The sequence below is a fragment of the Armigeres subalbatus genome, chromosome 1 (genome assembly GCF_024139115.2).
Source record: "Armigeres subalbatus isolate Guangzhou_Male chromosome 1, GZ_Asu_2, whole genome shotgun sequence".
In the NCBI taxonomy this organism is placed as follows: domain Eukaryota; kingdom Metazoa; phylum Arthropoda; class Insecta; order Diptera; family Culicidae; genus Armigeres; species Armigeres subalbatus.
Genome location: NC_085139.1, coordinates 146,598,636 through 146,719,622, shown reverse-complemented (window position 1 = coordinate 146,719,622; position 120,987 = coordinate 146,598,636). Strand labels below are relative to the sequence as shown.

The window sequence follows — 120,987 nt, the reverse complement described above, 5'->3', positions numbered from 1 at the left end:
GCATCTTCGGTAACATCATAGTCATCGAAACAAGTATAGTTCCCTGCCACCTCAACAGGACAAAATTCCGGGATTTGCTAAATTTCTCGATTTCTCCCCGGAAATCCTGGAATACCCGAGACAAGTACAAAGAATCAAATCGATTCAAGAAATCAACCAATTTTTGTCACATATGAGTAACTGTGACTTATATATGATAAAATTGAGTCATATGAGAATTTCTGCAACTAAAACGATCAGAACGGTGCTATTAGGGAAATAACTTTGTCATGTTTGCTAAAAAAAATTGCGAAAAATGTCGCCTATCAATTGTCCTTTTTCAAGCGTTACGAAATATATGCCGAAATCTGGAAACCATTTGCAACGCGCTGGACGACAAATCGACTTCTACGAACAGCGTAGTTACTGTATGGTTTCTGTCAATATCTGCTCTAAGAAGTAAACGCCACTTTTCGATTGAAGCATCAAGAGAATGCAAGTTTGTTGTGGAAGCCAGCAATATTTCCGTACGAGACAAAGTCGCATCATTTCCGCGTGACTAAAACTATGAATGCGACGATGAATCTGTACGACCAACTAAATAAAAATGTGGCTTCCTAACAACGTTCCTTATTCTATCTAGATTTAATATCTACAAAAGCAATATGAGATCTTCGAAGTTGTTAGAGAAGAAGCTTATTGCTTAGTAAAAAACTATAAATAATATATTGAACCATGCCACCGCGCCGTATGGCTTGTCCTTAATTAAGATCAGACAACTTCATCAAATAATATTTCGGATTCTGTTAGTACTCGTCAAGAGCTTTCTTTTCGTGTATTAAGATCCAAAAATGGAGCATTTCTCATGAAGTTACACTAGGTACAAAAATATGGTGTCACGTTACGCGAATTCAATGTACTTCTGAAATAAGGCATAAAAAGCTTTCGGTTTATTGATACAGTATCACAATTGCTTATAAATTGAGAAAAAGTTTCGTTTAAGTAAATTAGGGCTTGTACATTAATAGCGTAACGAAATTGGGGGTGTAACGGGGTGTGTCATTTGGTAACTGTCCATACTACAAACAATGGGCTCCTGTACCAAAATGTTACGAAGTGGTGGGAAATTACAAATGTTTGGTGTTGCGTAGTACTCATTGGTGTCGTCTATTAATAAGTCACGTGAAACTTGAGTTATTTTCTTAATTCGAATGGATTGTGAGGCTTTTTCAAACCTCTCTCAGCGCTCAATATCACTCATTTGAGTAAAACGTAACGAACAGTTTGCTCTAGAACACGGTTTCCTTCTACCATGTCACGGACCGTCAAACTTGTTTGTGGATGTTCGCATCATATTTGTTTGCATTCATATTTTTCAATCGTTCGTTTATGTGAAAGGCTCATTTGACGTGAAGCGTTACGGAGCCGCAATCATAATTTTCAATACAAGTTTTACCTTGACATATTTTTAGCTTCTTTCGTTCGCACTCACTAGTCGGCAATTTTTTTTCTTTAAATGAGATCGTCACAGCCGAGTGCTTGGTCGGTAAATTTTGCTGATATCTCAGCTGAAAAAAATGTTTGTTTATTACAGCACTCAAAGAAGCAGCCGTAAACATATGTCAATTTAGTCGACATTTCAGCTTAAGAATTTTAACAGAGATTTGCATAGTCAATATCGGTTAAATAATTTAAGTGTGTTAGTCACCAGCAGTCGAAAATATAATGAATAGCATCAGGAAAAAAAAACTATCGAAAAAAGTTAACAGAGAATTGCTGATGTGATGAATTGAATTCTGTTTTGATTTCCATGTTATGTTAATCGAGATGATCCAGCCTTGGGCTAAAAATCTCGTTAATAAAGACATATTATATCAGGCATCCGGATGAACTTCGCTTTGACCTGAGTGAATATACAATAAAGAGACAATTATTTTTAACCAGGAAATAAAAACTATTTTCAAAATTGAGTAATTGTTTTCTGAGTAGTGCTGATGAGAGCTTCCAGATTTAAAATGCATATAAGTAGTCCACTCAGAGCACGACGCATTCGTTCTTGTGATAAACATTGGTTGAGACATGAGACGTAAACCAATCTCTTTGAAAATATATAAAAAGTTGAAAACAGTCCACGTTCCAGTAGAAACGTGTAGTAAAAAACGACAGAAAGATTCCTTTTCAACATTGCTGATCTTCTTGGGCCATTATCGCCTATTGAAATGGGTAATGTAGAAAAAAAGGCAATATGGAACTTTTCAGTGTAAAAAAAATCTCTTTTAGGGGGATCGATCGTCTGACCACGTACTTAAAAACCGATCCGAATCATACTTGGGTATGACTAAATTAAAAAAATTGGAAAACCCATTAACATTTATTTCGTTTTAAAAACTAGATATGTGATATGATATGATTTGGGGGCTCTCCTTAGCCGTGCGGTAAGACGCGCGGCTACAAAGCAAGACCATGCTGAGGGTGGCTGGGTTCGATTCCCGGTGCCGGTCTAGGCAATTTTCGGATTGGAAATTGTCTCGACTTCCCTGGGCATAAAAGTATCATCGTGTTAGCCTCATGATATACGAATGCAAAAATGGTAACTTGGCTTAGAAACCTCGTAGTTAATAACTGTGGAAGTGCTTAATGAACACTAAGCTGCAAGGCGGCTTAGGGCGGCTCAAATTGAATATTCTATCAGAAAGGAAATTTAGTGAGGATAATTATACACCTGTTTAATCATATGTCCCCGATCCTTATTTTCGAATGCAGACCTCATTTCTCGTTGAAAATCGACTCCTCATGGTGTCGCGTTACGCTGGAATGTGTCATTTGCTAGTTTGATTGCAATATAAATTTTTGGCTTTTGAGTAGCATCGTTATAACGATTTATTTTAGTTTTACGTTAAATTCTGGGATCCCAGCATTTCCCGGTATATGGAACATTTTTTATTCCGAATCCCGGAACAAGAAAAAGTGCCCGGAAATGGACGCTCTAGATATAATGTAATTTCTATTTTTAGCAGTTTTGATGTACTTTTTGCATAATTTGTTAATATGATCATCACTTGAAAGATTCGTTATTTAAAAACTTTGGCTCATGCTGATTCCTTAAATAATAAAAAAAAAGTACTAAAATCGATTGTTTTTTTTACTAAATTCATAGACTTTTGTAAAAATTGATTTATTACAATAGTACTGCTGTGTGTGCAGTTTATTTCAACAGTTTTCAGCATTCAAACTTAGGGGCCATCCAGAAACCACGTGGTCATATTTTTGAAGATTTTCAACCCCACCCCCCCTTCCCCCATGTGGTTTATCGTGGTCATTTGGCAGACCGCAACTCCCCAACCCCCCCATGACCACGTGGTTTTTTTTATCAAGTACAAAAAATTAAAAAAAAACCTATGTCACTAAACCATATGGTTAATCCGATCAATATTGAAGATGGACAATTTCAACTGATTCAAAATCAAACTAAACCCAACATGGAAATTATAAATTTTCATGGATTCGATTTTTTTAAATAATTATAAAGTTCATCACTGAATATCCCTATAGATTCCTAAGAGTATTTGGCACCTTCCATAGCTCTGGAGGTACTGGGAATTCCTAAGATATATTAACCTCAGCGAAGCATCTGAACTGAACTCTTACAACAAAAAGTTTATCAGAGAATCACAAAGTTAATATGTAATCTTAAAGATGCAAATAAAACCTCCTACTGTTGTTTCTTTTGAGTAGCATTCCTCTAGAAATTCCAGTATTGTTTTCAGAATCATCAAATTAGTTTACCTTCCAATATTAATAGATTTTTCTAAGGGCATACAATTTTAATTCAGAATCTCAAAACTCTCTTCATTATGCCAAGATTCTATGATTCTAATCAGTACCGTAACACAATGTCCTTTATATTTTTTTGCCTGAATTATACAGTTTTGGCTTAAAATGCAAGTTTTCATTTAAAATCTACAGTCTTTAATATCTCTCGGTTCCTTTTGGTATTCTAGAATTTTTTGTTATATTTTGGTATTTAACCCTTTCATGACGATTCAACGTACATATTTAGGGTTTTCCACTCGATCTTGCCAAAACTAATATAGAAAGAACTGGAAAGTCGTATTTTTTCGGGTGTCGTAGTGGCCTAACTGCTCTGAAGTACATATCCTCGAAAGTATCAAACATTATGTCAAGAAACAAAATGTCCTAAGCTGAGAATATATCTACAAATATCTATGTAATCATAAGACATGATATTACGGAGTTTTAGAACGACCCGATCAACCAAGTCCTGAACGATGTATCCGTGTATCGCTAAGCATCCAAACAGGTCCATTGAGCCGATGCGTTTCATTTATTACTTTCACAAGCTACAATATACCTTCCATGAGTCGATGCTCTAAGATACGATATCGACTGAAATAACAACTCAGCCTAAACATTTTTACAAATTTTCCATAACAATTGGGAAATTTCCAATAAAGAAATCATGGTATGAGCAATACAAAATATTAAATTTTCTACAAATAATGCAAAATTTCCATAAACAATTAAAATTTTTCCACAAAACAAAAATAAATTAACACTTTTAAAACCAATAATTGCAAATATAAAAGAAGAATTTTTCATAAAGAAATCAAAATTTTCCACGGAAAAAATACGAACATTCCATAAATAAATCAATCTCAATCTATATACATAAAAATATATACAAAAAAACATATTATAGACTTGGAAACTGCTGAACCGATCAGCATGAAAATTTGTATGCAAAGGTTTTTGGGACCGGGGAAGGTTCTTAAGATGATTCGAGACTCCTCCCCCTTTTGGAAAGGAGGGCTCGAGAACTAATCAAAGAATAAATTGATTTTAGGCGAAACGAAGTTCGTCGGGTCTGCTAGTATTAGAAATAAATAATTGCAAAATTTTCCACAAAATAAATATTTTTTTTACCAAAAATAAAAACCTTTCCACGGAAAAATCAATAAAGGGCTTTGAAAACAAAAGGAAATTTTCCATTAAAGAATAAAAAAAGCAATAAAATTAAGCATTTTTCCATAGATTACCCCTTCTTCAAAAGCGTTTGAAGTTCATGGAAAATTTTATCAATTTGATTGCTTTTTAGTATTTTTTAATGGAAATTTGATTGATGTGAAAGAAACCCAGCATTGCCCAGGTGTTGCAAATGTCACAATGAATTATTTGCAGCATCGCACTCTAGATCAATTTCCGTGCGTTTGTTTTGTTTTCCTCAACAGCTGACCCAGAATTGTATTTTAATGACTTTTTACATTTCCCCGTTAAATTCACGAACTTTTTGTATATACAAACCTTGCGGATCCCAAAACGAATCGGTTAGGAAAAATCTTGCAAATCGGTTAACCCGTTCGCGAGTTAAAACGTCAGGAAGGAAATCTAAACTCATTTTTATTAAATAGAGATTTTGTGGAAAAAAAATATTTTTTTGTGGAAAAAATTCATTTCAAAAAACAAAAAATCAACGGAAATATCAAAGGAACGAGAATCGAGCTCGTCATCTCCGGATTGGCAATCCTACGTTTTCGCTCGCAAGGCTAACTGGAAACTGAACATTTTGAATGCACCCTTTAAAATATTCGAAAAAGTTCTTTTGGAAATGAAGAAGAATTTCTGGTGAAGATTCGGAAGTACTTGTCGAAGAAATTCATTAGAATGTAAAAAAAAAGAAAATATGAACATTTTTTTCCACCGAAAATTATATGTATTTCCCACTGGACTGTTTTGAATTTTCAGACAGAATTCACATGGAATTTTTTTCGGAAGAAATGTTTTCGGAATTTACACTGGAGATGCTTTGTTTTTTTTTTCATTAACAATTTGTAGCAAAATTTTCAGAGATAATTGAATGCTCTGAATGCCAGCTCTTTATCAGATTGTATGAAGTAATGTTAAAGTTTCTACAGGAAATTCCTTTACTGGATTTTTCCTGAATAATAAATTCTTTTGAAGTTTTTTCTTGGATTATTGTAAAAACACGAACATTTTTTAAAATTGTAGCTGCAGTGTGCTGATGCCAAAAACCATCTGCGGCGGATTTTTTTAAAATATTTTTCCATTTTTCCTTTCTAATTTTTTTTTGTGGAAATTGAGACTAAATCGCAACCTGTTTTTTCGTTTATTTTTTTATGGAAATAGGATCTAAGGCTAAGATGGTCCAATAACACAGATATGCATCGGCGTTGCGACCGACGCTGTGTTACCGGTTTTTCTCGATGCACACCTACGTCTTTGTAACGCTGAATTGAAAAGACGCTACGTGGGCATCGGCCCTAATTTTTACACCGCTTGTTATTCACCAAAAGTTTTTCGTGTTAAAAAAAACACGTGGTTCGAGAGCAACACCCCCCTCCCCCCATGTGGCTTATCGTGGTCATTTTCCAAACCCCCCCTCCCCCATATATGACCACGTGGTTTCTGGACGACCCGTTACGCCAAATGCTTACTTTAGGGTTATTGATCAACCGTGATGATAATTATTACAATAATTACAATGTTAGGAAGAAAAGGTCCACAATTTTAAAGGGAGTGGTCTAGCTGGGTAAAATCATGACCATCTGTACGCATTTGATTTTCCTTATACAACTCAATTTCTTCTAAAATGAAATATTTCAGAAATGTAATTCGAAGACAATAAGATAGTGTAAGTACTGATTACTAAATCAAACTTTCAAAGCATTTCTATCAAAAGTTATTCTAAGGCAACAGTTAGGTGCGCAAACTTGCCCCGCTTTACTCTTCTATAAAATTTTCAATAGTCGGTCCAGTTATGTTTTCAGACAGCTAAAAAAAAGTTTTAAGAAATAAAACGCGTTAAAGCTTCCTTAGAGATTAGAGCTTGAATTTTAAGCATTATAGACATTCTTCGCACCTATCATCATTTAGTATATCATTTTTGAGGTCCAGAATGACCTTTTACGATGAGATAAACGCAACAAAATCGAGTCGAATTTTAATCCATAGCTACATGGCCAATTTAATTTTAAATTACAGGCACTAACTGTTTATACATACACTAAATGCTAAATGCTATCTATTGCATTCTCTTTATATGGTTTATTAATTTATTTAACGGCAATAAATAAAAAAGGTTTAACGGAAGCTGCCTATTAAAATGATATAATACGTTTTATGTGATTATGGATCGATCTATTAATCTACTGGCTTAGATGATGAACCATGAAAAAAAGGTTTCAAAGTCACACGGTACGGGCGGCAAAGGTACGTGTTACACATTTCCAGTAAGACGCGATTCAAAGCCACTTGTGCACACAAGTGTCGCCAAGAAGGAGAGAAAAGGAATTGCTGTACCGGTTAAGATACAGTGCATTGAAAAGAAAAAGAAATGAAAAATAAATAAAAATATTTCCATTTTGTACGATTATACTGCGCTGTATTAGAATAATGAGTGACGATAGTTTACCGCGGTTCCCTTTCGTTTATCGACGAAATGTTTTGTCCCGCTACCCGCTTGGCCAGGTTGATACGTTTACTGTATTAGATTTTCCCGGTAGCCGCACTTCGACGTAACCACGTGGCCCACTTGAACAGCAGGGTATCCCAAAAACACATGCTTCCGGATATGGAAATGTGTTTAATAGAATGTACAGTACATCAATAAAAATACACACTTTTTTATTGGCAAAAATTTAAAGAAATTTACAAGTAAATTTCATGTGTGCGGTAATAATCATCATCTATAGGAGAAACCACACAAAGGTTATTAATAAAATTAGGATTATGTGTGAAGCCACATACATACCATGCGAATTCACATAGTCATCACAAACTAAATGCTATAGTCCAAATCTAGCAAAATAGTACTCAAAAACAAAGTGCTACCGAAATATTATCATTTCACTTCGGAAACAAACGTTTGTAGGTCGCTCTGATACCCATATTTGTATATACCAAACCAAGTATTAAATCCAGAGATTAAAGATTTCTTAATTAACTTCACATGCTACGATGGACACCTTAATCTTATTGCTTTAGTATGTTTATTTTAAATAAAATATAATTGGAATTATATATTTACTTTGCTGGTTAATTGAAACTAATAATAATATCAAACTGCCAAATGTAAATGAATTGTAACAATAAAAGTAAATATTACTAATATTTCTTACAAATAAGCAGCGTTGATCGAAAGCAAAAACCCAAAGAAAGTCTGTCTAAGAAAAAAGCACCGAGCGGGTAAAAGTATTATGGTACACCCTAAAGCACCGCTGCTATCCATCATACGTTTCTACGTAGCAAAGGATGCTCTAGAACTGCCTCCGGGAGCAAGTTGTTACTGCCCAACCATGTATGTTTTTCATTCCTAATCATCAGTTGTAATGGAACAGATCTTCATTCTTCAAATGAGGTTTTAGTACCCTCCGTGTATACATCATCATCACCCAGTACGATAATACACTTATTGTTTATTAAAAACAGTGTGGAAGAAATGAATATTGCTGACTTAATTCCAATCGATCTGAGTAACGATCATGACTACCCGTCGACCAGCAATTCTTCGCTGGACGTCGAGGTGGACAGTGGTAACGAACACCAGACAGCATCGAACAGTGCAACGCATGTAGATCGACTTCCATCAGAAGAACTTAAAAGTGTGTCCTTTCGAGGAAAAAGTGTTAGAACGATGAGCAACGAAAACATCCATCCACGTGTCTTACGTTCATCCAATCGTACATCCATGTATGCAAGTTTAGCTTCGGAAAGTGCGTTGAAAGTAAATCAATCCACGTTTTCGCCACCGCAAGCGCTGCTTCAGATTAATTCCACTGAAGAAACCTCACCAGTGGTCACTATAGACATTTCGAAGGCTGTAGAAGCGAGAAGTAATGATCCGAAAGGAACCGCCGGGATAACTTGCAGCGGGTACTGTAGTGATAATTATGCGAATTCACCTTTGTCGGGCAGTTATGGATCGCCCGGAGCAAGTGTGTTACTTAGAAGTGCAGGAAACTCAGAGTCCTTGATACAGTTCGAAACCAGTGTTTGGAAGAAGCGAGCTCTCGAAATGGAAAAAGGTATAGAATGCAATTCAGAAAATTGCTATCAATGGTTGATGGACTAGATCTTGCATTTTTTTGGCAATAATACCAAGTTTTACAATTTGTGTTTGAGTGATAAAACAGTCTACTTTTCCATATCTTAGCAATGAGTGTTATAATGATCATTATAGCACTCAAGCAAGTTCATTTAAAACACTTATAAGTGTGCTGTAATGGAAAACCAACAATCGAAATGTCTTTTCATAATCATATTTTGCTCAATTAATGTTCAATCACAGACAAACAGACATAACACATTGAACATTTACTCATCAAATTCATCGTCGTACAAACACTAACGACATCTGTTGATTTCAGTTAGTTGGGCAAATCACGAACCAGATGGCGGTAGTGAGTAAACGTCAAACTTGAGCAAATCCGATGCGCGCGCCACAAGTGATCAATTGGCCAACTAATAATTATTTGAATTGACCAGTAATTCAGTGAACGATGGAAATTTGACGAGTGTTATGTCTGTTTGTCTGTGGTTCAATGTTCAAATAGTGTGTGGACTACATCGCGTAATCACAAGCCATATGTTGAGGGCTGAGTGTTCCAATTTTTTAGAAAAAGTTCAATATCGCTCTAAAACTCATCCAGCTGTAAAATGTAGTTTTGGGAACTATTCACAATCATAGTGATATTTTAGTGAAGGTACCCAGAAAGGGTACCTGACTGTATGCGATAACTGGCGAGGCATTATGTTGTTGTGTACCGTTCTCAAAGTTCTATGCAAAATTATCCTAGCCCGGATTCAGGAGAAGATCGATGCGACTCTCCGGCGGCAGCAGGCCGGATTCCGTGCCGGAAGATCCTGTGTGGACCATATTGTCACGCTCCGTATCATTCTGGAGCAGGTCAACGAATTCCAAGAGTCCCTTTACTTGGTATTCATTGACTACGAAAAAGCTTTCGACCGTCTCAATCACGAGAATATGTGGGGCGCCCTGAGACGCAAGGGGGTTCCTGAGAAAATCATTGGCCTCATCGAAGCACAGTACGAGGCCTTTTCGTGTAGAGTGCTGCGCAATGTGGTCCTGTCCGACCCTATCCGGGTCGTAGCTGGTGTGAGGCAAGGATGTATTCTATCACCGTTACTGTTCCTCGTCGTAATCGACGAGATTCTGGTAGCTGCGATTGACCGTGAACCAAACCGCGGGCTGTTATGGCAGCCTATAACCATGGAGCACCTAAACGACTTTGAATTGGATGATGACGTTGCACTCCTCGCGCAACGGCGCTCTGATATGCAGAGTAAGCTCAACGATCTGCCGAGCGCTCCTCTTCGGCAGGTTTAGTCATCAACGTCAACAAAACCAAATCGTTGGATGTAAACACGGTGACTCCTTCCAGTTTCACCGTAGCCGGGCAACCAGTGGAGAATGTTGAAAGCTTCCAATATCTTGGTAGCCAAATAACGTCAGACGGCGGTACTAAGATCGACATAGGCGCACGGATCAAGAAAGCAAGGGCTGTCTTTGCGAGTTTAAGAAATAGCTAAAAAAAAAAACAAACAGAGTGAACGAACCAAAATACGAATTTTCAACTCTAACGTGAAATCTGTGTTGTTATACGCTAGCGAAACATGGTGTGTATCAGTGGAGAACACTCAACGGCTGCAGGTGTTCATTAACAGATGCCTGCGGTATATAATTTGGGCCTGGTGGCCTCACAACTGGTTCTCAAACAACGAGCTCCATCGTCGTGGTCACCAGAGGCCGATAGCAACAGAAATTCGGGATCGGAAGTGGGGTTGGGTCGGCCACACTCTACGTAGGGGCGGAAACGAAATCTGTAAACAAGCATTAGACTGGAACCCAGCGGGACATCGCAGCAGAGGCAGACCCAGAGGCTCATGACGGCGAAGCTTCAATAAAGAAATAAAAGAAGTCGACCGAAATCTAACCTGGCAACAGGTTAAAGCGATAGCCGGGCAACGCTCAGGATGGAGATCCTTCAAGTCGGCACTTCGCACCACCGGAGGTGTACAGGATCTATAAAAAAATTCACAATCATACCGTTTTGGCTCAAATCTCGAACATGACTCATATTCTGTAACCTATCTTCTCGAGCAGGAGAAAATAACTCAATAGCACTTAACTAATCTAAACTAATCTAAACCGCGTTTCGCAGGACGCTTGCTGGTCACATCAATCTAACTAATTGCGTTTCTTAAACATCAAACATTTTATCTTGTTTCATTGTCTCAACTAATGTTTAGGTTATTGAAGGCCCAAAGAACCCCTTTTTGTTGAAACCTCAACCATTTGAAAAATCGAAAAATAAATAGAAAATGGGCTACAGTGTGACCGTCCTGAAGAATTGGGTTGGTGCACACAAAACACAAAAATGGTTTTATTAAATGTTTTGAACTTTATGTTTGAAAGTCGCTTTGTTTTCTTGAAAATAAAAGGTTTTTTCCCTATTGTAAAAGTTATCTGTTCAAATTAAAAGTATTTTTGTGCTGTTTAAAATGTAAATTTAAAAGTATTTTCTTTCAGTGCAAAAAATATAGAACTGTCAAACACCCAACGAAAAAAAGATTTGATTTGAGTTTGTGTGTGTAAAATTTTCCAAAACATAAAGCGAAAGCAAAACATTTTCTGAGCGAGCTTAAAAACGTTAAAAATTTCGTAATTTCTATAGTTTTATTCTAGTTCCAGAAGTTTCATATAACATTTGGGAATTTTTGATTGCTGGAAAATGTGGTATTGAGCGGAAGGTAGGTTTTGAAAGTTTGTAGGCATATGGTTATGAGAATGTAAATCCGTGGATAAACAAATAATGTTACCCATGTTTTAAAATTTCCGTAGAATTTGAAAGTACTGCCATGGAGGCGATGACGATCTCTGGCAGACCGGGAACAGAATTAGTATATTGCCCACTGAAATCCACGCAAAGTAACACACAACAGGGACAAAAAAGAGGTAAATTTTCAATAACAAGTGTTTATTCAGTAATTTTGATTTCATTTTTGTACAATTATAGATTTTTCCAAACATTGTCGGAAACATTGTCAGGATTTCTTTCAACCTCCCGTGCGAGAGTTTTTGCGTCAGCTTAAGTTCCGCGGTATAGCATTACTGACTAATATACCCTACTCCTCTTGTTGTCCTCAGCGTTGGATAGTAAGTACAGGTAAGTACATTTTTCTCTATTCCCGTCTAATCATACAAAGCTTTATCCTATTCCATCCGACGATAAGTTTTTTTTATGCATAAACATATTAATTTTTATTCATACGATTTGTTCCAGCGCAACTGTTATTTGTGTTCCTGGCCATCAGTAAATATGGAGCACGGTTCGAAACCTGTCATCGTCGGATCTACCAGAACAGTCAGAAGAAACAGCTCCCGAAAAAACATAATTGCAACCCGCTATGCATGTGAAAGAATATTTGTATTAATCAAGTTTGTTTAATAAAATGTGTCTCGGTTTACAAAGCTCTCTTTCTTTTATGATTCTTCAAAGAAATGCTATCAAAATATACGAAATATACCGTCATTTGAACAAAAATAACACCTTAACTTCAACAGTGTACCTTTTTTATTTGACAGTTATTTACAATTTGTTTTTAAAAGTTCAAACTTTTAATTCTAGAGCAGCGGATAACTAATATACTCTTGATTGAATTAAAAGTAGACGAACTTTTATTCCGAAAATAAGCAACTCTCTACGAAAAAGAACCAATGCAACTTTTTATTTTAACCAACGGTTTTTTTATTATTACTAATGATTTTTCTTTCTGTGTGTTGATTCATAAGATCATGCCAAAACAAGTTTCCAGCGCCTTTACTATTTTTTTATGTGAATTTAAAAAAAAATCGGGGCGTCAAAAAATATGGGTTCCTATGAAAAAAAAAAAATACCCCGCATAATTGAAAACGTTTTGCATTACGGTTACTACCATTAATATGAATTATCCATTATGGTTACTATTCATATCACAATCAATTTGAAGTATGATTGTATATCTATCTAGAATTAAAATTGTACAACATTTTTAATCTACAATGCCATATATAATAATTTTATGATTTATTGATATTTTACAATTTTTTATGCTCCGTGTTTGATTGTATTTTGAAATACCTAAAATGATAAAAAATTATGTATGACTGATAACTGATTCAGCAACATTGTGATTCCACGAATACATTAACCAATCATATCGTTCAATGATAAACATACGATAGGTGTTTGTTTTCTGGGTTTAGTGGGTAAATTTCGAAATAAGGCAGAGTTGTTTTTCCGTGGAGCAGCCATGTTTGTAGTTTCGATCGAAACAGCGTCATGTATTATTTTACGATCAGTTTTTCATCGGTTTATTCAATTGCTTTTTGCTCCAAAAATTCTAAGGAAGGTAAGTAATGACCTTGGTAATGATATTATAGTAATTTAAATTTTGATCAATGATGAATACAATATAATTTCCTCGATAATTTTCTTGATTATTTCCCAGATTCATCCCTCCATTCATCCATCAGTTTTAGACCTCGTTCGAGACAATGGAAATTCAAATTGATATTTGTGTAAAAACTGTTTATGGGTAAGTTCTTTTTGAATACATTACACTCTGCAATGTTTTTCATAAGCATATTTCTTTTCTTCGTTTTTTGCAGTCAACGTTGTAAGATGAGGATGGCGGTTTTCCAGGCTCCCTGCAGAAAAAAACAGTATGAAGTGCTATTTGATTGCTGTATAAAATAAAGTATAAAGTGCTATTGTTTTCTCGTACTTCATGAATACATCGGATTTACTTTAATAAAACATATATAAATTATGAAAATATGGTGTATTTTAATTAAACAAGGGGAATTTATTTAATACTTTCACTACTAATAAAAAATAAGAGATATGGTTCGCGTATTTTTTTATTTTTATCATTCTACCATGTACAGATTACATCCCATATTGTTTTATCTGTGAAAAAGAGATTGTAAATGAACCAAACCATGTATTGTGCATCGAAAAATATGTACTGAAAAATGAACGTTTTTATATGGTAATTATACTTAACCGCCCATTACCCATATACTTGATTCGCCAAACACAATATAACATACTGTGAAGACCATTTATGAGATGGTTAGTTTATCATATGTTTAGACAGCAATCACAACAGTTGGGATATCATAATATACAGTCATCAATGATCTGAGGAATCATCCAATTATGGTTCACAATTATGCGGGACTTTCAATAGTAAAAAATTTCAATGATATGGAAATGCTAATATCATCTTCCAAACTTGGACGTACATGTTCATGATAGCATTAGAGGCGAAAGTATAGAATTGATAGTTCCGTTAGGATACGGCAGGCATGAAGAATGTTTTTTATAGAAGTAGTAAAAAAAAAACCTCAAAAGCGTACTACCGCGCATGAGGAGGTATTTTTTTTAACAATTCGATTTCGACATCAGCGTTTCAGGATTTCGGCAACGTTTGCTGCGATTTTACATCGAATAACAAATCTTTAGTTTTTAGTCTTCATGTAGACTACTAAGTCAGATAAAAAAATATACAAATAAATAAATAAACGAATTGCTAAAAGGCTTATACATTCTCTCAGCAGTTTGAGATTGTCCAACATTTTAGTTTAGGTCTCATTTGTCCTATTGAGTGTCAAGTAAGCGGAAGTTTGAATACATTCTCAATTAAGATAATATGTTCATTTTCTTCTTCTTCTTCTTCTTCTTCTTCTTCTTCTTCTTCTTCTTCTTCTTCTTATTCTTCTTCTTCTTCTTCTTCTTCTTCTTCTTCTTCTTCTTCTTCTTCTTCTTATTGGCATTACATCCCCACACTGCACTGGGACAAAGCCGTCTCGCAGCTTAGTGTTCATTAAGCACTTCCACAGTTATTAACTGTGAGGTTTAATAACTGTGGAAGTGCTTAACGAGCCAAGTTACCATTTTTGCATGTGTCTATCATGAAGCTTTTATGCCCAGGAATGTCGAGACAGTTTTCAATCCGAAAATTGTCTTGACCGGCACCGGGAATCGAACCCAGCCACCCTCAGCATGGTCTTGCTTTGTAGCCGCGCGTCTTACCGCACGGCTAAGCTGCCGTAATCTGAAAAAGTAACGTATACGTCATTTTCCAAAAATGGTGTTAACGAGTACTACTCATCGAGTTCTTTAACAGAAAAATGGAGAACATGCATGTTGTAAAATGGCGGTTACGTCACTTTTCCAGATTACGGCAGTAAGGAGGGTCCCGATAATATGTACATGTGATTTTACAATTAGGTCCGTGGTGAAAATCAAATTTACTACATGTTTTACTTCTCTCATTTCCAAAACACCAAATCTGGCGTAATAATTATTGTACAGTGCTGAAAATGAAGTGCTCTTGAAAAATAACTGAAAAAAGCACGTTGTTGTTGCTCCTTTGAAGTCACAAACTGTTCCAAGACTTGAATAATTCAATTATTGCAAGGATGTGTGCTTTCCAGTCAAATGATACAGACTGAGCTAGAAATTGAAATGTCTTCCACTTATTTTTTGGACGGATTCTTAAATATGTTTAGCATGACTTTGTACGAAAGAGAAACATGCAGCCTATAGTTTCTCGAGTTTCCAAAATTAAAGAAAACGGACAAAATACTAAAATGTGCAACTGGGTTCCAACTAATTTGAACGTTGCAGATCTCGCGATGAAATCGTCTAAATTTGCGAACATGACGGACATGGTTGCATGGTCCGGAATTTTAAAGCCAACATTCGAGTGAATGGCCAAAACAGGAATGTGTTACTTTGTCGTCTGTGGAAGCTGTGAATTTTCACGTGGAGATAGCAGCTTCCATCAAGTACATGAAAACGAAAATACTATAACTTTGCCCGATATTCTCCTAAAATGAGAAAAATCCTATCACGAAAAAGCAAAGAAGTTTACAAGAAACATGTGGTATAAACGTGTTCAAATTGAGTCTTTTCCGATGAAGTTAGCAGCATAACGGTACATACTTTACGGGTGCAAATCAAGAGTTAAAGAAATTGACTAAGGAACTCTAGCAGCAGCAAATTGAAGAAACTCTAAGCGTGAGAGGTGTAGCACTATGCACTATGTAGAAGGAACTATGTTGAAGGAAAGGCATCCCACGGATTTAGTTCTTCGTACTATCTTATGTGAAGTTATGAATATCATCAACAATCGACCATTGACAAAAATTTCAAATGACCCTCATGCTCCTGAACCAATATCTCGATACATCCTGTTACTTGGAAGAAATAACCACATGCAGTATGATCACGATTTCGAAGAAAGCAATTTGGATTGTAGAGCAGCTTATAAGAATGCGCAAATATTTGCCGATCATTTCTGGTCTAAATGGGTGTCGGCTTACCAGCCGAATTTAATGAAGCAACAAAAACTGGCGAGATAACCAAAAGTATTAGGACTTTGCAGTAGGTGATTTGGCTTTGATCGTGGACCAAAAAATCGTGGATGCTGGCCTAGAGGTGTTATGCGCAAGGGCGTAGCCAAAGGGGGCAGGTGGAATAAATGGTGGAATGATTGAACTAAATGGTGGAATGATTGAACGTGTACTGAAATGAATTCGCTTAAACATGTGCACTTTACGATCCAATCATATTTAGAAATAGGTTTTTGAAATTCAAAAGATTCCCAAAAAAACTTATAAGGGTATCCAGGATCCATACTATAAGAAATTTCAAAACAACTCGAAACATTTCGGGCTCAAGAATTCTCCTAGAAATCCTTCTAGAAGCTCCCCTGGGAACTTTTAAATTCCTCCGGAAAGTTATCCACAAATTCCTCTGAAAATCGTTTGAAAATCCTTCTCCTGTAATTGTAATTTCTCCTTATCTAGAAATCCCCAACTATTTTTTTTAGGAAATTCATGTGGAAGTTTCTTAAAATTTTTTTTCTTCCCTTCAGTTACTTCTAGACATTTCTTAGGCTATTCTTCCAGGAAAATCTACGACATTTCCTTCAGGAATTCATTCTAGCGTTCCTCCAAGAATACATACGGAATTTCCTCCCGAAATTCCACTAGAAGTTTCTTCAGTAATTTATGACGGAAATCCTCCGATTTCGCTCCATAATTTCATCTGCTAATCTATAAGAAACTGCTCCGGGCATTCCTCCAGGAACTCTTCCTTAAATTCCTCCGGGATAACTTCCAGGACTTTTTCCGGGAATACCTCTATAAATTCAATAGCGAAATCCTCTAGAATTACATTTTGGAATTCTTTCTGCAATTATTTCAGAATATCTTTCAAGAATTCCTCTAGAAATTTCTTTGGGAATTTCTCCAAGAATTCGTCCAAGTACTTCCCCGGAAATTCTTCTCTTCCTTCAGGAATTTCTCCGGGATTTTTTCCGCGAAATTGTCCTAGAATTCTTTCCAGACTTCACTCGGAATTTACTCCAGAATTTCATTTGAAAATTAATGTTAGAGTTCCTCCAGGATATCTTCCAAGAGTTCTTCCAGGAATTTCTTCAGAACAAACAAAGAACAGTAATTCATCTGGGAATACTTTCTGGATTTCATCTGGTAATTTCTGCATTAATTCCTCCTGGTATTTTTTCTGGAATTTCTTCTGATATTTCTCCAGAAATTCCTTCATGAACTTCTCCAATAATTATTTCACTACTACCTTGTGAGAATTCCTCTGGAAGTGCTTGTGGGAGTTCCTCTGACAGTTCTTCCGAAAATTCCTCTGATACTTTCTCCGGGAATTCCTACAGAAATTCCTCTGGGAGTTCCTCCGGAAATTACTCCGGGAGTTCCTTTTCAAAGGAACTGCCGGTGAAACTCCCGGAGAAATGCTCATAAAAACTGCTGGTGGATCTCCCGGAGGAATTCACGTAGGAACTGCCGGAGGAGCTCCCGTAAGAACTCCCGGAGGAACTCCCAGAAAAAATATCGGAAGAACTTGTGGAGGAATTTCCAGCTAATTTTCTGAAAAAAAAAGTCTAAATGATTTTCTGCAAAAAGCCTGAATGATCTCCTGGAAGAGCTACTGTTGGAACACCCGGAGGAATTTCTAAAGAAACTCTCAGGAGAATTTTTGAATGAACCTCCGGAGGAACTGCCAGTGAATCTACCAGAAGACTTCTCGGAAAAAATCTTGGATAATTCATCTTACACACTTAAAATAAATCGCCGAATTCGGTAAAATTTTACCGAAATCTCAACAGCAGAACTGTTCGGTAAATAATTTAATTGATTTTCGGTGATTTTGACAGTTGAGCAATGGAAAAAATTACAAAAAATCTGTAAAATAAATTACCAAACAGTTCTGCTGTTGAGATTTCGGTAAAATTTACCGAATACGGTGAAATGAGTTAAGTGTGTATAGACAAATCTCATCTAGCTGAAACCTTTGTAGGAGTATGTAGCTGAACCATCATCATCATCAGAGGTCCTCCCGGAGAATTCCTTGAAGAGCTCCCAGAGAAGTTCTCGGAGGAGCTTCTGGAGGAATTTCTGTATAATTCCCGGAGGAAATTCTGGAGAAATTCCCAGAAGAATTTTCAGAGAGCCCCCGTAGGAACTGCCGATAGAACTACCGGAATAATTCTCGGAGGAAATCCTGGAGGAATTCTTGGAGGATCTGCTGGTTGAACTCTTGGAAGAATTCCCGGAGGAACTCCCGGAGGAATTTTCGAAGAAACTCCTGCAGGATGTCCAGTGGAAATCTTGAAGTTTCCACCGGAATTCTTTCTGGATTTCTTTGGCAATTAATCTGGGAACTCCTCCAAAAATTCCATTGTTGATTTTATTTTCGGTTTAATTTCTGTGTAAATTTTCGGTGGAAGAGAAATTCTTTGAAATTTTCACAAGAAATTATTCGAAACTTTCACGGAAAGAAAAATGGAATTTACACAGGAAGTTCGAAGATTTTTCGCAAAATTCTCAGGAATGTTTATTGGCAATTCTGCGGAATTTCCACGGAATATTCTTAGGAATTCCACGGTGCCATTGTTCAGATTTTTTTATGAGAAACAGCACGAAAGAATTATCTGAAGAATTCCCTGCAGAACTTAAAAAAGAATTCGTGGGGGATTTCTTGGAGTAAATAATGCTGGAATTTTCGGTCAATTCCCGGCGAAATTGATGGTGGAATTCCTGAAGACATTGCCGAAGAAATTGCTGGAGGCATTCCTGAAGAAGCCGGGCGTGAATGCGTTACGTTTATTGGCATTACGTTTTAGTACAAAACGCTGACTTCAACACTGACGCGCAACGCGCTGTTGAGATTCAGCCCTTACTGTTGGTTGTGGATTTGGTTTCAAAGTGTTTGGAGTTTAGAAGGAAAAAGTACCAAGCACTAATATTCATGTGTTTTTATAAAGCTACTATAAAACTACGATTTAGAAGAACTAAAAAATGTGCCCCCCCCCCCCCCCCAATCGAAATCCTGGCTACGCCCATGTGTTATGGCGAAGATTAATGATGGACCGGATGGGAAAGTATGAACAGCGACAATACGAAAATCCCGAGCCATCCTCGTCAGACCGATTTCAAAAATAATACTGTTAGGGGAGACTGGGTGGACTTGATCCCCTTTTCTGATTTCCGATTTATAACAACCAAAAACAAATAAACATACGCGATTTCCACACTCTCTAAGAAATATAGTATTTAACTTTACTGATGTAGTGATGTCAAAAATCGACTTTGAAAATATTCGGGGGAAATTGATCCCTCTCTAAGAACTTGCTTTAATAAAATTTGAAAGGTGCCCTCAGATTTATTAAATATTATCCCTTCAAAATACGCGGAATTATCGAATTGCTGTGCGTATACATGAGCGATTTTTATTATTGAATTCGACAGCACATGCAATTTTAAAATTTGGGGAGACTTGATTCCCTTTCTATGACATCTAAGCAATAAATAATTTTTCCTGACAACCCTTCATCAAATCCGTCAAATCTACAAAAAATTAGAAGCCTAAGAACAGATTTATATTTTTTTGAATTTTTTCGCCAAATTTGTGTATGGGTGACTAACGGGGGATCAAGTGTCCCCATATTGAGGCAATAACTTCAAATCCAAATATCCCAAGACTTTGATGGAATGTTGACATTTTCATCAGTACAGATCATTCAGCATATTTATGGCTTTGTGTTGTGAAAAAACGAAAGCATTTGGTCATTGTTTTGGAAAGTTGTTCAAATTTTGCGTGGCCAATAAAAAAATCGTTGCGTGGAAGGTCAAAACCAGAGTCTATTATATAGAGTTGCGCAAAGAGGATCTTCTTACACTTATTCTGAACGATCTTCTTGTTATTCTGTTTGCATCTTTCATTTTTTTTCAACCCTTAAAGTGACTTCACGGGAGTGTTCACTGCTAAAGCTTTTTAATTCGATAACCAAGTCACCCACAGAGTGCAAACACGTGAGTTTCTTGTTGCTACTTTATTGGGGGGTGTATTGAAGTTTTTTGAAGCTGTTTTCTAGAACAAATCTAATACATTTCAATTCATGCGTTTTAATTCGCCATAATAATCATTAGGCGATAACAATACTTCCGCCTTACCAACAAGCGTTTGTTTACTTTGCTCGATAGGTAGACGGTTTGACAGTTCAATAGGTAGATTTGGCTTCACTCTTTGCGTAACTCTATATATAATAGACTCTGGTCAAAACATACAAACCGCCCTGCAGAATAAATAAGGTTGTCAATCCAAAAAATAACTCACCACATAAAGGTCATTTGTCTAGAGGATCTATACTAAAAAATACGCTAGAACAAAACTACTTTAGTTCTCGATAAAACAGGGGGTGATCAAGTCTCCCCGGGGATCAAGTCTACCCACCTTCCCCTACAGGCTAGTTCCATTGGTGCCCTGGAGAATATTGGAGATCAGAAAATTTTCATTACCTCAACATTGTGTAGAGCATATCAATAAAATCAGTTTAATTTTCACACCGTATAAAAGTCGGGTTTCAAATTTAAGAAAAAGATAATGGTTTCCAAAGTTCTACGGTTTTGTGTAGTGAAGAAGAAATGCAGTGTTGCATCAAGTCGTTGTCCTGAGTTCCCTGATTGAACCGAGAAAAAATGATACTTCTCCCCCGGCAGTTTCCCTCAGTGTCCAGTGTCCCTGTTCAAGCTCGGAGCCATCCTGAGTGCCCGACCGACTGAAGTAACATTGGCCCTTCTGCCCCGGCAGGTTAGTGTCCCTGTTCAAGCTCGGGACAACTACAACTAAAGACCGATATTACCTTCACAGTCTCTTTGTTGATCTGAGGTGTGAGAATTGGGTTGAACGCTCGCTTGCGTCTATGAGGGCGGACACAGTAGCAAATTAAATACAATATGGCTAATCTAAGACGTTCATAGCAGATTGACCTCTCGTCTGATGCCACGAGGGCGGACGCAGGATCAAATTGAGTACAATATGGCTAATCTAAGGCGTTCATAGCAGATTGATCTCTAGTCTGATGCCACGAGGGCGGACGCAGAATCAAATTGGCGGACTCAGGATCAAATGGCTAATCTAAGGCGTTCATAGCAGATTGACCTCACGTCTGATGCCACGAGGGTGGACGCAGCATGTCCTAAGCTCCTTTTCTTTTTTTCTCTTCAAGGTAAATAACTAGAAAAGTATTTTTGTAAGAATATAGTGTCTTGAACAAGAAAATCATCCCGGAAAAGCTTGTTAGTTGTCGACTAACCGCGACCCCTCACTACAACAGGACTGGCACTGCCAGAACGTGCATATTTTTATGAGTGCTGGATACTGCATTGGATCTAAGACAACCAGCTTAAACAGTTTTGAAACAGCATTCAATGAAGTAATGTCCCAGTAGTTACTAATGTCACGCTTCCTAGCTTTTTTGTAGACTAGGAACTTCTGCGTCTCTATCCAGCAATAGAAAAATGACTGATAGGAAGCTGAAAAATGCACCGAAGCGCAGAATATGATAGATAGAAAATGCGGCAATTTGGGAATCATTGTGTTAGAAACATCCACACAGCTTAGCATTTCTTTTGTGCCAGATTTGCTGTCAAGAAATTGGTTCTTGATCCAAAGTGGAGAGTTTATTATCTGGACAGAGGAAACAACAACCCAAGTTACCAAAAGTTCCTTTAAGAGTACGTTTTTCGCTTAATCAGCTTCATTGAGCTGCTTAAGCGAAAAACGTACTCTTAAGGGAACTTTAGGTTACTTGGGAATGATCCAATGTCCAAGCAACACCCGAAGGGTTGAAGTCACACTTAATCTTAAATTCACCACAATGAGCCACGACACAATACGAATTGATCGGCAATGTGTATCGATGAGTTGAGGGACCTGTTTACTGTTTTCCTTAATGGCCCAATTAGAAAAAAAAATCAAAAACGATTTTTTTTTTCAAAAAATGCATTAAATTGAATGCAAATAAATGTGAATTGATAGAAACAACTGAATTTATCTATTTTGCCAAAAGTGCTCTCTCTTATGTGTTTTTCTCATTACATTTCATAATACACCAGAAAAGCTCAAGAAAATACACGCTAGGCTACCGTAATCTGAAAAAGTGATGTATACGACATTTTCTAAAAATTGTGTTATCGAGCCCTGTTCGCGCACGGGCAGGACCCATTTTCCGTTGTGATATTTAATTTTAATTAGACGGGTTACGGCGACTTCTCACCATGGTGAGGATGAGTATAAAACTGATTTATTTATCTTATATTAATATTAACACACACACATTTCAGACTAACACAACGTTTGTACAAACAAGCCCTTTAACAGAAAAATGGAAAACCTGTAAGTTGTAATATGGCGCATACGTCTCCTTTTCAGATTGCTGCAGTATTCTTTTTTTATATATACACTAGCAGAGAGCAGACCCGACGAACTTCGTTTCGCCTAAAATTGATTTATTCTCTGGTTAGTTCTCGAGCTACTTTATTTGTATGGAAGCCCCCTTTCCAAAAGAGGGAGGGGTCTCGAACCATCTTCAGAACCTTCCCCGGCCCCAAAAACATCTGCATACAAATTTTCACGCCAACGGTCCAGTAGTTTCGGAGTCTATAAGGTGCAGACAGACAGATTTCATTTTCATTTTCATTCATTTTTATGTATATAGATTTTGACCAATAGTAACACATTCGTTTTCGATCCTTTCTTTCTTATATAGATTACAAAAAAACAGCATGTGATCGCGAAAGGACGCGAATGCGTGATATGAACCGTGCCTTCGATTTGCTTCGCTCGAAGCTACCGCACACTAAACCTTCTGGGAAAAAATATTCCAAGATCGAGTGCCTTAGGTTGGTATTCGAAATAAATTAATTACAAGTATGTTGGGTACGTAAAATATAGGATTACTTTTTATTTTCAGACTTGCTATCCAATACATTCAGCATCTGCGAAGTGAACTGCTTTCAACAACACCCCCAACTCATCCTCTGGATTACTGCTACGATATGCCATCATACGAACTGCCGTCTTCAGCGCCTCAGTCAATTGCGTCAACGACATATCTGGATACGGATTCCAATAACAACATTCCTCACCACATTCCTGCACATAATTCGCAGTGGTACATTACGCGAAATCCGGATGGATATAGTTATTATTACTTACCATGATATAAAAAAATAATTAAAGTGATTAAACGTTAAGTTATTTTCTTTTATAAACGGCAACTAAGTGATTGGTCATAGCCGTGTTTGTTGTTTCCATGTCAGTCCTTATTTCCAGCGTACCGTCTTCATTGAGTTTGTAGAATTTCCTAAGAGCCTTCACTGAGGGATCCTTTGCGAACGACATGCGACCGACGGATCTCGATTCCAATTCGAGTTCGTTTTCCTTGGCCGTGCCTTCCTCCAGCACGACAAGGCCAAAATTATGAGATATCATGAAAGCCAGTTGGTTGGTTCCTGGTTTGATTCGTAAGAAACCACTCTCCAGATGCATTGGAGCTCCCGTCGCAGTGTTGTGTGACCGGGCTTCATAGTTGAGAAGCGGTTGGCCGAGGGATTCAAATTTCAGTGTTTCAGAATAGACGAAGTCCTTGATGGTTGGAAAGTGACCTTTCGCACTCACCGATTCCCATGTTCCAATAAGCCACTGGATTGGTTTCAGAGCTTCGTGAATCTTGGCCATATCTGTAGACAAATTGTTAGAAAGAAAACCGTAATTAAGCCACCTAGCAGTGATGATGTCTTTATCCACTTTGCCTTAGCGTGATACATTTCTAACAATAATTGTCTACCCTACGGCGTTTACAAGCGCTTTATAGTTGTAACCAAAAGGAAATTCCATATTATTCTTTATTACATTGAAGTTTTTGGCCGGTCGTTATCAAATTCGATAGTGATCAACTAAACTTTGTCTCCTGATGCGAGAAAATCGGTTGAGGATTATTTGAAAAGTTGGCTAATGTTTTTCTTATCTCATGTGTACACACACACGCACATACACACATACGCACACACACACGGACAAACATTTGCTCAGTTCGCCGAGCTGAGTCGATTGATATATATATACAACACTATGGGTCTGCAGGCCTTCTAAATATAAAATACACAGGATTTTGTTTTTACACGATTTTTTTTCGCTCGTATTTTTGATCGTGTGACTTCAATTTACCACCAAAATCCTCGCAACATGTTTCAAAAAATCCAGAATAAATAAAAAAAATCACATGATAATTAATATGCGTTAAACATTTAGGATGAGTAGAAAATTGAGAAAATGTAAATCGCGTAAAAACAGAATCTAGTGTATGGGTTTACTAGAATTTTGGCACAACTTTGTTGTAAGAGAAAGGCAAAACGCAATGTGAATATTTTAATAGAGAGAATATGAATGAAAACATTATTTATTGTATTTGAATGTTACCTAATTTGATCTGATTAAAATAATCAAACTTATTGCGAAATGTAAATTCCAAACAAACAAAACAAGCCAGCCCGCAGCAAGCAAAACAGAAGAAGTAAAAAAAAACTCAAACGTCGTATATCTAGCTTAGCGTTTTAAAAGATCCTACAACTAAAACGTAAACATATAATGCGCTAGAAGAATAAAAATGTCATGAATCATGATGACAATCGTTCCACATCAAGGAATAAGATGTGATTCACAAAATAATTTAAATAATATTTACTGAACATGACTACAAACCACGAGGTTATAGCTTATTCAGATTATGCCATTTATTATAATAAAAAAATGTGATGAAGAGTAACTTGATGCCAATCCCCATTCAATAAATTTTCTTTCTCCACTACAACACGACATTTATTACGATAAATGGCGTAATCCGAATAGGCTATAAGACTTTTGATTATCTACATTAAACATGTATTTTTTGTTTGTTAATGACAATACATTTTTATGATGATAAATATCATGATGAAGAATAACTTGATGCCCATCTTCATAATATTCAATTTTCTTTTCACTTCAACACGATATTTATCATAACCTCAAAAGACTATAATCCCGTAAAATAAATCAATTTCGAAAAAACTCAGTTCGAAATTTTTAATTATTTGTTAAATATTAGAAAAAAAATCGAATGTATGGGGATTGGCATCAAATTACTCCTTAAAATAATGATATTTATTATCACAAAAGGCGTAATCTAATGCTACGTTTTGACAGGGCAAGTGAATTGAACAACTCAGTTGAATTCAATTGACTTGCCAAAAGTTGAACACAGTGGAGCGACATCCAATTTTTTTACTATGGATTTTGACAGGTTTGCCTGTTTGTTCTTTTTTGGGGGATAAATTTATCCCCCAGTGTCAAATTACTCCAATACTGATTTAATTTGCAATAGTATGTGCGTGAATTTTGAATGTTTACGTTTTTACAGGAGAATATGATGCAAAACGCCCATACCACTCAATAATGCAACATGATACAATCATAAGAAAATAGAGAAAAATTTAACAAATTATCAATTAGAACAATTTTACACTCGATTCCATGCTTCAAACTTAAGAATGGTCAACTTATTTGCTCAATTATTTAGAATGCTAGTTGCACAAGGTACTGTCTATGCCTTTGTTCGTTTTATATCATTTTCACCCTCGCAAATGTTTATGTTGCATTCGCAGTGCACTTGTATTGGTGATTCAGAAAAGATGTGACAAAGATGGCGTAGCTTGTCATCCCCGTGGTTGAACATGTTTGACTTAATAGCAATCGGACATGACTTTGTTCGCCTTTTCAAATGTTGGTCACATAACATCAAAATCTGAGATATTAAAATGTATTCCTTTACAGAAATTAGAAAGTTTGATCTACCGGATCTACCCGTGCATGTGAAAGCACCGATGCTTTATTGCATGCAAATGATGAAGCCAGTTTGCATACAACCAATGCAAGTACAGTATACCCCCGCTGATCCGACAAATGTATGGCCGGACTATCGGGGTTTCTCTCGTTAATCCGACTGTCAAATCCATACAAACGAACCAAAACAAAATCACAGCACAAATTTGAAAACTGACAGCATAATGTGTTTAAATGGGTGTTGATACTTTTTAATCCGGAAAATTCCGAATTAGTGAGATCCGGACTAACGAGTCGTCGGACTAGAGAGGTCCGGATCAGAGTCTATTATATATAGAGTTACGCAAAGAGTGAAGCCAAATCTACCTATTGAACTGTCAAACCGTCTACCTATCGAGCAAAGTAAACAAATGCTTGTTGGTAAGGCGGAAGTATTGTTATCGCCTAATGATTATTATGGCGAATTAAAACGCATGAATTGAAATGTATTAGATTTGTCCTAGAAACAGCTTAAACAAACTTTAATACACCCCCCAAAAAAGTAGCAACAAGAAACTCACGCGTTTGCACTCCGTGGGTGACTTGGTTATCGAATTAAAAAGCTTTAGCAGTGAACACTCCCGTGAAGTCACTTTAAGGGTTGAACAAAAATGAAAGTTGCAAACAGAATAACAAGAAGATCGTTCAGAATAAGTGTAAGAAGATCCTCTTTGCGCAACTCTATATAATAGACTCTGGTCCGGATAAGCGGGGGGATACTGTATCAGCAAAAAAGCAAAAAATGCGAATCTGTCAGCTGTCACATGAAAAGGCCTTGAAAGTCATTGCGTGTGTCATTCCTTCTTCTCTTTTGTTTAGTTCGTTCGTACCGTTCGGACGTTTGCGGATCTTGCGATCGTGTCAATATTCAGTGTTGCCACAAATTGAAGTTCATGGTTTCGATAGCGTCCAATAAAAGATATTTTAGTTACTAGATAAAGATTGTCGCTGTCGTCGCTGTCCGGAACATCTTTTGCTGGCGAGGATAGGGGAGCTAAATGTCAAAGAAGGAAAATCCATACGATTTGACAGGTATGTACCACACATGTTTCGGACAGCAGAACAAAGGGAACAGTAGCGACAATCTTTATCTAGTAACTAAAATATCTTTTCGTCCAATATTAAATATTAATTTAAATAATTTTTATTATCTTCTTGTTCAGGTGATGCATGTGTATAATACCGCAAATTCGCTATTACGTGCTTCTTTTTCTTCGTTGAGTGCTATTAGTAACATATAGGTACAATAAAAGCAAATGTTCAGTCTTTACACACGAGATTTTTCAATTTTAAAGTAAAAGTGACGCCTCATTTATATAACTTCTATAGAAGCATGATCAGGGGAATAAAATATTGACTACATCGAACTTTTATAGTATTGCAATTCTATAATATCTACTGTACGATGATATAACTTAGTATGTTTAAATAATTATAAATTGATTAATCTTGGGGTCAAATAAAGATTGATCAAGATTGGAAGTTGGAAGAAGATGCATAAAATCAATTCTAAAAAATCGTGCGATCTTCATCGATACTTAAAGGTTTAACAAACGAACTATGAAATGAACATGATTCAGTTTCGATAAAGTTTCGATTTTAGGTCGCTGATATAAAATGTCCAAACCGGTACTCCAAATTGTTTCGAGATTGGTAGAATATTTTGAGAATACTTTCTAATTTTTGAAACTTTCTAATGCAACCTATCGAAATTCAAGCAAAATCGTTATAATAGCTTTTCCTTTTAAGAAATTGTTTTGCCAAAAAATCGCGTTTAAAGCATCTTGGAGAAGGTTGAAAATGTTTTTCCATTAAATGGAAATAAAATTTTTATTTCCAACATATCGTTTTCCTATTTGAACAAAAGTAACGAGTAATAAAAAAAATGGCATCAATGTTGACGATTGGAAAGGAAAAGGCAGCAAGCAGGGTTCGGCTTCGTGTTCATTCATAAGCAGTTTGATTTTCTTTGTGTTCGGATGTTCCTCTCGACGACGTTGAACGGAATCGAGTGAGCAGGCACCGAGATTGCTAGCGGAACCCTCTTTTGTGGTGACTGCACCCGTGAAAAAGAAGAGTGTGTCGCTTTTTTGTATGAAATTCTAGCAAATTTGTGGTGAAGTGACGGGTTTTCCCGAAAAAGTGGTCTTGTGCAACATTGTGTGATGGATTGCTCAAGTTTCGCCGCAACGGGAGAATGACCTGCAGGCAGGAGTAAAATATTTTTTAATCGCTGGCCTAGGGGTTACGGAAGAAGAAGAAGAAATTTGATTCAGGAATCTGTGTGTTGCTTGTGAAAAAATAGCTTGAACAAAAAATATTTTAAGCTGGTGATTCTAAAATTATCACTTGATAAGAGAAGAATGGTAGAATAAAATGTAATTGTTCGACTGAAAAGTAAAAGTTTTTGGAAAAAATGGTGTAACTGGAGAGAGTGAAAATTAAGTGCGCCACCGCCTACTTTTCTGCATCTAGAGGGAGGCCCAAAATATCGAAATGCTCATCTCCAGGCCTACTGGTGCCCCTTTTTCGCAAGAAGTAATTCAGAAGTAGCTGGAAGTGTTGATCCTCCGTAGTTAGTTTTTGTGCAATCACAGTAGGCATTATTTACAGCGCCATTAATGATGGCTCCTGCTGCTATTGATGTTGGTTTACGCCCCATAGAAAGCGGATCTCCGCGATAAGCGTTCATTGCGTCGTGTCGGCCTCGCGGGTGATCGGTGTGTTGTGCCTACAGATGAAAAGCTGGTGCAGGAAGGAAGTGCAGAATTATTTGCAAATATTGAGCGAAAATCTCTTCTCGACCAATTATCGAAGTGGTGGAATGTATTCAAATACGACGTAAATTTGCCAGTACGAGTGTATAAGTTGGTTGCCATAGTGTTGCTCCAAACACCAGTCCGCGCCGCCTCGGATGTTTTTCTCTGTATGGCCTGCCGACCAATGTTTTAAGTATCTAGTCTCCGAGCAGTGGGGAATTTAGGAAAAAAGAAATAATCCCAGCTTACTAGGATTGTACGTGAACTGCAGGTGCGAAAATGTCCGACAAAACTGCGAAATTCGAAAGGATGGCCATGACCAAGCCGGTCCCGATGAAATTGTTTGCCGCATGGGAAGTCGATCGAACACCATCCAATTGCATTCCAAGGTAAGTGCAATGATTTCAACAGCGCCTTCATTTCTGAATATGTATGTGACAAAGACAAGTCCAATTTGATTATCAGGAAATGCGAAAATAAAAGGTTCTTCCGAATTAAATTGAAGCATGTTTGTTATCTGTTACTGGTTATCATAAGCTCAGTTTAATAGATAAAGAATGATTGAACCGACATACAGTGGGTCAAATAGGGGTGAGAATTCACTGTTTCAACAATATATAGGATGTAGAATAATTCGAAACATAATTTTTAAATACCTTTTTGAGGGATTTTGTTACTCAACCTTGAGATTATTATCACCTTCGATGAAATCTATACAATAGATCGTAAGAAATACTTGAACAGCTGGTGGCAGAAATGAAACAATGAAAGATGGGTAGATGGTTGTACATAATTGATTCGCCTAAAAGTATCGAAAAGTAGATAAAGCGTTTGATAATGAGACTCTTTTAAAACAACAAAGTTTATTTATTTCTATTTTTCGTGGTCCAGATTGGTGCTTTGCCAACAAAATCAACATTTACAAAACAACAACACTTACAAAAGCTTCGTTTATAAGAATAATTTGCATTTTCAATCGTTTCTGTACATGTACAGTATTCTTTTTTTTGCGCAACCACATTGACTCAATCCACCCAGCTTCGCTGTTCGCTGTTATGATAATAATGCGAATAGCAGATTGTTCAACCATCGCACCGCATCATCCGGAAGCACCAAATAGCCCCCGGTTCACTTCAACTGGTTCATTGACCACTTGCAGCGTGTGTGTCTGGCGGGCGGCATGTGTCGACGGCGCGTCGGCAAAAGCAGTGGCAGGCAGCGATGATCGGTGATGGTCTCTTCGACCAACGCAGGTTGTTGGCGCGCGAAGGTTCGTATTTTCGTCCAAATTTCAACCGCAGCGAAGCGAAGTGGTTGCTGCAATGGGATCACGTAAAATGCCGCAAACTTCACACATTCGAGCATTGGCGAATCCACCGATGATTACGTCGTTGATCACTTTCTCCAAATGCTATAAAATCGAGTGATATGTTTGTACTTGTTCGTGGAATTATCGTTTAAATTGTGGTAGAAGGTTCAATTGTCTAGGATAGAATCTGAGTCAAACAAAAAATGTCATAATTTATGGAATAACCTAATAACATAAATAAAATCATACAAGCTTGAAAGCGTCGTGATTTTAATGATTGAAAAGATCAAACGGCATACCGTAGGCTTTTGAAACAGCTATTTGTGGAAGACTTCCAGTAGCACCGACAGGATCTGTTTATCCCTTTTACGAAGGCTTATGGTTTTCGTATATGCTATATTAGACGCAGCTCTGGAGATTGTTGAAATCAAGCTTTTTCCGTACTTTTGTAGTCGTATGTGGTATTTTAATGGAAATCGAATTCAGTCATCTTCAGCATTGTCTTGCTTGTAGCCGCGCATTTTACCGCACGTCTAACTGCCTAACTCGCATATCAGTCCCATACCGTTTTTTCGCATACTGAGATAAAAGCCATTGAAGTTTCAAAACGCATCTTTCATCTGAAACTTTAAAAAAATCTAATCAATTGAAACATAATCGTATCTTGCTGAAATTTGGCTGAGTTGTTCATCATTCGGTAGATTACCGTGAAGCGATTTAGTTTGATCGAAACATAGTATAGTTTTGTGCAATCAGGTCATGTAAATTCTTAGTGGGACTGTTATGCGGATACTTTTAATATGGGACGCACGTGGCTTGGTATTTTTCACTCATGGACATACAAAATCGCATTTTTTATTATGATTTATGGAAGTGCATTAAAAATTAATCCTATTCATTAGGTTAATTCAAAAGTGACGAAAAGTCGAACACCATCACGGTTCCTTTAACCGATTCAATCCGGATTTTTTTTCGTCGTGTTTCAACATAAATTTTGGACATTCTGCTTCAAAAACGTATGCAAACCATCAAAAAGTAGAAATATAGGGTAAAAAAATTTTTTAGGCCTTCTAGGGCTTCCAAACCTTCCTTGAATTCAGATCTTGATGATCTTCATCAACAACAAAGCGTTTTACGGGGCCTCAATCCTTATTTGAAGTTGGCATTGCTACTTGAGACATAATTAAACTATTTTTTATCAAATCGCAGTGTTACTAAAACATAAACGGTACTCTAAACTATTCTTGAGTTAAGATATTGGAGGTCTACAAGATCAACAGAGCAATTCATAGGTTCCCGAACTTGTGTAATAGTTGGAGGAGCCCCATGGAACATTATTACAGTAGTATATACAAAATACAAGACTCCCAGAATATCTACGTCCAAACAATTATTGAGTTCAGATCTTGGAGGCCTACAAGACCAACAGAGTGATTGATAGGTTCCTGAGCTTGTGTGTTAGTTGTAAAAACCCCATGGGACGTAATTATGTCAATATATAAAAACATCCACATTCCCAGAATATCTACGGTACTCCAAACCTTTCTTGAGTTCAGATCTTGAAGTTCTACAACACCAACAGAGTGATTCATAGGGTCCTGAGCTTGTACGTTAGTTGGAGCAACCCCTTGGGACATCATTACACCAGAATATGCAAATCACAGCATTCCCAGAGTTCCTGGGGTATTCCAAGTCATTCTTGAGTTCAGATACTGGAGGTCTTCAAGACCAACAGAGTGATTCATTGATTTCCGAGCTTGTGTGTTAGCTGGAGAAGCCTCATGGAACATCATTACACCAGTATATACAAAATACAATATTCCCAGAGTATCTACGGTACTCCAAATCATTCTTGAATTTAGATCTTGGGGGTCTACAAGACCAACAGAGTGATTCAAAGCCCGAGCAAAGCTTGAGAGCAAATCGATAACTAATTTTGTTGTTGTGAAATCGCCTAATTTTGATAACTCAGGTTGATACCCTTTTGGTCGTTTTAACGGTTAAAAGATCAAAAGCTACAGCAGAAAAATCTTACTGTGACATCAAATCGAAAACTATTCCTGCTGTCGATGAGAGCAAATCGAAAACTAATTTTGATATTGGTTCCGATAACAAAATAAGTACACAGTTTGATGTCAGATCATACAATTCAGAAATCAACAGCAAAATGAGATCAAAATATGTAATCAGTCATGATGATTCATATTTGAAAACAAATTATGATTTCGATTTGATATCAATATCAAAATATGTTTTCTATATGCTCTCATTATGTTTTCAGATTTTGCTCGGGAGGCAACTCAGCTTATGTGTTAGATGTAAAAACCCCATGAGACATCATTACACCAGTACACAATAGGACAGCCCCATATAAAGGAGTGGCCAAAACTACCAAAAGGCCAATTTTCGATTTGAGCGAGTAAAATGTGATGAATACACAGCTTATAACCTATATTTTTATAATCAGGACGGTTTTTATTTTTTAGATTTTTTGGGAGGGGTGGGGGGCGTTCAAACTAGCCCCTCCTAGAAATGATATTTTTACGTTTTTTGGGAAAACGGCCAGCTTTGCCATATTTTCGTCTCAAAAGTAACATATTTATATATCGTTACAAAGCTCTTAAACAGATCTATGCAATAGGCTTGATAATGTAATAATAGCTCCGTCCAGAATTTAGTTTTAAGTAGTTTTGTAAAAGCATATTTTACGCAGTTTTTAACGAACAAAACAGTTTGGTACCCCGCAATACCCCGCAGTAAAACATCATGCACTATACTATTGAACGCTTAAGCTTTGAGGACCATGAATAAAAATCTGCCCAAATACACAACTTTGTAAGATACATGATTTTTTAAAAATGCCTATTTTTGCCTTTCTCGTGTACTAAATATACGTAGAAGATATATGATTGCTCCAAAAGCATTAAAAAGAACGCCCAAACACTCATAGTGTTGTATACCGATCGACTCAGTTCGACGAATTGAGGTGATTTCTGTGTGTACGTGTATGTTAATGTCTGTATGTGTGTGAGCAAAAATTATCTTAACTATTTTTTAGGCACTTACACTCAACCGATTTACTCGCAACGAGTTTCATTCGTCAGAGATCGTTGTTCCATTGCTCCCTATTAGAAATAGGCTGGATCGGACTATGGGCTCAAAAGTTATGGCCAAAATACATTTTCTTATAATGTACGAGAAAGATAACATTACCGCTAGGGGGATTAATCAGGAGTTTTGGTAAACTTCTTCTTTTTCAATTTTCATCTGAGTTACTCAATAATGCCACTTCAATTGAAAATGGTGACGAACACAATTTACATAACATTTGAAGGGGGAGGGTTATGTCTTAACGTTGCGCCTAATTCGAGAAAAAATCAACTAACACTTAAAAAGCGTCACGCAGTAGAAGGGAAGGGGTTCAAAATTTACAATTTTGACATTACTACATGATAGAAGCGAATTATAGATTCAACCATAACGTGTCATAAAGTAGTGAATGAGTAGTGTGTTAAATAACTCCTTGCCACAATACGTTTTTATATTTATGAAAGAAATCGTATGGAAATATCAAATAAATGAAATTCCATTTCGTTGATGTCACAATATGACGCTAATTGAATCTGTTCTACTCTCCTTTGCTGGTTTAATAAGTTTTATTCAGTTAATTTTCAAAACCAGAAGCTAATAGTGCTTTTTTGATCATTTTAGGAAAACTGTGTTGCGTCCATTTGTCTGTGACACGAATATACAGTAAAACCCTTTATATGACCAGTAGTATTTTATCCAGCATCAAGCGGGCTTATTGCAAGCCAAAAAAGTGACAAAATTCCGTTGGTTTTGTAGAATATGACTAAAATCGATACTATGCCGAAAATTGGTACCATACCCCATTAAAGGCTCGAAAAAAATATTTTCCGTTTCTATCTATGTTTTTATGAATAATACCACCATTTATTGCAGGATTCATAATTTTGGCCAAAAATACCTCCTTTTTTCCTATTGTGCAGTATATGAAAATTGAAACATTCCAAGAATATCTACGGTACTCCAAACGATTTTTGAGTTCAGATATTGGAGGTCTACGAGGCCAACAGAGTGAATCATAGGATCCTGGGCGTGTGTGTTAGTTGTAAAAACCCCATGGGACATCAATATACCAGTATATACAAATCATAACATTCCCGGAATATTTACGGCGCCATACATGAGTTCAGATATTGGAGGTCTAAAAGACCAACATAGTGATTCATGGATTCTGAAGCTTGTTTGTTAGTTGGAGAACCGTCATGGAACATCATTACACTATTATATAAAAATCTTGTTAGTTGGAATTGCTCAAATGGACATCATTACGTACACAATACGTAAGTACGAAAAAAAACGTGTTATTGTGATCGCATCCACAATTTTTTCGTTCCTTTTATCGTCTATAGTGTTATATAATAAAGCTTGGTCTACGGGTACCACGGCGTCTCTTGAAGACCGGCTGGGCTATACATGTGAATTATTGCTACTCCATAATCGATCAGAATTAGAGTAAGTTGCACCCTGAAGGCGTTGGTACTCTCATACTTACTTGTTTCATACTTATTATACATATTATATATTTTATACGATATGTTTACCCAAGTGTTTACCATTTCTATATGTATTGAAACCACCAAGGGGTATCATGAGATGACAGTCTAACCAATAAATGAGGATTGCGTACCAAGAACTGAGTAAAGCTCGCAATACATTCAATCGACAATATAATTGGTTTCAGTATTGCACGGAAGTGGATGTTACTAAGACTGACATTTATATGTAAGAGTAACGTAATTTACGTATGAATAATATCACAAAATTTCATCAAATGCTTTTCTTCATACTTATCCCAAAATGAATTAAATGTAATAGCTAAATCATGTTGCTAAAAAAATCTCTCTCTTAGTTCCTCTGCAACCATTTGATGTGATTCTGCGAGATCGTCAACAGAAGCCGTTTCAGTAAAACTTTCGAATCGACATGTTAAGCTCTGGTGCACTGCTGCAAACATGCAGCACACTAGGAGTAAACTTTTTGAAAGCAGTGTACCAAAAGGAATCAATAGTTAAGCTTCTCAATAATAATCTTCTTCATCGAAAAAATATTTAGTAGACTAACAGGTAACAGGTCATTGTATTTTTTTTTTCGAGAAATGCTCTCATTATTGATGAAATTTGTGTAAGGTGGTTATTCACAAAGTGCGTGACGAATAATAAAAAAAAACTAGAGGTTCATTACAAGAAGTGGCGAAGGGGAGAGGGGTGTTGAAAATAGTAATTGTACGTACTATATCGTTCTTCCCTAGATGTCCTTCACCATACAATTTTTTGGCGGTAAATTCATGCTAGACCATCGTACATCATCTTGTTGATCGATTTGACTATAAAAAATTGAACTCATGGACAATTTGTATTGTCGTACATATTCAACGAATTCTACAATGTGTCTATAATGGTGTAACGAAGTCCAGTAGAGCTATTCCAACTCATGAAAATAGATGGGGTGACGTAGATCTTCATGTTGATCGATTTGAGTATTGAGATCTGTACTCATGGACTCGTGTTGATCGATTTGAATATTGGGATCTAAGCTCAAAGACAGTTTGGAGTGTCGTAGATGTCGAGCGAATTCTGTGGCGTGTCTCTAATAGTGTAACCAAATCCCGTGGGGCTATTACAACTCATAAAACTAATTGAGACATCAAAGATCTCTATGTTGATCGTTTTGAATATTCTGATCTGTACTCATGGATATTTTGGAGTATAATAGATATTCAACGAATTCTGTTATGTATTTATAATGGTTTAGTGAAGTCTCATGGAGCTATTCCAACTCATAAAAATAGTGGGGACATCAAAGATCTTCTAGTTGATAGATTTGTAAATAGGGATCTGAGCTTGTTTGGAGTTTGGAGTGTCGTACATGTTCAACGAATTCTGTGGTGTATATCTTACTGTGTACCGAAGTTCCGTGGAGCTATTCCATCTCGTAAAAATAGTTTAGACATCGGAGATCTTCATGTTGATCGTTTTGAATATTAGGATCTGCGCTCAAAGACAGTTTGGAGTGTCGTAGATGTCAAACGAATTATGTGATGTGTCTATAATGGTGTCACGAAATCCCGTGGAGCTATTTCAACTCATACAACTAGTGGGGACATCGAAGATCTTCATGTTGATCGATTTGAATATTAAGACCTGTACTCAAGGATAGTTTGGAGTGCCATAGATGTCGAACGAACTCTGGTGTGCCTGTAATGGTGTTACGAGGTATCGCGGAGCTATTCCACCTCATGAAACTAGTGGGGACATCGAGGATCTCTATGTTGATAGATTTGAATATTAAGATCTGATCTCAAGGAGAGTTTGGAGTGTCGTAGATATCGAACGAATTCTGTGGTGTGTCTGTAATGATGTTACGAGGTATCCTGGAGCTATTCCAACTCATAAAACTAGTGGGGACATCAAAGATCTGCATGTTGATCGATTTGAATATTAGGATCTGTACTCAAGGATAGTTTGGAGTGCCGTAGATGCCGAACAAATTCTGTGGTGTGTCTGTCATGGTGTAATGAAGAACCGTGGAGCTGTCCCAACTCATAAAAATAGTGGGGACATCGTAGATCTTTTTGTTGACCGATTTGAATATTAAGATCTGAGTTCAAGAACTGTTTGGAGTATCTTAGGCAGGGTTGGGAAAAATCAAATTTTCGAAAAATCGAGAATGATCAAACTCACCCGCGATTTTACTTTTAAATTATCAAGTGATTAAAACTCGCCAGCGATTAAGAATCGTTTGAAAATCGTATCTTGATTTGAAGCATTTACCGTTATCTTTTAAACTATTTTTCCTTACTAGCATGAAACCATAACGCCAAATAGAAGGTATAACGGGACTGTTGACAATTAGCTATTATTAGTGAAGATTAATGATTGAATGAAAATTCTGTGTTTATTATCGTTTGAGTACAAAATTTGAGAAGTTGTCGCCGGCGACAACTCGCCTACTGTTTTCACGTGAAAAGTTTTCACATGAAAATTGCAATCATGATCGTCTGATAATGATTAAGCACAACACTGATCTTAGGTATTGAAAAAGATCTGTTATACTGCAGGACACGTGCGGGATATTATCATAAAGCATTTCAATTTCAATTATTTAATCAGAATGTGGTAAAAAATGGTGTTGATTCCTTAGAACATCAAAATTAGAACTCAAGGATAGTTTGGATGCTCTAGATCATCCTAGTGACCATAACCTGAGGGAGATCGTAGTGTGCCGCGAGTGATTGGAGGTGTCAAATTTTGTCTGTAGAATTTTTCTTAGCAACGATCCGCGATTTAGAATACGTTTGGTTGACTGAAAATTGTTCTTCACTAGTCATTTTCATAGGATATTGGGCTTTTTATTAAATGTTTTGTTTTTTCTGTTTTAAATATCTTTTTGCCTTAAAATCGCTTATATCTGCTGTGATGTGCTGTGAAGAATCAAGGCGAAGCATTGAATGAAACAAGCAATATGATTGCAGCCCAGGAAGATGGTTTGTTGGAACTCCAAACCAATAAACTGGATGGGAGCAGGATTGTGCTGGGAAACACTCAGTACCTGCTCGATGTGTTCTATTCAATGCAAATATAATGGTGAGTTACTGGTAGGAGAGTAATTTGTGCTCTGGAAATCCAGGTAAGTAATCGCGCGATTATCTAAATGTCCGGTTCTGTTGTGCGGGTGGATAAATTAATAAGAAATTGAAACAATCAGTGCAGGTTTGTTCGTGTTTTGTAGGACGTAGAACGATCGTAGATCGCGTCCATGTTTTTTCATTAAGCAGAACGATCAGCCGGCATCAAAATTGTGTTTTGCTTTGTGCGGTAAGCAGAACGATCGGCCGGTCACCGAAATTTTGTTCTGCGTAGTGCGGGTGTGTAAATTAATTAGAAAGTTAAAGTTTATATCGCGTCCAGACATATTTTCTTCGGGAAGCAGAACGATCGGCTGGTCATCGAAACTTTTTTCTGCTTTGTGCGGTAAGCAGAACGATCAGCCGGTCACCGAAATTTAGTTCTGCTTTGTGCGGCCTTAAATTAAAATTATTAGTTTTGTTTTCATCGATCAAACTACACGCTATACACGGCATACCGTTCACCAAAACGAACCCTGCCACACTCCCTACCCCATATATCCAACATCCCAGTGATTTCTCGTGGAAGTGCAGATGACTCGTCGGCTTCTATCAAAGCGAGAATCATGTCAACATTATCCTACCCATTCCTCAATTGACCTGCATTCGGACACGGCCGGCGCTGGTATTGCTTATTTTTAGGTCACCAGTTCTTATACATTGAGGATGATGTTAGTCCCAAACGTCATCTGTAGGTTCTCTGTGTAATTACAGCTGACCTGGCAATAACGGAGGAGCAACCGTGGGCGGTCAATCATGCTCATGCTCATGCTCTAGATCATCCTAGTGACCATAACCTGATCTGGGCAATATTTTTCCTGGATGGAACAGTTAATTTTGAACATTTTTGCTGAAGAAAGCAAGGCTCTATCTCTTAAAACTGATTTTCGACAGCTGATTTTCGTCTTGGGTCATATATGACCCATCCGTATTGAATCGGTTAAACCAGGGGGAGAAGGCGGAACAGTGAAACCCTACCCCGATATGTACGACATCCGGATTTGGTTCGAAAATGTAAACAACAGTGTTAATTCTCTACCACTTTTTTGTTATGGCGAGGCAATTTTAATGCACACTTTTGTTTTCGATATTTTATCAAAACCAACCACTCAGTCATGCAGCAATGTAACGATGTGGTATGATTGAGATACCTGCTTGATTATAGCAATGTAACGATGTGGTATGATTGAGATACCTGCTTGATTATAGTGACTCGAAAAAGAATTGATTTGCATTAACTAACCGAATATAAATATGTTCGCATTAACGATTGCGCCCTAACACCGGTTCTAAGCAGAGTACACGAACTTTTTTCGCCAGTGACAGGCGTACGGGGCCCTTAAAGCGCCGTGATTGCTTTCTGGGATATATTGACCTTCTCCACCGCATTTTCTACTAGTGTACATCTGTCAGTGTTACAGCTTCTTTTCTGACGTCCAAATCTAATGAACTTAACAAACAACTATCATTAAAAGCATGCGGAACTGCGGAAGTGGTTTTTCCTTTTTGGTGATGTTGTATTGGCGATCAAATGTTTGCTTAGGTTGCGAAAATGTTCGAGGTTCGAAGGTTTGTGCTGAGGAAATTCTACAGTCTAGTATCAGCACTTCACTTTTCATCACCAGTAACATGGAATGACATGCATCAATTATCATTTCTACAGAGCACCATCTACGCATTTCAGCTCTACGTTAAATCGCCAATAGGGATCGGTTATTCGCATATTTAAGCTAATTACACTTACGAGATCGTTGTGTCCGACAATGGCAAAACAACATTTCAATGTTTAGACCAGGGTCGACATAGACAGTAGAGAAATCAATCAATTTTCTTCGATGTGATATTTCCAAACGAAATTTGTTTTGAACATGGACCAACCTTTGGTGTTTTGTGTTTTGTTAACTAATTATCAGGCTATCGACAAACTCGTGTTATAAATAACATGGTACAGTTATTCCTTAAAGATAAATGTTTGTTTTTCTTTGTAAAAATATAACTGCGCAAGTGTCTGTACAAGAATGTCAATTTTCGATATAAGACGTAGTTACAATTCAATTGCGCATAAAATTTGATTCATGCAATTGCTGTCATTCTGATGGTAATGCTTTGTCGTCAATACGTTGTCGGCATTTTACCGTAGATAGAAGAGCACCTGTTTAGAATCTTTAATTAACAGAAATGTGCTATGTGATAGCATTCCAGTGGATCCAAATTCTCCATCTTATTTGTTTTCAGAATTGTGTGATATTTTTAGCACGCTATTAATATTTTATCACTTTTTGTAATTTGGCAAACAAAGTTTTGTTTTCATTAATTTTCAATTTACATATGTATGAAGCACATACCGCAAAAATATATGAATAATTCATTATAGCTCTACCAGGTTTTGCATCAATCATACCCAATAGATAACGAACAACGATAAAATAGAAAAAGTGCGAAAAATTGAATCGAATAGGAAGGAATTTATCAGAGAGTATTTCTCCCCGAATCAGTATCGTAACAGCTTGCGGAAAACGTCTCTCACTGTATGCTACGTGCTATGGTAGCTGCCAACCTACCGCACGGAAATGTTACATAGTGTGGGACTCCGCCAGCCGTGACTTGCTGTACCCACTAAACCCACCTTGGGTTCTAATCCCATAACTCCCACCAGAACTGCCTTATAATATTCCTTCGGGGGATAGGGCGGTACTTAACGTACTCTTCCTAAATCAACACGCTTTACGGTGCTTGTCTTTGATGGGCTGATTAACTTTTGGGCCCTTTTCCTCCAAAGTTCGTACACTTTTGGCCATTGAGACTCCCTTGTTTGTGCCAGTAATCATGTCAAAGCCTTGAGCACTCTAGATATTTTCCTTGTTCCGTTCAGTACCATATCTTTTTTGAGCCATATATTTTAGCGCCATCGCTGACCCCATGTGGAAGGCGAAGACTTACTTACTTGATGGGCTACAGCTCTTCGATGAACCTACGCCGAATGGAGCATCCTTCTCCACTGGACTCGATCATGGCCCAATCGCTTCCAGTCGCCCTCAGGTCATCTGCAAAAAAACATCGTGTACGCGGCCTTCCACGAAGCCTGTGGCCTCTTCCGGGCTCTCTGCTAAATATTATATTTCATCCGCAACCCTTACACTTGATTTCTATTCGTCCAACGTTATACGAATCAGCCATATCAGTTTCGGTGGAAAACTATGTTCAAGCATAATTTGGCATAATTCATTCCGTTTCTCTGAATCGTACGCCGCCTGCAAGTTCTTCTTCTTCTTCTTCATTGGCATTACATCCGCCACTGGGACATTGCCGCCCCGCAGCTTAGTGCTCATTAAGCACTTCCACAGTTATTAACTGCGAGATTTCTAAGCCATGGTACCATTTTTGCATTCGTATATCATGAGGCTAACACGATGATACTTTTATGCCCAGGGAAGTCGAGACAATCCAAAAATTGTCTAGACCGGCATCGGGATTCGAACCCAACCACTCTCAGCATGGTCTTTCTTTGTAGCCGCGCATCTTACCGCACGGCTAAGTACTCTCGGAATTTATCAAGGATTTGTCTCAGGTTAAACCTGCTTGGTATTCGCCGACCTCAATCTGTTGAACAAAATACGGGACATAATTTTGTACGCCATGCTAAGGAAGTAAAATGTCAGCTTTGTGCGTCAATGTGTTCTGTTACTCCATAATCGTATTGCATATTCGTTAGCCCCCTCCAACCATAAAATATTTATCCGCTATCCCACTGTGTGAGTTGGCTGCCGTTACTAATGCGTGTCACGAATAGGCGAACTACGTTGCTCACCCATATCAACCAGTATGAGTTTGCATCAACTCTGTTCTCAAATAAACGCCAAACGGTAAGTTGTTCTCTTGTGAATCTTCGACAAAGCACGGGTGTTGCGCCTTGGGCATAGTGGCGATTCACTTGGAGGATCTCAAATATTTATGAAAGAACCCTTTTTTATAAAGTCATCATCCTTTGGATGTGGCCGTTCATCGGGTTTAAGCTTCGAATGAAGTTTTGAGTACAGTGAATTCTGTTTTTACACAATTTCATTTTACTTACTTGATACTTGATGGGCTACAGCTCTTCGATGATCCTACGCCGAATGGAGTATCCTTCTCCACAGGACTCGATTCTGGGTCAATCGTTTCCAGTCGCCCTGAACATTGAGCGCCCTCAGGTCCTTTTCAACTGCACAAAGCCATCGTGTACGTGGCCTTCCGTGAAGCCTGCGGCCTCTTCCGGGTTCTCTACTAAATATTAGCTTCGCTTCACGCTAAAAATGAAATACTCAAAATTGAGTAGAATCTCACTCATTTTCATTAAAAACGGGACAACTCAAAATTTGAGTAAAAGATACTACTTCAATAAAATGATGATTTCGCGAAAGTTAAGCTTGGCCTTCCATCAATTTTTAATACGACAGATGCGAATCAAGTTTATCTATCTATCTATGGGCCAATTTCTTCACCTTCGCTTAACTCTTAAGCGGTGCTTACCCATACGTTTAAACCTGGTTTAAGGCCTAAGCGGAGGTGAAGAAATCGGCCCTAAGTGCATTTTACGACAAACAGACTCCTAGTTTAAGTTCAATCATCATTTTATTGAAGTAGTATCTTTTACTCAGTTGTTGAGTTGTCCCGTTTTTAATGAAAATGAGTCGGATTCGACTCAATTTTGAGTAGTTCATTTTTAGCGTGTTGACGTTCTTCCGGCATACGAACAACGTGTCCAGCCCACAGTAGTCTGCCGTGTTGTATAAGCTTAATCATATCCATCCCTTTATACACCTGGTACAACTCGTGATCCATGCGACGCCGCCAGATACCGAGTATTGTCCGCAGCACCTTATGCTCAAAGACTGCGAAAGCTCTCCGATCAGCCTGCTTTAACGTCTATGTTTCATGGCCGTACATAGCCACAACGGGCCCTCCTTAGCCGTGCGGTAAGACGCGTGGCTACAAAGCAAGACCATGCTGAGGGTGGCTGGGTTCGATTCCCGGTGCCGGTCTAGACAATTTTCGGATTGGAAATTGTCTCGACTTCCTTGGGCATAAAAGTATCATCGTGTTAGCCTCATGATATACGAATGCAGAAATGGTAACTTGGCTTAGAAACCTCGCAGTTAATAACTGTGGAAGTGCTAAATGAACACTAAGCTGCGAGGCGGCAATGTCCCAGTGTGGGGATGTAATGCCAATGAAGAGACATAGCCACAATTTCATTTTACGCGATTTTTTACACGATTTTTATTTACACGATTTTTACAAAGCTACGCGATTTTCAAAAAGTATATTAAAATTTAGGTATATAATGCGTTCATGACATGTAGGTATGGTCATCCAAGAATTTTCTGAAGTCAGGCCTTAAGGTCTACACGCGTAATAAGAGATCTATTGGCCAGTTTTAAATATGGAACATGCCCTTTGTGTTACGTAGAATGAATTGCATATATGGCATGTGGGTTTGGTGATCCAATAATTATCTGAAGTCAGGCCTTAACGTCTACACGCGTAATAAGAGATCTATTGGCCAGTTTTAAATATGGAACATGCGCTTAGTGGTGCGCAGAATATAGTGTGTTCATGACATGTGGGTATGGTCATCCATGAAATCTCTGAAGTCAGTCCATAAGGTCTACATGCGTATCCAGCGATCTATTGATCAGTTTCAAATATGGAACAGGTCCTTTGCGATACACAGAATATAATGCGTTCATGACATGTGGGTTTGGTCATCCAAGAATTCTCTGACGTCAGGCCTTAAGGACTACACGCGTAATAAGAGATCTATTGGCCAGTTTTAAATATGGACCATGCCCTTTGTGGTACACAGAATAAAATGCGTTAATTGCATGTGAGTGTAGTCATCCAAGAAATTCCTGAAGTAAGGCCATAAAGTGTACGATTGTACGACAATTCCCCGAAAACCAATTCCCCGAATGAAATTTTCCCGAATGCAATTTCCCCGAATGTAACAATTCCCCGAATGTAACAAATCCCCGAAAATAAAGTAGTTTTTGCAAACACATAATTGTCATCAACTATTGACGCCCGAACAGAGCAGCGTTCAAAGATTTGTTCCAGAGTGTCTCTTTGGAGATGCCGAACATGACCAAATCTTTCGATAGTATTGTATGCCCTTGATCTTCCTTACTGTTAAATTATATATCTTATTGTTAAATTATAAAGATATTATAATAAAGTGTTTTCGTATTCATTTTTTTTCTAAAATATTCGAACATAGGCTGAATTTATTTGGTGGAGCAGAATCGCGAACATAAATTCCATTTGAAAGCATAATGGTAAAAATTTGTGAAATCAAACTCCTGTCCTATGTAAGGTCTATCTCTCCTTAAGAAGTTACTGTAATCGTGGATATGAATCCTTAAAAAAATAATGCGTATGCCCGGAATAGGGCAATGGTGAATGTGATCCCTTCTTTAAAAGTAGTACATCTACTCGGAATAACGCAATGGATTAATTTGATCTCTACTTTGAAAGTAGATGTTTTTTCCAGAATAATGAAGAAGTGAATGTTATTCCTTCTTTAAAAATCTGTATCTACCTGGTCTATGGAAACGGTAGATGTGATCAATTCATTAAAGTTAGACGTTAGCTCGAAATAAGCCAAAGTAGAATGAAATTACCTTTTCAGAAGTAGGAATTTGCCTGCAATAAGGTTATGATAAATGTTCTTCCTTTGATGTAGACGAGTTTGGCTGGAATAGATATAATATATGAGATCGCATCTAGCAATAAATATCAATTATATAAACCGAAAAAAATTATGTGTTCATTCAAAGAAGGCAATATCTCCTCCATTGTCCTTATAGTGCGTAGACGCGATCATTTAAGGAAGGCATTATATCCTTCCTTCGCTTTACTCCAGGAAAACGTGTACAATTGAAGAAGGGTCTATCTACCCTCTTTGTCTTATATCGGGCAAACGTGTTCATTTTAAGAAGGCATTATAACTCGTCTTCCTCTAATACCGGGCGAAGCGATTATAAAAAAAACATTATCCCTTTCCTTCGCCTTATACCGGAAGACGCAGTAATTTTCTTCCTGTATCTCTATCCTTCTTCCTTATTTTTCCATTCATTCTTCCTACATCTCACTTCGTATTTCGCTCATTCTCGCTCCTCACATAACACTTCTTGCATCATATTTTTCACTTCTCACTACTTACTCCATACTTTTCACTTCTTACTATGTACTTACTTGCTGTACTTACTTCTCATTTCTTACTTTTCACTTCTCACTTCTCACTACTCACTACTCACCACTCACCACTCACTTCTCACACCTCGCTTCTCACTTCTCACATCTCATATCTCGCTTCTCACATCTCACTTTTCACTTCTCACTTCTCATTTCTCACTTCTCATTACTCACTTCTCATTACTCACTTCTCATTACGCTCTTCTCATTTCTCACGTCTCACTTTTCACTACTCACTACTCATTTTTCACTTCTTACTTCTTACTCGGCCTAATGACGGTTCGGCATACAGTAAAACCTCCATGAGTCGATGTTCCATGACTCGATATCGACTCATGGAAGCAAAATATGCCATATTAAAATATATTTCCTGGGTTACTTAGATGGTCCCTTCAATCAGCTTCCAAAGGATTTTCTATTCCACATCTCGAGATTTCCATGAGTCGACGATCCCTTCTACATCGACTCATGGTGGTTTGACTGTAATTGTCTTCGGCCCAATGTCTTTTTTTTACAATTTTTAAGCGAGTTGTCCCGCGACTCTCACTTTTGTTGCAACTCAAAAGTATGTCAAAAGCCAATTATGCGACTTTATGTTAAACGACGCAGATTCCTTTTTCAGTTTTAGTTTTATCTGCACTGTGGAAACAATTCGGGGAAATGTTGCATTCGGGGAATTGTTACATTCGGGGAATTGTTACATTCGGGGAAATGTTACGTTCGGGGAATTGTTATTCGGGGAAATTTCATTCGGGGAAATTGCATTCGGAGAATTGGTTTTCGGGGAATTGTCGTACAATCAAAGTGTACATACGAAACCAGAGATCTAGTAGTCTGTTTTACATATGGAATATCCCCTTTGTGGCTCATAGAATAGAATGCAATCACGATATATGGGCATGGTTATCCCGGAAATTCCTGAAGTTATTTTTACACGCGTTACCAGAGATCTATTGACTATTTTCCACTGTGGGACATGTCCTATGTGGTACATAGAAAAAATGAAGTCAGGCATGAAGATCTATAGCGTTATCAAAAAACTATCGGCTAGGTTCAAATGTAAAACATGCACTTTGTGGTACATAGAATAAAATGCGTTCATGATATTTGTTTATGGTCATCCAAGAAATTCCTGTAGTAAGGCCTCAAGATCTACACGCGTAACCAGAGATCTACCGGCTTGTTTCGAATATGAAACATACCCTTTGTGGTGCATTAAAAAGAATGCATGATATGTGAAATATCTGGATAATCAATGGTGTAAGATCTAAAATCCGACACACGTAACCGTAGGGCCCTTCTTAGCCGTGTGGTAAGACGCGCGGCTACAAAGCAATACCACGCTGAGGGTGGCTGGGTTCGATTCCCGGTGCCGGTCTAGGTAATCTTCGGATTGGAAATTGTCTCGACTTCCCTGGGCATAAAAGTATCATCGTGTTAGCCTCATGATATACGAATACAAAAATGGTAACCTGGTTTAGAAACCTCGCAGTTAATAACTGTGGAAGTGCTTAATGAACACTAAGCTGCGAGGCGGCTCTGTCCCAGTGTGGGGACGTAATGCCAATAAGAAGAAGAAGAAGAACCGTAGATAAATCGTACAGTTTTAGAACACAAATTGTTCACTACTTATGGTCTTGGTCATAATCTTTATCTGAGTATATCAAATTAAATCTTTTTCGAAAACTTCAAAAATGCATTACTTATACGTTTGAAGGTTGGATATTTTGTTCATTGTTTAACTAAGTTATCTGAAGCTCCATCAGCTAGATCTGAGTTGACAGAAAGTCTCTGGGTTCGAGGAGGATCACCAAAATGATTTTTTTTATTCCTTTCGTTATTTGATCGGCACGCTGTGCTAATAAAATAATTAATATTGAGCGTCTTAGGGGAAAATGTTACAAGGTTAAAATACTTTGAATGGCACTTCAAACCATTCACACCAATACAAAGCAGCCGAATTCTAACATATGATACATAGACTCGAGACTTTTCCTTAGCGCCACAGGGAAACAAAAGGAATTAAATTACATTTTTGGTATAGCTAGACTAAACGGATACTCAAGTAGAACTATTCAGACCATCATTGACAAACATAGAAAAACTTTGTACAGAAACCACATTATAACCAATAACAAATGAATTGCGACGCGTATCCGTAAATTTTGATCATAACTTAACCAGACCATTACGTTCTAAACTTTAAAAAAATGGTATCGAACTAGTTTTCAGCAGAAGGAACAACCAACTTAAAACATTACTTGGAACCACAAAAGACCCCGTGGACGCCTTGGGAAAATCTGGAGTTTATAAAATATCATGCCCTCACTGTGACAAAATCTACATAGGACAGACAAAACGAACATTAAACACGAGGTTCAAAGAACATTTGGCAGAAGTCACAAAAGCAACCAAAGACACAGAAAAGGTTTACATTATCATTTCAAATCAAAAGTAGCAGAACATATATTTATCAAAGATCACCATTTAACTGAAGACAACATATCAATTCTCAGACACATCCAAAATCCTTGGAAACTTGACGTAGCAGAAAGCTTAGAAATTTACAAACAAAAACAATTAAACTTACTAAACAAAGATCAAGGAAACGGATTCACCTGGCTCTTTAAATTACTACCTACAAGACGACGACGAACCGATCCAAGTGACATGTCCTAATTGTACCCACGTAATTCATACCTTTTGTACCTGTACTCCATATTTGAAGTTAGAAATCAATGTTTTTCTTCGGTCGATAACAAAACACTGAAGAAGTTTTCAAGTAGAAAACGAAATACGTATCTGATGATACATAAGTGAATATAGCGGAAGTAAATGGAAATTTGAAGTATTTTAACTCTGTGTTACTTAACCGCTACTGTGCCGAGATCTACTGTGGCAATCTGATGCCAGAATCCACACAGAATCTATTTTTAGATTTTCCATTATCATTGTTTTTGTCGTTGCCTGTCCATCACATCGTGAGTCGATTGTGTCCGTTTGTCCATGTCGTGTATCCAATAATCGTTGCATTATTCAGTTGCCATTTATCCGGGTAACATTGGAGGAATGCCTCTGAGAAGAACAAGTTGTCAGTCGTCATCAGGCAGCCGTGACGGTATGGCGTGTTCCCCAAACGCCATCGTATGGGCTGCGGATTCGGCGACTGACGAGGGTTTGGTGGAGGGGCTGGGAATCGAATCCATGATCATCCGCTTGTAAGGCGAACGTGTAGCCAACTACGCTACGGGACCCCCACTACCAAAATGATTTTTTTCCTTTATTCCTTTTCTTAAAGCTTCTGTTGTAAACACATTTTATTCTATAATCCACATAGGGCATGTACTATATTCAAAACAGTCCAAATGATCTTTGGTTACGCATGTAGACCCTAAGGCATTACTTCAAGGATTTCTCGGATGACTAAGAACTTCTGGCCGGGGTTTTGCCAAACCGCACTAACTGCCAACTAAAAATGGCTTATTTTACTACCTAAGCTTTTGTTAATCAGATTTAATTGATCACAAATTGCAACGGACGACCCTCAACCTAATAACTGAGGATATTCTACAGCAAATGTAGATATGAAATGGAATGAAAGCATTTCCGTTTTCCTTTTACGAACATAATTTCACAAGTCAGTCAAAAAGCCGCTTGGTGCGGTTCGGCTGAACCCCGACCTTCTGTTGTGAACACATTCTATTCTATGCCCTTCAAAGGGCTTGTACCATATTCAAAACATTCGGAATAATCTTTGCTTTGGTTACGCGTGTAGACCCAAAGGCCTTACTTCAGGGATTTATCGGATGATTAAGAACATCTGTTGTAAACTCATTCTGTTCTATGTTCCACAAAGGGCATGTATCATATTCAAAACAGTCCGCCCAGTCTTTGGTTATCCAAGTATAGACCTAAGCGCTTTATTTCACAAATTTCTTGGATAACTGGAGCAGTAGATCATATCTAGACCAACATTTGAAAAGGGCGTAACAGCCAAAATTTATTCCTTCTGATTCTTCGTCTACATATATAGCTATATATGTGGGCGAAGAATCAGAAGGAATAAATTTTGGCTGTTACGCCCTTTTCAAATGTTGGTATAGATATGTAGCATCATAAATCACAGATGACCCTGTGCTTGTCTTAACTTCCAAAAAAAAATGCATTTCTCGCGTCTGGTTTCAGAGGGGCGTTACTGTATAGATCGATTTAGCTTCGTCGATATTTTCTTTTTATTATTTTACCGAATTGCGCTAGTTTGTCGATGATTTAATGGTTTGGTTATTTGGTGTGATAAAGGATGATTGTATCTTGCACCAAAATGAATAATCACGGTTGTAGCTTTTGAAACAATTTAGTTTATTAACAAAATATAAAATCGATTTAGAAAAATCGATCAATACAGTTACGCCCCTATGGAACTAATCTCGAGATTTTATTTCTATATCAAATTTTCAAAACGACTTATCTGCTTTTGTAAACAAAGATTCAAACGTCAATTTGACGAGTCTGATAGCACTTCCACGCAAACCAACACCATCAACAGGTAGCAGAAGTCTTCACCTACGTGTTGATGGTGTTGGTTTGCGTGGAGTGCTATCAAATTCGTCAAATAGACGTTTGAATCTTTGTTTACAAAGGCAGATAAGTCGCTTTGAAAATTTGGTATTGGTTTTTACATTTAGTTTACATGCTTTTTTGACCTTTCAATCATATTATTTTTCCAGATATTTTATAATGCACGAGAAAGGCATCATCACTACTAGGTAGATTAATCAGGTTTTGCCTTTCTCGTATACTAAGTATACGGTAAAGGCTATATGATCGCTCCAAAAACAAACTTTTTATAGAAGGCCCGGAGATCCATAGTGTTATATACCAATCGACTCAGTTCGACGAATCGAGGTGATGTCTGTGTGTGTGTGTGTGTGTGTGTGTGTGTGTGTATGTGTGTGTGTATGTGTGCGCAAAATTACTCAAAAATGTCACTCATTTTTCGGGCACTTATCCTCAACTGATTTGCTCGCAACAAGTTGCATTCGACGCAGAATCCTGTTCCCTTGTTTCCTATTTGAATTTGGTCAGATCGGACTATGGGCTCGTAAGTTATGGCCAAAATACTAATTCATACGATAAATTCGCGTAAAAATGTCACTCATTTTTCGGGCACTTATCCTCAACCGATTTGCTCGCAACAAGTTGCATTCGACGCAAAATCCTGTCCCATTGTTTCCTATTTGAAATTGGTCAGATCGGACTATGGGATCAGAAGTTATGGCCAAAATACAAATTCATACGAATAAATCGCGTAAAAATGTCACTCATTTTTCGGGCACTTATCCTCAACCGATTTGCTTGCAACAAGTTGCATTCGATGCAGAATCCTGTCCCATTGTTTCCTATTTGAAATTGGCCAGATCGAACTATGGGATCAGAAGTTATGGCCAAAATACAAATTCATACGAAAAATCGCGTAAAACTGTCACTCATTTTTCGGGCACTTATCCTCAACTGATTTGCTTGCAACAAGTTGCATTCGACGTAGAATCCTGTCCCATTGTTTCCTATTTGAAACTGGCCAGATCGGACTATGGGATCGAAAGTTATGGTCAAAATACAAATTCATACGAAAAATCGCCTAAAAATGTCACTCATTTTTCGTGCACTTATCCTCAACTGATTTGCTCGCAACAAGTTGCATTCGACGCAGAATCCTGTTTCATTATTTCCTATTTGAAATTGGTCAGATCGGACTATGGGATCAGAAGTTATGGCCAAAATACAAATTTATACGAAAAAATCGCGTAAAAATGTCACTCATTTTACGGGCACTTATCCTCAACTGATTTGCTCGCAACAAGTTGCATTCGACGTAGAATCCTGTCCCATTGTTTCCTATTTGAAACTGGCCAGATCGGACTATGGGATCGAAAGTTATGGTCAAAATACAAATTCATACGAAAAAATCGCCTGAAAAATGTCACTCATTTTTCGGGCACTTATCCTCAACCGATTTGCTCGCAACAAGTTGCATTCGACGCAGAATCCTGTCCCATTATTTTCTATTTGAAATTGGTCAGATCGGACTATGGGATCAGAAGTTATGGCCAAAATACAAATTTATACGAAAAAATTGCGTATAAAATGTCACTCATTTTACGGGCACTTATCCTCAACCGATTTGCTCGCAACAAGTTGCATTCGACGCAGAATCCTGTCCCATTATTTCCTATTTGAAATTGGCCAGATCGAACTATGGGATCAGAAGTTATGGCCAAAATACAAATTCATACGAAAAAATCGCGTAAAAAATGTCACTCATTTTTCGAGCACTTATCCTTAACCGATTTGCTCGCAACAAGTTGCATTCGACGCAGAATCCTGTCCCATTGTTTCCTATTTGAAATTGGTCAGATCGGACTATGGGATCAGAAGTTATGGCCAAAATACAAATTCATACGAAAAAATCGCGTAAAAATGTTCCTCATTTTCGGGCACTTATCCTCAACCGATTTGCTTGCAACAAGTTGCATTCGATGCAGAATCCTGTCCCATTGTTTCCTATTTGAAACTGGCCAGATCGGACTATGGGATCGAAAGTTATGGTCAAAATACAAATTCATACGAAAAAATCGCCTAAAAAATGTCACTCATTTTTCGGGCACTTACCTTGAACTGATTTGCTCGCAACAAGTGTCATTCGACGTAGAATCCTGTCCCATTGTTTCCTATTTGAAATTGGCCATATCGAACTATGGGATCGAAAGTTATGGCCAAAATACAAATTCATACGAAAAAATCGCGTAAAAAATGTCACTCATTTTTTCAATTTTCATTCACAATTAATTGGGAAATATGTTCCATTAACATGGCCAAGAAAAACAATACAATTCTTGCTATTTTTCCCTTAAAAATATGACAAATGATCCATAAATCTTTGGAAAATGATCCATAAAAACTATATTTTGATCCATAAAACCTCAAATTTGCGCATTTTTTATCGTGATGATGATCCATAATTTCAGTAATATGATCCATAATTTTAGTCATGTGATCCATAATTCTGGCCATATGATCCATAACTTTGTTCAAATGATCCATAGTTTTGGTGATATGATCCATAAATTTTGATAAATGATCCATAGATTTTATAAAATGTGTGGATCAATTAATATAGTTTCATTGGCCTTCTTTCCAAGCATTATGGATCAAATTATCAAAATTATGGATCATATGACCAAAATTATGGATCATATGGCTGAAATTATGGATCATCATCAGGATATAAGTTGCGCAAATTAGAAATTTTATGGATCAATATATAGTTTTTATGGATCATTTTTCAAAGTTTTATGGATCATAAAAATATTCTTTATGGAATCTCTCGAACTATTTTATGGATTTATGGTAGCGTTTTATGGAACATTCAGATGTTTTATGGATCGTTTTTCATTTTTTTATGGATCGTTTTTCCACATTGAACGGTGCAAAGTAAGGGCTGCCGGCACTTATCCTCAATCGATTTGCTCACAACAAGTTGCATTCGACGTAGAATCCTGTCCCGTTGTTTCCTATTGAAAATTGGCCATATCGGACTATGGGATCTAAAATTATACCATTTTTTTATGGCAAAATCGCTAAAAAAATGTTACTCATTTTTCAGGCACTTTTCCTCAACCGAGTTGCTCGCATTAAATTGCATTCGACGCAGAATGTCTCATTGTTTCTTACTGAAAATTGGCCAGATCGGACTATGGGCTTAGAAGTTATGGTAAAATTACTATTTATTGTGAAAAAGAGTTCAAAAAAGTCTAGCTCACTTTTTAGCACTTAGACTTCATCTATTCCCCAAGCAACACAAGTTCAACAAATCTGGTTGCAGTAACCATATTGTAACTGAATCCGGTCATATAAAAGTTACTGTGATAGATGTGCAATATGTGTGCTTTTCATGTCGCTCGCAACAGATTGCATTCCACGCAGAATCTTGTCCCATTGTTTCCTATAGAAACTTGGCCGCATCGTACAATTGGGTCAAAAGTTATGGAGAAAATACTAATTTTAAAACTACAAAATAGAATGCAATTTTTGCTCTTATGCTCATCCGATTTGTTTGCAACAAATTGCGTTTGGCGAGAATTTTTTCTATGCATATAAACAAATATGAAAAATGATACCAATCCACATATTAGTGTTATTTTAGATTTTTCCAAACCTTTTGAACGAACGAGAAAGGCACCATCACCGCTAGGTGGATTAATCTGGGTTTTTTTTTAAATTTCTAGTAAACTGATCTTTAAACGGAAGAAAATGGAATTGAGAGATAACATTACATCAATGTTCGATTTTATTGATAGTTATATGTAATGTAATGCCAATAAGAAGAAGAAGAGTGTACCAATGCGAGCAATTATTATTTATTCAGATTAAGGGCGAAGTGGCCTGTGCGGTATATAAGAGTCTTCTCCATTCGGCTCGGTTCATGGCTACACGTCGCCAACCACGCAGTCTACGGAGGGTCCGCAAGTCATCTTCCACCTGATCAATCCACCTTGCCCGCTGCGCACCTCGCCTTCTTGTGCCCGTCGGATCGTTGTCGAGAACCATTTTCACCGGGTTACTGTCCGACTTTCTGGCTACGTTCCCGGTCCACCGCAGTTGTCCGATTTTCGCGGTGTGAACGATGGATTGTTCTCCCAGCAGCTCAAGCAACTCGTGGTTCATTCGCCTCCTCCACGTACCGTCCGCCATCTGCACCCCATCATAGATGGTACGCAGTACAACTCCAAGTGCGCGTTGGTCCTCCACGAGCATCGTCCAGGTCTCGTGCCTCTAGAGGACTACCGGTCTAATGAGCGTTTTGTAGATTGTCAGTTTGGTACGGCGGCGAACTCTATTCGATCGGAGCGTCTTGCGGAGTCCAAAGTACGTACGATTTCCAGCCACTGTGCGTCTCCGAATTACTCTGCTGGTATCATTTTCGGCAGTCACCAGTGAGCCCAAGCACACAAATTCTTCTACCACCTCGATTTTGTCACCACCGATGCAAACTCGCGGTGGGTGGCTCACATTGTCTTCTCTTGAACCTCTTCCTTTCATGTACTTCGTCTTCGATGTGTCCGATCCGCTTTGCTTCCCTTTTCAGTCTTATCCTAGGCTTACAATGCGAGCAATGCAGTCCGTAAAAGTGCCAACGTTTCCTAACGATAAACTTTTGTGCGTCTCCAGTTAGTCTTGCAGAAAAAGGCGTATGATTGTCGATCCGGAGAAGGCGAGTTCGATTGTAGTCCGGCCTAGGATGTTTTCGAGTGGGAAACATTCTCGGTTTACTGGGCATAGCATTTATTATTTATTATTATTATTTAATTACCTTTCTTTATTTGCAGCAGGGAAAAGCCCGTTTGAGTAGAATTATTCATGAAATCTTCCTCAAATGGGCGCAAAACCTCCTCTTCTTTTATATCAACAGATAAACAATATAACTGGACATAGCATTGTACACTGGTGGAAATAAGTATAAAGACAAGCTCGGTTTCCATACAAAATGGTCATATTGGGAAGTCAATATCTCGATTCTTAGCGATTCGATTGGGCTGATTTTTTGCCAACAAGCCTAAAATGACTTGAATTTTTATTCAATGATAGTTATATTTATGCATATATTCTGGTTATACGCGTTTCTGTTGGAAATAATTATAAAGACAGTTCCGTTGTATGGAGCTCCATATAAAAAAGTGGTGTCTTAATAATTATTTCCAGATTTTGAGGTCAAAATCAACAGAGATATATAAAATTTACTCAAAGATCGAAAGTTCAAGTTAAAAACAGGTGCCTAGTAAAATTTCAGCCAAATCGAATCGCTACAAATCGAGATATCGATCCTCAATCATGATGAAAATGTATGAAAATCATGCTTGTCTTTATACTTATTTCCGGCGGTATACTTGCAACCATGAATAGAAAAGTGGGTTTAGAAAAGCTTTCAATTAATAACTGTGGAAATGCTAATAGAACACTAAGTTGAATGTAGAGCCATTGAAAAGTTTCCGAGTTTCATGTCATCAAATTGACCTGCATTGATCTGCAATTGATGCGGGCGGTGCCACTGAGGATGCTTATTACTAAATCCAGGAATAATCTGCTCTGGGAAAGTCTTTCAGTGTAATGTCAACCATTTGCCATTTCGCTGATTGGTTAAGTGTTTCCCAAGCGAAGCTTCAGATCAAGTCTAAAACTTGTTTTAATTTATTGTAAAATCAATGATCTGATCCTGCCAATGAGAGCGAATTTGAAACTGATTCTTATATGTATCATAGCAATAACAAAATAAGTTATCATGTTGATATAATTTCAGGCAATGTAGAAATGGACAGCGAAATAAAATCAATAACAAAGAATCAAATTTGAAATCTTATAATTACATTCTCCGATATTTTTTCTATGCGCTCTTACAATTATGTCAGATTTTCCTCGGACTCCCGGATTGTTTGTGACTGCTACTGATGTTCTTAGCCACTGAGCCTTTATTGTTGGTTATCTCGTGTCCCTGACCCGTTAATGGTGTTTGATTTTGCTAAAGCTGTCCACAATGGAGTGTTTTGCCGCAGGTCGAAATTACTATAATATAAATACTATTCACAGAATTGTTAAGTCGAAATAAAAAACATCAAGAATCGAGAGCTCAGTACCTCGACACAATTGTTCTATGATTAAGTATCGTGTGATCCTTTTATATTGGTCCGCATTTATAAAGTGAGATGTGAGAAATTTAAATAAACATTTTCAAAGAAATAATTAAAATTCTTTGCTCTTTCTGCTTTCCTGTACTGATGGTGACTGGCCGCAGCTGCCGGGAATAGCTGTTCAGAATAAAGGAAATGGATGGGTTCAGCTAAGGCGGTGTTTACAAGTAGAAGACCTTGCCTCTTCGGTGGACGCATGTTCCCCGTCAAAAAACATCTTTGTCTTCTTTCCACGCCGTAAACGTGGCTGGGTGTGATAATAAATTATAAAATTCTATATTTATAATAGACTCTTTCGTTTAGATTTTCTTCCTCTCACCGTCATTTCATCATTTTGGCAACACGAATGAAATTCTTTTTGTTGGTCGGAACCAAGCTGTGCTTTAAATATGTATTCACTATCTTGGAAATATATGTTGTGAACGCAATTAAAAGCCTAAAGCACACGAATTTTGCGGTCAGCTACTATTTATATATATTTCCTCGTTATCTGTTTAATGGCAGGCCATATATTTCAGCTATTTTTATAATATTCTGCTAAGATAATGATGTAAGAATAACACTCGCAATTTTCCAGCTCCAACTCATTGAAGGTGGCAAAAAAAGCAACTTAGAAAAGTAACAACTCATTAATTTCAACAGACTCAAATTCCCCATGACAAGTTACAGCGTTCCACATTCTGCTATCCAATGCAGCCAGCTCACGCCGTTGTTATTTTCATTATATCATATGAGTAATATAAAGATGAGTCAGTGATCTGCATTCGATTGGTGCTATGCTGCTAGTGCTCGGTTGGATTATGCGAAGATGGCTATTCACAACTTGCCGGTTTGTCTGGTGATGGTGTTGTTTTTGTTTCCACTATACGAAACTAGGAAAGAACCTTCATCGTGGACGATAATCTTCCAGTAGTAATGTATATTTGAACCAGTTACAACGAAATGCAGCTTTTGTGCTAGTCTAGAAACGGCTTACAGTATCAGCAAGCGCCGCGCCGGTACTTGTTTGCGGCATGCGTTCATCGTCGTCGGGGGATTCAGTTAGCAAGCTGTAAATGTTATCAATAGTGATATGAAAACATGTACGTGTGAATTGACCAGCTTTATGATAGTAAAACTGTGATGGGCCGCATTATGGGATGATTGATTGAACTATAACCACTTGTATATTTACTTTTTTATGTGTAATTGGGAGTGTATAAATAAAAGTAGTTTTTGAATGAACTTATTATAGTCTGGTACAGACTATCGATCTATGATCTCTTCGTAAGAAAAAAAAATTAAGTTACACAGAAATTTCTCTCTTCTAGTTTTTCGGAAATAAAAAAAAGACTGTAGTTCCCTCGTTCTAATAGCTTTAAAAATGTTCAATATATTTGCCACATTGAAAGACTATATTGAAGTTAGTCTATTTACTCACGGTTACATATTACATAAAACGATGTGAACGTGTTTGAACAAAAGCTTCATAACGTTCACGTTCATTTTGGGCCGCATACGCTTTATAATACCACATTGTGCGAATAGTTGCGCCCAAGCGCTTCATTTATAGATGCAGGTACTGGCTCGTATTGCGCTTCTTTTAGAGCTTAACGATTAAATCTCTGTCTGATACGTGACGTTCTTTGTTTTACATTCCGCTTCCGCATCTTCACCGAAGCATTTTATGAACCGAAACAGGCGGCATACCTTGAAAAATGCCTCTGGGGTGGGTACGTACAATGCACATCAACTACTAAATGCAACGCACCATTCAAAGTGTTCCGTCTCGAAATACCCTTGGCATGGTTAAATTATTGACATCATCTAGCGTCACGTTCTTTCACTGAACAGGTTTTTTTTGTCAGTTCTGCCACAGGTAGGCTCCAACTCAGAACATGGTAATAGATTGGGCATTGTAAATAAGAATGTTTTAGAGGGAACATTTTCCTGATTTATTGTTCTTTATTCCACATCAGGTATTTCCGTTCAGGGTTCCCACTTCCGGTGCCGTTTGAAAACCGTAGGATAGAAATATTACTTTGCTGAATCGTTTGTACCTTCTCAAGAATTTGCGATATAGCTAGAAAAACTGGACTTGAAGTACGATATAGTTTGCCAGTAACACACCTGGTTGCATTTTATAGAACCGGGGAATAAGCAAGAATTTAACCATATTAACATTTAGTTCTAACAAGTGTTCTTTTCTTGTAATTTTTTTTCCAAACTTTTTCCATTAACCCGTGGCTGTTTGGAAATGTAACTTTCGCGTACATTTTTAAAGGCAAAAATAAGTGTGAAACACAGAATTTTGAAAATATTGGTTCAATCAGTTTCAACATTGAGATTGTTATTATTATTCATTCAGATTTTGACAAGAATGACCTGTGCAATACAAACATATTTCTTAGCCCAGTGTTTTGTTTCGTAGTAAGTACAAAAAAAACTCAAAAAGTATGGATTTCAGGTATATGTAATCACTATATTATAAACAACTTTGCTTAAGAAATCAAGTTGCTATCTCTTTTATATAACATAACGTTGTAGTGGGTTCGAAAACCCCTTAAAAGATTTTTTTTAACTAGGGGAACTGCTTCTTGAATTCATACCATGTACCCAAATCAATACCATTCGAAAACAAAGAATCGGTGCGCAAATTGTTTTATTTCGCATTTTTGTGATTTTTTTAAGCAGTGAGGATAACAACAAAACACGACACAAATTGAGTCTAAATTGCCTGTTTTGCGAATGTTGATATAGGAGCATGTTATTAATAATAGAACAGATACCCTAATTCAGATGATTTTTTTTACATTTTTGGTATCTTCTACAAAATTTTTAAACAAACAAAATACATATGTTTGTTATTCAAATATTATAGTTTTTCATGGGATGACAAGTTTTTAATACAGTGTCAACCCGATTTTGTCATTCCCCGATTTTGTCTACCCCCGATTTTATCACGTCCCGATTTTGTCAAATTTTCTACCCGATTTTGTCACCCCAAAAATTTTTGAAAATTTAGTATTTTTTTTATTTTTCAAATAATACCGCAACAATTTTCATGAAATAACTTTCAAAGCCTGTGGTTTATTATTAATCATTTCTGAGTACCTGTGAAGCCTTTTTGTCAAGAAATAACGGGTGCCAATCACGCATTTTACCTTTCCAAGGCATAAACTGATTCATATTTGTGAAATGAATTAAAAAATTGAAAATATTTTTTTTCCGATTTTGTCACATTTCCTATTTTATCACCCCAAAATTCACCAGGGGGGTGATAAAATCGGGATATTACTGTATAGCAATCGAGAAGACGGTTAACGATTTGCTAATGTGATAGTACGCCAATTGATGTTATTCTAGTTGGATGTACGAAATGAGCTTTCGTTCATTTCCAATTTTAGCCGTTACTGCCAAGTTTATACTTTCAAAGATATGGAAACGATATGGAAATCCAGTTCGAGTTGTTGCGATTGCCAGAACATGAGAAATATGGAGAAAGTTACAAAGTAAAAGAATAAAAATTACCTGGGATTGAACCCTCGACTTCCTGCGTATGAGGCAGAAGCGGTAGCCTTATTACTACCAAGCCTCCCTCTTCCCGCCGTACGGTTGTTGACAAAAACTTCCTCTGTCGAACAAAAAATTTTTCTTTGCTTTTTTTGTTTACTTAGGAGTAGAAGAATGTTTATAGTATAAAATCAACCGGAAGCCAAAATTTCGATAGAAGGCTCTGTACTCTAAGCATATTTGTATTTGATATAGTACACAACAGACCAACAGGACCCAGATTTTTCTTGAAATCGTGCCTACATGTAGCATTGAACAAAATCATCGTCTTTGTAAATGAGAAGCCCTTTTTTTTCGAAATATTGTATTTTAATGCTTCGGAACATCTATAAATTACGTGACATTTTTAGGAGTAACATTTATACGAGTAATGCTTCAAAGATGACATCGTACATAATTATAGACCGTCCCAGAAAGAAAGGGCACAACTCCAGTTCATTAAAAAACATTTGTATTTTTATTTTTATTAACTTTTGTTCTTACATATGGTTTCTCAACATTGTTTATCAACAGTTCATGAAATATGTTCAATGTTTTTTTCATTCATAAGCAAGTTTTCGAACTTTTCCTCTAACGTTCTTCATAAGGTTCTGCGCAGACTGGTTTGCTACGATTTTTGATGCTTTTGTCCAATCTCTTTTGAATTTTTCCACTGTGTCAGCTGGCTGAACCTGTGTACGAAGATATCTTTTGACCAGAGCCCAAAATTGTTCAATGGGACGAATTTCAGGGCAATTTGGGGGATTCATGTGTTTCGGTACAATTATCACATTTTTCGATGTGTACCAGTCCATGGTCAACTTAGCGTAATGACACGAAGCAAGGTCGGGCCAGAATATTACTGGAGTGTCATGTTGACGTATCAGCGGTAACAGATATTTTTTCAAGCATTGGTTGACGTAAATATCTGCATTCATTACTCCATTTACGATGTATGGCTTCGTAAATTTACCGCAAGAGCAAATCGCTCCTTTTTTCGTCCACTTCGTGGCAGGTCCTCAAGGGAATACTCCTCCCCAAACTTCCGGATCGCAATACGTACCGCTTTCACACCAACATTTTCCAGTTTCGCCAACTTTCGTAGAGATAAGCCCGGAATACTGCACCATTTGTGCACGATGGCACGGCGTTTTTCAACGGAAATCTTTCCCATCTCTCGAAATGCGCGTGTAACTTTGCTTTGAATTGTGTTCAGTTTGACGTTTGCATGTAAACAATGAGATGGAGCAGACAGACTACCCGAATAAAAATGTATATTCATGTGGCAGTGTTAGAAACATGTGCCCTTACTTTTTGGGACAGTCTATATACATGTACCTACATAACGCAACGATTGAGGATGGTTGATAGCTCACTACATTTTACGAAACGTATTTTATGGATTTTCCCATAGATTTTATGGAAATGAAAAGCTTCAAGGTTGCTTCCTTACGAAAGTGACAAACTGTCACCTATAGCAACTATTCCATCGCGTTGGTTTGGAGGAACTTTTACTATGATTCGTAGTTATATGAATACATAACACTAAAACAAGTATTTTTTGAATCAAATGTGCGTTTAAAGATGTTTCAACCAGCGAAATGTTTGAAGCAAACATGGATATTATTGTTTTGGTTCGACCACTCATAATATTTTCTTATAAATTCTACCAATTTTTATAATCTGGTAGCATTTGACTACCAGATTTCACAATTCCAAACGTTCATATTTCATTTACTTACCTTTCTGTACCTGAAAAACATCCTTATCATCAATTTGGAAGCTAGAATGCATATGCTTCTACTCTTGCTGTCCTCCTCTGCTGACTTCTGATCGGATCCGATCCGAACTCGAGTTTTTGTTTACTTTTGCAAGAGCGAGCGAGGGGCTGCTCGCTAGTGTATATATAAAACAAACAGAGATTTAATTTGGTTTTAAAAATAAATATGTTTGATTCAAACATATTACCATTTTGGAAATAAACATGTATATTTTTGAAGCAAATGGATGAAATTTGTATCTGTGCATCACAACTGCAACTAGCGTAGAGCTGATCTCTGACCAAAATGTGCGACGTGGGAAAATATCTTTGGCAACACGGTCACTGAAATGTCGGACTGAAAATTGTCGGCCAAAAAAAGATAATTTTTCTGAAAATGAGGGAATTATTCTTCAGGATACTAAAGAATAGCTTCAAGAACGGACTTTGAAATTGATACTACATCTTCTTTCGTATTCCAGTCTAAAATTATTTCATAACTTTATTTGAAATTTGTTTGGAAATTCAAAAATATTTTTCTCTGAAAATTACACTTCACTTTGCCACTTTACCACCATTTGAAAAAAAAAAATCTCATTTTAGAATTCCTCGTAGATTTGTTTCAGATACTCTTCTAATAGTCCCTCTTAGCATTTCTCCAGGAATGTCATCGGAAAATACATCAAGAATTTATCCAAAAATTCCTCCTGGTACTCAAAACAGGAACTCCATCGAACTTTTATTTAAGAATTACTTTAGGAAATTCTCCTGGAAATACTTTAGGAACTCCTTCGAATACTCATCTAAAAATTCCTTCCGAAATTCTTCCTGAAATAAGGAACTTCCCGAAGTAATTCTTTAAGGAATTTTCTGCAGAATATCTTGAGAAATTTCTGTGGGAATTTTTAAACAAATTCCCGGAAAATTCTTGAAGAAACTTTCGGGGGAACTTATAAAAGGATTTCTGGAGTAGTTCTTTACATAATTTCCGGAGAAATTCTTGACGGAATTTTTGGGAGAATCCATGCAGGAATTACTGGAAGAAAAAGAGGAAGAGTTTCTAGAAGAATGTTTAGGGTTATTGTTTTAAGATATTGCTGCGAATTCCTGGAAGTAATTCTCGGGAAATTTTGAAGTGCTTTGAAGTGATTTTTTGTAGAAATTTTAGGCAAAGTATCCGCAGAAATTTTGAGAATTACCACATGATCTTCGGGAAGAATTCTTTAAATATTTTCTCAATGGGAATTTTTGAAGGTAACTCCGTAAGAGTTTTGACAAAATTTCAGAAAGAATATCTGGAGAAATAGGCAGATGAATTTGCAGACGAATTTCTCAAGAAATTTCCGGAAGAATTCGAGAAGAAAAAATACCTTAACAATTTTTCGGGAGAGTTCTAGGAGGAATTTTCGGAAGAGTTTCCGGAGCATGAGTAGGAGGCGCCCATCGGCTTTCCGTGGCTTTCCGTTAGCCACTGACGAAATTCAAAGTGTATCTCTGGAAAGACCTCCGAATTAATTAATGAGAAAAGTTTGGTGGAATTTCTGGAGTAACTCCAGAGAGAATGCCGGGAGGAGTTGCATGGGAATTTCTGAATGATTCCTTGTTGGAAGTTCTGGGAGAGGAGACGTAGATAATTCTAAGGAAAGTTAGTAGGGAAATTGTTGGGTATATTTGGAAGAATTAACGGACAAAATACTTGGTAATAATTTAAAATGAATGTTCCGAGGAATTTTTGAAAGAATTCACGGAAAAAAATCTGGTGAAATTTTACTTGCGCACTCCTATAAGTCATTGTAAAATTTTTGGAACCACTTCCCGACGAACTTCCGGGAGAATTTCTGAAGCAACTTCCGAAGCAATTCCTGGTGGAACTTCTGGACAAATATCTGGACGAATTTCTGGAGAAACTTTCGGAGAAATTCTTGGAAGAATTACCGGAGGAATTCCTGGAAGAATTTCCGGGAGAATTTCTGCAGGAACTTCCAGAGGAATTCCTAGAGGAACTCTTAGGGAAACTTCCGGAGGAACTTCTGGAGAAATACCTGGAGGTACTTACGGTGGAATTCCTGGGCGAACTTGCGGAAGAATTCCTGGAGGAACTTATGGATGAATTCCTGGAGGAATATGGTGTGGAACTCCTGGAGGAACTTCCGGAGGAATTCCTGGAGGAACTTCCGGTTGAGCTTCTGGAAGAACTTCCGGAAGAACTCTTGGAGGAATTCCTGGCGGAAATTACGGGGTAATTCCTGGAAACACTACCGGAGGAATACCTCTACGAACTTGCGGAAGAATTCCTGGAGGAACAAACGGAGGAATTCCTGGAGGAACTTACGAAGAAATACCTGGAGAAATTCCGGAAAATTTATATTGCTCGACATTAATTCGCGCCACCGCCAATCATTAGCGAAATGATCTATCACGCTACCGCCGATGAAATTCCAATCGGCGCACAGGTCCAGATTGAATATCAAATAAAATCCTATATGGAATTTTCGATCAAACTTCAATGGTATCCCAGGAAGAGCGCTTGGGAGCTGTTGTTCCAGGTTGACGTTTTTGAGGAATCTTAGAAGGAACTCCTGATTAAATCATTGAATCCCTAGTGGAATCCTGGGACCAGAATTATTACATGAAATAAACAAGTTCCTTAAAAATAACAAAATAAATTAAATAAAAATAAATATTCAACCAAATAAATTTATCGTCATAATTTTTTCTCAATAAAATGTTTGAGTGTCTAGATTGGAACTAAACTTACTGTAAAAACAGCTGTTTTAGATGTTCCTTGAATTGTTTAAAATAATAGTATAATTTGTGTTACGTAAGACTGTAAAACATTTATGACACGCTGCTTTTTAGAAGTTCTTCTACTAATTTCGTTATCACAATAGTGTTTAAATCAGATGTAAAAATATTACGTAGCATATGAAGGACCCCACAAGTGCCATGATCAAAACATATTCAAATTTTTAATAAAATCGTGCAGAAAACTGAACGAAAAAAATTTTTTTTTGCTGTGCGTACTATCGAGGTAAAATGTACGTACAATCGAGGGTACGTACTATCGAGGTATGCCTGTATTATTTTCCTTTGCTTATGACAAGAAAATCGAAGAAACAAGTTAAAATTTGACATGAAATATATTTGGTAAACAGTTCAACAATATTTTCTGGATAATAATTGTCCAAATTGACTTATAATTTTGTTTAAACCATGATTGAAGAGCAGTTCTTACAATATTGAACACGGAAGATAGTTTTGCCGCTTTCAAAACTAGCGTGACCTAATTAGGCAGAAAGTGTTTAACAATAATTAAAAAATCAGAAGGGTTGTGTACATCGAAGAAATTTCTTCTAGGATCAGCTTTCTTAATGAAATCAATGAACAGATGGTGCGTTGGGACCTGGTATTCACTGCATTTTTGAAGCATTTGCCGTACAGTAAAGATCTGGTTCGTTATTGAGCTGATAACTTGATACAAATTTATTCACTAATGGTGACAGACGACGAAAGATGATCTGGGATATCACTTTGTAGGCGGCATTAAGGATGGTGATCGCTCGATTTACCCAGCATTTGCCGTGCCAATAAGAGGTATGGTCACCATTTTGGCGTCGGACATAGATTTTAGAATATTATTCATCAGGCTTGATTGATAGATTGCGATTTCCTTTTTCAATAAACCTTCCAGGCAGACTGACTCATACAGTACTTTCCCTGTAAGTAATCTATATACATATCTTCTATCTTCTTCTTCTTCTTCTTCTATATACATAAAAATGAATTTCTGTCTGTCTGAATCTTATAAACTCGGAAACTACTGAACCGATCGGCGTGAAAATGTGTATGCAGAGGTTTTTGGGGCCGGGAAAGGTTCTTAAGATGGTTCTAGACCCCTCCCCTCTTTGGAAAGGGGGGCTCCCATACAAATGAACCAGAAATTTCTGCATAACTCGAGAACTAATCAGAAAATAAATCAATTTTAGACGAAACAAAGTTCGTCGGGTATGCTAGTATAAAATAAAATACAAGAGCCTGCTCACTTTTTGTTTTCGATTTATTTGGAAAAGCAAAAGTCAGTCTCAAACAACTACCAGAACGGTTCTAATCTCAGCGCAGATGCAGTCCCACGTCATGAAGAAAGAAAAAGTGAAGGGGACTGGGGTAATTGTAGGTTCGATCCTAGTGGTTATTCTGCATCCTCCACAAGAAACAAGTCTGGCTGCACTCACTGTTTGATGTGCTCATTCTAACGTGCCTACGAATAATTTGAGCTGTTATTACAGTTGTTTGATCGAAAGCATGGCGCACTCACGAAGGAGGCGAAATGCTGTGGCTTGTAATTTATCCCATTTATTGTGATCTTTCGCCGCCTATTATACCCCTACATGTTTCACTGCGCCGTGATTGGTTATGGAGGAAATGGTTCAAGTGTTGTTGAATAAGTATAACGTGTAGCGTACCACCGACGTAATTTTCCGTGAAGTACTCCTCTTTACAAAAAAAAAACATTTCACATTACGTCGGTTTTCGTTGTTATGAAAATAGAATGGCAAGAAACAAATCGATAGTTTTGCTTATGTAGATAATGAGCGAATTTTTATACATCACTAGAAATGACAAGAACGTTTTCTATCATTTAGTAATCTGGGTTTGATCATTTGGTAGTTTGTCAATAACTACCATAGGCTGAATTTCAAAATGTGTTGTATGGTGGACTTCTAGTGCAAGGGTTTTTTTCCCTGCAACTAACAGTTTGTGGTTTGAATCTCACTAATAACGGAGTTAAAGTGCTAGTTGCTGTAACTGCAGTAACTTATACTACCCTATTTATAGTTATGGCGATATAATTCCGTTATTAGTGGAATTCAAACAACAAACTATTAGGCAGAACATTAGAAAACCTTTGCATCTGAAGTTTACAATACAACACATTTTGAAGTACAGCTTCTGAAATGAGTTATTGACAAACTACTTAATAGACTACAAAACATTTTTTTATTTGTTGTGAAAGGAATTGAATACAGAGATTCTCACAGCATCAAATTTTTAAAGTTCCAAAGTTCACTTTTCACAGTACCAAAGTTCACTGTCCTCTATCATTTAGTAAGCTGTTTGGGTTGGTTACCATAATGCCATGATAGAGGCACCGACAACATAAATACAGGAGCGCGCAAATTGTTGCCGTCCATCAGAGCAGAAAGTTAAATCAATACAATAATAAACAACATTTGCCTTAGGCAAACTATGGGATACTAAAACATTTGGTTGTGATTTTATTTCATAGTGGATGACATCTACGATGAAAATCGCAAGCGCAAATTAATTGGCTTTATTGCACTAATGATGTCGATGATTCAACGACGTTTTCTTTGAAAATATTATATTGTTTGTTGTGATATGCGTTTACTTATATACCTCACTATGTGGTTGACCGGTTACAGAAAATGCGATGTCAACTTTTGGTCTTCTGCGATGCCTTGTCATCTATGACTTACCCAAGGTACCTCTGAATATTATCCCTGGTTGATGGTAGCAAGGTTGAATGATGATGTGGAATATGATGAGTACCCGTAGACTGCGTTGCTGGCGACATCCATTTATTTGTTTTATTCTCAGACTAAAGACGGAGTGACCTTGGATGTACATGAAAGTCGTCTCCGTCCCCGCTCAGCTCGGTCCATGGCTGCTCGTCACCAACCACGAAGACCATCTTGCTCGTTGCAAATCTCGCCCTCTTGTGCCCGTCGGATCGTTGTCGCGATCCATTTTCACCGGATTACTGTCCGACATTCCGGCTACGTGCCCGGCCCATCGCATACGTCCGATTTCCGCGGTGGGAACGATGGATGGTTCTCCCAACAGCTGATGCAACTCGTGATTCATTCGCCTCCTCCGGCATCTGCACTATAAATGGTACGCAGCACTTTCCTTGCAAAACTGCTAGTGCGCTTTGGTCCCCATGATCATCGTCCAGGTTTAATGCGCGTTTTGTAGATTTTGGTACCGTTTTGGCTCCAATCCCGAACATGACTAATATTCCGAACACTGAAGTTTTAGCGCCCTAAAACTGAAAATTTCATCAGTTTCCAGTACTGAGGATCAAGATTACATATGAATACAAGATCGTATGGAAAAAAATTCACGAATAAAGCTTTAATGACCATTTAAAAGCGAGTGTTCGGGATATGAGTCATGGTCTGAATTTGAGGCAAAACGGTACGACGGCGAATTCTAATCAATCTTGTCTTGCGTCTTGCGGAGTCCAAAGTACGTTGATGCATCTCTGAATTTCTCTGCCGGCATCGTTTTTTTTTGCGGTCACCAGTGATCCAAGTACACGAATTCTTCTACCACCTCGATTTCGGCACCACCGATACAAACTCGTGATCTGTGGCTCACGTTATCTTCTCTTAAGCCTCTTCCTATCATGTACTTCGTCTTCAACGTGTTGATGTCGATCGACAATATCATATGTGGCTTTGAAGTCGATGAATAGGTGATGGTGATGTGATCACTACAACGTGTCCGCGGCATTTCTGCAATATTTGGCGTCTGACAGCTCGCGGTAGAGCATTCGCCCATGAATCCCGCCTTATACTGCCCCAAGAACTCTCTTGCAATTGGTGTTAGTCGACGTCATGAATGTTGAGAGAGTACCTTGTAGGCGGCGTTCAAAATGTTATTGCGCGCTAGTTGCTACAATCCCTTTTTGTAGATAGGACACACGTGACCTTCCATCCACTCCTGCGGGATAACTACCTCCTCCCAAATCTTGGTGGATTTAGGGTCATTTGGCCGAAAGCCATTTGGACGAATAGTTGAAATATGGCTTCTTATTAGGTGCCTTAAGAAGAAGCAAAAAGTGAGAAGGACGAAGGAAGAAGAAAGAAGGAGGAAGAAATAAGGAAGATGGGAGGAGGGAGAAGGTAGAAGGAAGAAAGAAGAAGGTAGAAGGACGAAGGAAAAAGGAATAAGCTCTTTGTTCTCAGTTCTCAGTTCACTTTTATCTTTCCACTTTTCACTTCTCATTTCCTATTTCTCATTACTTACTGTTCACTACTCGTAATCTGAGGTCAATTTTTTAAACTATTCGGCCAAACGACATTCGGACAAACGGCATTCGGCCAAATGGTCTGACACCTCTTGGTGATACCCTAGTACAGCGTTCTAGCTAGAGGCTCACCACCGTATTTTAACAGCTTACCTGGTAGTTGGTCAACTCTAGGAGCTTTGTTGTTTTTTTGACCGTCCAATCTCATCCTGGTTTTCCTGGAGATTCGGAGCTGGCAAACGTATATCCTGCGCGCGTTCTTCTGTCACCTTTTCCTGCCAAATCGCCACTAAGGTGTTCTCCGTAGTGCTGCCGCCACCTCTGAATCACTTCATACTCGTTTGTAAGAAGGTTCCCGTTTATGTCCTTACACATGTCAGGCTGTGGCACGTGGCCCTGACGTGAACGGTTTAACTTCTCATGGAGCTCATAGGTCATTGAATCTGTACTTTTTTAGCTCAAGAATATCGACGCTTATCAACAAACATGAGTTATTTTTAACCATAAAAAAATATTCCCACGCACTTCGCAAAAAGCTTCTTACGCGAAAAGCATGAGCAAGAGAATTTCAAATGTCTTAACAACGATGACTCACTGAATTCCATTCATATTAACTTGATGTTACTTATTATTCGCAACCAATTCAACCATGTGTATAGAAAGGAAGTTTTTTCTTTCGTCTTACACCTTTAAATTAACTTTTTGACCAAATTGGCTGTTTCATAAATATCCGAGTGTGCCTGATTCCAAAAAGAATGGCTTTCGAGCCTGTGACGGAAATTGGATGACTGCAGTAAATATGTGTCGCTACCCCATTTTCTCCAGTGCCTATCAACCGGTTAACAACACTCATTGACTGAACCCGAACAAAACCGATGAATAACCAAGCATGCACGAAAAAGGAAGAGAAACTGAAAAGCAGTGCGGATCAATAGTATGTAATATCCATAAATGGCGCATACATGTACAAAACTACATATGGTTCCCCAAATGATGTGTTTCATTGACCCCGTTGACCAGTGCAACGAGTGCTTCGAATAACGAGAAATAGGTGGGTGGACGACTTCTATGCAGTCAGGTTCACAATCCGTGAGTAATATTTATAATAATAATAACATGGCTATAATTAATTCCCAGCTTGTGATCCACTACGGACGGAGGCTTTCAAATCAAAGCAGGAATGTTAACTTTTTCATTTCATGCATCAGTAGGATCGATAAAATAATTTATCAAAATTTTCTTATTTGACCAGATGTTCAATAGTCTAAACAACTGTCATGCACTGCACGACTAGACACATTCCTAAAATTTTTAGGAATCCGAAGACATACCAGCGCATGAAGCAACATACGCAAAGGTTGGTATCGAAATCAAAGGAAATTTTCCTCCTATCACAATCTTATGTGAAATGTCATTCTCTGAAGCAAAGAGCAAATAAATTTTGTATAGCGGTATGCAACCTGGAAAACATTTTTCATTGGTTCATCAGTAGATAGGAGGTGAACACACTTCAATAAATAGAAGCATATTATTTTTGAAAAAAAAATATAATTTACAAAAACTAAAGAGAAAATGTATGCACTCGTAACGTTAAGCAGTTTTTCTAGGTTTTCATAAAGGTAAATTGAAAAATTTGATTTGCTTCCTAATGTGTTTTATGTCGTGCTAATGTCAAAAATCGAGTAATTTTTTCCCGTAATGTAATTTAATTTTAATAATTTATTAATTGTTTTCTAACGATGAGTTTAAGTAAACAATTGTGAGGTGCTTCTCCAGAAGACAAGTTGACATTTGCAATCTTATCTATTACGATATCGTTATCAACGGGATTTTAAACATCTTTATTGTGTTCTGTTTACGAGATTGTTGCATGACACTTTTAGCTAGGCTGGCGCAATCAATTTAATAGCAAGCGCTGCAAAATTACCACTTGTTTTTTTTTTCTATAAATTTGACTTTAACATTTAGTTGTGTTTACATGTTTTATTGAATGTCCTTAAGCTGATTCGCTTGAGGCTGCAAATGCACGCTTCAAAATTGCCAAGCTCAAAGGCTTATAGCTCTGAACAATTACTGCCCACTTTAGAGTACCCTTTACTCGAGCCGTGTTGAACAAAGTGCAGACTGGGTCATTCATCAACTTCTTACGGGCTGGCAATAAACTGATTCACCGTGGTCTGCGTGACTAACACAATTTTCAAACATGATTTTAAATTATCGTAGGCCCATTGTTTCTAGAGCTCACCTGGCATTTCACTAGCACCGTGTTGGCAGTCGTTCTGGCTACGATTCGTATACCGTTAAACGGTCATCTATCATTAACTGTGACCGTCTGTGGCATTAGCTTGCCTGTCGTCCATCAATTGAGCTCTCCCATGCTACGCTTTATGCGCTTCATGGCTAGGTTTTCGACTTGTGGTGGCCCACCCGTTCCATGATTGTCGTCATTGTGGGAAAGTAGAAAGGTAGAATAGAGTTTGCGAGTATATAGCCACATGTAGAGCTGAATGGATGAATCTCTTATGAAATTTGGAACCTCAATCGGAAAGTTGATAGAACTTGTTCATGACAAGGATAATCATCAACAGTTAGGATTATCAGTTTTGTACGGTGGAAATTGAATTAGGCCTTCCTGTGTGATGAAAAGTGAATGAAAGCATTAATTATTCAGTAATTAAAGGATAAAGGAGAGTGGACACACAATGAAATAATTATCACCTATCGAGCATGTCGTACTGTTATTGATGATGTTCTGATTCTGGCGGAGCTCACAGTGACTTTAGCGAAACCTTATTTGTTACTCTTTTTTACTTCGGAAAATAAACATAGTCTGCATTCAGAAAAATATATTAAGCTCGTTTAGTGGAATGTATTAAACCGTCTAAGACGAATTAAGTACTGTCCATTTAATTCCACCAGTTAATTTTCGTTATCTTTGCAGATACGTATTTCGACCACAACTGTGTGGTCGAAATACGTATCTGCAAAGATAACGAAAATTAACTGGTGGAATTAAATGGACAGTACTTAATTCGTCTTAGACGGTATAGTCTGCATTGTTTATTAACTTGCAAGTCAAGTCAAGTGTGAAAGATAAAAAATCGTAGTGGAATTAAATGGAAAGTACTAAACTCGTCTGAGACAGATAAAGACATTCCACTAAAAGTTTAAATATTTTTTTCGAAAAATGTTTTTTTATTTACTTCTTTTTTTTCTTTCTTTAATCTTTAAAGTTTTGACCTGCTATTGTGAGGGTTCAAACAATCTGATATTTGGCTACAACAATAGGAAGATCTTTGCTAAGTACCAAAAAGTGTGTCTCACCTAATTTATACACACACATACAGACATCATCGCAATTCGGCAAGCTCAGCCGATTGGAGAATAACACTATGGGTCTCCGAACGTTCTACCAAAAGTTCCTTCCTTTTCCTTATAAAAATCTGCTCCTTTGCTATGCTTTGACCGTCACTTATATTTCGTAATAGTTATGTTTTGCGCTATCTGGTAGGCACAAAGATAAGATAAGCTTCAAGGACAGCGTGAAGAAATATATTGTATAGTGATTAATTTTCAATTGTTTGCAATTTTTTAATTGGATTGACATTATTCATTCACAAACATTATGAGAGAATTGTGGACAATTTGTAAAGTATTTGATAAAAACAAATTTAGGCAACGTGAATGCCGTTTGGCTGAATTTCATTTGTCCGAAAGAGAGAAACAAAATGTAAGATGTGTTGGGTATCATTATCACTGCGACAGGTTATTGTGATGTATTCCCCTGGCTATATCAAGATGGCACGCCACTATTTAGAATGTCCGTCAAATCTGACTGGTAGCATTCTGGTAGCACATTTCTGATAAACTAAACTAATAAACAAATCAGATGTGATAGGTGAGATGTTAGGAGTGAGTGGTGGGAAGTGAGATGTGAGTAGAGAGAAATAAGAAGTGAGGGATGAATATTGGGAAGTAAGAAGCGTGACTTGAAAAATGAGTACAAAGAAAAGAGAAGTAAATGATGAGAAGAGAGAAGTGAGTGGTGAAAAGTGAGAAGTGAGTGGTGAAAAGTAAGATGTGAGCCAGAAGGAAAAAAATAAAGATGAAAGAAGAAAATAAAGTAAAATGGAGAAGGAAGAATGAAAAATGAAAAAGGAAGAAAAAAAGGAAAAAAGAATATAATTGGTGTTTTATGTATTTTAGTACAATGATATATTTTTTTAAATATCATTTCTCACGTCTTATTTCTTTCAGTTTTCACTACTCCCACTTTACCATTAATTACACACTTCTCACTTATCATACCTTACTTCTGACTTCACTCTTCTTATTTTTGTTTCGTACCTTTCTTTTCTCACTCCTTACTTCTCACTTCTAATTTATAATTTTCCATTTCTGAATTGTTATGTCTTCTCGTCCCAAATTTTTCGCTTTTCACTTCTCATTTCACACTTCTTACTTCTCACTTTATACTTCTCATTTAATAAATCTCACTTTTGACCTCTCACCACTCATGTTATTTCAAACTTTTCTTATTTTTCATGTGAAATGAGAAATGCTTCATTACTCACTTTCACACTTCGCAATTCACTAGTCACGTGTCATTTCTCACGTTTCACTGCTCGCCATTGAGACAAATGGCCTCACGCTACCGTTTAGACTTACACTTCCAGGGAGTGTAAATCTAGAATATTTTCGGTGGCAATTCTATAGTCCTCACTCGTATAATTGAGGTCTGATAGAATCTCTCTCGCGGTAGAGCGCTATTTTCATACTAAAATCACAGACAAACAGACATAGAACTCGTAAAATTCTCATCGTTCACTGATTTACTGATCAATTTAAATAATCATTAGTTGGCCAATTGATCACTCGTGGCGCACGCATCGGATTTGTTCGAGTTTGACGTTTGCTCACTACCGCCATCTGGTTCGTGATTTGCCCAACATAGTGAAAACAACAGATGTCGTTAGTGTTTGTAGGACGGTGAATTTGATGAGTGAATGTTCAATGTGTTATGTCTGTTTGTCTGAGCTAAAATGTCTATAATTTGGAATTGGGAACGAATTTCCCTTATACTAACTGGCAATCTCTTTGGAATTCATCAAGGAATGTTCCTAGAAAACTTCGTTGACCTACTATTTTCCAAATTTGAATTAAGGTCTAAATACAATTGTACGATTAAGAATTAATGATAAAATTATAATAAAATTATAATAAAACAAATTTTTTTTTTTCTTAAAACCCAACTGACAAAAGTTTTGAAATTTTTCAACGATCATTTTGATGTAATAAAAAGTACATGTGACCGCATTATATTAAAAAGCTCTTTTTACTTCAACCAAGTTTTCCAAACTCCTTGCAAAAATTACCATTTCGGGAGAGTAGTCAACACCATATTTTCTTGTGGCGCATGGCAGAAAAGGAGACACCAGAAAAAAGCGTATTCCCATGTGTAAACGCGGAGATACCAAATAAATAAATAGATATCAATGTAGGAATGGGACTAGATAAATAATTGATGGTAAATAAGACAAGAAGTTCCTCCAGAAATTCCTCCAAAAGTTCCTCCGGGAATTCTTCCGGAAGTTCCACCAGGAATTCCTCCGGAAGCTCCTCAAGGAATTCCTCCTAAAGTTTCTCTGAAAGAATTCCTGGAGGAACTTCCGAAGGAATTCCTGGAGGAACTCCGAAGGAATTCCTGGAAGAACTTTCAAAGGAATTCCTGGAAGAACTTTCAAAGGAATTCCTGGAGGAACTTCAGAAGGAATTCCTGGAGGAACTTCCGTAGGAATTGCTGGAGGAACTTCCGAAGGAATTGCTGGAGGAACTTCCGAAGGAATTCCCGGAGGAACTTCTGAATGAATTCCTAGAGGAACTTCCGAAGGAATTCCTGGAGGAACTTCCAAAGGAATTCCTGGAGGAACTTCCAAAGGAATTCCTGGAGGAACTTCCAAAGGAATTCCTGGAGGAACTTCCGAAGGAATTCCTGGAGGAACTTCCGAAGGAATTCCTGGAGGAACTTCCGAAGGAATTCCTGGAGGAACTTCCTAAGGAATTCCTGGAGGAACTTCCAAAGGAACTCCTGGAGGAACTCCCGAAGGAATTCCTGGAGGAACTTCCGAAGGAATTCCTGGAGGAACTCTTGAAGGAATTCCTGGAACAACTTCCGAAGGAATTCCTGGAACAACTTCCGAAGAAATTTCTGGAATAACTTCCGAAGGAATTCCTGAAACAACTTCCGAAGGAACTCCCGGAGGAATTCCCGGAAAAATTCCTAAGGGAACTTCCGAAGGAACTTCCAGAGGAATTACTGGAGGAACTTATTTTATTTGTCTTATCTATCTTATTTGTCTTATTTGTCTCATTTGTCTTATTTGTCTTATTTACACCAGTACCACTGTTATTACCCAAATTCTTTTCAAAGCTTATGTGGAAACCTTGTACAGAAATTCTCTCACGATATTTTCTAATGTTGTTCTAGAAACGATTCATGTTTTCATTTTCCAAACCAGCTGGAGTTTGTTTATTTTGATCTCCTCATTGCGTGATTGGTCGGCCGAACCACTGCATGAGTGATAAATTCTTTCCCAGTGTTGTTAATTCCTTTTGTTCTCCATTTATGGCAAATTCTAAAGCAATTTTAAAATGCATAATGATGAAATAATTTTGGCGCCACTGACAGCGGCTGAAAGGGTCAATTTTCTCTCTCAGAGAGTGCTACCACGTGCTTTTTTAACGGAAAAGCCTTCAATCAGACCTTAAGGATAAACTGAACTTCGCAATAAGACGTATCTCAATTTGAATATACATTACCTTTCAATTTGTAATAAACATATTTATGAGTCCTACCGTTTTAGATTTCTAAAGAAATGCTGAATTTTAATTCCTACTTTTAAAGCCTTCTGCCCAAAAAGGGAGTATCAAACAATGGTAGTGGTATTAATAATAGAAATAATCGATCAGTGAGTTTTTCTAAAATTAAAGCAGTCAAAAATAAGATATTGCCTAAAACAAGAAGACACATTGTTTGTCTGCGCTACACCCTACGAAGTTGTCAATTTTGAAGTGGGACGACGTCTATCTTTTCTATATTGGGGTACGCTTTATTTGATAACGTTTTACACTAGGCCAAACACTAGGGGGAGGGGATAAGTGGTTTGTCATTATCTTATGTTTTATACATGGAAACATAATTGGTCACTCCTCGCCATTTCCAAGGACGTGGTTGAAAGAGCTTTCGATTATTTGAAAATGCCTTACTTACAAAGATTCTGAATGATGATGTAGTGATGAGTCCCAGATCATTATCTGTGATAACAAACGGAAGCAAAGCTAATCTCATACAATGATCTGCACTTGTAACACCTTTGAAATTGTGCGAAACGTACAATGTAATTCTAATGCTAAATATGTTGTCGGCTTGGGTGTGGCGTTTCAGTTCTCGACCTTTTGAGTCCTCATTATGCTTCATCGGAGGGTAGGACTTTGCGAATGGATGCAAAACAGAATGTATTATTGCTGACAGTTGTGATTTTTTTCGTCTGCAGTAATCATCGCCGTTTATTAGTGCTTAAAGGTTTGCGTGAGCACGAAAAATAGCGTGAGTGTTGTACTACTTGTCTATTTATGACGTTTTAATTTGCAACGGTAATCACGATTTAATAAAATAATGAAGACTATTTCATTGTGGTTTATCTAACTAATTTATTATATTGTCCAACTTTTCCTACATTTATATTTTTCCCCTTTTTTTCTTTTTTTATGATAGGACAATGTTCGTCTGTTATATTGCTATATTTTCTCCAAATTGCAGGCGGCGATTATTTGATTCTTGGGAGTGATTGGCGTTTTGTTCAAGTACCTATTCGGCAACATTACAACTTCTTCTTCTCCACGCGATTTATCACATATAACAATCTTTTTCTATGGCTCTACATTCCAACTGGCACTTGGCCTGCTTTTCTAGTATGTTATTTGCATTTTTTCAGTTATTTATTGAAAGCTGTCCTGTGCTGCCATGTTCGAAAATTCCAATTCCCATATGTCTATCAGCTCGGCAAAGGAGTTCTGGCAAAATTTCAGACAATTTGGAGGTGATTTAGGGGTGGCGCAAAGGCAGTTTATGTTTATATGTAAAGTAATATGGAAAAAGCATAAAATACAAATGTCAAATAGTTATGAATTCTAATGTACAACCACAACCTTTATTTTAGGAATCTATATAAACGAAACTCATAAGTTTGAGTGGATTTAACGGATTCATTGACAGAGATAAATAGCTCAAATGCCTTACTTTGGCCGTTGGCATTTGAACTTATCCACAGGTTCCGTTCATTTAGATGCCAATCGGAATCGATTTTAGAAGTCAGAAGTCAGTTCTTACTTTTTCTTTCTTCCTTATTAAATCGTACCTTTTTCTTCTTCCTCCTTTATTTATCCTCCTATCTTGGCCCTTCTTCATCCTTTCTTTTTTTTTCTTTTATCATTTTTCCTTCTTACATCTTCCGACTTCCTTCATCCTTATTTTTATTTTTCATTATTTCTGTTTTTCTTCCTTCTTCTTTCCTAGTTCTTACTTTTTTTCCTTCCTTCTTGCTTATTTGTCATTTCTTATTTGCTCCTTTCCCACATAACACTTTTAACTTCTCGTTTCTCACTGACCGTTGTTAGGTCTAATGACAATTTGTCCTAATAACCATTTGGCCTAAGGACGCAGCATTTTTCAAAGATAATCACGCTGCTTGATTATGTAGCAAGTCCATTATAAGTTTCGAAGATGCTTATTGGAGTACGTACTTATTTAATATTTTATAATTAATATATAATTGTTTTCCTTCTTATTCTATAAATAAGTTTAATAGAACAGAAAGATATTTTAAAACTTTATTAATTTATCTATACGATGGATATGGGAAGAGATTGATGAAACTGTTTCCCTCTCTTTTACATACCGGTAGTTGATATTCTGTGAGGTTAATTGTGATTGTAGAACGATTTTCTCTTACCTAATTGTGCACCACGCCAAAGCACTTTGTTATAGTACTATGCCTCAAATCGTGATTGCTATTTCGAAATTAGCGTTTCTCAACAACGCCATTCTAAATATATCTTGCATTGTTTTTATTTTTTGGGGATTCACCTAGTGATATTTAAATGCCCTAAATTTGCAGAAAAAAGGGTAGTCCTACAAACAAACGATGTAACAACTCAGTTTGATGATGGAAACACAAATTATAAATATAAAAATAGAATTTTTCTATGACCAATTTAATGAGTGACAAAAGTCACGGCGACTAGTCAGAACACCACGTGAGTTACATTTTCTTCTATGTTGCCAAAAACCTACATAGGAATGGTGTACTGATAATGATGCTAGTTTAGCCAAGCCGAGTTTAATTCATGAAAACAGGTAAAATACTTTTATTGTAATCTGAACTTATTTCGCAAAAGCCATTTCTCTCTTGCTTTTAGCCACCCCACCATAGATCATGAAAATTCGATGGTTTGCTCATCCTCAATTAATTCTGTTTGAAAAGATCAATATCACGATACAACTACGATGCCATTACTACCGGCACAAACACCCTACACCAAGAATTATAAATGTGTTTAAAATAATATCCTTAGCATTTCATTCGGGGCTATCCCCATGATGCCTCTTGAAATGTAACACGAGGATAAACGAGGGGCTGCTTATTTTTATAACAGCACATGCCACAACCAGAAACAACGAATAATGTACCGGGTGTTAAAATTCACCGGCAATTTCGTGCACAGGCACCACCGACCGGTCAGGATGTATTTTATCTTGCCAAGTCGAGATATAATTTATCAAATTTGTCGTCAACAGTGACCAAGCTGCTGCAAATTAATAGTGGCACAGTTCAATGATGTTGCATATTGTGTGCGATGTAACCGACTCAAACGCCGTTTGCCAAATCGAATCCAAAACCGTGAATCAATGAGCATCAGAGATAGAAAAAATGGATATAATCACTATTATACTTAGCAATTTTCTCACTTTACCAACAAAAATGAATTCCAATGCGTATCTGTACATTCATGAGCGTACCACAACTGAATTGCCAATGCTCACTAGTCCCGTGGAATGCGATCAGCAGAGATGATTGTTGTGTCATTAGTAATTCTTGTTTGTTTTTCTGGCGGAGAGCGGCGCGTGAATTCATATTGACTTATGTCATTTTTATTGCTGTTTAGGAAATATTTCCAGCTTTGATATATGAATAATTAATAAATGGGTGCATATTTTTATTCTAATGTTTCACGTTTCCATAATGGACCAGATCAGGCAATGCAGAATTCTATTATTTTACGCATCCTATAGGTAATGACGCGCTAATCATTTAGGTCAGTTTTCTCAATCTTGAGTTGCTCTCTTTCAGACTGTGGTGTAGTTTCCCCTTTGTATTTTTGCCTTTCTCATACAACAAAGTTGTACCGAAAGGCTATATGATTGCTTCATAAAAGAACTTTTGATAGAAGGCCCGGAGACCCATAGTGTTGTATACCGATCAACTCAGCTCGACGAACTGAGGTGATGTCTGTATGTGTGTATGTATGTATGTATGTGTGTGTATGTGTGTATGTGTACAAATTTTGTAGACACACTTTTTGAAACTTAGCATTATCCGATTTACTTGCAACAAGTTGCATTCGACGGGGAATGTGGTCCCATTATTTGCTATTGAAAATTGGCTCGATCGGACATTGCATTTTGGAATTATTGAAAAATCATTGTTTTTTTCCCAAGGGTCCCCCCTTGGAAAAAAAAATCCAAAACCGAAAAAAAAATTTTTTTCCTAAAATAGTGGCAATGCATTTTAACTAACGCAAAAACATGCAAAATGATCAAAAAATGTGATCTATTCTCCTGAAGCGCTTTTTTGACCTTTCTAATGTGATTTTTTCAATATATTTTATAATGCACGAGAAAGACATCATCACTGCTAGGTAGATTAATCTGGTTTTTTTTACTGAAAATTCAGGATCTTGCCGACATACAAAGCTTACTCTCAAGGTAGGAGAAGAGGTCCCAAAACGCCAGTGTTGCCAGATATAGGGTTACCGCTCCTGAACTTCATCTCATAGGTCCTATGTTTATTCCACAGGCCTGGTAGCGGGTCACTTTTTAGTGACTTGGTCACTTTTTTCGGGCAAGTCACTAAAAAGTCCCTTTTTTCGACCTCAAGTCACTAAAGTCACTTTTTCTCGCAAAAAGTCACTATTTACTATTTTGAAACTATTGACTAAGATTTTTTTTAAATAAAACTTTATGTACCCATCGGATGATGCTTTGATCATGGTGGAAATAAAATTACGGATCTTAAAAAAATGATCGCGCTGAAACTTCGCCAGCCGTTTAACTCGCTGCTTTTACTGGCATTTTACCAGTAGCTAAGGTGTTTCACGTCACAATTTATAAATTGGTATACAGTCATGCAAGCAGGAGACCTGCTAATTCCGATTTTGTTTTAAAGCTCAAACTTTATACAGTAGGAGAAGGTGGGAAGATTTGATTCCTTGGGAGACTTAATTCTCCGCTGTTTTACCGAGAACTATAGCAGTATTGTTAGAGTGTACTTTTATTATAGATCCTCTAGACAAATGATCGTTATGTGGCGAATTATTTTTTGGTTGAAAACCTTATTTACTCTATTATTTACTGTGTTTGTCCCTCCTAAAGATGTTTTTTAGTGACTAGCAAAATTTGAACAACTTCCCCTAATATTGACAAAATGCTATCATTTTTTCACAGCACAAGCCGTCAATATGCTAAATGATCTTCACTGATAAAAATGCCAACATTCCACCACAATTTCAGGATAATTGGATTTTGAGTTGTTGTCACAATATGAGGAGACTTGATTCTGAGACTTGAGAAGTTTGGCAAACAAATTCAAGAAAATATAAATTTGTTCTCAAGCGGCTGTTTTTGTTGTAGATTTGACAGATGGGATGAAGGGTTTGGTCTAAAAAAACATTTATTGAGTAGATGTTATAGAGAGAGAATCAAGTCTCCTCAATTTTGAAGATTGCATGCGCTATCGAATTCCATAGCAAAAATCGTTCATGAATACGTACAGCAAGTTGGGAAATCTGCGTATTTTGGAAGAAAAATATTTAAATAGTATAAGCAGGAGGATGAGCGTTCAATCCCAGGCTCGTTGTACTACCCAAGCGATCCGTACTGTTGTTTTTTTTGCACTGAAAATTCCAATAACTTCCGTGGCACCTATGATAAATCGTGCATCTTTCTTAAATAGGTATTCAGCTAATCAAGTGAACTTAATTTTCACTGATTCTCACGTGAAGGGAATGCTCCTTCACGTAGATTTTTGCCTAGAAATCCTTTTTCAGAAAAGAAAACAGGTCTTATAAGTGATAACCATGTTTCGCTCGCTAGCGTGTACGATTTTCATTTCTCTTCTGAGTTCGTTCTAAGGCAAAAGAGTGGTAGGTGAAAGATGATTCTCATTCGACCCAAAAACGCTTAATTTCGTCTCATCGAACTTGCAACTGAAACTGAAAGTCACTATTTGGTCACTTTTTCTGCAACTGAAAGTCACTATTTGGTCCCTTTTTTCGTCAGTTTTGGTCACTAAAGTCACTTTTTTGAGCTGCATCGGTCGCTACCAGCCCTGTTATTCCATGAAAAACAAAGTAATGAAAACGAATTTGATTTGTTTCTCATTTTTGTGTTTTTCAGCAGTGAGCACGTATGTTAGCAAATAGAAGCGACGATATTGGTGCTCTATTTCTTTGATTTGCGATAAGATGAATTATATGTCTAGTGAAATGGGAAAGAAACAGTTTCCTTATCTGAATCTTGTTCGCAAGCATACGAAATTTCTATTCATAATTCGCTGCAAAAAATCGTCACGACGGAGCTTTTGAAATTTTGATATGACAAAGTATTAAGCAGTGTCTCTGTTTAAAACACAGCTCTTATTTTGGACCTCTCTAATAGCATGTTAGAAGCTGCCTCAGTTCAGCAAAATATTCCCCGATACGGTGCGGTATCTCCCTTTTCTGTTCATAAGAAAGATGTGGCCCATGTTATGGAATCTATGGTTCACGAAACATACACTTTATAATTAGAAAGTCAGTATCAAACCACACTTGGTGGTTCTCTGCTCAATTTCACTAGTTCTGATTAGTCATGGAGTAAAATCTGTAATATAAATAATATCACACTGGGACAGAGCCGCCTCGCAGCTTAGTGTTCATTAAGCACTTCCACATTTATTAACTGCGAGGTTTCTAAGCCAAGTCACCATTTTTGCATTCGTATATCATGAGGCTAACACGATCATACTTTTATGCCCAGGGAAGACGAGACAATTTCCAACCCAAAAATTGCCTAGACCGGCATCGGGAATCGAACCCAGCCACCCTCAGCATGGTCTTGCTTTGTAGCCGCGCGTCTTACTGCACGGCTAAGGAGGGCCCCATCACAAAGCAATAACAAGCAAATTAATGTTATGTATAACTACACTTTATTTCTGTGTAAATCCTGGAAGTAAATTTTATTTTTGTCATTCTGTTTTACGTCCTGAGATCAACTAAACTTTCATTAATTTCTCGGTCAACCTAAACTTTCACAGCTTTTTAAATACCCCCTGAATTTTCTTTGATTTTTTGTGAATTTTTTCGTGGGGTTAACTTATTGTTTCATTGACGCTGAAAGTCTTAAACGACCTCAGAATTGAATTGGACTTTCGTGAACGAAAAAATTGTGATAAATTTTTAAATTATTAAAATTAGCATTTTTTAGCTTATTTTATTATCGAGTTAGAGCGCCTAAGAATAAGAAAACAAAATAGGTATAAAATATTTGTTTAGCCTCCTCAAGACTATCTACAGAATATTTACTTTTTGTTTACCTTTCACACGGAAGGTTGTTTTGAAATTAGTTATCGAAAGACTCTTGATACTTGCTTTTCTCTTGAAATTTTCCAGCTCTTGATACTTGCTCATCTCTTGTAACATATTTTGTTACCGCTTTGTCTCAAATGTCAAACACGATTCACATTCCGAACTCTAGCGTCTTAACCTTCTGGGACTCGCATGGTCCTGAATTATTCACGCAGCCCCGCCCCGGTTGTGAACGGCAAGCGTGCTGTCTTCGATGGTTTTGTACTTTTTACAGCGGTGCGATGGTCAAGGTTCTTGAATCAAATGTTCAACATATTCTTTTCGTCTGAACTGGATTTCCTTGTTGAAAATTTTCAATTACTGAGCCGAAAATAAGCCAACAGGCATAGACAATACAAATGTTTTTTACGTGCTCTAATTAATCATCGACAGTATAGCCTTTCTTTACGAAAATGACAGAAATTGATTGAAAAACTTCAATACCTGCATTACCTGAGGGACTTTAACAATCTAATATTCATTCGAAACAGGTTTTGATTTCTGTTCCATGCTATTTTTAGCCAATTAATTTGATCTCATCCATCATTGCGCGCCAGTATTGATTAAACATACTTGTGGCTAGCAAAAATAGTACCTTGTGCTCTAAATATAGCGCCACGCTTGCAATTGACTTTTACTTTTCTTGACATTGGCATTAACGTGGTACCTACTTCTCGTACTCTGCTCATTCTCTCGTTCGGTTACATTAATGTAACGTACGGATATGAGATGTGTTTTATTAAGCATAATTTCAATTGTATTGTCAAAATCCTCAGCTGGACCTGAGTGACACTGTGTGGCGCCTACAGCATGGCATAACAAATTCCATGTGGTAAGAAATAATTTGCTGCAGACTTAAATTTTGGCTGAAATTTGGTCTTATTTTGCCGAGTTGCATCTTTCTGACTATTTAGGGGTCCTGTACTTATTTCTGAAAATCTAAGTCATATTTTTCGGCTCCCCAATCGGTAAGCACATACAGCTCTAATAAATTTTCCAAACCCTACTCATTAGTTTTCGAATAAACCATGAAGATCGACAGTCGGCCATAAGACTGCAAACATAATCCCAAACTACTTTGAAGTCTATTTTGGAGGGGTTATCCAAAAATTATGTCCGGGAGTGTAATAGAAATGGAGCATTTGGTAGTGTATTTGAAATTTCTACGATTCAAAATTGTGATGACGGTTTTAACAAATTTTGATTTTCTTTCCATACATATTAAAAGAAATCGTCTTTGCACCACCTTTAAACATTCGCCCCTTCAAATTGCCTGAAATGTTGGCATGACTCCCAAACTGTTACAAAAGTGCTACTGAAGATATAAAAGCTTTGATTTTCTGCTGATTGAATTTTAGAAGACCGAATGTTATTATTTTGACAAAAACGGACCCCTTAACAAACTGCAGTAACATAACATTCAACTTGACAAACAACAGTATTAATAATCACATCTTATTTCCCTTTTTCAGATTATGTTCCCTGACGATAACGCGTCTATCGTTGCTCACACCACTGCCGCCCGATCTCACGTCACTGTCGCTAGCAGTGAAGATGCAGAGCTCCAAGCGCACGCTTCGGTCACACGAGATTCCAGTTCCCCAATCGTTGAGCACCGGTTACGGCAGTACCATCGGCAGCATAAGCATGGGCGGTAATACGCCGGGCATCGCTGGCCAAGGAGGGCAGCTCAATTCACCCCCTCTGCTGGAAACAGAACTTGATCTCCATTTCAGTCTGCAGTATCCGCACTTTATCAAACGGGACGGCAACAGGCTGCTGATTTTGCTGCAGCGACGGAAGAAATATAAAACTCGTACTATATTAGGTTATAAAACATTAGCTGAAGGTGTGATTCGGATGGATGCAGTTTTGCAGAAGTCGATGGACATGACGGTAGAGCTTAACGGATCTGGAAAGGCAGGTCGTCAGGGACTTACGATAGCTACTCTGCGTGCCACACAGGTCTCTTCCATTCCGGTGGATCAGGACAATAAAAACAACAACAGTCTATTGGTAACGGACCGGGTCAATGAGTATTCCGATGAGGATGAAGAGCAGGAGTTTAGCTCCGGAGACGAAAATGATGATGGCTTATCCGGATATGCAGCGAAGCGAAATTACGCTGGAAAGCGAGACCCGTATAAAAAATTCGACCGCGGTGATAACGATGGCGAAGGGGACGAAGGCAATTTGCTAGCATCGAATCAAGTTGACAGTGATAGCGATTTTGATAATATAGGAAAAGATAAAGGATCTCGGGCTAAAATGAGCCGGGTATGTTATGCCTACTTTTAAATTTAGCGAACGGCTTTCAAACCTTAAATTTTACAGCAACGAAATTTCAAACAACGCATCATATCATTACTAAAGAGGTTTAAAGTTCCTGACGAGCTGGAAGGAGACGTGCAGGAACGAGCTCAAACCCTGCGGGGCAAACGCGATTTGGACGCATTATTCCAGGAACTGGAATCATTATCCTGCGGCGAAGGTGATGATTCTGGTCAAGATATGGATAGTGTGTCCATTGGTTCTACGCCAAAGCCATCCTTGAGGCCATTCTTCGAGAACGCCAAGCCAACCTTGCATCACCAGCAGTCCGCTGTTCAGCTCAGTTCTCTACAAAAAAGTACCCGAGGTAAACTATATAAGAAGATGTTATTTATTTGTTTTTCGCTAATATCGATCGTGGAATCGTTGGTTAGATAGATTTTATACTTTCGTTGCAGAGTGCGAACAATATTCTTTGATTGTATTCATTCAAGTGTTTGTCTGTGTGAAAGAAACTTGGAAGGTTTTTTAATAGCATGGTCTTGTACTTACTATAAATGTGTGTTCCAAAAAAACAAAACCGTTACATATCCAAAGGTTAAAATTTGATTGTGCAGTTCACTGCCAGTATGCCCATAAGGGAGGTATGAATAACACTTATTCAATTTGTTTTATGATGGATCGCCCGTTTATTGGCGCCCTGATGCGCTGGATTAAATTTGGAAGTTTATATGAAAACATGTATGAAGAACAGTACTGAGATTTTCATTTTCATTGGGAGAAATTACGCGACATCTACAAAAGGAATGAAAGGAATTTCCCCAAATTTTCAGCGTATGGAAGCGTATTAAAAAAAGTACTGTAAATAAGCTATCTCTGCTTCAATAATGCCGTTACATACATATTAATATTTCTAACTCGAAAATCAAAAACAATTTTATCGACCAGTCAAGTTGTTTGCACAGATGTTTTAAAACTATTTAGAAATTAAGTTTTTAAAAGAAAACAACATTCCCATCATTATTGCTTATAATGTGACAGGTGACCGGGAGCACACTACATTTTCATTTCGTCTCTTGAAAATTAAAATGCCTTTGTTTTCGTTGTGTTGTTTGATGAAGAAACATAGAAAAGCAGTAATTTGGAGCAAAATGGCACCATTTACGATGAAGAACTACAGGCCGGACTCGATCATCCGGAGTGTTGAAAAAAATTTCACTCCGGATAATCGAACCCTCCGGATAATCGAACCCTCCGGATAATCGAGCCATTTTTTGTTATTGCTGAAAATTTAACTTTTGCAATCCGCAAATTGTCGGCGGCAACGTTTGTCATAATTTTGGTCGGCGATTTTTTTATTTCGTTCGTAACGTAAAGTTTTTTTTTTCATTAATCCTTTTAATTTCCCCGGAAAAATCTAATGAGCTGTCCCAGAAGATTTTTCCAAGTTTTTCAAAATTTCAACAGGAATTGCTCTAAAGTTTTCACGGGAGTTTCTTTTTTCACAGAAAAATGTTTAGGAGTTTGTCTATGTCACCGGGCATGCATGCATCGAATTTAACAGAATTTCCTTGTGATTTTTTTTGAAGTTTCACAAAAACTGTTTCCAACGGAATTTCAACTTGTTTTTCACGGAATATCTTTGGATTTCTACGTGAAATTCCTTATGTTGTCTATTAGTAATTCTTCGGAAATTCTACGAGAAAATTTTCAAAACACGAAGGGTAGTTTGGTTGAAAATCATTTGACCGAATACCACATGGCCGAATACTACGTTAAGCCGAAAGCTATCTAGCCAAATTCCATTTGTCCGATACGGTTATTTCTATCAAACGACCATCTAGGCCTTTTTGGCTAAATGACCTATTCGATTAGACGACTTTTCAGTCAAATGAACTGTTCGGCCGAACGACATTATCGGCCATATGTCTATTTCGGCCGAATGATTTTATGCCAGTCGAGTTTCGGATTAATAACATATTCGGCCAAACAATAAACGGCCCTTCCCCGTCAAAACATTTGATTTCAACTTGAAATTCTGTGGATTTCAACAGGAAATCCTTGAAAATTTACGCACGTAATTCTTCAAGATTTTCAAGGGAAATTCTTTATAATTTACCCGGGAAATTTCTGGGATTTGCGTTGTTAGAGACGTCAGTCGTCTAAGCGTATTTGCTAGCCATGGAGTGTGAGTTTGATTCCCGCCCTAGTAAGGAGAAAACATTTCGTGAATCGGGAAACGCTCCACTAGGTGCTGTGTGAATGTCCTGTCCGTTGTCTAACGCTGTGTGTTAACGCTAAGTGTTAAGTATTCAGTCTGTGCGAGCTCTGGTCAAAGATCCTGACTTTCTTTCTTTTAAATTCTACTAAAAGATCTTCCTATTTTTTTTTACAAAAAAACTTCCTAATTTTTAAGGAAATTTACTCAGAATTTCAACTGTAGTGTTTTTGCGTGTTCGAAGAATATTCTTCAGAATTTTCATTAAATTTTCTAAGCTTTTACGAAAAGCTTTTTCGATTTTTGAACGAAAAAATGTAAGGAATTTTCAAGAAAAATACCCTTTTCACGAGAAATCCTCTGGAGTTCCAACGGCATTGCCATAATCTGTCGGCGGTGACGGCGCACACCTCTAACCACCGTGTGATCCTTCGAGAAATCTGGAGCATTCCAAAAAATGAAAACTTCAAAATTTTATCGTTAAGCACCAAGATTTTTCTGGTGCATTTGTTTTTGTATTATGAGTATGCACTTTATGTTATGGCTTATACATGCTTCCGAAAATTCCGGAACATCCGTGAAATAAAACAAAAAATAATGAATTTCATTCCGTAGCATCATTTGACATTCTAACAACGGAACTTATCTCATTTGATTTATTCAAACTAAGGCCTCTGCAGTAAATAAAATTCGTCTACATTCAGCTCGATCAGTATTTGCACGTCGCCAGCTTTGCAGTCCACGGGGGGACCTCAAATCTAATCACCTTGCTCTCTGCGCACCTCGCCTTCTTGTCCCCTGCGGATCCCTATCAGGAACCATTTTCACCGGGTTATTGTTCGACGTTCTGAGCATGACATTGTGTATGGATCACCTTGCCCACCGAGTGATTCTTTAGAAAACGAAAATATTCATTTTATAATTAAGGGAAAATCCATTAATTACGTAATGCAAAAAATGGCCATTTTCAATCCCGCTACCCCCTAAGTCACACTTTTTGTATGAGGTAGGGTAGGGGAGGTATTTTGAACCACCAGTTCGACGGCTCATTATTATTATTATTATCTTTATTAATGAGTTTTTCGGTCCTGGGCCCGTTCACCTCGTAATCTCATATTTTGGACCACTGAGTGCAAATTCCTCTTGGTGGTCCCCGTAAGGGTGGTCCAAAATACATCCTTTACCCTATCTAAAAAAAAGTGTAAGGATTGTCACACTTCAGGGAGCCCTCCCACTCTAAGCGTTACCTAATTAATGGATATTCCCTAAACACAAGGATTTTTTGTTGTTACTATGCGTACAGCAGTTCCAGTGTTTGAATCTATACATGGACTACCGTTGGCGAAATAACCATTTTTCCATATAAATATTGAGGCTGTTCACAAATTACGAAACACTGGAAGGAGAGGCAGCCGGTCAGACCGTGCGTCACGATAAACCAATTAAACCTTCCACACAAAAAGCGTTACGATGGGGAGGTTCAAAATCATCAAATTTAGCGTTACGTAATTTGCAAACCAACCCATTCCGGATATTCCGGAGGAGCATTTGGTAGCATGGGTCACAATGTCAATGCTGTACTCATAATGTACATACAAATGATTAAAAAATATCGGTGCTTTGAATTGAAATTCATAAATTCGCCATTTTATGAATGTTCTTGATTTCCGTTCCCTTAGGGTTATTTCACAAAATCAGTATCGCGAAATTGATAATTTTGATACGCCACTCTCCCTCTCGCAACCCTTTTTTTTGTAAGGTTTATTTTTTTCTGTACGGACCGTAACGCTTGGTCTGACTTCCTCCCTCCCCTTAAAGCGTTACGTAATTTGTGAAAAGTTTCTTAGGAAAGCGAGAAAGGCACTATAATTACTAGGTGTCTTGCACATATTGGATACGTTACGGATACACACTGATAATACATATTTCTATTTTTGTAAGATGGGTAAAAATATTACTCCGGATAATCGAGCCATTTTCTCCGGATAATCGAGCCCCGGATAATCGAGCCTCCGGATAATCGAGTCCGGCCTGTATTATAATCATTCAGTTCTTGCAGAATTTAATATCAAATGTTTTGCTGATAACCGCAAAAAGATTTCTCCCAGGAGTTGAAACTATTTTTTTCCAGGAATTCAGGACAATACCACCAAGAGATCCAAAGTATTCCATGAATAGAAATGATCTCCTTTCAAAAAATGTAGATTTGAAAAATACATGCGAATTTCCGTCAAGAATCCAGATGCATTCTTTTCAGGAATTTTGACAACATCCTTCGAAGAATTCTGATCAAATTCTTCCTGTAATTCATACAAATTACTTCCAGGAATTAAGACACATTTCTTCAAGAATTAACGATTTTTCCGACTTGCTTTCAGTTAACGATTTCCTTCCAGGAATTTCGGGAATTCAGAAGAATTTCATTCAGAAGTTCAATGAGTGTCTACCAGGAAACCGGAGTTCAGACCAAATTCATCCAGGAATTCAGACCACGGAATCCAGATGATTTAATTACATGAATTCAGACATTTTCTGGATACTCAAATGACTTCCATTCAGAAATAGACGAAATTCTTCCAGACGAATTCCTTGCAGGAAATCTTTTACAGGAATTCAGACGTATTTCTTCCAGTGATTCAGATGCATTCTATCCAGAAATGCAGACGATTTTATTTTCAGAAATGCAGATGAATTCTTTTCCGGAGTTCAAATGAAATTTTACAAAAAAAAAAATCTTCTATGGATTCGAGAATTTGTTTTATAAATTAGTTCTAGAAATTTGAATACTTTACTTCTGGAAGTCTGATGATTTTCACACTGAAGTGTAAAATTTTCTTCTCTAACGGGTGGCAACTAAAAAATTGGAATGATTTCAATACTTTTCTATCGGAATAATAATGCTTTCGCAGAAATGACTTTATGTGAATGAAACCTTCGAATGAATCCTTAGAATTGCCGCTTACACATTTCCACACCATCATTACTTACAACATGCCGTTGAACCAGGACCAATTCGGAGCACATTGTAAATTTTTCAAGCGAACAAAGATCATGGGAAAAGTATACGATCGAACATTTTGAGCGTGAAAATGTTTCGAAAACTGACATAGCATTTTTTTGTCTACTGAGCTCCATTGTATACAAAGGTGATTGTAAGGCCAAAGACACGAAGTAACTCATAAGCATTCTGAAAATCGATGTGGCAGATCCGTACATACCAGCAAGACTAAGCTGTGCCTAAGCTTTTCATTCCATTTTTTTAGTTGCCACCCGTTATATTCTTTTACAGAATTAGGCGAATTCCTTCTAGAAATATCTTCCCCTATCCCTAGTAAATCGTATAAATAGCTTCTTAAAATTTGGCGGATTTGTAACTGTTCATATACGGAGGGGATCTAAACAAATGCAGGTTATTCTCCTAATAACGAAATAAATTACTATTTATGTCGCTCAAACAACTTGATTGCCATTTCTATGAGATTTGTACAATATAAGAAATAAAATAAATAAATACTTCACAGGTCACATATTTAGCTTTTCATCGTGTTTGTCCAAGAAAGGTTCAACCTAACAAACTTTACCTACTAATATTAATGCCGTGAGATTCTTGACATGGGAAATGGTGAGCATGTTTCTACATAAAATTTGCATTATTCTTTAGCTAGGAGCAGCAACAATCATTCCAATCATTCCACGGCATTGCCTTCTTCTCAGTATTGCTAGGAATCGATCTCGCATAATAAGGTATTCATATGCTACGAACTATATATAGCTGTAGATAATATATCTTAATATAGAACGTCCTATAAATTACTCCCACTGAAAATAAGATGTGTGAACAGTACTCTATATCTAGAAAAAATAGCAATGTAATAAAATTGATCGAGATACGGCATCTAGGATGTAGTCAAGTAAGATTGATTCGATGTACACATTTATATGTTCATTTTCGTACAATACTGGCACAATTCAAAACCAGCAATTTTCCAAAAACAGCGATTATTACTTTCGACACGAAGAAGACTAAAAACTGTAAAAAAAAAGTATTTTTTGGGAGAAATGCAACAATTTTACCCTTCGTCGACATTTTCGACCTGTACCAGAGTTTTACGAAGTCGATATACAGGGTTGTGGATGGTATTCCCGCCAGGGTCAAATCACCGGCATATTTTCAAAAGCCAAGTATAGAAAGATGATATCGTCAAAACTTAAATATGCAATTGCGGCTTTAGTTAGAGGGTTGTGCCTAACCACAATAGCCTGACGTAAATACCTTCCGATACCCTATGCATTTATTACTATTTATTTATTCAGCCTGCTTGTGCCCGTCGGACCGATATCGAGAACAATTTTCACCGGGTTTTTGTCCGACATTCTGGCTACGTGCCCGGCCCACCGCAATCTTCCGATTTTTCCGGTTCTCATACAGCTGTTGCGACTCTTGGTTCATTCGCCTTCAACATGTCCATCTGCACAACACCATAGATAGCCCGCAAAACTTTCCTCTCGAAAACTCCAAGTGCGCGGTTGTCCTTCACCTCCACGACGTGTCTCCGAATTTCTCTGCTGGTATCGTTATTGGAGATCATCAGAGAGACCAAGTACACAAATTCATCAACCATCACCGCCAATTCAAATTCGTGGTGAGTGGACTGCATTGTCCTCTCGTAAGCCTCTTCCTATTATGTACTTCGTCTTAGATGTGTTAAAGACTAGTCCGATCTGGCAAGCGTCCATTTTCAGTCCGATATAGGATTTCTTCATCTTTTCAAAGTCACTTAAAAAGAAGAAAAAAAAATCTTTTCAAAGTTACGTGCCATAATATCAATGTCTTGTCGGTGAAACCAAATAGCTAAACGGACGTTGAAATCGTACCACTCGTGTCAATCTCTGCCCTGCGTATTACTTCCTCTAAAACGATATCGAATAACAGGCACGAAAAACCATAACCTTGCCGTATCCCTCTGTCCGTCTCAAAGACTCGAAAATGCCCATGAAACTCGAACTACACACATAAATCGACCCATAGTCGTCTTGACCAACCGTATACGTTTATCCGGAAAACCGTGTCCGTGCATTAGTTGCCATAGCTGATCTCGATTGGTTGTATCTTGTATCATATGCGTCCTTGAAGTCGATGAATAGATGTTGTGTGGGCACGTTGCATTCCCGGCATTTCTGCAATGTCTGGTGTACGGCGAACACCTGGTCCGTGGAAGTGCGTTCGCCCTCTTGCAATTGGGTCTTATAGCCCTACCTCGTTCATGGTTGCAAACGATAGTGCATCGGTCAAGAATACATGAATCAATCTCTTTTTCCTGAACCATGCGTTTTTATTTGCCCGCCTACATCATAGTTTGCCCCAGCTGTTAGTAAGGGTGTCGGCTTTTTTCTTCGTTTCCACTTATTTCGTAGTGTTCCAAAATCCACGTAACAGTGATATTACGCTCTTCGATATTGTCCCTGAATTGTCTGAATCCAAGGGTGGTTTGTGTTCGGCGACTGCAATACCAGTAGTTGCGACCAGCTCCACTTTGTCGTTTTTTTAGAGGCCGCAACATAAAGAACTGCTGTTTCTGTTTCTTTGAGTATATTTGATTTGCGATTGTCCACGAGAACCTGTAAAGTTAGTCCGCTCCTTTTTTGTTGCGTTATCTGCTACCTGTGCGTTATTGGTTCTGGAATCTGATGTGTGGTGCAAGATGTTTTTTTTTAATTCACGTCCAGCTAATGGCCGGAGATGCTCAGAAGTAACGGATTTGCGATTTTGCCATTTCGTGCTCTGTCGATAACATCGTACGCAGACGAGTGGTTGGTAGCTCCCGCTTCATTATGTGGTAATGTTAATGTGGAAGAGATGGGTACATTGGATTTTTGGCATTTTCTAGGTAGGTTTCTTCTCAGGACTAACTTGGTTCCTGATTTGTCCTTTGCCGGAAAAGCCAAAAAGTAGCCAAAGGTAGAGTTGCAGAGGTCGGAAAAGCGGATACTTTGAGCTTAACTCTTTCGTAGTCCTTTGGGGAAAACGAGTTTGAACGCTGTTGCGTCTCGGCAAAGAGAACATTCAAGCGTCGGGGGTTGTCCACCAGTCCCGGCTGGAAATATTGTTATAGATGAAAGGACTGAGCGTATGAGTTGATAACTTTGTTAATGCTCTTCGCTCGCCTTGTTAGGTTTGCTAGCTTGTTTGATTCCGGAGCGCAAGTTGGAAATTCGCCACCAAAGGAAGACGACTCTGCAGTCCGCATGGGCTCGTTTAAATTAGGTGGATGTGATTCATACTGGTTTTACATCCCCTACTGGGACATTGCCGCTTCGTAGCTTCAGCACTTCCACAGTTATTAATTACGAGGTTTCTAGAGCCATCCATTTTGTATTCGTATACGAATATATATAATAAAGCTAACACGATACTCTTATACCTAAGAGAGGTCGAGAAAATTCCCATACCGAAGGACCGGGAATCGAACAGAGTCGGCTTCAGCATGGTCTTGCTTTGTAGCCGTGCATCTTATCGCCCGGCCCTTAGTATTCGAGATGTATCTATCATTGTTCAGAATTTGCCGACGGATGTTCTTACCCCTTTTTTATTCGGTAGCCTTCCACTAAGCGTTGGATTCGATCCAGTTTACGGTTGATTGGAGGTTGTTCGATCGAGGTTGGGATTTCCGGTAAGGGGTTTATCGTTGACAGCTTGGGAACAGAACATTTCTCGCTTAACTTTTCAAAAGGACCTAAGTAGCATTTTTTCATGAATAAATTTGAATAGCGCAATCAACAGATAAACATGAAAGCTTTCGATTGTAGTACAGCAACCGTTCGCTAACTGGGCTAAAACATCAGCCCAGTTACCGAACGCCGCTTTTTAACTGGGCTGACGAGGGAATTCGCGATGCATTGTTGTTATCGTGTTTTACATGAAGCTTAAAGAATATACCATTTAGACTCCCCTCGTCACCGAGTGTTTGTTGTTGTTTTTTGACGGATAACTGCTTTTTAACTGGGCTTTGGCCCAGTTAGCGAACGCCCAGTTAAAAAACAGTCCAGTTAAAAGGCGCCCAGTTAGCGAACTGTTGCTGTACTCAAATTAATTCATGAAAAAAATGTTACTTAGGTCCTTCTGAAAAGTTAAGCGAGATTTCATCATAACCCGGTTGACACACTGGTTCAAAAGCCCCTAAAACGTGCGTTTTATAGTTTTCGACCTGAAAACCACATTTTAGATACATGGTATCTTCCGAAGAGTTGAAGGATATTTCTTGGACTTCCTTTTGACAAGAAAACATCAATGATCTATCCACCTTGAAGGGCGCTATGTAATGGAAACTTTTCGCCAAAACCAGTGGTTGTCCTTTGCAATATTATAGATAATGTGAATTGGAACATCTTTTCTGAAGACACAATATTCGAATAACGGTTTGGTAACGAGTTAGAGGACATTTCGTATGAACGACCCTCAAAAATTAAATTTTGAGCATAACCTTTTTGAAAATGATTTTAGCAGTATGGTTTATTCTAGAAAGTTGTTCACAATGATAAAAACATGTTTCGTTTGTCTAGAAGACTTATTTGATCTATCTTAACACATCTCAAAGTTATTGGGGAATCAATAGAAAAAATAGTTAATTTTCACTTCAACATACCATGAAAAGCGGCAAGACATACAGCAACTACCTGAAGGGTTTGGTTTTAAGCTAACGAATTCACAATGTTTTGTTTCGTCTTGTTCCACTATTAGTTTCAAGCATGTTATCGATCATTTAGTAATCTGCATTCGATCATTTAGTAGTTTTTCAATAACTCATTCCAGAGGCCAAAGTCCAAAATGTGTTGTATGGTAAACTTCTAGTGCTAAGCTTTTTACATTACTGAATAACAGATCGTTTATTTTAATTCCACTATTGAAGGAGCTACAGCGCTAGTTGCAGTAACTTATACTACATAATAACAAAATTCCAATCATTTATTATAAGCTACTGCTACTAGCTATTATTATTAGTAAAATTCAAACATCGAACTGTTAGACAGAGTTGTAGATAAACCTTTGCACTAGAACTCCACCATACTACACATTTTGAAATCTAGACTCTAAAATGTGTTATTGACAAACTACTAAATTATCGGACGCAGATTACTAAATGATCGATAACATTCCTGATTAGTTTGAATTAATTTTAAATAGTCCTTAATGTACTTTTTGCAGTACAATTGTTACGTAAGCAATTAAGAAGTGTCTAACTTGATTGGTTATTTATTGCATAGTAACCATTTTGTCACGTGACAACCGTTCGTCTTAAATGTGGATGCTGTTTCGTCTTGATCGTAGGCTTCGTTTTCAAGTAGGCTGGGGTGTGTGAAGTGTGTTGTTCATACGATTTTTGTTGGATATCTCCGCTTGATGCGGTTGAGTTGCGGATAGCTCGGTGACCTTCTATGGTCCCGTGCTCCCTAATGGTTTCGAGACGTTCGCTTACGTTACGGTTTTGTAGCGCTGTTTCCATCTCCTGGACTCATGTTTCTTCCTGGAATCCAGATGGAGTCGTACCACTATTTAGGCATTCTTGCTTGCACCATCAACGGTCAAGTACACTGGATTTGGGAATAGGAGATTCCTTTATCGATTCGTTGAATGGCAACTTTCTTCTCAAAAACCAGATATTTCCAGCTTCAGGCGGAATGGTCAATGGTCCCTCTTTCGGATACGTGGATGCAGTCCTCTGCGTGTACATTGCTGCACCTTCCACATACTTAAAAGGGCTCGGCATACCGTTTTCATATATACTCAAAAAACTAACAGCGATATCACTGCATCGAGGACGATTTATAATTCCGGGTTCTGCAACGGAATCAGTCAAAATGAACATGGGGTATAAATAGACCATATAGGATCACCGTCGGTGTATTTTCGAACGAGTCGTCTGATTTGCAGCACCGAATCCTAAACGCCTTCCGGTTTTAATTGCTGCTTCAGGTATGCGTCGTCGAGGGTCACAGAATAGTAGCAAGATACTACGCATTGTCGTTGGCTGAGTTGAGGGTGTTCAAATGGTCAGTTCTGTAGGCCAGCTTTGTGAATTGGGATTGGCTCCTCTCTTTGAGTACATACGAAGCACCCCGGTTTTCCTTGAGGTTCTTCTCCGTAGAAAGGCGTAGCAGAAAAGGTACTTGCGGCATTATACCAGATTTTGTCTCCATTTCCTGCGATACCGTTCCTATCCATGATACAGATGATGAATGAAGTTTTTTTTTTAACTATAACTACCACCACCGAGTCCCAAGAGTCCCTTGAGCGACATTCTGGCGAGGCGGGTCGGACTGAAATTTCGGAAGCGTCACCGATTTTACCCTTTTTTCTGAGAGACGTTTAAATGACAATTCGCTATCATTACTTATTCTATTCTGGCGGCCGTGAGGTTTTATTAGGGGACACTTGGAGTACTGAGGCATTTATGAACCAATTCTTCACCTTAGCAGCAAAAAGACATTTAAATGGGGTGTTTGGATCCACTCGCGTACTTTTCTGCCCTCTATCGTTATTTGATTAAATGAGCCGTGATGTCCGTGATGATGCAGTCACAGAGGTGCCCAAACACGTGTCTGCTATGTGGTCTATGATTTTTAACGAAATCCTTCGCAGACTTTTCGCGGAAGCCGTTTAATAATGTTGGCCAGACGTCAGAGGTCCATCTCAACCTCAAAATTTAGAAACATTGTGAGCTTCTTTCAGCACTAAATCTTTGCATTAAAATTTAGAGGGTGCTTGGAATAAAAACACTGATCCGTCTAACTCTGTGACTCATCTTGCCCAACCTTAACCTACATAATTCTAAGAATTCGTTCAAATTTATTTTCGTGCGACGACCGTTTTAATTATTTTTAATGGTCATTCAGTTAACAATACATTTCGTGGATCAAGTTGACGCGTTAATATTCATCAATTTATATATTTAAGGCTCGATGCCAACGTAGCGTCATTTCAACGCAGAGTGCACGTGGCGTCAAAAAGACGCAGGTGTGCACCGGTAAAAAGCGGTAACGCAGCGTCACCACGCCGATGCACACCAGCATTATTTTAACGCTTGCGTGCACGTGGCGTTGGAAAACCGCTACGTGGGCATCGGCCCTAAAGTGTACATTAATACATACGCTGCAAGAATCCAAACGATAATTATGAACAACACAACAATTATGAACAACACAACAACACAGAACCTTTGAAAAGAAATTCAAATTTCGGTAATTGTAAAGCATATAGTAAAACGCATTTTACTAATATGAATTAAGGAAACGGTCAAAATTAAAATATTGTAAGACATTTTTTTAACCGTCGTCAATCGCGTTTTCTACATAGTTGCTTGTAGAACCAATAATAAACCTAAGGATATTGGATACTTCATTCAACCAAAGCTATTCCACTCATGATATACATCGTTCAATGTAACATCCTTGAAACCATAGATAATGTTGCATGGCTTGTTATGTTTGTTTTCCTCTTCATTTCTTTTTCGTTTTTACAGATTTTATGCCTGAAAAGAAAACCATTTTAGAGAAGCGTGACTCACTCGCCGAAAAGAAAAGCAATGCAGTAACAATTGCCAATAACCTAAATAACAGTATGAACAACAACAATATCAGTAATAACAATCATACTAGCAATTTCAGTAACAGTCAAGGTTTGTAGCTTGTTTTTTACCACATTATTTTTTAATTTCTGTCACACTCTATTGTTTCTACTCACTTCGTATTCTATCATTATCATGTACCCACGTTATATAGATGGTCCATACTATTTCTTCTAGTTTCAAGCCGTAGCTTGTCCATATCTCCTCTTCTGAATTGCCCTTAAATATTCATTGTGTATAAATAACGATATATTTGTTCATTGTGACCCCTGTTTCCCTCGCCATCAGATCGTTCGGGTGATTGGAAAAACGATAGCTCTGGCAACGAGGGTGGTGCCGGAAATACGGATCCGGAAGCATTGTCATCCGATCCGCAGAATACGAGCAGTCCCCCGAAGGAAAAGGAGCAAACCACAGTAGAAAAGAAGACCCGATTATTTCGCACCACTAGCAGCACGCCCAACAGTGCCAAAAAGCAGAAACAATCCCTTAGCTTTTCTTCGGGTGATCAACCTAAAACTTCGCTTGAGACTTGTCTATCGCCGACAAATGTAGAGCCCCGAAAGTCACTTCTGGAACAACTATCGCGCATCTTCACCACTGAAGAATCCCAGTTACCGGATGTGGTGACAATTATTGGACCCCCAGAAGCCAGCAGCAGTTCCTTCCACACACCACGGCTAGTGTCACTCATATCATCCACATTTCGACCAACATTTTCGCCGAACAACACTGCTGAAGTGAAAGCAATCACCCAAGCTTTGATGAACAAGATTCAGAAATAGTAAGCCCATTATCAGTATTTGTCATGATATACCAATTAAACTCTAAATTTGTTTTGCTCTATACAGTTGCAACTCAACAGCCAAGCCACCAACGACTGTGAAAGTTTTGCTGGTGGGAGGTGACTGGCTGCAAGGTGCCGTGCTACGCCATTATGTCGAACTTTTGGGAATTCGCCCACCGGACTGGGTAAACCATATCAGATTCTACATCGTACCCATAGGTGAGTAACATACTCTGCTGTTGTGAAAAAAAACTGGGTGAAAATACCGTATAAGTTGATTTACCACAAATAACATTCTTTATCAGTTCAGTACTGTCCCTCTGATGCCTTTTTTTGGTTTTTGCTCTATATCACTATTTTAGCCTAGACCTGAATAACAAAAGGTTAAAAGGTCTATGAACCAATAAAAAAAACTATTTTAGTTTTCAAAATAGATCTTAGTTCACGCCCAATCGCAAATAAGGCTAGTGCGGTATTTGTACAAATTCGTTGTATCTACTTTTTCTCCAAATTTAGTCCGAAAATCGTTTTTTATACAGGGTGTCTGGAAATTATCCGTACAACAAGACAGGTTTGAATTATTTTTGGGAACAAATTTGAAAAACCAGTTTGCATTGTATATTTTTGTAATAGGATTACATGAACCAAACTGAATTTGTTCACTTCAAAAAGACCCCTGTATCCTGAGATATACGCCTTCGATCGTGTCGAAAAAAAATCACGATGGCCGCACGTTTCTATACAGATACTTTTCAGATATTTTAGACGATTGAGACATGATTTCAAATATCTCAGTAATATTTTCGGTGTTTTTCTGGCTGTTATTTTCAAGATGGAACAAACCAAATACAGGTAAACTTCGATATAACGTACATATCGATTTTAAAGTTGTACGTTATATCGAATTGTACGTTATATCGAAGCATGAGTAATCATCCTTATTTTACACTATTGTACATACACTATCATGTACTTTATGGGCGATTTTTTTTATATATAAGGCTCAGCTAGCAGTGTTAAACAGATTTTCTTGTGAACAATTCCTAGAAACTTGTTTGTTACTAAGAAAAATGACCCGAGGAATTGAATTCTTCATTTTATATCTATATAAATCACAGGCTAAAAGCCCTGTCCATGGATAAGGGGCTTGACGTTGATATTTCAAGTGTCTTAAAAAGAATTTTATTTTATTTTTATTTTTGTTGTTTAATAGAGTGCTTTTTTCAAACAAAGGTTAAGTTCAACAATAAATTAAAAAATTAAGATATTTTTCCATTTTTTATATCTCCTTCACATGAATATCGTTATTTTAATGGTAATGGTTTGAAAATAAGCTCCGTAGAGAAACTTTTATCACATCTTACTTAAATAAGGTCAACAGTTATACCAAACACTTGAGGTACCATGCCTCCAAGTTAACTAATGGTTAGTGTCGCACGATCTAACAACAACTGCCTATTGGTAAATTTGGAGGTGCCGGCAGGGCTCAGTAGGGGTCTAACTAACATAACTATAATACTAACAAGACCCTGAAACAAACGCTTATCCAAATATCTATTTATACTTGTAGTAGTAGCTAACAATAATTCATTTTGTACCCGTATAGCTGAAGTAGAATTTTAGTAGTGAAAAGTAGAATTTGTAGATTTACTAATTTGGCATTGGAGATAGTGAATGTATCTATTATATCTTCTCGATAATCTTTTTATTTTAGTCTCTCTAGCTGCATGGATCAACGCAAAAAAACTGTTTCTCTCTTCCTTCTATTAGGTTAGTTAGAAAAATTAGCGGATATATAGGGGACATGACTTAGTGTTTCTCGTATTAAGACAAATTCGCTGACCTTAACCTTATAATAAAATAAATGACCGATAGTAAAATAAATGACTGAAATTTAAAGATATCAAATAAATAATAAAAAACGAAAATAAATACATGACCATCGGTGGACAGAAAGACAAAGAGACAGAGTTCTGTTTAGAATAGTTAATTGAGACCATTGCACTCACAAGATAGAGAATAACTAGTACCACTATTATTGCTACAAGACTAATAACTTGACCACTTACGGAAATGAGGATAGACCATATGATGCGTTCATCCACTATTATATTGAATATTGTATACCCTGAATCTGAATAACTGAATTTTAGACCTCATTATTTTAATAAATAATAAAGGTTTGAATATTAGAAAAGGGAATAGAACTTGACCAAAAAAAAAAGCAATTACGGAACAACTGGAAAGAAATTTTGTATATTGATCACTATTAGACTACTGAAACTTTAACATATGACATTACTGTGACTGATAGGATACAATTAACTCGACGACGTATTGACAAACATCCGATACTCAACCGTGTTAAAATAAGGGAAGCTCTTCAATGTGTCCATTTATTACAATAGTACTTAAATTAATCTATTTTGAAACTACCCTACCAAAATGATATCATTACATCTGTATTCAAAATTGTTATATGGAAATGGCAACAGTACCACCCGTTGTCAACATAGACTACTATTAGGTATTGAATGTCGGCTCCAAGTAACTAATAATTAAATTTACATGTTAACTACTTACTCAGAAAACATCTATGTACATGTTGAGCTTCCATTATTTGTTCGGTTTACAATTGACAGACTGTAGATAGAAAGAATAATGTATCGGTATGATCACAATACAAACCCAGGCCGCAGTGACCTAGTGAGCAACATAGCTTGAGTCGTCTGCTAGTATTGTGTATCACATGGAGAGCCCAGCCGAGATACCAGTCTATTAAGACTACAACTGGTCAACTCTCGAAAAAAAAAAAAAAAAAAAAAAAATAAATCACAGGCTAAAAGCACAGCAAACACAAGGCTTGCTTTTCATTGCATCGCTTGCATGAATATCTTCAGTGGATTTAAACTAGGGCACGATGGGGCACGTGACTCGCCAAATTGAATATTTTTACTGAAATTTAATTATATACGGCAACATTATTCTGAAAAAAAAAAAAAAAAATCTGATGTCACGCCAATTTTAATCAATTTTATTCCAAATTTTCGATGGAATTTGTAGAGAAATTCCTGAATAAAAGTCTGAAATGTAGAAATGTAGGATTTGCTCATCGGTAATTCCTTTGATATTTTTTTGAGAGATTCCTTTAGGAACTCCTTTCTTCTATTAAACCATACGAAATACCTGAATTCTATCCGATTCGACCTCGAGATTTGCTCTTCAAAGAAAAGCATAACACTAATTATGCTACCAATAGCTGCTTTGTCGCTATGATCCGCCATTTCAACGAGGTGTCGGACCAATTCGACTTCAACATCAGTTCATCCGCGTTTCGTCAACGACTAAACAGATATTTTATCAACTGACCTTTAGTTTTAAGTTTTCATGTAGACGACACAGTCAGATGAAATAAGCAAAATAAATATAATAAATATAAATATTTTGTTGGATGTATTCTTCCAGAAATTTTAATACTTCCTTGAAGGTGTTTCCAACAAAATGTTTGAAGGAATTTTCGATGGAATTTTCAACGAAATAGTCGAAGATTTCCTAAAGGGATTTCCCAAGAAATTCCAAATGCTATTTCCAAAGGAATTCCTTAAAAATCGAAAGAATTCTTCGAAGGATTTTCCGCTGGTATTACCGAAAAAAATTTTAAAGGAATTTTCTCAGAAATGTTTCGAGAAATTCTGGAACTTCTGAAGAAAATTCCAGAGGAATTTCCGAAGAAATTTCTGAAAAAGTTGGTGAAAAACTGAGGAATATCCTAAGTAATTTCCTGCAGAAAGTTTTGAAAGATTTGTTGGAGAAAGGTCTAAAGGAATTTCTGGTCACTTTGCGACACTTTATCCACTTCTGTCTTCACTCCATCTTAAAGGTAGTAAACCTGTATCTAGAGCCCCTCTTCCTGGCTGCACTGCACCACTCCATTTCTTTCCTTCCTGTTCGCTGTGGGCTTACCGGTGGTATCGCCGGGGTGGCTTGGAGATCTTTCTCGCTCCTTGCTTCGTTGCAACTCGACCAATAAAAAGGACGATCGACCATCGGCGGAAACAATGCCGAGTTAGGCCGACTACGGAACCAAGGAATGAGCTGGGGGTTTCAACAGTGGGGTTGTCCTCAACGCCTTCTCTTGTTCCACACACTTTCTTCTCTACTCTTCAACTTCCAACTTTGGTAACTTTGTAACATCCGTTCGCTTCAAAATACTTTGGAATAGTGACCGCATCCCAGGGTCATGACCTACTTTTCGAAGTCAGTCACCTCGTCTCATAGTATCGATCAAAATAGGCAAACCCTTTAATGGCTACTTAATGATGGAGCTTCTGGCTCTCTGGTGTTGGGTTGGAGGACTATGGTGGGTGGTTGGATGCGGTCTTATAGGGTGGTGAAGGCTAATCATGCCTTGCTCTACTGCAGTTGTTGAAGTACTGGGAAACCCTACACATAAAGACGAGTTTTACCTGCCATTCACAAACAATTCACGCATTATACTACATCTTCATGAATTTCTCGGCAACACTCATCACATATTCACATAACAAATTCGTTTAGAAATTTCTCAGGAGTTTCTTTGAATTTTATTCTAGAATTTTTTGAGAAATTCCTGGGATAATGTCTAAAAGTTGGAATGTCCGAAGGTCTTAGGACTTTTTGGAAAGAAGTTAAAGAAAGAATTCGATGGGGAAGTATTGACCTCATGTCTAAGGGAGCGCAATAAATTACGTAACGCTTAGAGGGGGGGGGGGGATTCATTACTGGAAGATGTTTTGGGAATCGCCGAAAAAAATTCTTGGAGTAATCTTCAAAGGATTTTTTTGAAGAAATTAGAATAAATTACTGGTGTACATATTTTAGGAAAGAACAACTACCTGGGGCTATTTTCGAAAATAATCCAGGAGATATTTCAGATGGAACAATTCTGGAAGGAGTTTCTAAAAGAATTTACCGAGGAATTCCTGAAGAAATCTAGAAATTTCTTCGCAAATTCAGTTTGGAGTTCTTTCCTAAATTCCTTGAAAAAATCAATTGGAAATGTTTTTAAATATCCCTTCAGAAATTACTTTACGAATTCGTTTCGAAAATTTCTTCAGTTTTTTTTTAAATCCTTCATGAATTCAATCAGATTTTTTTTTTTCAAGAATTGATTCGGATTTTTTTTTTGAACTCTTTTAGAATTTCCTACAGGAATTCCTCCACAAAATTCGCCACAAATTATTTTGGGAGCTCCTCCAGGAATTTCCTCTAGAATTAATTTAAAAATAATCTGGTATTCATTTCAAGCCTGGATCTACAATACCAATACTTTACTCGACATTGGCTGATTTAGACATGAAAACATCCCGTCATCAATTCTGACTAATATCAACTAGACATTTGTCCATAGAATATGCCTAAACCTCATTAACTCAATATCATCCAATACATCGAGAGAATTCTGAGGATAATGCAAACTCAATCAGTAGTTAATGCCTCTAGCTGATCAAATTAGACTCCATACAATAATGTCATCCCTACACGAATGATCATAACAATTTAGTAAACTATTTTGTAATATCTACCCAAATTAAAATTATTTTTCAAAGTGTACGTTATAACGGGAAAAAATGTACGCTATATCGAGTGACGTTATATCGAGTGTACGATATATCAGGGGTACGTTATATCGAAGATTGCCTGTAATAAATTCAATTTAAATCCGGTGCGTAAGAAGGCAATTTTTGTTTCTAAAAAACAGAAAAAGCATTCACAAAGAATAAACGTTTTTTGTGTTTTTTTTTCTAACATGAAATGACAAGCAGTATTCCAAGAATATACATCTATTACAGTTTGTTGAGTTGTTATGCCCATAGAGTTACTGATTCAGTCCATTATAGTCTGTTTTTGCGCTATAGAAGCAAACTGTCAAAATCTGTTCTCACTTCTATCATACTTTTCGTGCCATCACCAATTACAAAAAGATTACCCTTTAAGGAACAAACAACCTAACTCCTTTATGCAATCGATGTGGTGGTATAGATAGAGTGACCGTATCCCAACGCACAATGGGTTTTTTTTTTCCTGAAAAAAGGCATTAAATTCAATACCTCAGGAATTCACTGGACTACAATCCATGTTCACATATCAAAATAAAGATTTTTCAATAAGTAATCTGATAAACTATTTATTTTTCACGGCACGGATGTATTTCTGGCAGTTTTGGTCAAAAAACGGTGATTTTACCCTATTTTCTTTAAATAGATTTTTGATCAACAGGTTCCAAACGAAAGCTGTAATGCTCCTTTATTTTCCAGATGTGTTAGGTTTTATTTAAATCTTCTCTTTTTAAGGTACAATGTGGTTATATATGTGGTATTTGTGCACTGAAAGCTTTGAAATCATCTATCTCAGGATCCTGATAAGCTACATCCCATGTTCTTATATCAAAAGTAAGAGTTTTTCATAAGGAATTTGATAAAATTATGCAAGATACTGGGATGCACTTTTTTGAGGCAGTTTTTACCAAAACAACAGCGTTTTTCCCTATTTTTCTGTTTTGTTACTCATAATTAGTTAGTTTTATCAATTAGGAATCTTTTTTTTTGGTCACGGCATGCAGCAGCATTTCTAAAAGCTTTGGCCTATAAACGGCGTTTCTACCCTATTTTTTCTCATTTGATTTTTTTATTGGGTGTTTTGAAAAAGTATTTTTTTATTAATTTGATCAACAGGTTCCGAACGACAGATGTAAAATTCATTCATTTTCCACTTGTATTATGTTTAATACAAATCTTGTGTTCTAAGGTTCAATGGGGTTATATGTATGGTATTTATACAATGAAAAAAATCAACTATTTCAGGTATCATTTTGGATACATCTAATGTTCTTATATCAAAACAAAAAGATTTCCATGAAGAACTTGATAAAATTTTGCGTTTTATTGGCATACGCTTATTTGTGGCAGTTTTGGTAAAAAACAGTTTTTACTCTAATCTCGCTTGACCTATTCTTGTTGGGTTTGCTGGTTAGGAGTCTTCTGGATTACATTCCACGTTTATATACAAACAAGCTATATTTCGAGAAATTCCTCCAAAAGTTTCTCTAGGAATTTTTCTGAATGCTCCTACAACGATTCCACTGCAATTTCCGTAGGAACATCCAGAGGAATTCCCGAAGGAACTTCCGGAGCAATTTCTGAAGAAACTTCCGGAGGAATTCCCAAAGCAACTTCCGGAGGAATTCCCAAAGCTATTTCCGGAGGAATTCCCGAAGCAACTTCCGAAGAAATTCCCGAAGCAACTTCCGGAGGAATTCCCGAAGCAACTTCCGGAGGAATTCCCGAAGCAACTTTCGGAGGAATTCCCGAAGGAACTTCCGGAGGAATTCCCGAAGGAACTTCCGGAGGAATTCCTGAAGGAACTTCCGGAGGAATTCCCGAAGGAGCTTCCGGAGGAATTCCCGAAGGAGCTTCCGGAGGAATTCCCGAAGGAGCTTCCGGAGGAATTCCCGAAGGAACTTCCGGAGAAATTCCCGAAGGAACTTGCGGAGGAATTCCCGAAGGAACTTCCGGAGGAATTCCCGAAGGAACTTTCGGAGGAATAACCTATGGAACTTTTAGAGCAATTCTTGAAGTATATTCCGCATGACTTACTCCCGGAGGAATTGTTGAAGTATCTTCTGGATAAATTCCTGAAGGATCTTCCCGAAGAATTTATGAATGAACTTCTGGAGGAATTCCTGATGGAACTTTCGGAGGAATTCCTGCAGGAACTTCTGGAGAAATTCTTAGAGGAACTTCCGGAGGAACTTCCCATGAAATTCTTGACATAACTGTCGCATGAATTACTGAAGGAACTTGTCGTTGATAAACTTATAATATTTATAAAAAATCACGAAAATAAAGATTAAAAAAAACGAAAGAACTTGCGGAACTTTCGGAGGAATTCTTGAAGTACCCTCTGCATGATTTCCTGAAGGAACTTTTGGAGGAATCCCTGGAGGAACTTCCGGAGGAATTCTTGAAGGAAGTTCCGGAGGAATTCCTAGAGGAACTTCCGGAGTACTTCCTGGAGGAAGTTTCGGAGGAATTCCTAGAGGATTTTCCAGAGGAATTCCTGAAAGATTCTCTAGAGAAATTCCTGTAGAAACTTCCGGAGGAACTCCTGAAGGAGCTTCTAGAGGAATTTCTGAAGAAAATTCCGGAGGAATTCCTGGAGGAACTGCTGAATTGAAGATGGTTTTGTTTGCAATTCATCTGCTGGGTGGCATCAAATTGCATAAGTTTACCAATTCGGTTAAGTATCTCAAAATCTTGGATTCGGATTGGATATATATTGGATTTAGATTTGATTTGGATTGGATTTGGATTGGATTTGGATTGGATTTGGATTGGATTCGGATTGGATTTGGATTGGATTTGGATTTGGATTGGATTTGGATTGGATTTGGATTGGATTTGGATTGGATTTGGATTGGATTTGGATTGGATTTGGATTGGATTTGGATTAGATTTTGGTTGTATTTAGATTTCATTGGATTTGGATTGGATTTGAATTGGATTTGGAATGTATTTGGATTGGATTTGGATTGGATATGGATCGTATTTGGATTGGATTTGGATTGGTTTTGAATTGGATTTTGATTAGATTTGGATTGGATTTTTATTAGATTTGGATTGGATTGGATTTGTCGGTGCGTCCTGGTGAAAAGGTCACGTGCATCGTGGGTGACGAATTTAGCTCATTGGTTCCAAAGCAGAGGTAGGTGTCGACAACGGGAATATTCCACCAACAGGAGAAACTGTGACGGTTGGAGTATTTAGCAGCGGCTTCCACATGTTTTTTGAGCTGATATACTCGAATTCTCGAAATAGAAGACGCATAGGCTATGTATTCGAATTAAATGCGACTACACGGAACTTGGGGTCAATCCCAGCTTTAAAAGATATGAAGCTCATACTTTAAATGTCAATTCCATTTTGACAGAATCTTTACACTGGATTACACAGATGCTGGGATTTCCTATGTACATGGGACAATTATGCGTAGAACGACAGTGCAGTCTTTCACCAGTTTCTCAATAGACTCCGGTTTGACACTCAGGTGAATACGGGAGAGGTACAGCCAGAACATCGCTGCGGGCTCAGGGACTGTAATGACCTCAGTCGCAATGTCATTATTTTTCACTATCTTAGTACCGACAGCGAGTGGTTTGGATGGTAGAAGTTTGTCACAAGCAGAAGACATGATTCAGTGAGAGACCAAAACTAGTGTTATTAAAACATCAATGGAGATGTTCTATGCGTGACGCTTCAAGTGTTATTCGATGCAATGCAAAAGTACGGTAGCAAAGTGAAGTGTAGCTAGGGCACAGAAAAACAAACGCAAGGCGAAAACGATGCTCCGTCGTTGGTTAGCAATAAAAAAAACACAAATTTATCAAATCACAGACTATTTGCTCCACTGCATAAAAATGACATTAGTAACCGCAAGCAATAAATACACGAATACGACGCGATTTGGCCGGTATTACACTGGAATAGTTGAAACAAATACCGACAACAACATGGCGCATATTAGCAGTCCTACTGAACTAGGGGGAATGACGGCTTTGGCAGGTTTTGTTCTATTATTGGCAGGGGTTTTTTTATGACTGACTAGGCTCAAATTTGGCCTAAACATTCTTTGCATATCAAAGAATATTGTGGCCAAATTTCATAAAATTTGGTCGTCAAAAACCCCCCTGCCAATAATAGAACAAAACCTGCCAAAGCCGTCTTTCCCCCTACCTACTTAGTAAAAACCGGGTAACTACTGCGTTGCGTTGGAACGGAGTTCTTCGTAAATTGCATACTGATAGCTGTCATGTATATTCTTTAACTTTCTTACTCCAACTACTTTTGGATTATTGGTAAAAAACTGGTAACTACTTGGTACAAATTTGGTAAAAACCTGGCACAATAGACTACAAATATATTTCAACTAAGCACCAAACAGTATATTAAACCTAAAAACACCATTATCTGTATTCGATAGGTTCCTGTGGTGTGGCGCGGTACCTTAGCGTGGTTGACTCGAGTTATTCGAATATGTTTGGCACAGAGAACTGGCAACAGATTTGCGAAAGGGCGGCCAACCTCGAAAGCGCACAATCGAAAATAGAATCGGCGGAGATCATCAGTCGGATACAACGGTATCTGCATTCGTCTGGACCTTGTACTCAAGTTCCTATTGCAGAAGCGATGGTTAATTACCGGGATGAGGATTCTTGCCAGATATTCGTTCCATTCATAAGCGTAAGTTGGAATGATTTTAAACATTAAAAAAGCTTCAGCATATTTAATAATCGACTTATTAACGTTTACTCATTTTATAGGATGTAAGGATAGGATGCCTGGAAGGACCGCAACTTTCGTTGGACTTGGAAGAAACCATGACGCAAATTTCTCTGCAAAGCTCGGATAGAATTTTATCAAGCTCGCCACCACAAAGTGGAAGAGCATCGCCTCCTGCTCCGTTAACGCCGGCGCCCGTAATGCAGCAACTTTCGAACAGTAGTAGTACTCCGCAGGAGTCAGTGGAATTACAGGTCGATTATTGGCCACTAGCTCGACCCATCTTAGATTCGAAAGAGAAATCCCAAGGCAAAGGTCAAGACCCGTCTGGCAAGAACAGTATTAAAAGCACCTTCAGACATTTGCAGGTATTTTTAGCAAATTTATTAATATTTGTTTGATAAAGATATCCTCTATATAGAAAGACAAGGAAATATGTAACAATTGTTTTCTATTACTTTGAGGTTTGGAGATTGCCACTTGCACCAAATAGTGCAGAATACGCGAACGGTTTAACTCTTAATTTTGCTACCAAGGAGAAAAAGCAAAAAAGTGGTAAGTACAGTGCAACGGTGTATGAAAAATTGATATAATTTCCTACTCATGCGATCATTTTTCAGTCATGCGGCTTGGTAAAAAGAAGGAAAAAGATCGCGATGCAGAAAAAGAGCAATGCGTTGAAGGTGTTGCTAGGCTTATTTGTTCTCCGAAACAATCTCATCCAGTTCCTTTAAGAGGTAATACACCAATTTCGATTCAAATGGTTTTATTTTTTAGCACCTGAAAATCATTTCAGTTTACATCGATGGCACAGAATGGACAGGGGTAAAGTTTTTCCAACTTTCATCCCAGTGGCAAACACATATCAAAAATTTTCCAATTGCTTTGGTTGGTGCGCCGCTAGCTCCGGCCGAGATGTTAACCTAGTCAGTTTCTTCATCCACTGCGCTGGCGGCTGTTGCAAGGTCCGGTATGATGGCACAGGGTTCCTGCATTGTGGCAGCCCTTGCATCAGCACCGCCGCAGGGATTATCGCAGTCGTGTACCGTCGCATCGCAATCTTCAACTACAGGAAAGTCCGGTAAGATTCGCTGCTCCTCCACTACGACCGCCATTACAGGGGCTCCTAATATTAGTAATAATGTTAATACTACGAAAGGTAGCGCAAGTGGTAGCAAAACTATCACTCCTCGGGCTTCTTTTGGCAGTTCCACGAGGATTTTGAGACCCCGCAGCTGGGCTGCTGCAAGCCGATCCCGCTGCGATTGAGCAGATCTAATAACTTTAACATCATTGAATGTTTTAAAAAATGCTACGCTACCGTATAAGGCTGTTCAGTAGACAAACATGTTGGAAGTCAATTTTTATGGCTACGCTCAAAATTATGCGATTACTTTAGGTATAGAGGCGTTCAGCTAGCGCGCAATGCTGTATTGTTAATTTTGTACGTATAGTCTGCAATTCTGTTTTAGAAAGAGCATCTTGGTTTCGTATCTCACTGTTATATTTGTGATAATTATAAACATATTATTGTTGAAAATTCGTGTTACGCCTAACATCTTATTTTCATCGAATTCAAAAGATTTCCTTCGTCAATCAAAAGTACATATGATTAATAGTTTTGCCTCGATCCTAGATTCAGAAAACATGATGTGGGTTAGCCGTACTAACATTTATCAATGCTTTCCAAGGACCTTTGAAAATTTGCACCATTGTAACAAATATGCCAGCAAAAAAAAACACGTTTGCTGTCCACAATTCTGCGAGACCAAGTGAATCTTTTAGTGCAGTATGTTTATTGTTATAACGATTGCCTTGGTCTATTGCATATATCAATTTCTGTTGATACTAATTTCCATTTTTCTCCAAAGCCCGCTCGTTCTAAAGCGACTTAGGTGTTTTTAGAATTCTGGCCTTGATGGTGACCCAAAACTTTTCAATCAGGTAAATTCTCTGCGTGTTACGTGGGTTAACGTCTTGTATAGAATACATTAATGTCCGTATCTGGCATCAGCCACATGTTATTCATGTTTGTGTTTTCTATCGAAAATCAAAGTTTTTTTCGTTTCAAATTGGAAAATCATTCGAGCGAATAGGATTCGGAATGTTTCAGTCGTCCGTAAACAAGTATAAATGTGAGCGTCTTGCTTCCGTGAAACCGCTGAACGTCGAACACGAGAACGATGTTTACATGAGAAGTTTCACGTTTGCTTCCTTATGGGCTCAACACCTTCCTGCTCTCCACCATCAGGTCAGTTGTCTCTGGTTTGCTGTCGTTGCTATGCACCTGCTGCATCAGAATCTTCTTGTATGACTTTACCAAGCGGGACATTTTTTTAATGATGGTTTCCCAGGTGCTTCCGGTTTCATTTGTAGGGTGCAGTCGTATTTTTCACGATGGCACACATTACATTTTAGCAGATCTGCTCTTGCTCCAATACCATCTGAATAAATTGAATAAACAATTAATAGATCACGACGAAAGTCTATCACCTTAAAATTGTTTGTTTTGCTTTGGGTTTAGGTTAGCGTACTTCAAAAGCTCTACCAAGCTTACTTCAACAGACTTCAACAATCTCCTCTTTCTGGAACACGTTCAAATAATACGAGAAATAGTATAATGCTTTTATACTACATTTATGAATCAGCATATATTTTTATCTATTGAGCTGCATATATTTACTATGTATTAATTAGTAATTCTAAATTTATTTCTTCTACTTCATTGCATTTTCAAAGATAACGGTGAGAATTTTATCCTCCCCCACACAAAGTTTTATTATTTTTGGTTGGAATCCGATCAAATTCCTGTTGATAAAATGGAATAACAGCTGTCCATATAGATCCGTAATGGTGCTAATCTTGCTCCAACTATTTTTTTAACGAATTTAAAACTAGAGCTTTGATTTCACATTATTTTTTAAATCAGCGTTTTTCCTAGATGTTGCATAAGCTGCAAAAGAAGAAAAACTGCAGTATTACAAAATAAAAAAAATGCATGTTGGGAAGACAATAAGGCTCAATCTAAGATAGCATATCTCGCCCATAATTCTTAGAGGTCACTTGGAGGAAATTGTGCTGTTCATAACTTACAAAAAATACAAAAATAAAAAAGAGCGACATATCATTTATAAAATATCAAAAAAACAAAAGATATAATTCTCCGCAAAATATTGGTCCCCTTTCAAAAAAACTAAATTTCATCGAGAATATTTTTAGTTAGCCGCTCTGAGACCCCTACTTAGCGACAATAGTACACGCTTACCTTAAATTGGCCTCTATTTTTCAAGTAGGTCCACAAAATGTTCCAGTTCGTTATCTTTATTTTCGCGTCATTGTAATTCGTAAGACAGTAATTGTTTTCCAGAGTTATTTCTCCTTATATCGGTACCTAACTGTAAGTTTTAACATTTTAATGTCATTGCATCACTTGCATTGCATTATTCAACTCTTTCTGAAACGATCGCCTATGTATATGTTAGCAAATTCGCATATTTTGATACGAGCCTAGTTGAGTTTGTTTCGATTCGATGAAACACAAATTCGTTCAATTGTGATATATATAATAAAAAAAATAGATAAAAAGTGAGACGTTACATTCAAGGCCTGTGCTGCTAATCTTTCAAAATTGTGGAAGCTAGTCTCTCATATTACAAAAAGTAATAGAAAATATAAATAAATAAACGGAAACCAATTTGACTGATAGTGTTTTGAGCACGCACTGGAAGGTTAGTTAAACCAATCTGAAAACAATAAGAAATGACAAAGAAGTATAAGAATCATTGTGAAATCGCCACGGTATTGATAATTCATGTTATGTTGAGGAAAATCGTGAATATTGTTCCCAAAATGTGTCTGTACATACTTACCATATCCTGTTTCTACCTTACCAGTGCTACCGTTCTGTCATACCTACATACTCTTAGCACTAGGAGTAGTTTCTAGTGGAATACTTATTCATCGTTCAACAACAGCATCACAGCATTAGTTACATTACTACTTACTGGTACGAACTACAAGCAATGAGTCAGCTGCTTTTCTCTTTGCTAGCAAGCGTAACTATCAATACATCTTACGAGTACTACTACAGTATCCTCCTTAGCCTATATAACATACCTTACATGTAGGAACAACCCGTATGCTCATTATCTAGGGCAAATGTTAGAATAACATGAAAATCATTTCAAGTCGCCATAAATGCATAGTATTAGGATTCATCAAAAGCATACACAACATAGAACGAAAGCATATTTAGACATATGTTGTAGTATACCACAAAGTCGTCAAAACAGCAATGCATAATATTATAAAGAAAATAAATGTGATTTTTTGTTATTTACAGAAAAAAAAATTAAATGAGTTACTAAAAAATAGAAAGCAAAGAACTGAATTGATCCTTCTTCCGCGTTTGTAGATTGGCGTTACGACCAGATTGTTGTACTTGCTGAACCGACACGGCAATCGGCAATCAGCGGCATCACTTAGTGATAAATTGAGCACAAGTTTGGCATCGTATTATAGCACAAATCACGCTTTAATAAGATTGACAATAAGCGATACATACGCATCTTAAATGCAATCTGCTTAGGATGATTGATAATAAATTCAATTGGGAAATTTCAACATAAATAGAGTTTCTACATCCCGACCACCTTTGAAATAGCCTATTTCGACACCATTTTCTTATAGACTAGCCCTTGTGTACTTACTGATTCTCTGATCGCATCCAGTATTGGCAGCGATCGATGGTTTATTTGTTTATTTGATTCTATAACATTCCCCAGAATGGAAGAGCAGCTAGGCGCAGCATCTCTTGAAGATGGCTGGAGAGATATTCGATCCGCCATTGGAAGCACCGCAACCGCTGCACTAGGCACGGTGGCTCCGGATCAGAGAAACGTCTGGTATGACGGCGAATGTGAGCAGATAGTTGAGGAGAAGAATGCAGCATGGGCGAGATTGCTGCAACACCGCACGAGGGCGAACGAAGCACGATACAAACGGGCGCGGAACAGACAAAACTCGATTTTCCGGAGGAAAAAGCGCCAGCAGGAAGATCGAGACCGTGAAGAGACGGAGGAACTGTTCCGCGCTAATAACGCACGAAAGTTCTATGAGAAGTTGAACCGTTCACGTAAGGGCCACGTGCCACAGCCCAATATGTGTAAGGACATAAACGGGAACCTTCTTACAAACGAGCGTGAGGTGATCCAAAGGTGGCGGCAGCGCTACGAAGAGCACCTGAATGGCGATATGGCAGATAACGGTGGCGGTATGGTAATGAACCTAGGAGCACGCGCCAGGACATGCGACTTCCGGCTCCGAATCTCCAGGAAATCCAGGAGAAGATCGGCCGGCTGAAAAACAACAAAGCCCCTGGAGTTGACCAACTACCAGGAGAGCTATTTAAACACGGTGGTGAGGCACTGGCTAGAGCGCTGCATTGGGTGATTACCAAGGTTTGGGAGGATGAGGTTCTGCCGCAGGAGTGGATGGAAGGTGTCGTGTGTCCCATCTACAAAAAGGGCGACAAGCTGGATTGTAGCAACTACCGCGCAATCACATTGCTGAACGCCGCCTACAAGGTACTCTCCCAAATTTTATGCCGCCGACTAACACCAATTGCAAGAGAGTTCGTGGGGCAGTACCAGGCGAGATTTATGGGTGAACGCTCTACCACAGACCAGGTGTTCGCCATACGTCAGGTATTGCAGAAATGCCGCGTATACAACGTGCCCACACATCATCTATTTATCGACTTCAAAGCCGCATATGATACAATCGATCGGGACCAGCTATGGCAGCTAATGCACGAAAACGGATTTCCGGATAAACTGATACGGTTGATCAAAGCGACGATGGATCGGGTGATGTGCGTAGTTCGAATTTCAGGGACATTCTCGAGTCCCTTTGAAACGCGTAGAGGGTTACGGCAAGGTGATGGTCTTTCGTGTCTGCTATTCAACATCGCTTTGGAGGGAGTAATACGAAGGGCAGGGATTGACACGAGTGGTACGATTTTCACGAAGTCCGTCCAGTTATTTGGTTTCGCCGACGACATTGATATCATGGCACGTAACTTTGAGAGGATGGAGGAAGCCTACATCAGACTGAAAAGCGAAGCTAAACGGATTGGACTAGTCATCAATACGTCGAAGACGAAGTACATGATAGGAAGAGGCTCAAGAGAGGTCAATGCTAGACCAACATTTGAAAAGGGCGTAACAGCCAAAATTTATTCCTTCTGATTTTTCATCCACATATATAGCTATTAGAGTGGGGCGCAGTTGTATGGAAAAACGCAAACTTCATCCGATCAAGTGAGATCAAGGTTTTTCTGAATCGTTTTGGGACCCCAATCAACTGTGCAAAATATGGGCTCGATTGGTTGCAACCTCGCATGCCGCATCGCGATTTAAATTTACATGGAGATTAGTATGGGAAAACGCACTTTTTCGCATTTTTGCTCTTAGCGGCTTCTATTTACCATGAATCACGTGACTCAGTATGTTAGCATATAGTATGAAAGATGTCGAAAGACTTTGCCGAAGAAGGTATGTAGCTGGAAGGTCTACAAAAAATGTTATTACGTTTCGAAAATTGATTGTTTAAACCATATGCAAAAAATCAATGTTTCTGCCAGCACTACCAGACAACCTATGGTTATCGAAGGGCAAAACCCATCTTCCTTCTTGCCGGTTTTTTTCTTTGTGATATGATTCCGGATAGCTCCCATTAGCTCCAAAGCCCTATAAGATCAATTGTTTTGAAATAACACTCAGTTAAATTATTGGTCTACGTAGTTCGGCAGTGCTGGCAGAATAAACCATTTTTTGCATATGGTTTGAACACTCAATCTTCGAAGCGTTATAACTTTTTTCGTGGACGTTCCAGCAACGTGCTTTCTTCGGCAAAGTTTTTCGGCATCCTTTGGGTTATACTTTAACGCAATGTGCCATTTGGTTTACGATGTACTGAAACCTCTAGAAGTAGAAATGCAAAAATATACGTTCTCCCATACTAATTTCCATACAAACTTCAAACGCGATGCGGAAAGCGAGGAAGCAACCAATCGGTCCCAAATTCTGCACAGTTGTTCAGGACCCAGAATGGCTTCGAAAAACCATTGATTTGAAAAAATGACCATGACGCCCCACTCTAATAGCTATATATGTAGACGAAGTATCAGAAGGAATTAATTTTGGCTGTTACGCCCTTTTCACATATTGGTCTAGAATGTAAGCCACCCACCACGAGTTTCTATCGGTGGTGACGAAATCGAGGTGGTTGAAGAATTCGTGTACTTGGGCTCACTGGTGACCGCCGATAACGATACCAGCAGAGAAATTCGGAGGCGCATAGTGGCTGGAAATCGTACGTACTTTGGACTCCGTAAGACCAATAGCGAATAGAGTTCGCCGCCGTACCAAACTGACTATCTACAAAACGCTTATAAGACCGGTAGTTCTCTACGGGCACGAGACCTGGACGATGCTCGTGGAGGACCAACGCGCACTGGGAGTTTTTGAAAGGAAAGTGTTGCGTACCATCTATGGTGGGGTGCAGATGGCGGACGGTACGTGGAGGAGGCGAATGAACCACGAGTTGCATCAGCTGTTGGGAGAACCATCCATCGTTCACACCGCGAAAATCGGAAGACTGCGGTGGGCCGGGCACGTAGCCAGAATGTCGAACAGTAATCCGGTGAAAATGGTTCTCGACAACGATCCGACAGGAACAAGAAGGCGAGGTGCACAGCGGGCAAGGTGGATCGATCAGGTGGAGGACGATTTGCGGACCCTCCGCAGACTGCGTGGTTGGCGAAGTGCAGCCATGGACCGAGCTGAATGGAGAAGACTTTTATGTGCAGCACAGGCCACTTCGGCCTTAGTCTGATAATAAATAAATAAATAAACATTCCCCAGAAAACTATACCCCAGAAAACCATTCCTTAGAAAACCGTTCCCCAGAAAACCACTCTCCAGAATGTTCCATTCCCCAGAAAACTATTTCCCAGAATTAAACATTCCCCCGAAAACCATTCACCAGAATGCACCATATCCCAGATTTTTTTTTCATACCTTTAAAAAGATTCTGCAATGAAGAAAAAAGATTTTGGCAACTAAAAAACTGGAATAAAAAGAACGGCTCGGGAAAAAACTACAAAGAAGTACAGTTCAATTTGATATAATAGATTATGTTATACAAAAAGATGCCCTTAGTCTTCAAACTTAGACTAATGAGCTTAGTCTTGCTGGTATGACTTGACCGCTGGAAGGCTCTGCCACATCGAATTTCGAAATACTGCTTCTGATCCTGCTTATGAGTTGCTTCGTGATTTTGGCTTTACAATTACCTTTGCATACAATAGAGCTTAGTTGACCAAAAAATGCTATGACAGTTTTCGAAACATTTTCACGCTTAAAATGTTCGACCGCGTACTTTTCCCATGGTCTTGGTTCACTTGATAAAGTGTACAATGCGCGCCACAGTACTTCCTGTTCCGACGGCATGTTGTAAGAATTTATTCACATAAAGTAATATTTCGGTGAAAGCATTATTATTGTGATAGAAAAGTATTGAAGTCATTCCAATTGAAGCGAAACTTCTTTTTTTCGATGTATTGTTCAAGCTCAAATGTTAATAATCACCGTTCCACGATGTGTTAAGCGTTCTATGCCGAAGGCACGGCACTGGTCTTTCGGTTTTTCTAGTTCAAACACTCAACTACGGTTAGAATAAAACTTTATTATTTATGTATCACTTGTTCGTACAATTATAAACTAGCGGGCTTGGTAGTCATATGGCTACTGCTTCTGCCTCATACGCAGGAGGTCATGGGTTCAATCCCAGGTCCGTTCCATTCTCCTACTTTGTATCTTTCTCTTTATTTCTCATGTTCTAGCAATCGCTAGAACTGGAAATGGACTTTCCATACCGTTTCCATTACTATTCCTATACCTATATATGAGTATTCTAACAGTAATCTGCTAGAATTGGAAATGAACTATAGAGCTCGTTTCCTACATCCAATTAGAAATTCCATCAGTTACCTTCTCCTATCTATCACATTGGCAGCTCGTTAACCAAGACGGACCTCTGCCTCTCCAACCTAACCCAGAAATTCCAACAAATTCCGCATGAACTCGTGGCAAGTGCAGAGGTATATTCGGCTTGCAGTGGGCGAGTGATTGCATCATCATTTCCTCCCCTTCCCTACATTGACTTGCATTCTGACGTGGCAGGCGCCAGTATGACCTAACAAATGAGATCACCAGTACTTGTACATTGAAGATGTGTGCTAGTCCCAAGCAAACATCTGTTGGTTCCCTGTGCAAGAACAGCTGATCTGGTCATAATGGAGTAGCAACTACGAGCAGTCAATCAAGCTCAAGCACTTGTTCGTACAATTATAAACTTCTTTTACATTTCAGCACTTATTTATTACAATTATTACAATTAACACTTTCGTATAATTATAAACTCGAATATTTTCCTTTTTACAAACTTTTGCACTATTTCCCGTATGACAATGTCTTTCCCAGAGATACTAACACTTTTTGTTGATCGATACTTATTCTGAGACTCTAACACCGATTTAGATTTTACCGCGACGGACTATTTAACTGTTCACTTTTATCTTTTTCAAGAAGTTAATTAATTTAAACTTAGATCTCGATTCGTGCACTAGTCACGAGTGTCGAGGTGTCTAATGGACAACCCTGATTCAATTGGCGTATTCGGTACGCCGGCTAGGGAAACCTAGAAAGCGCCGAATTCCAATAAAGGTGCTGCGGAATATTTGGGACTGACCCTGAGCTTGGAAAAGCGCATGGTATATATAGTCAATCCGAGTTCTGAATTTCATAATGATTTCATGAATTGCATCAGACTGGACTTTGGACCCCACGAAAGGTCTGAGAATCCTTAAATAACGTAATCATTTTCTTCATCCCCCATTTATCTGTTCAGACTATGTGGTTTTAATTTCAACTTCGTAAATATCCTCAATTTTTTAGCTTCCATTCATTACTCAACTTTGCATTCTTTATGGATGCTCCCTAAAGTTCTTTTGCACGAAATGCTTAATCAGCTTATTTGAAAAATCCATAAATTCCGAAACATCTTCCTTTTTATTCCAAATTTTTATAATAGTTATTTAATTTCTTGTCGAAAATTTGCTAATTCAGCCTTAATATTGGACTTCCATACTTTACGAAACTTTGCCCCCTTTTTTGGATGTTCCCTTTGAAATTCTCTTGGAAAAATTCTGTTCTCTTTCCACTCTCTAAAACTCTCTTATTTCGAGCACACATTCAAGTGGCTACTTCAATTTACTAATGTATTAATTCATATATTTTTTTTTGTATAAAATGAGTATCTCTAAGTCCTGCCCCTTTCTTTACACCTAAACTTGAACATTGCTGTCTCACAGAGTAATGTTCAACAAGTCCCAAATGTTTCATAATGCATGATACTACTAAACCAACGGAGTTGTGAAAACATTCACTTAAAAATCTGTATTCGAACCCAGCATGGGTTCTTTGTAAAACAGCGCACCATACCGCCGAGCTATTAACAGCTACCGCTTGTATTACTCTTTGATTTTAAGTATACTCCTCAAGATCAATCAATCAATATTTTTCTCTTTCTTTCAACTGGGCTTTGAATTAAATTCCCCTTTCCCTAAAGAATCATTACCCCTTCAGGTCGGCTCTTCCTTTTCCGAACCACTCAGACCCCAATATCAATATTTGCTTTCAAGTTTATATTGGTAAGAACAAAATCATGTTCTCTCTGTTTTTCATACTGGGCAACAAACCCCTTTATATCAATACACCTGTATACGTGTATGTAGATTCAATGAAGACTCTTATTGTCTCTATCATTTTGGCTAAGTTATTATTCCGCACTCCTCACCCAAACAAATTCTTTCTTTAGTTTCCTATACATGGCGCCAATCAGTGGCGTAGCCAGAAAGTCTGGGGGGGGGTTTTCTGAACATTTTTTTTCTCGAAAAAAAAAATTTCTTCCAAAAATTTTGTCTCTGGGGGGGTTTTAACCCCAAAACCACCCCCGTGGCTACGCCACTGGCGCCAATGCATCATCATCAATTACGATCGCGGCTATGTACCGCTATATCGTACACTGTCCAATATGTTAGCACGTTTGAACATGTCAATCCACCGCGCTCCAGTTAAGTAAATCTGACTAAGCTGTTTTCGACGGTTTCGCCAAACCGTGATAAGGGTATGCGATATTTCACATAACTTTTAAATTGATGAAAAGTAAATTAACCCAACAATTCCTACATGCAACATTTTAAATTTATGTTGATTGCTTAAATTACTTTGCGTTGAGTAATTGAATATATTCGGCCTTGTTTTTACAATATCTCACTGCCATCAGTATTTAAAATTGTTTTAGGAAGGTGTCGGCACATAAGGCTGTGCACAATGTTTTAGTTGCCACCCATTATAAGCCTAAATCAGTTATTGAAAAAAATGACCTTATCATATTCAAATAGGGCCCTCCTTAGCCGTGCGGTAAGACGCGCGGCTACAAAGCAAGACCATGCTGAGGGTGGCTGGGTTCGATTCCCGGTGCCGCACTGTGGTCGGATATCGTGAAATCATGGCATTTATTAATAACTCCTCAGGGTTGCCTCATAGAAGTATGGTGTCTTCCACAAAGTTGCTGCATGCTAAGTATGCCTTCATACGGTGATAAAAAAATAGTTCGGAACTCTGCCGCTAGGGCGGCGCTACAGCTAACTTTTTATATGAGCATGATAGAATGATGGTATCTTCAGCAAAGTTAAAGAATTCAGTATTCTGAGCAACTCTTGCGAAGGAATCACATTCGAAAAGTCTTTTGCTTCTGAGATACAATGCATTTTTTATGAAAAATGTCGTTTTTTACCCAAAATTTCATTATTTTTCGGTTTATTGTGTATTTATGTACAATATTTATATTCACTTCATCTGTCTGTATCCCGGAGAATAATATATAAAACTTTCTGAGTCGATTAAACCAAAAAACAACTAATAAAACGCATAAACTGTTAACAAATATTCATTAACATACAGAAAAATCGATTTATTTTCCCACTCCCTCCTCATCCCACTTAGATTTTATCTGGAATAGAATCTTTAGACTACAAGTAATGTAACAGATGCGAATTTGGATGCAGAAATTTGCCGAAAATCTTCCACAGATCATAAACATTTTTCGAATTATGCATGCGTTTGACAGAATTTTACCCAATTAATCAGTACATAGTAGGCCGTGAAATTCATATCATAATAAACAACAGTTAGTGAACTATCTGGGCCACGTTCATGTTGCTTTTGAGTCATTTGCAGTGTTTTTGTTTAATTTGTCCTTGGTGTGCAGTTTAGTTAAGA

General features: G+C 37.8%; 4 protein-coding genes across 7 annotated transcripts; 3 read left to right on the top strand and 1 right to left on the bottom strand.

The window, feature by feature from the left end:
* Window positions 1-8,355: 8,355 nt before the first annotated feature.
* Window positions 8,356-23,639, top strand: LOC134207159 (uncharacterized). The gene is made up of 3 exons (XM_062682884.1): window positions 8,356-9,041; window positions 23,176-23,308; window positions 23,380-23,639. The coding sequence occupies exons 1-3, from the start codon at window positions 8,456-8,458 to the stop codon at window positions 23,627-23,629; spliced, it is 969 nt and encodes a 322-aa protein (XP_062538868.1). The 5' UTR covers window positions 8,356-8,455; the 3' UTR covers window positions 23,630-23,639.
* Window positions 11,635-12,556, top strand: LOC134207151 (uncharacterized). Its single transcript, XM_062682875.1, has 4 exons — window positions 11,635-11,787; window positions 11,879-11,992; window positions 12,054-12,203; window positions 12,321-12,556. The coding sequence occupies exons 2-4, from the start codon at window positions 11,896-11,898 to the stop codon at window positions 12,452-12,454; spliced, it is 381 nt and encodes a 126-aa protein (XP_062538859.1). The 5' UTR covers window positions 11,635-11,787; window positions 11,879-11,895; the 3' UTR covers window positions 12,455-12,556.
* Window positions 23,342-25,047, bottom strand: LOC134207171 (peroxynitrite isomerase THAP4-like). 3 transcript variants are annotated; one of them, XM_062682894.1, is made up of 3 exons: window positions 24,888-25,047; window positions 23,625-24,148; window positions 23,342-23,561 (listed from the first exon to the last, which is right to left on the bottom strand). In XM_062682894.1, the coding sequence occupies exon 2, from the start codon at window positions 24,144-24,146 to the stop codon at window positions 23,664-23,666; it is 483 nt and encodes a 160-aa protein (XP_062538878.1). In that variant the 5' UTR covers window positions 24,147-24,148; window positions 24,888-25,047; the 3' UTR covers window positions 23,342-23,561; window positions 23,625-23,663. The 3 variants fall into 3 exon arrangements, with proteins under 3 accessions (XP_062538878.1, XP_062538892.1, XP_062538887.1); XM_062682908.1 differs by lacking the exon at window positions 24,888-25,047 and adding an exon at window positions 24,321-24,470; XM_062682903.1 differs by lacking the exon at window positions 24,888-25,047 and adding an exon at window positions 24,256-24,393.
* Window positions 25,048-28,279: 3,232 nt separating this feature from the next.
* Window positions 28,280-112,936, top strand: LOC134205215 (phosphofurin acidic cluster sorting protein 2). Of its 2 annotated transcripts, XM_062680262.1 has the most exons (11): window positions 28,280-29,475; window positions 83,839-84,643; window positions 84,701-85,004; window positions 97,373-97,528; window positions 97,766-98,261; window positions 98,329-98,483; window positions 108,282-108,541; window positions 108,622-108,948; window positions 109,045-109,135; window positions 109,201-109,317; window positions 109,377-112,936. In XM_062680262.1, exons 1-11 carry the CDS (start codon window positions 29,366-29,368, stop codon window positions 109,505-109,507), a joined length of 2,952 nt encoding a protein of 983 aa, XP_062536246.1. In that variant the 5' UTR covers window positions 28,280-29,365; the 3' UTR covers window positions 109,508-112,936. The 2 variants fall into 2 exon arrangements, with proteins under 2 accessions (XP_062536246.1, XP_062536247.1); XM_062680263.1 differs by lacking the exon at window positions 97,373-97,528.
* The last annotated feature ends 8,051 nt before the right edge of the window (window positions 112,937-120,987 follow it).

Excerpts from the sequence above, each read along its gene's own strand:
- LOC134205215 (XM_062680262.1), top strand. The coding sequence starts at position 29,366 with ATGTCCGACAAAACTGCGAAATTCGAAAGGATGGCCATGACCAAGCCG. Across the intron at positions 84,644-84,700 it reads CTCGGGCTAAAATGAGCCGG|CAACGAAATTTCAAACAACG; the intron begins GTATGTTATGCC and ends TAAATTTTACAG. Across the intron at positions 108,542-108,621 it reads TATTCGTTCCATTCATAAGC|GATGTAAGGATAGGATGCCT; the intron begins GTAAGTTGGAAT and ends CTCATTTTATAG.
- LOC134207151 (XM_062682875.1), top strand. The coding sequence starts at position 11,896 with ATGGAGGCGATGACGATCTCTGGCAGACCGGGAACAGAATTAGTATAT. Across the intron at positions 11,993-12,053 it reads ACAACAGGGACAAAAAAGAG|ATTTTTCCAAACATTGTCGG; the intron begins GTAAATTTTCAA and ends GTACAATTATAG. Across the intron at positions 12,204-12,320 it reads GCGTTGGATAGTAAGTACAG|CGCAACTGTTATTTGTGTTC; the intron begins GTAAGTACATTT and ends GATTTGTTCCAG.
- LOC134207171 (XM_062682894.1), bottom strand. The coding sequence starts at position 24,146 with ATGGCCAAGATTCACGAAGCTCTGAAACCAATCCAGTGGCTTATTGGA.
- LOC134207159 (XM_062682884.1), top strand. The coding sequence starts at position 8,456 with ATGAATATTGCTGACTTAATTCCAATCGATCTGAGTAACGATCATGAC. Across the intron at positions 9,042-23,175 it reads AGCTCTCGAAATGGAAAAAG|ATTACAAAAAAACAGCATGT; the intron begins GTATAGAATGCA and ends TTTCTTATATAG. Across the intron at positions 23,309-23,379 it reads TCCAAGATCGAGTGCCTTAG|ACTTGCTATCCAATACATTC; the intron begins GTTGGTATTCGA and ends TTTTATTTTCAG.